The following is a 121,896-nucleotide window of genomic DNA, read 5'->3' on the forward strand; positions in this document are numbered from 1 at the left end:
CTGATGTGTGTTGTCAGGTTGAAGAAAGAGATCATCGTATTTGTTAAGTTATTGACCCTTAAGATACAGCAGGAAACTCGGGATGCATTGGGTTGTGCTGCGGACATTGGAAAGCTGCTCTGAAATCATCAGGCACAAGCCCAGCGAATATAAAATGCAAGTTCAGAAGTCTTGTCTGACTGCCAGCTGGCTTCAAAATCAACTCAACACTTTCCAAGTGAAGAGTAGGAGTCTGCGGACTGAGACAGGGAGCTCATTTCCAGCGATCATTTAGATGCTGATTGCAGGTGTTGTTCCCACATGTCGCGTGGGGTCAAATCTCCGGACCCTTCCTGGAGTTTGGTTTTATTAACAAAGATCTGAACAAGGAGATGACCAGCTTCAGGACCCGTCTTCTCCCAAGCTTGGTGGCTCCTAATGTCCCTACTGCAGGTCCACTTAGCCCTTATCATAATAAGTCCTTTCTCTTCTACCTTCTGTACACCTGACAGATACCCCTGTCTCAGTGTGTTAGCAAGATTGAGAATCTGCTATTTTCCCCTGCCAGAAGCTTTATATTATTTAATATCCAAACCATAAACATGAGAAAAATGTAATCTTTTTTATGGGATAAACTTTATAAGTTATGCTGGAAAAAAGCATTCTCTCTTTCCTCTTGCTATGGAGTAATCTACACATGGTTTCTATAACTAACTTTAATTCAGAAGACCCAGACATCTGCCATTCAGGCTTTTCAAGTTACATTTCCAGTGCTGATGTGCAAACTTGCTATAATAAAGTCTATCACCAGGGTTGAAGCCAAGCTCTACTCGCAAGAAGCAACTCTTGATATTCCCAGTGACAAAACAAGGGAAAATCGTGCAAGTTCCTAGTGGGAGGTCCACCTCTGTCCTGTTTTTGTACAAGCATTATAGGGCCCTGGTCTGGAGGTGTTCTTGAAATTTAATAAATCAACATCATAAAAATCCATCTCTCATTTCTGTGTGTGTGCATTTTCGAGACCAAAGCTTCCCCATTAAGGAAAAAGATGCTGGAGGAGTGTTGCGCAACAATTCTGTCGGACTATTTGCTCTTGTTTTATTACATAAGAATTTGGAGGGTATGATCTTTGTGCTATATAACCTCTTTTTTACCCCAGCAGAATCAACATCTACTCAAAGGGTGGGGTGTTTCAAGAAGCAAAGGACCAGCGGCGGAGTCTATTCAGAGTGCAATTCAGTTATCGTTTCATAAGGCTCGATCTTCAAAACCCCTCATCTAGCTGTTGACTTCGGTGCATGAAAAGCTGGTGGTTAATCTACAATTAGGCAGGTGGGAAGTATACGTACTGAGTTAGGTATTAGCAGTGGCCCCAGTCCTCTCTCCATACACCTCAGCTCTATATACTTATCCTGCCCTCCAAAAGGCTTTATCCATTACAATGCAATGGGAACAAAGGTTTTCGTCTGCCACGCCTGACACATGATTTGGGGGTCTATAAATATGGTTCAGCTCTGTGGCCTAGACCCTTTTCGGCATGCGTACAAGTTAGTCTGAAGTCTTCCTTGAGTACCACTTTGGTTTCCTTCCCTTGCCCGATCTGCTGCTCTGCTTACTGCTCCCTGTCCCAGGCTCCCGGCTCAATCAGTTGCTCTGCTTTCTGCTCCCTGCTCCATCTGCCACTCAGCTGCCTGTCCCTTCCCTGATCCGCCATATGCCCAGAGGCTGCCCGTGCCACTTGGGGCATGCATGCTGCAGGTCAGCCCTCTGTGATCTCAAAGATAAAGACATCTAAAACCTCAAGGAGTCTAAAAGCCTGCAAGCAATATAAAAGATAGACATTTAGTGACTTAGGTGGAATTTGCCATCTGAGTTCAAGTCCATGTAGAGCCATCCACCTGGCTCCGTTCACACAAGCCAGGACCCTTTTTGGCAACTGTTGCTGGGAAATTGAGGCTGGAACAGGGCGGGAATCTGTGCCCTCCAAGGGCTCTTGAGTGCCAGGCAGGTTGCTTGTAGGGACACAAGCTCACCCAGTATATGGGCAAATGGTCAAGGATGGACTGAGCTTACCTTCCCTACATCTCAGATGATAACCAGGTAGCTTAGGGGTGGTTTTTCTCTGGCCTGGTTGGAGCGTGAAGGTTGCTTGCCTTCCTTCCTGCTGGACTTCCACTGAAGTGGTTAAGCCACCTGGAAATAAAATGCTGTGCCCAAACTAAAGGTGGCCAGAACAGGCTTGAGTTGGCTGGGCTGTACTTTTGGCCTGTTGCACCAAAGGGAGCAAGATAATGACTTAATCCTGCTCTCCTTGCTGTAGGCTACCTGGCAGACAGGTTGAGTTCACCTTTCCTTAGCACTAGCACCAAAACCATTTGTTAAGACTTCTCACCTGTTGACACTTGCACGTAAACCCCAGGCTAGACTGCAGCCCTGAGGAATGCAGATCTGGCAAGGTGCTTCCCCATGAGTAGACCATGGAGAAAAACAAGCCCCACCTGCAAATACAAGGGGTCGATAAACAGATCCCGGGGGCTGGGCGTGTAGAACAGCTCCTGGTTTGCGTGGATCCAGCCTTGCTTAGAACAGGGAAGCATCATCAGGCCAACCCTGTACTGGGTAGTGCACAGGACGCATTTTTCTCCCAGAGGCTAAGGGCTAAGTCCCATCTCAACCACTTAGACATCTAGTGTGCAGCTCCTGGCAAAGTCATGATGTAGATGGGCAGAAACAGGGATGCACAGATGTGTGCTTCTCTTGCCCTTTGTGAATGCACAGATCCTGCTCCCCTAAAGGTGAACCTGCCCTTCCGTTGCAGGAGCACCCATTTCAGTAGGTATCTCTTGGATGCCTCCAAAGCAGGATGCTCAGTCATGCAAGAGGCCTGTGGCCCTCCATTCACTCCCACAGGGGATTTTAGCTTGTACTAAGATGCAGCCAGATCCTTGGGATCCTATTGCCCTCTAGCTGTATCAGGCCAATGAGTCTTAGAAGGACCATTTCTGTCCTGGCAGTGAGACACCTACTTAGGATATGCCCCCAGCCATTACAGCACATGCCCCAGATGTAGGACACTTAACTTTTGGATCTTCTCAGGGCGTCAAACCCCTTCCATGCCCCCTCTAACCCCCAAGCATTGGGGAGACATGGCTGTAAGCATGTACGCATGTGACCTCAACCTCTTGTTGAGGTTAACTCACTGGGCAACCACAGGGAAAGGGTCATGGGGCCGGATGGAGAACAAGCAAGACGGAGCCTTGCTCTGTAGCCCTGGAAGAGAGTGGACTATCTGGGGCTCTTCCCCCTGCTCTCAAGGATGTTGATACTTTTTACCCAGTTACTCTTCAAGGCCAAACACAGCGCATGCCCTGTATGGCTGGGGTCCTGCCACTGCACCCATGTGCATAAGGGGTGTCAAACATATGGCCTCTGGGCTGGGTCTGGCTATGTCGTCTGACCCACAGACTCCCAGAAGGGAAGGAAATTCGGGGTGCATTGAGCGGGGGTGAGGTCCACCACAGCCATTGGGGCAGAGATGCTTGCAGGGATGTGCTTCAGTGGTGATGGGTGAGCGATAACCCCTGCGGCTTCTTGATGCTCCTCGCCCCCCTGCCACCAACCGCCACAGAAAATAGGTCTGGATCCAGCCTGCAGGGAGTCCCCTGGTCTGGATCCAGCCTGGCAGGGTGGGGCGGGGTTGGTGAGTTTGACACCCCCGTTTTGGTTGCAAGATCTGAACCAGGGGAACTGCATCAATGCAAGCAGGAGGGGACCAAGTGGTTGCAAAGAAAATGGACCACCCTTCCTTAGTGGGACCACTCCATCCTCCAGTGTCATGATGTGTGGCTAGAGGTGGGATTTTGGGAGGGACTGGACCCTGGGGAGAGGCACCGTGTGCCCCACAGGGCAGGTTGGGGTGGTGACAGAAGGCCGAGTGAGTTTTGTACCTGAGTGGGCTTTATTTGGAAACCTCGAGCTTTGCACATGCGCTCCTTCCTCTTAGAGACTCTGGGCCATGTCTTCCATAAGGCCTCTCTTGCCTGAAGCAGCAGTGTACAGAGCAGGTTGCTCAAGGCTTTCCAAACCCTGCAGTCTTCCCAGGTGGAAACGTCAAGTAGGCGAAGCAACGATGGGACGAACCCTGCTCTCTGCCCCCAGTTTGTACGTCCCATTTCCCCAGTGGTCATGCAATGCATACCACCAACGTCAGAAGCAAAGGGCTGGAGCAGCAGCCACCTCCTGAGCTGCAGAATTGGGATCCCTGCCCCCCAATCTCTTTCCAGGATGCTTTCCCTCTTGGCTACTCAGAGGCTAAAATCCACATAACTGGTACTCATGTGTCTTAGCAATCTGCCCTATGTGTCCCCATACCCCACGGCTTCAGTGGGAGTGGAGGGCACACGGCACCTCTCAGGGCTGGACTCGTTGTGCCACCAGATCAGATCTGGCCCAAACTTCAGTGCCTCTGCTGCCGACGAGTTGGCTCCTACCCACCCCAAGCAGGTAGATGACCACAAGTCTGTTGTCACAGCTGGAAGTGACTGGTGATTTTCCCTTCATCAGAGAGAGGTAGGACTTCACCACAGATCTGCTGTGTTTTATCGATCAGGGTCAGGGGTTCCCAATCATTTTTAGGATCCAGGTGGCACTTTCAGCCCTCAGAATTTCTTGCAGACCCCTCCACCACCCTTAGGATCAGTCTGTTAATTGAAACTGAGGGAGGGGAGTGTTGTGCGTGATCCATGGAGAAGCCATTGTGTGTTTCCCACGGCCTTTGGGAGTAGCTGCTCCTGCTCACAGGTCAAATTACTTGCTATCCCTACATCCCATCCCCAAATTTGCTATCCCTACATCCCTACATCCCTGCTATCCCTACATCCCATCCCCAAATTTGCTATCCCTACATTTCTACATCCCTGCTATCCCTACATCCCATCCCCAAATTTGCTTTCCCTACGTCCCTACATCCCTGCTATCCCTACATCCCATCCCCAAATTTGCTATCCCTACATTTCTACATCCCTGCTATCCCTACATCCCATCCCCAAATTTGCTTTCCCTACATCCCTACATCCCTGCTATCCCTACATCCCATCCCCAAATTTGCTTTCCCTACATCCTTACACCCCTGCTATCCCTACATCTCATCCCCAGATTTTCTGTTCCTGCATCCCTACATCCTTGCTAGATTCCTACATCCCGCCCCCAAATTTGCTATCCTTACATTCCTGCATCCTTGCTATCCCTATATCCCATGCCCAAATTTGCTATCCATTCCTGCTAGCCCTACAGCCTATCCTCAAATTTGCTATCCCTACATCCCATCCCCAAGTTTTGCCCTTCAGGTGGGATAAACCCCATACCCCTGGAGTATCTTGGCCTTCACAGTGCCGGAAATAGGAGCTGGGGAGTCTATGGCTTTGCTGTGCTTTTTTTTCTATGTAATCAGAAGAATGCTTTCTCCGTACCAAGAAAGCAGGCAATGCAGCTCAGCAAATAAACTTATCTTAAGGGCCCTCTGGGGAGAATGCTGATCATTTATTCTTGGAAAATATGCTGAGGACGGTATGCGAATAGCACTTCGCAGTACTTGACCTGCGTAATTCGAAACAACAGGGGTGAATATTTTTCTCGGGGCATCACATTTGAAAATACCTCCTACTTAGTTTGTCTTAAAGGCTTTTCTCATTTCTGGGTATTTCTAGGAAACACTTTTGTGACTGTCCAACTAACTCTGAGGTATGGAGGTTTGCATTGTCCCCCCAAGGTCACAAGAGGTGGCTGTGGCAGACACAGCAATGACATCCCGAACTAGAAGACTCTTGTCCCTCAGAAGGAGGGAGGATAAAACAGGGAAAGGGATGAAGATCCCCTTAGAGGCAGGGATCGTCTGTCTACTACATCCTTCTTCTGGTCGGTGGTGAAATGTCTCCAGAAAAGCGCCGCAGCCTCTGCTCAGAGGAGAGCACAACATTTCATGGGAACCACTTACACTTAAAATGTGCAGAAGAAAGCCAAAGTCTGTATTCACACTTGTGTCTCTTTTGGGGTGGGAGGGTCAGGTTTTCAGAGGAACTGAGCAGCCAATAGGCCCCTATGATCCAGTGCAATAAGCATTTTGGGGAGGGAAAAAAAGTGGGGGAGCCATCCTGGGCTTTCTGAACCCACTGGAGACAAGAGGTTGAAGAAGGGTCCCCAACTCTTGTTGCTTTAATGGTCATTAAATATGCTTGAAATAGCTTTTTTTGAATTAGGCCCTTACTAACCTCAGCAGGTCACAAGTTTCTTATAACCTCCAGACATGACTTTCTTTTCTGGCTCTGTGAAAGCATCCATTTCCTCATGAGCAGGCCAGGTGTGAGACAGGTATGTGTTTCTTCCTTCCTGCTGCAAATGCAAATGGAAACTTGTATCCCGAGTGCCCATAAGACGAAGAAGAAGAAATAAAATTCCAAAGCAGACGGGTTAAAATGAATGCATTTTTTTTTTAAATTTTCATTATAAAGTTAACACGGCTATCAAACTTAACTGGTAACAAAAAAACCCCAAAACAAAACAGTGACTAGATGTCGCTAGTGTGTGGTCAGTAGAAAATAAGGGAGAAGACAATGAGGTCACAAGCACCACCGCTCAGCCACAACACTGTCCCGAGGAGTTATTTCTGCAAATATATACTCTTGCTAATATATACATTTATTCATAAAATAAATAATCATAAAAAAAAATCAGACTTAACAAAAAAAAAAAAGAAAAAAAGAAGGTGACACTCCTACTTTGTACAATAGCTTTGGAATTTCAGGTTTTATAATATGTGCATCCTGTACAAGGGAGCGGAGGGGTGGAAGGGATGAAGGACTACGGGGCGATGTAGCATGGGTCGGGGTGGTAGAGGCAGGGCAGGAGGTGTGTGAAGGGGAGAGGGTGCTGGGTGCATGAGCCCCCCGCCACCGGTGAAGGCATTGAAATGACTGATTGACATGCTTGCTCTGGACTGCAGGGCTGTGCCGGCTGTGAGGTGGTGTCTCGGGCCTTCGGCACAGCTGGCAGGCTTGCCGGATCCTCCAAAGCAAAGAGAGGGCTCCCTCGAGGAGCTACGGGCGCTCATGGGATGCAAGCAGGGCAGGAAGGGTTGATCGGGCTCCGTGCAGAAGGGGACATCGAGGCTAAAGGTTGGATCGCAAGCCCATTGTGGGGGTGAGAGAGCTCAGCAGCCGGGAGTATAGGGTTGGCTTATGACCTCGACGAGCTTGGCAATGGGGTGTAGGGTCACGGTTTTGGGAAGGGCGTCCTCACAATGGGAGGGTTTGGGAGCCTACGTTGGAAAGAATCGGGCCTCTTATGCTTTGTTGGTGCTGGCGACATCAGGTCCATGCTGGGAAGGGATCTTGCCCCCCCCCCCGTGAAGTCCAGAGCATTGTAGGACCCCGTTCTAGCCTTTGCCTGTAGCAGTCACGCCCTGGGTCTGTTTTGGTGAAGAGGGCTGAGCGATGAGAAATAAATAAATACTAATAAATAAAGGAGAAGCAACCTGGAAAATGATAAAGGAGATCTGGGAAAGCTTCCTAGCCTGTCTCTGCACCCATGTATGGCTAAGAAAGGCTTCCCTCCAATCCGGGGGCCTCCATGAGCCACACCGGGAGGAGGGCCGGCCTAGAAAGAGGGAGCAAAAGCCAAGTGGAAAAAGATTCTCGTAACCCTTGCAACCAGGGAGATCTGCCTGCCTGGATTAGATTCATAAAGCATCAGGATTTTGCTCAGAAGTAGGTTGGGTCTTCTCCATTATTGTCATGTGGTCAGGACAAGAATAGCAGAGATGTGTATCATGCGCACAGACAACGCATCGTAGGTTTGCTAGCCCATCCATCATGTAGACCCAAAGAAGTGTTTGCAAGGACTAGGCCCACACTGTGTTGCCTCTTGCATCAGTACAAATTTGGAGTCATCAAGCTGATGTCAATGGAGTTGGTCGAGTGTTACAGCCCATATACAGGGTCCCATTGTAAGAGCCCATTGGCTGATTCCCAAAGATACAAAAAAGAGTTAGGAACGTAGTTCCTGCTGAGGCAGGTGGGTCTAGTCCACCTGCCTCCCATGTGTCTTTGCAAACCTCCCCAGTCAAGTCTTACAATGAGAACGGCCATTATCCCTTGCCATACGCATGAGGAAACCGAGGCAAAAGGAAATGGGTGTGGACTTATCTAAGGTCCCACCGTGAGTCGGCATCAGCGTCAGAAGGTAAGACCACGGAAGATGGGGGCTTCAGCCAGGTGCAGTGTCTTGTGCCCTGTGATGGACAAATGAGGTCCAGCTCAGACTCTTGCCCAGGATGCAAAACCATCAGTAGCTCTTGCTGGAGGGTAGGAGAGAGGGAGGAAGGCCATGGGACCGGGTGCGGCCATAGGGGCCTGAGCTGTGGCAGGAGATGCAATCAGAGCCTGGGGAAAGCAAACCAAATGGCCCTGGTGCCCAGGAGGAGAAGGAAGACCTCAGAGAGATGGGCTCCAGCACTGTCATCTGAGCTACCATTTTGCAGCTGGCCTGGAGAGATCTGGCAGATGGAGGAAACATGACGTACAGCCTTTCTACCACCCCACGCAACCTCCCTCCTCTCCTCACAACATCTTATTCCTCCCTCTCACCAAATTTCTCCCAGGGGGTAGATGTCCAGCTATATACACTACAAGGCAGATCCTGCTCCCCATTTCCCTGCAGACATCACTATCTGAGGAGCATCTTCTGCTTGGTCGCGTCTGAAGGAAATGCTCATGGCAGATGAGGACGGGATGTTCTTTTCTTATCATTTGCCACCAAAGATTATGCTGTGCTGCAATGGCTGGTGTCCTTGTCCCTGGTATAGTCTCACTATATGGCTTTTTACATGCTAGGTTTACTAGCTGTCTTTCTTCTCAGACATGTAGTTAGGGCATCCAGAGACACCTACGGTTGCACAGAAGACTGGATCCTCGAGGCAGGTGAGTGCCCATGACTCCCAGGAGGTTTATGCCATGGCTCTCCACTGTGCATTATCCAGGAGCTTTGCCACCCAACTCGACCTTGTCAGCTCATTAATGGGCAGCCCTAGAAGGCTGCTTTCCTGTAGATGGATTAGCCACTGGAAAGGGACACTGCAAACATCTACACCCAATTGAGAAGCCTATAATAGTCAGTCTTTTCTTGGGGTTGGGTCCTGACTGTCAAAGTCGAGATGCAAAGCCCATTGTGGAAGGGTACTGTGATACCCGAAAGCTTGCCTCTGTCTATACCAGACATACCGCTGGGCTGGTAAAAAATATCCCAAGTACTCCTGCTTCTCACAAAACCCATTGAAGTAAGTGGGCAGGTTCCCATTGGCTTTAATAAGCTTTGGAGCAGACCCACTGAACCCAGCATGGCACAGCCCTATTAAAAGCCTTCACCTCCTGCTCAGGTGCCTCGGACATGAATGAGTAGAAAACATCACACAATCACCCCCTTTTTTCCCCTATTTTCTTTCAATTCTATTCTCATTAAAAAAAAAAAAAGGCTTCAAAAAAAATCCCTCTATGTCTTTCATAGAAAGAAACTCCATCAGGTCAAACTCATCCCTGGTATAACTCCAGGGGCTGCGATGGAGCTGGGCCAGGGTTGAACAGGACTCACTGTGTCTGTCTGTATAGCTCTAGTAAACCTTGGATCGATAGCAGCATTATAGAGAAAAAAAAGGATTCTGTATTTTTTTTTCTTTCTCATGGGTGTTTTTGTTACATAGGTGTTTCCTGGACTGATCTACTCTTCCCCTGTTATTGGCACACAGACCTTTGTGGTACCAATCTTTTGCATCCAGGACACATTTGGTTACATGCACAAGACAAGGGGACCGTACTGTGTTTAATTAAGGTTGCGCTGGACAGTTCACATCTGTCACCAGTGGGAGGTGAATGATGCCGGGTCTTCTGTCTTTGGCGCGTGCTCCTTACCGAATAAATAAAGGTGGAAAGGAAAGGCGACGTAAATGGGAATATTGTTTAAGGGGATGCGTCTTCTTAGCACTCCAACTGCTCTCCAGACAGTTTCTCTCCTTGGGGCAGATAGAGGCCATAGATTACATTTTCCAAAAAGCCGCCTCTGATACGCAGTACTTTGGCATTTGGAAACCCAACAAAAAAGGTGCCTTAATCTGGATTCCTCAAATCAATGGCTACTTTGGAAAATGAAGCCCCAAATGACTTGGCTAAGGTCATAGGTTGGATCAATTTTAGGGCTAGCATTAGACCTTGAGAATACCTCGCTCCCAGGCCTATGCTTACATGGCCTCTCTCTCCTCCTCCTCCCCGTAGGCGTGGAGACTCAGAGACGGGGCTACACCCTCCAAATGCATTTGGGTCCATTAAAAGAAGATGTGGGTGTTTTTTCATCGAATTTCATGGGAGATAATTGGCCCTGCTCCCCTTTTTAGCAATGCTAGAATGGGAGATGAATGAGTCCATCATAAAAATGAAGACGTTGAAAAATTACACATGGCCCTAGATTCAGATCCGTTGACCTGCATGGATGGGCCCAAGCGCTGGGATGCTTGAACCCAGGACTGGTTGATGTAGCTTGAGGTTCATCTCCATGGCAGCTACTTTCCTTGACCTGCCTGCCATGACCTAAGCTTTTCTCTGCACTTCCTAAGCTTAAAGCAACTACTCATATTGGGCTTGATTCTGATCTGCCCTAGACCACTGCAAGTTAGGAAAAAGATTGCTAAAGTCACGAGGGTGCTGGGGTAGTGACGTGAGACCATAATCAGGCCTTCAAGCTCTTCCAGGGTACGCCCAGCATCTTGAACACTAGTTTTGCGAGTCCCCTGAGCAGGACCAGATGCCTCGCTGTAAAGTATAATGGCTAAATTCTCTGCTGGTATCACCCCACAGAAGTCAATGGAAATAGACTTAGCAGCAAATTTGAGCTATCATTATCTACGTTCGTTAACTATATACACCCGTGTCCTGTGCTACTTAGGGTCTCGTACAGTTCTTTGCAGTGCAGCGGTCGAGCTCTTTCTAGAAGAGCATTCAGGTTCGTGACTAATATCTTCTCCATGTGAGTCCTACCACTGAATCGTGATCTTCAACAATTGCCTTCATTTCTCCATACCCGCCCTTTTCCAGCTTAAGAAACCTGACACATGAATTTCTAAAATACTTGGGTGTTATCTTTTTTAAAGCAAGCGCTTGAATAGCTGTAACCTCGACTATTTCTCTCAGCAACAGCTTCATTCTCTACTTTTTTTTCTTTTGCTCGCTTTCTCCTTGCCTAAGCAGAAGTCACCCTAGCATGTGGGGCACCTGGAGAGAACTGGCTCCATCATTTAACTCCAAGGCACAGTCCTGAGCTGCTCCAACCTAAGAGTTATCCCAGGGGATGCCGTGACTCAAATGCATCCCCTTTGAGGCACCGCTCCAACTCGACTTTGTTCTGCTGGGGTTAGGCTCTGCTCCTTGCCTCTCCTGAACGCTGCCTGCTCATCTGCTCTCATTTCAGAGAATAAGCAGATAAGGGAAAGAGGAATGAGTGGTATTTCTTCCCTAGGCAAGTTGGTAGTCACAAGCTGGCCCATAGGCTAGCTGCAGCTGTCCCTGCAGTCCATGGAAAGAGTCCGAAGAGCTCTATAAAATCCCCGTTTCTCGAGGGTGAAAATAAAAATAGTGGTCTATTTCTCATTATGGAAGCCCAAGGTGAAGGGAAGAGGAGGAAGGAGACAAAGGAGGTAAGAGAGAACCACACCTTGACTCTGTGCCTGATTGACCAGTCGCTCAGAGCAATGTATGCCAGGCGTAACTCAAATATGGTTGATTTACACTGCTAGGAAGCCCGGCATGGATGAGTGGAGATGCAGGCCTAAGAACCCATCGCTCCAAGCGAAGCCCTGATTACTCTACAGCAAGCTAGATGTTACTGTAAACGGGTGACCCTAATAAGTACAGCAGCTTGAAACCTGCACGGGAAGGGAGTCACAGAACCAATATAGCAATAGGAGAAAGGCGGCAGCTTTGCACAGATGGCACAGATCTAAACTCTGCTCCCGGTCTGGGCTGGTTCAGTTCCCAGGGTTTGATCCGGCCTGGGACAGAGACGGGTACCGAATGCCAGAACTGCATCTGGATGCAAACTGAGCCAGAGTCTGATGCTGTTCCAAGTTGGAGGTTTGGTTCAGGGCCGTGTCTAGGTAGCAGATGACAAATAGTCCTTCAGAACCGTATTCCCGACAGGCTTCTGCTCTAAGGACTGCAATGAGTGAGCTCGATGGAGAAGATGAAATGAACTAAGTGCACTTTCACTTTCCAGCGGCAATTACGTTGTGTTTTAAGCAGAAGGGGAGGGGAAAACTTTCCCCATTTTTCCCTTTATCACGATGGTCTGGGACACAAGAAGTCTTGATCGCCCGGATCACCGCCAGCGAAGGCTCTACCTCCAGAGGCCTGCGGTGCCCGGCGTGGTTCATTGGGAGCCTTCTTGCTGCATTGCTATGTCACATCCAGCTTCAACAGCCCGCGGCTGGGACGCTGTCTCTGTGCGAGTTGGGGGAGAAAAGAGCAGTTTCAGTCCCAGTGGCCATGCACATCCTACGTCCTCTTCGTGACCCACTCCAGGCACCGAGGGTTTATACACTGCGCATGTGTGCGTATCGCATCCTATAGCACGTGCAATACAGGAGTGTCAGTGGGCCCTCTGTAGATGTCCATCCGTAGGCTTGCTCTCGCTCTGCAGAAGCACTATATGCGTCGCTTCATGCTATGGCGTATCTGGCAGAAGCCGCTATGTTAAAAAGTCCTTGCTAATAGCTGGTCCGTGCTATAGCGCTGAGGAATGGTTGCAGACTTCTCCTGTTCCCAGGAGAAGGGGGATTTTTTTAATTAATGAATGAACCCTTTTTAAATTTTTCTTTGCCATTCGTTTTATACACAGCATCTTGGCATTGGGGATTTCTAATATAGCCTCTCCCCTGGTTAGGAAAAGGCGGTATTTAGGAAAATGCAAGTCTTTCAAAGGGCACTTGATACCATGAGTTGCTCCTGGAAAAGGGAAGGGAGAAGCAGACTCACGTTCTTGCTAATGATCTTCTTCCCAGTTCCATGCTGTTGGCTAGTTAAAGAAATCACAGTCTCCTACAGGAGGGATAATCTGGGCACAACCTTTTTGTTACCTGCAGGTAGATCTTGGGAAAGCCAAGAAGTCATTAGACCTATTCTATCCAACCAGTTTTAGCCTTTTTATTCTTTTAATATAAAAAAGTAGCTCTCTCTCACATACGCAACCTCGAAGATGTAGGCTCTAGTCTGTTCCTCCACAGGGAGCCTGCAGAGAGACGTCCTGCTTTATTTGCACGTGTGGACATCATAGACTCGTATGCATTCCTGACAACGGACATAGCAACACCAGTGGAAGATACAGTGGCACTTCTCTTTCCTTTTCTCAGTCCTTGTGTTGTGTCCGCGGCCGCAGCACAACAGGTCGCATCCATCTATCCCGTGGGAGGTGACGTTGCAGATCCGATCGCGGGTCCCAAAGGAGCCGGTCTCAGGGTTTGGCTCGCAAAAGTTCGGTGAGTTCTCATAGTAAACCAGGTCTTTCTCAGTTGGGGCCTTGAAAAAGTTGTATTTGGGCCTCAGCGTCTCCACCCAGCCACGGGATTCCCGGTGCTTCTCCACGACCATTTCGGAAGCGCTGTCGTACTTGTCCTTGAGATAGTCACCGATGACCCTGAAGTCTGGTTGGGACCACCAGCATGTCTTCACTTCACAGCTGCCCGACAGCCCGTGACATTTGCACTTGAGATGCATGAGTTCAATAATAGACTGGAAAGAAAAGTGGGGGAAAAAAGGAAGAGGGAAACTATTATGACACTGTTATTTCTCCAACATTTCTCATCCTAAAGAGTCCCAGGGAGTGAGATAGATCCGTAAGCTGCTGTGAAATAAAGCTGCATTAATGTAGCTCAAGGGCGGGCAATTGTTTTGGGCAGAGGGCCGCTTACTGAGTTTTGGCAGGCCATCGAGGGCTGCATGACAGGCAGCCGGGGGCAGATAAATATTAATTTTCTAAATTTTTTAGGGGCCCCGCGGGCCGCGTAGAATGGTCTGACGGGCTGCATCAGGCCCCCAGGCTGCATTTTGCCCACCCCAATGTAGCTACATCACATATAGAAGCCTTATGCATCTAGCTCAATCATGTGTCATTTCATCCCATGTCAAACCTTGCAGAAAAGCCAAGTTCTCCCGATAAATAAAGCGGTTTCGCTGCTGGATGAAGTCACTCCTGTATAGGAGTGTGGAAACATCCCCAGAGCTGCATTTGCTCCAAATGTTCCCTTCGCCCAGGAGTGTAGGCAGCAGTTTAGTTGCTTGTCATACATCTGCTGGGGCGTTACTAATGGCTTTGGTAGCAAGGGAACTTACAGAGACTTTTCTGCAAGAACTTGAGAGTCTGATGCGCCACCTGCCCACAGAGTTGCTGGATTTTCCCCTTCCTATGAATGGCTTTTTAATAGTGGTCAGTCAAAACGGCCAAGAAATTGGGACAGGACATAAAGAAGTATTTGTTTGTTGTCTGAAGCCATGGAGAAAATGCTGCGGTAGAACGTACTGTGAATATCAAACCTGGGATTTGGTTAAGGTGCCCACAATAACACTCCTTTTCTTTCCAGAAAGAGAGGCTCAAGTCAAGGAAGGGTATCACCAACTGAATCATCAGCTATTTCCTGCTGCACCCTTTGGGTTTTCTCTGAGGGTTTTCAGGGATGCTGAGCAGGTCAAACCTTGATGGCTGAGAGCACAACCACAGCGCTGCCTACGTTTTCTCACCAGCCTCATAATAGTGAGCATTTTCTTTAAAATCACATCTCCCAGTCAAGGGAAATGGTGCAAATCTCAGCTTTTGTTAAGGGGAAAAAAAAAAAGTCTAGCTCTCGCCTTCCTGGTTGCAAAAGATTCAGAAACCAGAAGATAAAAGGGACCCAAATTGGCACTGATATTTTTTAAAGCAATATCTTTTTCTGAGTTTTAAACCAATCTTTTGATTTGATTGTAGTTCCTGATTTTTGAATCCTTCAAGCTGGGATTGCTCCATCTGTAGGGGGACCGAGCTATGAGATGGAAAGGGTGAAAATTCATCCTTGGTTGATACGATAGCCGTGGCCATACCTTTCAATGAGAGTCCTGCCGCCTTTATCTATGGATGAGGTCGGTCCACAGATTTCAAAGGCGCTTAGGCGAGAGACAGCCTTATGCAACCGTACTCAATAAGCTGCGTTTCAGACGGATCAGCAAATTTCTGGGTGCATGAACAGACTAGCTCCAGTCTGCGTCTAAAAGCTATGCCATGAATCAGCACCTATAGTGCGTGATCAATGTTTTCCAGGTGGTTTTTCTTTGTGATTGAGGTAGCATCACTCACTGCTAAGGAGGTTGTAATTAGCTCCGAGAGAACCACAAAGTGTCTGCTTTATATAATAATGCTGTTCTTAATCAAAGCTTTTGGTCTGGAGGCTGGATTTGAATTCTTATGGGAACTGGCTTGAAACATCTCCGGCGGCTCGTTTTTAGCTGGAAATACTCAAACATCGAGACTAGGTGCACTCACCAAATGAGTGTTGGTGTGATGAGAATGGGAAGAATAAGCTGTTTATGGAACAAAAGGATTTAGCTGCCAAGGTGTGGTATCTGCTATGCACCCTATGATATTTGTGAAGGGCCTAAAACCAGTAGAGAGTCTCAACGTTAGACTGGGAATGCAAACAGGCCCTACAGCAAGTCTGAATGGTACCTATGGAGCTCTACACAATATTTTTCCATTGAGGCTCATTAGAAGGCAAAATGCACCTTTTCATCCTACCCAGCTCTAGTCTTTATTCCTATAGCCCGTTACCATTGGAAGTGCTGGGTAACTCATGGCACCCGTGTTATTCTGGCCAGCTTTATAGCCATGTAAATATTTCTTTCTTCCTCCTCTGCTAGTTTCATAGATTTCATAGATTTCATAGACTTTAACCTCGGAAGATCATCGAGTCCAGCCCCACGTCCCAGGGACAGGAAGTCCGCTTGTAATCCCCAATGAGGAATTATGCTTCTCCGTGAAATGAGGACCCCCCGCCCCTGAAGTTTTGGCCTGTCCTTGATGGGGATCCCATAGACTGGTGGAAATCCATGATGACGTCATAGTTTATTCACGTGTGCAGTCATACGTGTTTCTACATACATGAACAGGGTCTGCTCCCACTCCCATTGACATCAATGGCAACAAAGGAGTAGAAACAGGCTGATTTATTTTGATTCTGTTAGTCACTGGTACTTCTCTTCTATATAGGATATGCAATAAGGTCTTGTTTTGTGTGGGGAGGGATGCGGACGTGACTCCTGTAGAGGCTGCTGGGACGGCTGACTCTAAGCCAAGAATGCTTCCTAGACTGAGTCTCTTGGAATAGGCCAAATCTTAGAAAATGAGGGTTGAAGGGACCTCAAGAGGTCACATCTAGTCCAACTCCCTGCTCAAGGCAGGACCAGCCCCAGCTACATCATCCCAGCCAAGGCTTTGTTGAGTCAGGTCTTAAAAACCTCCAAGGATGTGGAGACTTCTCTAGATAACCTGTTCCAGGGCTTCACCACCCTCTTAGTGAGAAATATGTTCCTAATATCTAACTTAACTTTCCCTTGCTGCAACTTGAACCCAGAAAGGCCGCAGTGTAATCTGGCAGTGGCATGGTTGGTAATGAGCTGTTTTCCCTTTGGGGAATCAGTGCTAACCACCATCACTGGGAGCAAATGTAGGTCTACTGGGGCCTGGAGAGACACAGAAAAGCCTCTGTGAGCACAGAGACAGTCTTGGGGCCATGGATTTTTTATCCTGAGTTTGGGTGCTTCCTTCAGAGCCCGGGAGGTTAACACCTAGAGGCTGAGATCCAGACTCTAATCTACCTCTTAATCATCTAAGTGTATTTAGGTACCTAAGTGCAATCCTATCCCACCTTGCTTGAGTCCCAGAAAAAGCACTTAAGAGGCAGGGCAGGTGAGTGCTCCTCCTCTTTGCTGCTTTTTGTGACATAATCCGAAGGCTCAAATGATGGCATGCTGTGTCAGATAGGGGTCACACTTAGGCACCGCGTACATGGCCAAAAGGTGGACTACAACCTGGCCTTAAAGCTCTGAGCTACAACAGGATGTTGGCACCGTGACACTCGGCATCGCAGCCCTCGACTGTTGGGCCCCTGATCCCTGCAGCACAAGGCAGGCAGTGAGTGGTGTCCGAGGCTCCCTACACAACGCAGGGGGGAGAATTAGGGACCTTGGGGTTAGACACACACAAAAAACAACCTGCTGAAACCAGCAGGCAGGAAATGCTAAGGTGTCTTGAATCCTTTGGGGGCTTCTTTCTAACACAGAATGGGGGTTGCCCCATCTTTCCAAACACAGCCAGAAGAGGCAATGCTGCCTCCCCCCCATTATACACTCACTAGGGGGTATATAAGACCTATCTTCAACTCCAAGCTTGCCTTGAGGGGATCTAAAACCATGTCTTGGATCTCCTAGGAGGGTGGCTTTGATCTCCCCAAGCAGAGGAGGGCCTTCATGATGGGTGTCCTACACCCTGGGTGGGGGCAGCCCTGCCTGCTCCTCCTTGTGCCTGCCTTGGGCTTGTGGGCATACTCTGAGGGTATCTACTCGATCGGGCTTGGTAAGGTGGCTGGTGGAGCCATGTCTTGACCTGTAGATCCTGATCGAGCTTAGGTACGAGAGAGGTGCCTGCCAGGAGCGAGGCACTTCTAGGCAGCTGAGCTTTAGTCACCTGAGGAAGTTAAGCATGGAAAACAGAGGCGCCTACAGGTTGTGGGTGCCTTCAGGGCTAGACAGGACTGTGAAGGGGGTTTCCCTGGCTGCAGTTTTGAATGTAGATGCCCAACTTTCACCTAAGCCCATCTTTAGGCCCTTGGTTCCTTTGGTGGATCTTAACCTCTGTCTCCATGCTATGGCGAACCCATCTGCCCTGTGGACAGGCAGCGATGGGGTCCCATCACTCCCATGCACTGGGCAACGTGTTATCCTTGGGAGCTGTACCCCCGGATTTATTAGTGAAACCAAATCTCCTACAGTGCTGAGCCCAGGCATGCACTGGAGTTTCCTCCCACCATCTGTAAGGGTTTTAAGAGGCTACGAAATGCCCTTTGGGGTTGCAATAAATGAAAAGCGAATGGCCTTACAGTTCTCCCAGCTTCGTTGTTGTGTCTGTTCATGGCTGACCGAGCGTCTGGCCTGTTCTCCCGGGCGTCCGCGAACTCCCGAGACACCATGCTTCCAAACTCCACGTCCTCGCTGCAACCTCCCCATTTCCAGCCTTCACCGGGGGGCCCTTTGTGGCGGGTGTCGCAGCCACAGATGGTGGCTGAGCCCTCAGCACAGGACCGGGTCACGGCGAAGGCCACGCCAGCGGAGGCGATGGCGTGGACGAAGGCCGACTCCCTGGTAGCTGTGGAGGAGAGAAGCAGGGAAGGATCTGTCACTCAGACGGGGATGTGACTAGCCTTTCCCAACACAGGAAAGCCTCCTTCTGCCTGTAGTGCTACTCTTAGGAGGTCCTGTAGCAGGCAAGAGGCATTTCCGGCACTAGAAGACACCGTGGGCAAGAGCTAGATTGAATTCAAAGCCCTTATTTAGGCTTCACCCAGTGAATTTAAGATTTGGCCGTAGCAACATAAAAAGCCACAGGGAGCTCTGTCCTTGTCTGGGTGCCGATATCCAGCATGGATTCAGGTACACACGGGCTGGGCCCTGATGTCCTCCGCTCGGGAAGGGGACAACTCCTTCTGCTGCCATGCTCTGCAATTTTTGGGTGCAACCCAAGCCAGATAAACCACACACTTTTCAGATCCTTGTTACTGGTGATGGCTGGGAAAAAGTCCTGGTCCACAGGCACTCCAGCACTCTTTTTTCCTGCTCCTGGAAACCAAGGGCTGCTCTCCTCAGCCATCCTAAATCCACATCTTCCTGCCAACTTGCCCGAGTCACAAGGATGCTCCAGCCATTACATCGCATCTTATGTGTCTCTTATATGTTTGCCTAAATGCGTGCCCAGCCCCTGTGCCGGAAGCTGGGACCGGGGGGAGTTTTCTGCCTCCTCTTCGGCTGGGAATGCAAAGGGAACCACTTCTAACTCTGGGCCGGGCCAACTCTAAAGAGTTCATGAGCATGAAGCACAGTCCCTACCTCTCACCCTTTAGGCTTTTTAGCAAAAATTAGAGCTGGCTGGGGAATGAGCCACTTTCTAGGCGACTCATTCACTTTCCAGGTGGCAAAATTTGTTTCCATTCCACATGGGGAGGAAAATGAAACTTTTTTGAACTTTCTGGTGGAAAAGAACTGTATGAAATACATACATACACACACACACACACACACACATATATACACACATACATACATACATACATATATATGTATACACATACATACATATATACGTATATACATACATACATACATATATATACACATACATACACATATATATACACATACATATATATGTATATGTATGTATGTGTGTGTGTGTGTGTGTGTGTGTGTGTGTGTGTGTTTAGTTTCTCATCTGGGTCTTTCTGTCTGAAAATGCCTGAAAGGTCCTGAAGTGGCTCTCAAAAACAGCTTTGCTGAAACCGATACAACCCCGCAAAGTGGTCTGGCTTGGGACAGCATTTTTCCTTTTTGACGAAAGAAGCCTTTCATCATCAGAAGTGAGCAATGAAGAAGATAAAGGTGCTGGAATGCAAACCGCATGAGGAAGCTTGAGAGAATGAGGTGTGTTTAGTTCGGAGACGAGGAGATGAAGCGGGGACATGATAGCAGGCTTCCACGTTTTTGAAAGGCTGCCATAGAGAAGAGGAAGAATGACTGTTCTCTCCGGCCACGGACAGCAGGGCAGGAGGCAATGAGTTGAAATTGCAGCAAAGTGGTTTTAGATTATATCACAGAAAAAAAACTGCCTTACTGTATAAAACATAGGATGATAGGAAAAAAAATGCCTGGGGAAGCTGTGCAGTCTCATTCCTTGGAGATTTTCAAGAAGAGGCTGGATGGGCAGGTGTCTAGGATGGTTTATGCTCCATTTTTGGAGGGGGTTGGAGTAGGTGACCTGTAAAGTCCCTTCTGATCTATGATACCAGGGTCAAAATTGTTCCAGTGAGCTCTAACTGCAGCCAAAAGGAAAATATGGCAAGATCCCAATAAGGCGTACCCTTGAACCAATTGCCCTAGTGAGCTGTTTCTTTGTCTATGGCCTTCAAATCATTCAGATACACTTCGGGGGCACTCATACATCTTTGATAACCAGGATCCATAGAGATAATGGACCAGAATGACACAAGCTAGACCCATTGACTTCAACAAGCCTATGCCATACTGGCATCAGCTAATAATCTCTCCATAACTTTATTCCAGTCATTTCTGCACTGCATTTTTATGCATTTTATGCCCATTCTGGGCCCATTTTTTTTGCTCATAATGGGAATGTATCACTTACAACTCTAAGCTCTAGGAGGAGCAGGTTTAACAAGCTTAGTCAAACACCCAAATGTTCTCTGGATAAAAAACATTGCTAGGTGCTAGACGGCCTGCCCCATCTAGACTGAATGTTGGAGCCAGAAGCTGAGCTACCCTGCTTCCCTTTGGGAAAGCTACCAAGCTACAATAATATGCAAATGAAGGAAGATGCATGAAACTACAAGCAAAAGCTATGAGCAATGTCCTGGAACATAATTTCAGCGAGGTTAATAAGTCGTTCTCAGGGGTTGATCCAAACGAACGTCTCCAGAGCCTCAAGTGGGACTTTGGGGCACTATTTAGGTCCATCCTACCCAGTCTTCTGCAGTACACCGTGGCAGAGAGCGGATGATGAAAGGCAGGCTGACCAGGGCATGACCAGGTGTTTTTCCCCACCGCTGGTCCTCTCTCACTTGCCGCCTCCGGCATTTGAGGTCTAGGACATGTTGATTCAGAGGTTGCACCCCTCACTCCCAGGCTCAATAGCTACTGATGTGCCTTTCCTCCAAGAATTTATCCAAACCCTTTGTGAATCCAGCTAAATTCTCCGCTTCCACCACATCTGGTCTCAACAAGCCCCAAATCGTATTACGTGCTACATAGAAAAGGGCTTTCTTCTGTTCATTTTAAACTTGTTATTTACTAGTTTCATTTTGTGACTCCTAGTTCTTGAGTTGTGAGAGGCAGTAAATAATAAACCCCTATTTACGTTCTCTTCACCGCTTAGTGTTTTGTGAACTCTTACCATGTCTCCCACCGAGCATCTCGTTTCTAAACCTGAACAGACCTGGCCTCTTTGGTCTCTCCGCATATGGAAGCCCCTCCATAACACCAGTCATTCGTGTTGCCCTTCTCTTGACCTTCTCTAGCTCCCCTATGTCCTGCTGGAGGTGCAGGGACCAGAACTGGGCAGGGTGTTCAATGTTTGCGTGTATCATAGACTTATAAAGGGGCAGAATGACATTTTCTGTTGTGTTCACAAGTCCCTTCTTAATAATCCCTAGTATTTTCCCTGAGTTTTTGATGGCTGCTGAGCACTACGCTGACGTGTTTGGTGAACTGTCCATGGAGACTCCCAGCTCTCTTTCCTGTGTGGGGACTGTTAATGTAGAGCCCATCATAGCGCAGGTCTCTCTTGGGTTATTTTTGCCCCGGTGCATCACTTTACAAGGTCTATGTTGAATTTCCTCTCCTCTGCCCTTTCGTTTCCCTTTCACTTAATAGCACCGGGTCCTTCTGGGCAGTGGTGCTCCCAGTCTCTTCTGTAAGACGAAGCGTGGCTCTGAGTAGCTTAGAGGTTAAAGCAGCTACGTGGAGGAAGGGGGGGAAACGTGGGTTGGAGATCTAAATGTCACACAGCACTTCCCTGGGAAGATCCCAAAGGGCTTTGTTGCTTGCGTTGTGTGGGGACCACCCAGTCCCCTTGGAAATGCAGCCTTCTCTGGGGTGGAGCACAGTAAGTGTTTAACAGGAAGCATGAAAGGCATATGTGGTCCTGGAAACAGGGACCTGTGCTGCCAACTCCAGCTGAGTGCCTCAAACACCCATTATGGAATCAGGCTCCTCCTTGCTTGCTCTTTTTCTGCCCTGTTAAATCTGGATCTCTTTTCTGCACAATGACACAGATGCAGCAGGTTAAGTGGAGTGTCCCTCCCCAGCCTACCCCAGAGCCAGTGTGTAGGGCATGCTTCTGGGAAGTGGGAGATGTGCATTTGGACTTCCCAGGGCGGTTGGGATTGAACTCGGGCTTCCTACTTTCTGGGCAAGTGCTCCAACTAGGGTGTGCTATCGAAGGGGAGCAGCATCACCCTCTGCTCCCTTTGGCTTTGTTCTAGGGGAAAAAAACCCTTGTTCCTCCTGAAATTTTAGGGATCGTGGTTCTATGCGGGCCGGTTAGTCATGCTCTGAGAACAACCAGCGGATCAAGCCCCGTGCGTCAGCTTTTCTGGGGCACAGGGAAACCAAGTTCCCGCACGCTGACTGGCCTTAGGGCCTCCTCAGCCCTGTCCAAGCAAAAGCACCTCTGAACATAGGCAGAAGTAAAACTTTCAAGCACCAAGGGACCTTAAAGACACAACCTGCAGTGCCTATGGAGGTTAGGTGGCAGCTAGACAGGGGTCCCTAGCACCACAGCTTTGGACTCAGATATTTGAATTCCACCTAAGTTTCACCTGAGTTGCCAAATCCCTTCCTTATCGCCACCAGCCCTTACAGAAACTTCCACACTAGGTTTTTTATTGTTCTTAATAACTTCAGATCTGACACAGCGCTACTGCATCTCCAAAAGCAATCTTTAGGCTGTATATTTAGGGATCACTCCCACGCCTACACAATGCAGGCTTGCTTGGGGTGGAACACAGCCATGCTTAACAGCATGAAGCTGGAAGTAAATGGCACTATGTTCAGTTGTCACTACCAGGGATTTCAGGTAGGCAGAATGCAATCTGCAGTCTAGCTCAGGGCCCCAAGGCTAACAGTCCAACTCTGGAGAAGGCTGCCAGTTGATCTTTAAATGACAACAAATAATTAGGAATCAGGACTCACGCTAGAGGTGATCTCTTTTATTAGACCAGCTAGATTTTTGCAAAAAAACCCCCAAAATACCCCTTTAATTGCAAGCTTTCAGACACAAGCACCCTTCTTCAGGCATAGGAGAAAAGATTGCAAATGTTCTCCTGGGTAGAAATGAAAGTTCAAGAGAGTTGAAGGTGTGGTAATATCTCTTGTTTGGAACAGCTTGTTTTATATGAAGATTAGGCTCAGAGAAAAGAACAGGAGATTTGACCACACCTTCAACTCTCCTATGAAGTATGAACTTTCATTTCTACCCAGGAGAACTCATGCAATCTTTTCTCCAATGCCTGAAGAAGGGTGCTTGTGCCCGAAAGCTTGCAATTAAAGACACTGGTTTTTTGGGGTTTTTTGCAAAGATCTAGTCAGTCTAATAACAGAGATCACCTCTACCACGAGTTCTGATTCATTTTGCCTCTAGGCCAATACAGCTACAACCTGCATACCTAACAAATGATTAGGGCATTGGGATCACATCTTTCACCCCTAACATAAAGCTGGGCCACCAGGTTCAGTTGTGACGCAGATGGAAGAGCACCATCTAGTGAATCACTCCTGCAGCCAGGCTGAGGACGAGGTCCTTTCCCCAATTACTAAGCAGCCCTGACCCTGTAGAGCTGTGGAGATCTCACCAGGTCATAGCCCCAGGCAGCCTGGCTGCAGGAATGGAGAAGGAGTGGATAGAGATACAGATAAGCAGAAGGAAAGCATGCACTTGTAATGGAAATGAGGGGTTATTAAGGTGCCATATAAAAATGCAAGAGACTTTGCAGAGATAAGAGGAGAGTGCAATGTATTTGTCAGGGCGTCTCATTCCTCCCTGGGTGGTTCTGGAAACAGGCCACAGGCATCTCCTTATGACTTAAAGGGAGCTTCTGAGGAGTGTGATGGGAGCAGGAGGCTCCGGGGGCTGATCATTTCAACCACATTGTCCCAGGCAACGCAAGGTCACCGCGTGTCTGGCTCCAGCACATTAAGCTCGCATATGGCCTTTGATGACAGTCAAGATTTTAGAAGGGACAAGGTGGCTTTGGCCTGCTGAAATGCTTACATGCCCCCTCTTTAAGTGAGCTGATAGTCGGCAGGTGCACGCTCGTGCACTCTGAATATCATGCTCCTTCGAGCTGTTTCACCAGGGTACCTCTGCAACTGAAACTGCTAGTCGCTTGGCCGTCATTTGGTGACCTTCCCTCTCGCAGCGCTTTGTAGCTGCATATCCCTTCTCCCTGGCTCTGGACATACCTGAGTGTATCTTACTTGGTGTCAGAAACCTTGCAGGAAGTCAGAGGTGTGTGGGCCAGTGGGGGAAGCGATGCTATCAGCCCGGAGAACTGAGCAGTGGGGAGTCATGAGACTCGAGTTGTCGTTTCCTGACTTCCTACGTGAGTGTGGGCCAGGCGCTTCATTTCTCTGGGCCGCCGCTTCCTTATGCATAACGCCCTTATCTCACAGGAAGATTGCTTTGCTATCTGCACTGTCTGTGTCTTAGATAGAGGATGCAAAGTTACTCTTACAGTTCAGTGTTAATTGGTGGGGCAGGAAACTGGATGTTCCCTCCCGCCTTGTTTCATGGCATCTTCCCTGCCCTAGTACATACCTGACCATATCTGGAGCATATCAAGAGCCACAGACACGTGGGCTATTACGCTATGTGGGTACTGAAGCTATCGTTGCCTCATTTCTCCTGCACTCGTGGGACGACTCAAGGCTCTAGTGCCTGGGTGGAGGGAGGAATCGGCCTGCCGGCCTGATTTAGGTGCACCCTCTCCATAGAGATGTGGGTGTTCAGATGTCACCGGCGCTTAATGTTTCTCCTGGCAAAGTCTAGGCAGCTGGGCCTGCAGGCTTTGGCCACCTTATTATCGAATCACAGAAAATCGTAGAATCACAGAATCCTAGAAAACGAGGGCGGGAAGGGACCTCCGGAGGTCACGTCTGGCCCAACGCCCTGCTCAAAGCAGGACCAGCCTCAACTAGGAGGCTGATGACCATAGCCAAAATTTGTCTAGCTAGGTCTTAAACACCTCCAAGGATGGAGAGCCTGCAACTGCTCTGGGTACCCTGTTGCAGTGCTTTACTACCCTTCTAGTGAGAAAGACTTCCCTAATTCTCCCTATGTACCGTAGAGGGAGACTTGGCTTTAGTTTGAGGTTTTGGATTCTGCTTTGGGGGCCAGGTATCTAACCTGGAAGTTCCCATTTTCTGCTGGATCTTACCTGCAGCCTGATCCCTTGCCTAGCACAGGCCAGGCAGCGGTGGTGAGATACCTGGGGGCTACCGAGTGCCTCTGCTTAGTGACTTGGACACTGAAAATCTGGCCCTGAACTCTCTTCTGGAAGGCGTGTGCTTTCATCCAGCCCATGGCACTGGCCTCAACACAGGGGGGATGGTGAAATGCAGTCATTCGTGGGGAACAAGGAATCCATTCAGATGGCTTCTTCTCTATTTAAAGTCAATGAATCAATACATTTCAAGCAGGAGTTCTTCAAGACCCGTCTGAGGAAGGGAAATCTGGACCTGAAAACTTGCCCAACATGTCTCTCGGCCTTACAGTGAATCCAAGAAAAGATACCGCCAGGAAATCCTAACCTCTCTATCTAATAGCCTTTAGCTGAGACAAATCTAAGCAATCACAGATAGATCCAGGAGCATTCAGGCATCCAAAATGGGTCCTGGACTGCAGTGTAGGTGCCGGCATCTGGATCTGGAAAACCCCAGATTAATCCCAGAGGTGCCAGAACTCCCTGTTTGACATTACATTTCCCCAGGGGCTTAGCGCCGTACCTCTGGGCAGGCCCACAACTGGCCCAGCCTGGGCAGGGCTGAGCAGTGCCAGGCCAGGCTGCTTGGGACCCAGGAACTGGGTGCTCCGGGATCCGGGAGCTGCCCCCCCCACGCCCGACGCGCACCGCTGGGATCGGGCCCCACACCAAGCGCATGCATGGCTGCTGCTTTCTCTCAAGCCAAAGGGCTCCGAGGTGGTTCCTGCACGGTGCTTCATGTGAAATCCTCGGAGGTGAGCTGGCATTTTCCTGGAAATGCTGCAACCACTAGGCAAGCCTCTCTTGGGGTCTCTTTCCCTGGTTTAAGGCATCTCAAATTCCTTTCTGCCCGGCGATACGGTTTCCAAAAAAAGGGTAGAGCGTGTCCCTACCAACCCTCCCACCCCTAAAAGTGGCTGCAGGGTGGAGGTGAGGGCATTCTCATGGGAGATGTGGGTGTGAACCCCCTCGGGCATATAGGGGAAATGAGATTAGGTCTCCCATTTCCTGGGCAAGTGCTTTAACTGCAGGGTGAGGCTTGCCCGGTTCTTGGAAAGCACGACGCAGGCATCAATCTTCAGGGGAGGGTTGCAAACAGATCGAGACGCCTCCCCGCAGCGCTCGGTGCAGGCACCCAGGTCCCAGAGCGGCCCTCTGTGCTGAGCGCTTTTTGTTGGGGCACCTCTGCCTGTTCACCACATAAGGGTCTGGATCCCACTGTGGGCTGAAACAACGGGCATCACCCCCCATCAGGACTTTACTGGGTCCAGCCCGAGCTGCGTGACTGCAATGGGCCAGGGGCATCTCCCCCACCCCATGCCAGAAGATCTCCAGGGAGGCTGTTCCAGACCCATCCCTGGACCGGCTCACGAGCCCTTCGTGCATCTGAGAGCGAGCAGTGGGGATGAGCCTGGAGTCACACAATGGGCTCACACAATGTCACCTCCCCTCTCTGCCTTGATTTAGGGTCTTCAAGGATGAGCAGAGCCTATTGCATCCTATGGCAAGCAGTTGTGATGGCCGATAAGCCTCGACTTAAAACTTTGGCTCTTTATGTGTAGTCTGAAGGCGTCGAACTTCACCATCCATCCGTAAGATCTTGTTGTGCCTTTATCTGCTGGATGGCAGAGCCCTCTCCTCTCAGAAATTTCCCCACGCGGTTGCTTGCGGTCTGCGAGTAACACACCCTTCACCTTCGCTTGCATACGGTCATCAGATGGAGGCCCATCTGCCTTCCTCTATCAGACTTGCATTGGTCTGCAAGCTTTTTGCAGTGTGTCTTCACTGTTTTTCAAATGTAGACATGAGGACTGGATGCAGCGGCAGGGTCCTGAGGTGCTGGACAATGCTCAGAAAGACAAGAAAAGGAAAGTCCCTGCCCCAGATCAATCCCAGTACAGGTCTGGACAAGATGGGATGAGTGAAGGAGACAAACAACAGGAGAAGGAGTGAACAACAATGCAAGCAAATTAGCATACAATACACCCGTGTCTCAACTCACTGCATCCAGAGCTACCCGCTGTGGGCTGAGTTTGAACCTGTCGTCTAGGATTTATACAAATCTCTTGGCAGTAGAAGAGGAAGGACTGTCTGGTGGTTGAAGTGTTAGCTTTGTCATTTGAAGACCTGGAAACAGTTCTGTCCTCTACAACAGCTGTCCTGTGTGATAATCAGGGATCCTGGTTTTCTCTGATTAAAAAAAACAACAAAACCCCCAATTTTTGGTCACAAAAAGGTTTCCCCCAAATCCACCTTTTTCCATGATTAAAATGAAACACCGCTAATATAGCAATGGGCTGTATATGATGGTTTGGATAGGGGTGATCCTGCCTCAGGCAGGCGGTCGCACTAGATGACCGCTGGAGGTCCCTTTCTGCCCCACTTCTCTATGATATCTATAACAATAGTTGGACCCATGAGGAATTTGGTCCAGGCTAAAGCATCTTCACTTGCCTAGTAAAGGACTTGCTGCTTTCATCGTGCTGAGCACAACCACAGTCCGGTTACCAAAGAGGTAGAGGAGAGCATTTCACTAGGGAGGATGCTCAGGGCTCCACGTGTGAAAATCCCTGTTCGAGGGGAAGGGTTAACTACCACAGACTGTGAGGACAGCATCACATCCCACCTGTCTGGGTTTGTAGCTACATGAGCTAAGGATAATCGAAGCCCTTTGGCTGATGGCTGCAGGGCCCAGGAAGCTGACTGCCTCCCTCCTCCTCATGTACAGGGAGCAGTACGGCTCAGCTCTGCACGGAGCTCCTCTGGCCCTGATGGGCCCGTGCCTTCAAAACTCAACAGGGAAGTGCATAAATTGCCTGAACCTGAAAAGTATTTAGGTGCATGAAGGCAATTAGGTGCCTAAATGCCTTGTGGATAAGGTCTTCGTGCCCATACTAGAAACACTGATGGACTTGCTGTCTTTCCCTCCTGTTCAGCAGTAGGTCTCTGTTAAAATCATCTCTTCTGGAAGATATATGGGAGATAAAGCTCTCACAAACGATGGTGGTGGGTCATCTGCCATCCCTTTCCTCCTAAAGCCCCACAGAGCTGGAAGGGAGAGAGCAGGGCTTAGATAGGCTGGGACACACAAGCTGGGGTTACACCAAAGAGGAATTTAACTCAGCTGGCTTATTTAAAACACTTTGTGCCAAGTCCAGCTCTGCTTTAGACGTGTAAGTGGCATTTAGATGGCTAACTTCAGATGTGCAAGTGGTATTTTGCTTAGGAAGAAGGCAACCTGTTTTCCAGCCCCCCACAAGTGGATTTGAACCTGTATTACCATCAGCAAAGCTGGCTAACCACCAGACCATAAGTGCCCTGAGCAGGTACCCCTCCTACGGCTGGACGGCCGAGAGGGAAATAATGATGGGGTCAGCAGGTAAGAGATCTAGGTGGAGTACGGCTCCGTGAGATGGGCACTGCCCTACAAGAGAAGGTCTCTTGGGTTTTGGCCTCTGCTCCTGTGTTGTTTCTGCCTTGTGCATTTGAAGACCAGGAGAGAAGCTGGAGAGACTGCAGGGAGGCATAGCTGCTATCCCAGTGGGGTCGGGGCCAGAGTCCAGCATCACCCCCCTTCGAGGGAGCTGCTTGTGGAGGGGGAAGGAGGATCTAACTCCCATATCAGTGGCACCACTCGCTGCTCATACGAGGTGCATAAGTGCTACTTGCCTGCCTAAAGGAAAGCTAGATGTGGGCCCCGAGGCTGGAGGTGGGATTGCCACCAGGGTTACAATGAAGCGGGAAGTGAGAAAACAAGGCAATATTTTGTTTCCAACGTTTCCAGTATTTTCCCCGCAGGCAAAGTCTGCCTCGCTGACGCCCTGACACCTCCTCCTTACATGGGAACGACTTTTTGCTGCCCTCCAGCTCATGGAGATATCAGGCCGTGGATGCCAAGGGCTTCCCTGTCTCTTGCAGCCTTCTGGGATGGTATCCATGTGAGCTTGGTGCCGGGCCAACATTTAATCGCTCCGATTGCCAAGCTATCTGTCTCTGTGTCATCACAAATCCTTTTAACATGGTTCCTGCCTCCTCCCTGCCCCCAGGAAAAATATGTTCTGGGCTCAGAGACTTGACCCATAACCTGATTTATTGCTGTTTGGTCCAATGGCAAGAGCGTCCAAAGATCATCAAGGCTCATCATTTCTGTCCCCCGCATGCCTCGACCTTGAGTGCTACCAGGGCTCCTTGAAGGCAGAGGGTTGAATGGCAGCATGAAGACCAAGCTACCCCCTCTACTTCTAGGGGTCGGGGTGAAGAAGGCGGCATGGCCCCAACGTGGTGGATAAGTGGAAGTCTTGAGCTCTTGTGGGTTGCTCCAACCTCTCCAAGGATCCAGCTCTAGGTGCTATTCAACCGTCTCCTACTTACAAATCGTTTTGCTTCTGGGTCAAGACTGAACAGGTCCAGTCAGCCTGGTTCTCATTTGCATTTTGGCTGCCTGGTTTCCATACAGCCCCGTTTGCTATCCTGGAAACAAGACCTGAGCCCTTCTGTGCTGAGCTATTCCCATCGGGGGGTTTCTCAGCTGTCCCCCAGAAGAGGAAGAACAGCGATACTCCTGCACTGAGCTACGAGGCCCTTTCATTTCGGTTCAGCAAGGGAATGGCTGTGTGCTGTTAAAAAGCCTGATCTTGCTGAAGTTTTGCAAGCAAAACTGTCTTCCCGGAAGACCTCAAGGAAAACTCGCTGCCCCATATGCCCAGGCGCTGCTCCCCTGACTCCAGAAGGCTAATTCCTCTGCAGCGCCATTGTCCGGCAAAGCGCAGTCCCTGTCCAATGCTACAGACTAGGATTAAGTAGGAGGATCTAGTCCTTAGGTAACGAATGCCTCTCTGAGCAAATGCTCCCAAGTGGGGAGACTCCCATTCGAATAGCTGGGACTCCACAGCGACGTGGAGGTTCATCCCCTCCCTTGGGAAATCACCCCGATGAAATCCTGATCCGGCCCCCGGTGCGAGGAGAGTTTGGCGTGGTCATTTTTCTGTGGCCTGAAATCTTGCCTGAGAGATTTATCAGCCGATTCCCAAGCTGACTCACTCCCGGCATGAAGTGGTTCGTTGATGGGAAGGAAAGCCTGATTTCCAGAAGCCTGCTTGTAACTACAGCTTTACGTGCTGGGCTGGGCGTGAGACTGCATCCTGCTCGAGCGAGCGCCCTGTTTTGCAAACAGCCACGTCAACTGTAGACGGGAGCTGATTCCACACCCTACGGCCCTAGAGGCTTTTTTGAGGCTTTTTTTTTTTCCCTTTCCCCTTTTAAAAACCAGCCCCCTGCAAAGCGCACACAATCAGGGGGATATTAAGAACCAGCTAACCCAGCTTTCCCGTCTCTGAAACAGCTGGGCTTGGGTTCCCGTTGGGTTTTGGGCGAGTTCTTGTTTCCTCTGAACCCACGTGCTAGTAAGAACACATCCCCAGGAAGATGAAAGGACATGAAGAGACATTCAATTGCATAGGCAGCGATTCAGATTATTGGAGCAAAATGATTAAGTGGGCAGCTCATGCCAGGGAACATGAAGGGAACTGGGATAAGATGCAGTGCTGGAACGAGTGAGGGAGGATTAAGGGAGTTGACACGACATAGAAGGCCAAGTTCTTCCAAAACAGCTGTAAGGCTTTTGTTTTAATTGGATAGCGAAGTCCTCCAAATCCTACCGCCACGTTATGGATGCTGAATGCTCCCTGCGTTCAGATGGGCAGAGCCCGAAGCTTGCAAGTCCGGCAGAAATCAGCTGGCTCCCAGGCTGACCTCTGCAATTTAAGTTTATCTGATTTTATGGCATGATGATGAGGTCAAGGGCTGCTAATTAGCTACCATCAAAACAACCAAGCAACCGCTGGTTAATCCTAGGTAAGCTGAACCACCAGATGGGCAAACCAGTCGGACAGGGCTGGTATTTATTACCCAGTCCTGATGCCTCTCTCCCTATCAATCAGTCCGTCCGTCCATCTATCTATCTATGCACGAGGCTTTGGCCACTGGCATTTTCACCCGCCACTTAGGCTTGGCCTTGTTGGCAGCCCACCCTATCTGCCATTTCACCCCATGCCTTTCTGGACAGCCCCCGGTTGCAGCTGCACAGTCTCCTCTTTGATGCACCGGGCCTGGACTTCTATGAGACAACAGGCATCTTCTCTATCTCATACCAAGCAGCCGAGAGGACCGTGACCTGCTTGGCCGATTTCCGTCTGGGCCAGGCCAAGGTGGGACCCAGGACCGGCGCCAGAACTGGCTCTCGGGGGCTGACTCTGACGATGCCCTCCACCTCTTCTGGCTCCTGGTCTGGGCATGTTCACTTTTGTGTTTTGACACGCCACCTTACAATGGCCTGGGGCCAGTTTGTGCCACGCTGGGCCATCGAGAGAGCACTTTGCGTGGTGGAAGATGCCCAAGTTGCTGGAAAAGTGTGACCACAGGAGGAGTTTTGGCGAAAGGGGATTCACTCTCTGGTTATAATGGTGATTTTTGACGGCTGAAAGTTTCTGCCCCAGCCCTTGGTGGATCTCTGTACTTTGCCTTTATGCCTTTTGGCTTCAACATCTTTTATAATACAGGTGCAAAAGGTCAAATTCTGTCTGTTTGTCTATCCGTCTCTGTCGAAGCGCATAGGACACCCTTTCAATCTCACCCCCTTCAACCCATGTCTCCAATCACCTTTTGATCACACATACGTCTCTGACCCCCAAACTCCTCCAAATCTCCAGCTCCAAATGTCCCAGGGGTTCAGCATCCTTGCAATGTTTTTGACCGAGGCAGCCGTGCGCGTGCGGATGCTGTTCGCAGAGATACAGCGGGCCCATTGCGGCGGGCAGGACCCCTTCGTTAAAGGGAACGCAGGAGGTGAAGGGGAGTTTGCAAATCCTCCGGGGTGTGCTGGATCGGCAGGAAGGCTGCAGGATGAGAACGGTCCCTTCTGGCCTTGCATTAAAAAAACCAAAACCCGGTGCTGTGTAAAATCGTTCTTCTGGTCAATAGGATAGCTGGGAAAAAAAAAAACTGTACCCTCTGCTCAGGAGCAACATCCCCGAACAAAAGGATCGTCCTGGCCCACCTGAGAAAGGAATGTGGGGCTCCATCGAACTGGCCTGATCGTTTTTGACAGCCTCCCTCGACACCGCCTGGTTGGTATGGCAAATCGTCCTTATTACCTGCTGGGGTGAATGAATCCCCTTTTGTGCTGGCACTGTCACGCCGCATTAAGCGGACAATGGCCCGAGATATTTTATATGAAATTTGCCCTCACTAGTGATTAGCCAGGACCAAGTAAGTCATAGCAACCTAGAACTATGCATTGGCCGGGCCCCGTTGTCGGCCGAAAGGGAAATCCCTATTCAAATGGTTTAATAAAACAATCTAAAGGGCGTGTGAATCGTGAAAAGCATTTTCACTTTTCTCTTTAGCTTAATCTCATGGTCGCTGGGATATTGTGCTCAGAGCAGACCCCAGCAGGGTGCGGGCCAAGGTCCCCCATCAACTCTTTTTACAGCTCCCTTTTCTGCGAGTTAATGATATACCGGTGTGATTGCCTCCCGCAGCAAGAAGAAACACGCCTGGGATGAAAAGGATGGACCTCCTAACACATCCTAAATGGCAACAATTTCTCATCCAAAGGTCGCAGGTCGTAACCTGGATTTTGTGACACCACCCGGCCCCTTTGCAAAGCTCGGGCTTGCTGCAAGACCTGTACACGCACGCATGCACCCCCGCCCCGTACACACACATCCCCACACACACGCAGGTGTCCACGTGAAGCGTGATTTCAGCGTTCGCCAGCCACGTGACGGCTTGAGCTAGTTTTTGGACCTAGCCTAGGGTTCGCTGCCCTTGATCCGAACCACCCAGGTTGAAAGGCAGCGACCGGGGGATTCGACACGTCTTTCTCGGAGGCCTACTTCGAGAACTACCTTCTGCCCCCATGAACGAGGCTGAAGAGCCCAATTGGGCCTGCGGGGTTGACTAGGAGCAGGGGAAGGAAGAGTCTGTCCAAGCAGGAGTGAGTCCATCGGTCCTCCCTGCCCCAGCCCCAAGCCCCTTTCTTTGTGGGGCCTCCTACACATCCTATCCCCAATGCACGTAAGAGAAGCTGCAGCTTTCTGGGCCTTTCCTGGGTTGTATGTGGCTGCCGTGCATTTAACTGCTTGCTTGCTGTCCCTCCCCCCCAACTCCCTTTATGTCAGTCCCAAGCCCCAGCCCGGGAGCGGGGAAAGGCAGGGCGAGTGCTATGGGAGCCTCAGAAGGTTTTAGATAAAAGCCCCAGGAGCTGCTGCATGTCCGTGCGTTACCTGCATGGAGGAGCCCTTTGAGTCTGCAAAAGCAGGGCTGGAAATCCCCGAGGGAACAAGCTCTTTCATGAAACCGCCCCCCAGCCTGGCTTCCAACGCTGGGGCTCAGAGGCATGTGGCAAGGAAAGACCAGGGGGAAAATAAAGCAGCCGGCTTTTTCCAACCACCAACAAAGTTTGGGCAAGGTCGGAAGCAGGAAGGTGCCTAGGTTTGGGGGTTTTTGGGATTTTTTTTTGTAGTTAGGTGCTTTCCCAGGGTGCCTTTGGAAAGCCTCTGCTGAAGTTCAGCCTGACGACTGAAGCTTGACGCAGAAGAAATCCTAGGGTGTATTTCAGGCTTGGGGACAGAGTGGATGGTCCCGGCTGGCTATAAAGGCCTATGTTATCCAGTATAGCTGGTGCATTCCCCAGGCACTCTTTGTAAAAAAAGAGGTTGAAATCAGCATTTGTTCCGCACCTCAGCGCTGCGCTTCCACTAATACTCTAAGCATCTAAGTCCCCTGGGGCAAGAAGTGTCTATTTGATTATGCATTTCTACAGTGCCGTGAATAATAAGGCCCTGATCTCAAGTATAACCCAGCCCTTAGTCTCTGGGGTGCCTGGGCTGGGTGCTGGGGACAAGCCCAGAGTGGCCTCCCTGATGGCAGGATGGTTTTGGAGCATGCCAGCAGGGTTTGGGAGGGGTGTGCTTGGGCCCGTCCTGGCCACCGTACCCACTATAACACAGATGTTTAGCAGCAAGAGAGCTGGGTCCGGCTGCAAAGAAGCATGCACGGATATTCATTGCTACAAAGCTGTGCAATCAATGCTCTGGTATTTGCGAGCCGCTTCAATAACTGTGCACAGCTGTTAATCAGGGAGTAAATTTTGGGCAGACGGCACGTCAGAAGTGCTTTGAGAAAGGCGCTGGGTGTGTTCAGGGTCATCTGAATGGTGTTTGGTGCCCTTAGGTGCTCGCTGTGGCCTTCAGATTCACCAACCACAAAGTCAAGGGTTGGGTGGAGATGGGACGGCTCCTGGTTGAGTTGCCAAGAGAGCGATGTGATGAGAAGCACATCTGGCTGCCTCTGACTCCCAGCCGGAGCACATGGGTACCATGTAGTCAACTGGTGGCAGCCCCCAGCATGAGTCAAAAGTGAGGCCTATTCTCCTATCTCCTAAGTCAAAGCAAGACGCCTTCCTCACTCTGCTACCATGTCCCACACTCAGCCAGCACAGGAGGGAAAAAAATATCCAGTAACTTGGTTTTAGTTCTGGGCACAACTGAAGACTCCCTTTGAATAAGGCACTTAATCTGTCCTCATCTTGTTCCCCATCTGTGAAATGCAGCATGATCATATAGCTCTCCTCCTGGACCACAGTTTGGACAAGCCCTGTACTAAAGCAGTGGAGACTATGCATCTCCCTAAAAGACAGGAACGGCACAGACTCAGAGTACTAGTTTGGATATTTCAAAGCAGCATGGATAGTTCATGAGCATCTGATATGTTGGAAGATGTTCTTCCTTATATGCACTATAAAGTAACAGCCTATATGAACTACAGCAATCAGAGAGCACAGATCATTTGCAGACAGAAAGAGGGAACTAATTTAGCTGAATACATTGCCAATCAGCTCTGTCCTCTACATCCACGCAGTGCTGCTCAGGGACTTTTGGGCCAGGGACAAGTTCTGCAAATGCCCTCCCCGCACCTGATATATCTCTTTAAAGGTAGTGAATTTAGCATCATGCTAGCCTTCAGTGATTCTTCTATACTTTAAGCAAGACGTATAGGGTCTTAGTATGGATTTAATGGGGGGAAAAACCCAAAAGCAGCCACAAAAATTCAAACCATGCCGCTGCAGAAGATACAGGTCACCATTTCTCTGTGCTTGCAGGTATTGTTCAGGACTTGGCCATGTGCCTACTAGAGATGTCGGAGAGCCTTTGGCATCCATTTCAACCAAAACCAAAGCAAAGTCTGTAATGTTTTAAGAGAGGCTCCATCAAGCTCAGCAAACCTAGGAAGATACTTACTCAGCAGAAGGTTAACAGTGGCAGGGAAAGGCACCCTTGCACATAACCTTGCATATGAAATACATGCATTAACATAGTAGCTAAACCAAAAATATGAAATCCCAGATATAAAACAAGTCACGGCTTGTAGTCATGTAGCCCCATGACCAGGATGAGGAGGACTGGGCTTCAGCCATGGAGGTATTTGTAACAGCCAAGAGTCCTAACCTCAAACCCAGCGGCGTGCTGCCACCAACATGTTTGCACAAGGCCATATAGCTATTTATGGCTTTCCCAGACTGAATGCACTTGCTGTCACTTTGCCCCGTATAGACTAATGAAATCAGAGATACGTAGCATAAGTCTTCGTGAGCCTGAGCTCACTTCATCGCTGTGCTCTCTAGACAATGCTTTCCTAATCCCTCGGCATTATTATTCACAGTGAGCAGATCTTATGTCGCATCAGATGAAGTGAACTCGGGCTCGCAAAAGCTTATACTATAAATCTCTGACTTAGCGACTCTATCAGGTGCAGATCTCCTCTGCCTTCTGCGCAACTTCAGGCTGACACGACGAACTACCTCTCTCTGCTATAGGTACAAATCATAGCGCTACAGCCAAACAGTTGGTGAGCGTTAGAGAGCAGAAACCAAAAAGAGTAGAAAGACCTCAGTCAGTCCCAAAATAATTGCTAAGCTGATGGATGGGATGCAAACAAACAGACCACTCCCCAGCCCTCACCCCCATGCTAACTTGAACAGAGAAGCTCTAAACTGGCTACTTTTTGGATTCTGCTATGTAATTAAACCACATCAACTATTCATGCCAAGCAAGCATAGCATGTTGAGGTGTCAAACACTGACTCATGAGAGCAACCCAGAGATTTCAAATAAAAATCCATGCTATCAAAAAAGCTTTCTGACCTGTCGTGATTTTCCCAAGTCCTTGGCAGCAGAAGAATTACTGGGTGTAAAGAGGTAGAGAAGAGGTTCACTATTTCAAAGGGGAAATATAAGGTCTTAGAGGCATGCCCTGATTTTCACGGCTCTTTCTTGTGTCCTGCTAAATGAGCCCACTACATGCAAACTACTGTTGCCTTCATGAAGGAGCTCGTCATCCAGAGACCTCAGTGATATTTCTTATTTCAGTGTTGCAACATCCCCCTGAGATAGGAAGCATTATACTGCTGGATAAGTTGGAAGAGAGAAGACTTGCCCAAGCTGACACAAAGGGAAGTACAAATAAGCTGACGACTTCTTGACCCCCAGGCCCCTGCCCTGCCCAACAGCTGACAACAACACTTCTTGCATATAGCTAGGGAAACCAGCCCTGTTTGCAAACACCGTTGAAGGGTTGATGCTCAACCACCATTGAGTGGTGCCTTATCATCACTCTCTTCTGGTTTCCTAAGGACAGGACAGGAAAGAGTTCACTCAGAGAGCAGCTGCCCCAGATACTGTCTTTCAAGACCCCAACTTGCATTTCCCATACTGGCCTGCAAGATCCCAGCGGGCAGGAAAGCCAGCTGGACACTGCATGGACTGTAGTACTGAAGCAGAAGAGATCAAACCTAGAAGACTGCTCTAATCATGCTGCTTGACTGCAATGCCAGGTCAAATAGTCCCAGCTAAACACTGACTCTACTCTGACAGTTCCTCCAACACCATTATGGTCTATGCTGTCAAAGGACCAGGCTAGGGAACACCTCACCTGACCTCCTGTAACGGGGACCTCTTAAAGCACAGCAATGAGGATGCCCAGGACAGAGAGTATATTGAAGTGCGTGCAATGCCATGCTAAGACAGCTATATGCCATGCATTTTCAGGTGCAGCCTGCTGGGGACGAGCAGGCCATGCTTCACTGTGCCTCTTCCTAGCGGGAATGATGGGCTGACTTCTGTTGACTTCCATGGGAGTTGGAGCAGACGTAGAAACAGTTGGGAAATAGGACTGGATGGAACATCCTTCCTGGACCACAAAGTCCAGGCTCTTGCTGTCTCAGACAACTACAGCATACCATCCATACGCTTGTCACCTTCCAGGTTTAAGCTTGTTAGGGGCTTTCCTCCCCACTACTTCCCATTGCAAGTTTGCTCCAGGATCTCATACTTCTGAGGCCTGATTCCTTCCAATTTCCAGGCTAAATTTATTCATGAGCACCATTTGGGTTTGTATCAACCCTGCCTTTGCATCTCTGCATGCGGTGTTATCCTTTACATCCTGTCCTTGCTTACCCCAGCTACAGCCTGCTAACCAGAAGCGGCTGCACTCCAGCAATAACAGGAGTGATTCCCTGGGTCCATAAACCACCCGTAGGCATATGCAGCATATCCAGGCTCGATACTTCACTGAGCACCCACACACAACTCTCCTTGATTTCAATGGGGGTGGGAAGGCATTTGGCAAACCACTGCTCTTTTGGGGATTATAAATCGTGCACAGCACTTTCCTGCCTGGCTGCCTTGCAGCAACGAAATCAAAGGGATCCATGCTGTGATCTCTTGGGATGAAAGCAGCAAAAAGCTGCATCTTGTGCTCTTCACTCTGGGCTACCTTAGTGGTGATGATGGTGTCATGTGGCATAATGAGGCAGGGAGGTATATATACACTATGTAAAAGAAAGTGCAACCCTTGGGAGGAGTGTTTGAAGAAGACGAGTTACTGAATTAATTAGGGAAATGGAAAATAAAAATGTTTGGGATTTCGACGGAGTCGGAAGTCCGTGTGTTCAGCTCAAGGTGTGAAACTGCTGCGAGCGAAAGAAGAAACGGGTCAACAGAGCGCATCGCTCTGCACTTCTCCAGCTGTGTGTTTTTACAAGCAGACTTGTGCTGATTCCAGCTGTTGCTACACTGTATTTCCCCTGGGTCTAGATGCTCCCCATCCTGAGCAACTCCCAGTGTGCAAGATGGGTGGACCCGATGACTTGGGGGCTGGGCCCGATGAGCTCGCAAGGTCCCCTTCCAGCCCTAATGTCTATGGAGATGCTGTACAAGCATCTCATGAGAGAGAGTCCCTGCATCCAAAGGCTGAACACAGGCAAGACACAATCAAGAATGTGCTCCAGATCCCACAACTGGGGAGAGACTGGCTTTCTGACTCCCCTTTCAGTGCCCATGTCACTCTGAGCAAGGGAACCTGCTCTTTATTCATTGCATGGGGTGTCTCTTCCTTCTCCTCGCAGAGTTTTCCATCTCTTGCGTTAATTCCCTTAGCCTGCCGGCATCTCCCATGTGCCTTCCCAGAGACAGGGTGTTGGAAGATGCGCATTCTTCGGATGACTCATTTTGTTGCCTGTACGTGATTAATGCTCCAGCTATTTGTCTAAGTATTTCTATTGATGTACAGTTAATACATAAAGATTTAATTAAAGTGTTATTCATTAAAAAATATCTGGGCCAACTGCCTTTTTTTTTTTTAAACATACCCAAAGGGAATATTCCAATTAGGAGCTAAATGCCAGAAAACTCTGCTGGATTGTTTCCCCCCTTCCGATCAAAGCAGGAGGTTTAGATATTAAAAAGAATCAGAGAAAGAGCCACCAAAACCCACACTAATAGTTATAAGTATTTGCAGTGGGGTATTTCCTGTGAGGTTTGGGGCATCCTCAGGCCTCCGTGAAGGCAATGGGAGTACAAGACACCAAGTATCTTGCAGGGGCTGGTTGCATCCTCCTAATGCATAGATATATGGGTCACCTCTGGTGGCGGGGTATCTACAGACTCCTTCTTTCTATACCACCTGGCAAACAGGTCACTGCCACAAGAGCAGCCCAATCTCTAATAGGGATGTGATGATGGCAGCTCTTCTGATTGCTGCCGTAAGAGCAAGGAGAAGAAGGAGGTAGGATGGTCCTGTGAGTAGGAACATAGGTCCGAGCCATCCAGTTCAGTGCCCTGCATTATCAGGCAACCAAAGAGTCCCGAAGATCATCCATGCCAGCTGCTCACGCACGCCACAACCACAATGCACGTCATGGAAGCCCATACCCTGCCAGATGGAAAAAAGCAAGGGATGCTCTGGCATGGCAGCATCAGAGAAGTCATTAGGTTAAGGCGGCGGGTTGAGCCTGGAAACCTGGGTTGTCCCCTGAACTCTGTCACCAGGCTCCATATGTTCTTGGTCTGACAGATGAGCAATGATAACCCCCCTCTGTCTTTCAGGGCCATTGTGAAGATAAACCTATCACTGTGGGCTAAAGGAAAGAGGTGCCTATAAAAAGCATGAGAGATGGGCAGGGAAAATGCAAAGCCCCCGGCCCGAAAAAGCGTTTTTGCAGAACGTGATCATTTGCTACTGAAAATTTTGCTTCTTTGGGTGCAGGATGGGAAAAAGAAACAGAGCTGCTATCGAATGGCACCACGGCTAGGAGCACTCACCTAGGCTGCGCAGGAGCCAGCTTCAAATCCCTGTTTTGAATCAGGCTTGTGGATGGTCTCCCCACACCCCAGGTGGGTGCCTGAAGGAAGGGACTATCGGCTATTCTTGGCTGGGTCTTGCCATGATATTTTCGTTGGCAGGGAGGGAAATGCTTGCTTTCCAATGCAGAACGACAACGTTTGAAACCTCCTTGTGGAATTCCCTGCCACGTAGACCTCTAACGAGTCGTTTCAACCCTGAAAGTAGGTGTGAAGCCCAGTTGCAACTATGTGAACCATTAAGTTAAAGGGGAGGCTCAAATTCCCTGGCAAACAGGTAATCGAATTGCCAGGATGCTTCCTCGTTTACAGAGCTCGCCTCTGAATTTGGCCCATATCTTCTTTTGACTTAATTTGCAGGGCGGCTGCAGACTCTTGTTCAATGATGTCCTCAGGGAAAGATCCTAGGATGGCTAAAAGCTTGCCCTGGTATGTGATACGCATCTGTGTAGCAACAGCAGAGCACAACACACCTGAGGGGTGTTAGATATGCTAACTGAGGGATGTTTTCCAGGTTGGAGTGGGGATTTCAGCAGATCAGCTATCATTTACTTTTTTAAATGAGAGCAGTAGAGATAAATCCTGTTGTTTTGCATTGCAGGGAAGGGGTATTTCCCCAGCATGAGAAATGAGTCAGTGTCTTGGGGTGAGATGTTATTTAGAAGGCTAGACATGAAAGAAGACATAGGCTGTGCTGTTGGTAATGGGTTTCAGAGCTTTTCCTCTCAAAATCACTGGTTCACTTTGGGTGCATCTACATGAGACTTTTACTGCGGAGCCGCTCAATTAGCTCTGCAGAAAAGCCTCCGCGTTTTCATGTGCGGCCCTATTAGGCTGCAGTAAAGTAATTCACTCTGCTGTAAGATAGTAAATGCAAGTATATACTTGCACTGCAAGAATATTATTACTAGTAGAATACTAATAGGATGTCTACAATGCCAGAAAATACAAGTATTATCCTACTGTGCAGTTATTTACTGCAGAGCAACACAGGTGTAAGTGCTGACGGGGCTGGCTAGGGCACGAGCGTGGTCCAGTGTGTGGGCTGACTGCTGCCTAGCTCTGCACGGGGGCACTCTCATGCCCCAGCCAGCCCGTCTGCAGCACGTCTTGAGCCAGGTGGGAGCAGCCCCGGGCTGGCAGGCTGACCCCGCAGACCCCCTGCCAGCTGCAGCTGCTCCAACCCAGCTCAACGTGTTGTTGCACTTAGCACATGTGCAAATGGTGCAGTTGGCAGCAATAAACTCCAGTGCAATATGCCCAATCTCTAATATAGGCAATATGCACTGGAGTTCACGGCTTCAAATTAACTGCACATGTAGACACCCCCACCGAGTATAAGCTGGTGAGGGCTGGAAGCGGTTGTTCCCTTTAGATGGACATTCAGTCATCTATCGCTACAGATCTAGGGTTTGGCTCCTAAAGGAGAAGAATCTATCTTACAGACATTGGCATCACCATTGGCACTAACTTTCAACCCCATGGCAGAGAGGTCAGGGATCAAATGGAGCATGAAGCGGGAGACTAGACCTCCCCTTGCCCTTGCAACGCGATCTGTCCAAGGCATTTTTGTTAGCATGAGCGCCAAAGGACCCGGGGACTTCCTGGGCCTACGTTCCCCCTGTTCTGATGATCAGCAGAGGCCTTCAGTTTCTGTGCCCCTTGCCCTAAATATAGGCTAACCAAATGCCAGTCACATACACATTAAGTCCAAATATAGCATTGCCTCTTGTCAGCCAAGCGAGTGCAGGAGTTCCTGGCCCAATAAGGATAACTCAAAGGGGATGGCTTTTAACTCGGTTGAACTAATCTGTTTGAATTAACAGGTTAAACCAGCACTGAAAACCAAGGCAAGTTGGGCTTTCACTCTGATTAGCATCTCAAGTTCAAGCCTATGGAAGCTAAAATCAGGCTTCCGACGCTAGTTAAAACCAGAGCTGCCGCGCCTGCATTGTTATCTTAGCCTGACTCGGTTCATTTGGCTTGGTCAACCCCAGTTATAAACACACTGCTTCCTCCCCGCCCAGTGTAAACATATTAAAACCATCCTCTCAAGTATCAGGAGGCTCCACCCTAACCAGAGAAGCCAAAAATATTTCCTGCCACTGATCAAACAAGTTAGTGGTCAATCTCACGAAACAGGAAGCACACCTTGCTTTGTTTTAATAGCTCTGGCAGACCTGATGCAGTGACCTCACTGAGTTGCAGCATTGATGATTTCAGCCTATTTTTAGAGCTGTAGTGCTCATTTCTTTTTTATGGCATCCTATCTGCATGACACAATCCTGGTAAAAATAATAGTGCTCTCCACCACTGGTCCAGCGGTTTACGACTTCTGCTGTACATTGAGTTGTGACGGCAGCGCATCACCATGCATTCGTTTATTAAATTGGATTAAACATGGAGAATGGCATGGACTGCCTGTCTGAAGTATATTTCTCACCACCACGACCCATATGTTTGAAATGTTGTCCCCTGTGCCAAGTGGACCTGGTGATTTCAGTGGAGTCACAGCAATGTAAATCTGGAAGCATGCAGTGATGACTCAGACTGACCAGAAGGGAGTTTCCTGGAAGTTAATGACCGGCATGGGTTGAAGGTGAGAAATCTTAGGGAGAGTCTTTGACTCTTGGTGGGCTATTGGCTTCCAAGAGAGGCCCAGCCTGCTTGCTGCTTCATGTAATACAATAACAGAAAATGAGGGTGGAAGGGACCTCAGGAGGTCACATCTAGTCCAACCCCCTGCTCAAAGCAGGACCAGCCCCAACTACTTCATCCCAGCCAGGGCTTAGTCTCCCTGAGCCTTAAAAAACTCCAAGGATGGAGGTTGCACCACCTCTCTGGGTAACCTGTTCCAGTGCCTCACTACCCACCTAGTGAGAAAGTTTTCCCTAATATCCAACCTCAACTTCCCTTGAGGCTAATGAATTAAATGCAATATATTCAGAAGCATGAGATTCATTAATTACATGCAATATATTCAGAAGCATGAGACTCATTAATTACATGCAATATATTCGGAAGCACGAGACTCATTAATCAAATGCAATATATTCGGAAGCATGAGGCTAATGAATTAAATGCAATATATTCGGAAGCATGAGACTCATTAATTAAATGCAATATATTCCCAGGACTTCTTGAAGTCCCTGGCTGAGGCTTACCAAAATGCCAACTCTGCCATCTCTCAACACTGCGCTAAGCCATCCAAGTTCCCGGCAAATCTCAGCCAACATCAAACTGGTCCTACTGAATAAACTGATGCTACGGTTGACTTCATGGCACGATAGGTAAGATGGCATCTGTAGGTAAGACGATCCCATGGAGGTTTCTCTGGAACACACATGTACCCCTAAATCTTTATATTTATGTTTCCTTCAAGCGCACTTCCTTTTTGGTTGCAGGCTCATTTAAGGGACTGAATGAACACAGCATTCAGTCTCCTCCCTGACCTCCAGCAGTAATACATGCTCTTCATCTTGAAAACAGGCCAACTTTATAGCAAAAATTCTGCTCTCGCAGCCAGCCCTGTTCGATGCCAAGTGAGTTTTCAAGAGTTGCACCAATATAACACAGTGGAGTTTGCCCTCTCTCATGTGCACTCCCCAGGTAGAGAAGTATCACTCCAAGCCCAGGTACCGGGCACTTTCAGTCTGATGCAGGACTTAAAAATCCAGCAAGAAACAATCCCTAAATTCAAGACTGTCTTAGGGGACTAACAATATCAGGTGCCTAAGCTGAAACACCTTGAAGTGGCCTGATTTTCAGGTAGCTTGTGTTCAGGATGGCATCTATGAAAACTGTATGGAGGCCAGGAACTATCTATCTCCATTTCACAGCTAGGAAAACCGAGGCACAAAGGAATGAAAAGACTTGTCTGAGGTCACACAGCAAGTGAATGGCAGAGAGGGCCAAGAGTCCTGCTCCCCTGAGGCCTGAACCTTGACCTCCGGGGGCTGGATCACACCGCTTCTCAGATAATTGGACTCCAACAGGGCCATCGATATTGTAAAGAAAACCAGGGAAAGAGCAGGCTTTGCAACCTGTTTGCCCAGGAAAGATAAGCTGATGCCCAGAGATAAAGAATATCCTTGGCCACTATGCAGGACTTGTGCTTTGAGGCATCATGAGTGCCTGAAGATCCAACACAAGAGTACCCCCAATTGCCTTCCTGTGCTGCCTCTTGTGCATGGGAGAAGCTTTCTGCAAAATATCTGCCAAGACAGCCCATGGCCTGCCTCCAGTCCAGGATCGTGAGTCTGGCAGAGACCGCCTGGGTCGCTGAATGCAGTCGCCTGCAAGCAGGGACAAACATGAACTTGATGCTTAGGGCAGGGGGGTCCACAGTGACATCCCCATGCCCCCCTCCACCTCCATGCACCACTGGGCAGTCCTCACCATCCTGTAATAACGAGGACATCAAAACCCCAAAGCCTCCAAAGTGACAATGTGCCAATGGCAAGGAAGAAGCTAGGTGAAATATGTCCTGATGCCCTTAGGGGGAGACCCAGACCCCATACCATGAAAAAAGGCAAGAAATACCCCGCCGATTGGACATGGGGGGAACTCCTTTTTTCACCCCAGATCTGGGGGTTGGTTTCAGCTTGAGCATGGGACCAGGGCAATATCACCAGGCACCTGAGAGAGCGGAGCACCGGTGCAATTGCCCAGTCTCCCAGTTCTAGCTGTGCCCAGTCTCTTGTGCTTCAGAGGAAAATGAAAACACAACCCTGAGAAGCCCAGTTCTGCAGGACGGGGAGCATGAATTCCTCCCTGGCCTTGACAAGTGACCAGCAGCAGCCTGGAAGCATGGCACTAATTAATTAAATGCAACAGAAAGGCGGCGCAGTGAGTCCTGTAAGCATATGGAGAGCTCCTGGAGGAGAGCAAGGAGTCTGGCCTGACCTTGCATGCACATGCAACCAACAGCCTTCCTGTAGCCTAAGCCCAAGCATGTCATACTTCTCTGTCATGGCCCTTGACTCCCCTGCCTTGACCTGTGGCATGTTGTGGGGGCTTCTTAGTGTTTCCAGCTTTGTAGTGCGTGGCAGGGTTTCATAGTTTCATAGTAGTTAGGGGCTGCAAGGGACCACGCAGACTGTTGGGACGTGGCAATTGTGGGGGAGTCCCTGGGGAAACTGCTGCTTGTAAATGCAGGGGACTGGACTTGCTGGCCCGGTAAGCCTGTTCCAGCCCTGGGGTCCTATGTCCTCCCTTATAGCTCTCCCGTGCTGATACCAGCGTAGCACGAGGCAGCAACTGGCTATGCTAATTCAAACGTGCACTCCCAGCCTCAGCTTGCCGTACCTGTCACACTTCCACGGGGCTTGCCTTCCTAACATGGTGGGTGCAACGTCCAGCACAATACGAAACAGCCTTGAGCTGCTACTCCTATTCTTATAACCAAGTGCAGAGGTGATCAGTAAGGTCTCTTAAAGCCCCTAACATCTATGAAACTAATACCTATGGGATTTGAAGCCAGGCAACAGGAGAGCAGCGGCGAAGCTAGGCGAAAGCAGACCCCTACGATGTGAAGTAGCGGAGGGGCACAGAAACAAGCGGAGGTGAGGTTTTGTGTCGTGGGCTCCTTGGGGACACGGTGCAGAAGAGAGCTCAGAAGACTCCAGGATGGCATGGGAGGGCACCGGCTTTAAGGAGGGGAGAGGTGGATAATTTATCTCCTTCCTTATCTTCCCTGGCTCCATGACACCCTGCTCTGCCCATATCATGGCCCGCCATCCATCCGTCATTGGTACCACTGGGCATTTGGAGTCTGCAAAAGTCTCTCTGCTTAGAAACCCACTTCTCTGTTGCTGCTTGCAGCGGTGATCGGAGACCTTGGGCGAGTGGCTTTCCTTCCCATACCTTTGTTCCCCTCCCTGCTCTTGGTCTGGCTTCTCTGCAAAGATGGGGAGGCCCCTGGGACAGGGGTTTCCCTTACGATGCTGTGTCTATGGCACCGAGGACTCAATCCCTCAGCGTGCCTCCTAGGTTTGAGCACATGCATCATTCTTGGCACCCATTTGCTTCCCCCCCCCGACCTCTCCTGGTCTGCTCATCGGTGCAATCACCCTTGGTAACCATTCCCCTTTCCCGTCTGCCTGATGCCAGCTGTCACTTGTCAGCTCCTGGGGACACGAGTGGAATAAGAGCTATGTGAGCAAGGAGCCGGCGAGTCGGGGCCGGGAGGAGAGCTGTAGGTGCTCCCGTGTTGCTCTCCTGCCTCCATCCTGCCCGTGGCGGGGGTGATGGGATGCAATTCTCCGGCTCGCTGTCATTACAGAGGAGGTCCGGCATGATGGCCGCTTCTGGCCTCAAAACCCCTGCTCTATTCACGGCTGCCAGTTGGTAACGCATTGCCCAGGGGAAAGAAAAGCCACATTCATGCCTTTGCAGCCCTGGGCACCTTTGTCAGGGAGATTGCGACTGGTGGGTTTGTTTTTTTTTGCAGCGGCCAGGCCATATTCTCAGCGGGTGGAAACTGGGTTGGCTCCATGGTGGGAGATGGGCTGATTTCCACCCGCTGCAGGTGCGGCTCCCCGGTGTCTGGGTTTGGAGCGGTGCCTCGCGGGCCGCCGATGGGCAGCTGCGACAGATAAACCCGAGCGGAGAGGGCTGAGCGGTGGGATCCTCGCCTCGTCTTTCGGCTCCCCTGGCTCCTTTCCAGGGGTGTGTGTGTGTGTGTGTGTGTGTGTGTGTGTGTGTTTGTGCGTGTCTGTTATATTTAGAGGGCCCATTTAGAGCTGCAATTCCCACAGGACAAAGAGATGCTAATTAGCTCCCCCTACTGTTCCCTTTTGTTCAGGGCTAGCTCCCACGCTAGGACTTGGCACTTCTGTACGCGGCAGAGGGAGCTCTTTGTTGCAGCCAGTGTTAGCTCAGTTGGGGAATGCAATGTACCCAGCAGGGGAAAAAAATAAACCTCAGCATGGCCCACTCCCTGCCAGCCCCCAGCTACTGCCGGGCGCCTGAGGCATCACGGCCAGCCGACATTTCCGATGCCGTTCGTCGCCAGAAGAAACACGGCTGGCTTCCCAATGGTTTTCCCACCCCCCTCAAACTCCCTCCTTGTTCGCGCCGTCCCTGAAAAAACCTCCAGGTCAGAAAAGCCAACCTGAAGGGAGGGATGGACCGTGAGCCACAGGGAGGCAATATCTTCCACGCCATAGTCTCGTTTGTGATTGTCGCCCCTGGACTTCCACCATGTCAGCTCTGGGCCTTGCCCAGCTCCAGAGCTACGGGCACGGTGGCCTTCTCCCTTGGACACGGAGGAACAGATTCCTCCCGACCCCTTCCCTAAAGTCACAAGAGACTTTTGGGTGTTGTTTGGCTCTCCAGATAGGCACAAAAGCGCCACCGGGATAACAGAAAGGGATTTTGCCAGCGCTGGCGCTTTCCCGTCTCATCGGTACGCTCCTCGCACTGCTGCAGGACTGATGCATTCACGCTCCTCCTCTATCCTCTTCCCCTTCCCATCACTGCAGCTCCGTGAGCATTTCCCAAGGGAAATGCTCACAGTTCCTAGGACGCCAGAAAGTTGCCATCCAGACCCCACTGCAGCTCCCAAAGATGCAACCAAGCAAGCCTTAAATTGGAGGGTTTGGGTACCGCAGTAGCATGGAGACGAAGTGACCACGCTTTGACCCATAGCCCCCAGAAGGGTTTTCAGCTCATGCTAAACCCTGAGCGGCCACGACCTGCATGGTTATGATCAGGCCCCGAGTGAGATGGCAGCATAGACATGCCCTGGGTGGACTCGAGTTGCTTGTGCAATGCTGCACGTGGAGCTGGGGTTTCTTCCTTCATCCCTCAACACACACCTCTAGTCCAACCTCCACCTCGCTACTGAATTCAATGGCTGCTGCCTTCATTTTAAAAGCAAAGTCTTTCTCACATCCGTTAGGAAGGAACAAGGAGTCCAGCATCCCTGCAACGGGCAACCGGGGGTCTTTGGCACGCTTCACACCAATGACCAAGTGCAACTTATGCAGATAAATTGTCATTTGGGAGCCTACCAGCTTGTTTGCTCCCTTAGTCGCAGGGTAACAGCTGCAGAAGGTGGTTGTTGGTGCCAAGGCAGCTGCCCAAATTGCCCTGAGCAGAGAGGCTGAAGGGGAATAAGATCTTTTGGGAAGCTCTTCATGGGTGAGAAAGGAGTTTCATCACTGGCAGGAGATGACGGGACTCAAAACGCAGCAAGGTGTCAGAAGGTCTTCAAGCAAGGGAGATAATCCAAACCTTTCCAACTTCTTGACTGCTGCGTCATGGGAAAATGATATGGTGGGATTATACGATCGAGATCATTGGAAACCATCACAGATTAAACTGGAAACAGGACCTTTTGTCCTTCAGCATGTTCCAGTGCTGCTGTGTACCGATTAATAGATGCCACGCTTCAATAGGAGACATAGCTGTATTTCAGAGGGCAGGAAAATTTCCTTTGCTTGTATGTATGCATAGATAACTTATTTATAAGTTAGATCTTATTGCAAAGGTGCCAGGGAGGGGAGCTTTATAGGAAGCATCAGTAGCTTCCTGGGGAGAAAAAACCTGGGATTTAAAGCATTATTCAACGTAGGAGAGAAAGGAATAGTAAGGACTGATGTCTAGAAGCTGAAGCTAAGACAGTCAAATTAGGAGGCACATGTACTTGAGAAGGATCGGATTTAATTCTTTGGATCTGACATGCAAGGAAAAGTAGGAGTCTTCATGCTTTCAAGTGTTTATATCACAATTGGAGGCTTTCTAGGAAAAATAAGCTCTGGTTAAAGTATTGCTGAGCTCAATAATGGAGTCCCTGGATGAAATGTTAGAGTCCCCTGCAAGGAGCTGATTCGATATTGGCCTTAAAATCGATCTCCCGATAAAGCAAATAAGGAAATAAATATGGGAGGTTGGCATTCAATGACTTGAGGGCCATACAAACGGCATGACATTTGTTATCACTTAGGAGCAGCTCTAACTGTACTGCTTTGATGGCATTATCTGTGAAATAGTAGTCAGGGGAGGTTCATTCTTGCACAGTTTGGATTTCAAGACACGCTGGTATCCAGGAGCCAAGTAGTAATGAGTCAGCCATATGCATCCATCCCCAACATCCTGGCCACGCCACATGAGCTCTCCTCTCCCCCACCCCAAAATCAGAATCCCTTGCCCTCAAATGAAGTTGCAAACATGCAGCGGGGCGAGAGGCAGGACTCCTGCGACATTAATCCCGGTAACAGCACAGATCAGAAGACTATCAGAAAAGGTCTCTCTTTTTGCTGTGTGTTGGCAACAGACCGGGGGGCTTCAAAACAGGGGAAAAAAATCAACGGGCCACGTCTTCGGCTTCACGGCTTGGATTCCGCCGCTCGCTCGCTAGCAGACCTGACGGTAAAGAAGGGCCTCTTGCAGGAATAAATGTACGCTCCCAAATCCCTACACTTCCACGAGGTTCGCATGTGTCTGGTAGGAGTTTGATCCGTGTCCCAAGAGGGCATCCCTGACCAGCAACACACGTGCAGGCGCCCGCACCCGCGTCCACGCACGCTGGCAGGCCGGCCAAGGCACGGACACACAAAGAGGGAGAGGGCGACTCTCAAAGGTTGCATCGGTGTTAAACTCTAATAAACAAGCCCCGTTCGGGAAAGCGGAAAGAATCCGAGGCCTCTCGGACAAAGCATTTAATCCAGCCCGGCGCGACCTTTGACATGATTAGGGATCGCAGTGACCCTAATCCAATCAGATTGATTAACTAAAGTAGAGACCCCATCAGCTGACCCCCTTCTGTCCTCCCCTATTGAGCTCCGACCAAACAGTGGGAGAGACGTGCTGGATTTGCACCACAATGAACCCGCACTGAGAACCTGTTTCATTACGGGGCGACTTAAACTCCCATTACTCCATCAATGTATCATTCTTCAATAGTTCATTAAAAGCTGCTCTTCCACAATAACTATTAGCCATTTCTCAGTCCAGCTGGCAGGTTTAAAGCCCCAGCCAGTCTTTAGCAGGAGGGGCAGGAGGCAGTGAAAGAAGTGGGTGGACAAGGGCTCTCTTTTTAAATTTAAACGAACAGGGGGCTGAAAATAGTTTGAGGTAATTTACTTTTATTGAAAAGGGTTGGGGAGGGGGGACTTTTATTCTGGTCTAATTATGTGCTGAGGTCTTTTAAAAGGACAGGGCTCTAATAAGATTGTTGCTTCTTTTTTTTCCCCCCCTTCATGTTGGCTTGTGCTTTTGCCTCAAAAAAAAAAAAGAGTTTTAAATAGAGTCTGCATTGTGCTGGGAGATTTAAAAGAGCAGCATATCCTAAATGCCACAGGCACCAGGATTTTCTAAGTGTCTGGACAGACGGACAAATGGACTGACAGAGAGAAGCACTGAACGAGGGAAGCAAAAGTCACATAAACAGGAGCAAAAGTCCCATAATAGGAAAAGTCATACAATACAGTTGTCAATGCAGGGCTGTAGTCTACAGTGCACTCTCTAGGGCTTCATTCAAGCCAGTTTTAAATGTGCGCTACAAGTGAGTCTCTGTTAGATCCTGTTGCAGTCAAAAGCTACGGTGACCCCAGTGAATGAGCTGAGCCTAATACATAAGCAACTAGGTACAACCTGCAAGAATAAGACCGCTTTGAGCATTTGAAAGCACAGGCCAAACTCTAGCGGCTGCTACATCGCAGTGACGTAACATCAGGAGCAACCCCCTGGAACAAAAATGGGTGTCCGCTGGTGCTGGGAACAGCATTTTAGGCCTGAAAGATGGTCTTGGAGGAAAACAATTTAAGACAAGAACAATTTTCCTACAGGAAATAGATGTCAGTAGGTAATCCCAGTCTGGACTGCCTATTCCCAACAGCTGGAAGAAGAACCAAGCCTTCTAGCTGTGCTGGGATGTTTCTGGCGGAGCTGCCCGTCCCCTGGCATTAGCAAAGCCTCTCAAGGGACTTCTACCCGCCTGAAAGAAAAGCAAGCTGGATCCAACAATTCTTTACCAGCACAAGATGTATCTGGTACCCGAGGCCTGGAGCATGGCGCTGCTACTCAAACCCTAGCTCGGGGAGCTAGGATGCACCAACATCCAGCTGCTCTGATGCAAAGGATGGGCAACTTGTCTGTTGGCTCCTCGTGACCTGGATCAAAGCTAGAGGAGAACTGGTTAGTAAATGAGCAGGGGATTATCCAAATGGTATCAGGCCCCCTTGCTTAAATTCCCTGGCGGTCCATAAACACCGGTTGTGAGTGCGACGATTGCTTAGTCCTGGCCTCACTCATCCCTGCAAAGGACTTGCCTCTGTTACCAAAATAATCCTGTTCCAACCATGCTCGTAGCTATCCACACAAGAGCGCAGGGGGTTTCCCTGCCTGGGTGGTCAGCCCACAGCTGCGCACACTTTCATACCACAGGAGAGGCTCCTATTTTAAACCGGCTCTCTACCCACGTCCAACACGGCCATCTGCCATCAGGCACCCCCTGAATCAGAGGCCGAACTTGCAGCGAAGGACGAGATACTCAAACAATGAGCAAGGTAGCGGCGATGAGACTCCGGGCACAAAACCAAACGTCGCCAGGCGGAGGCAGGCTTAGCTGAGGACAAAGGGAGTCGCTCCATTAACTTCAGTGACCGACGCCGATCCACACAACCTGGGAGAATTCCCCAAGTATGCTGCTCCCCTCTGGCAGTCCAGACGGGGATTACCTACTGACATCTATTTCCTATAGGAAAATTATTCTTGTCTTAAATTATTTTCCTCCAAGACCATCTTTCAGGCCCAAAACGCTGTTCCCGACGCCGGTGGACGCCCACGTTTGTTCCAGGGGGTTGCTCCTGATGTTACGTCACTGCGACGTAGCAGACGCCAGAGTTTGGCCTGTCGGCTTCAGCGCGGGGCTGAACGAGGCTCCTAGGTAGCGTGGCTTTTACGCTGTGAAATCCAGCCCTTGTTTTTTGGTAAGAGCTCAAGTATGCTGCTCCCCTCGGGGGCCTGCACAAGAATGTGACCGAGCTGTTTTTTCCCCTCTCCCCCTCCTGCTGGAGGTGAAGCAAAGCTGAAGGGTGGCTCGACTCTCCCTCGAGGAACAACATTCTTCCGTTGTGAAACCGTCCCGACCTTCTTCCCTTCGCCGGTCACCCGGCCGCTGAGAGCCTGCCAACTCTGGGATGGGCACTTCCACGGCTTCAGTGCCAGGGGCACGGGGTTGGCATCCCTGGGGATTTTTGCCTCTTGGTAAGCGGGGATGGCTACCTGGGGGTACAGCGGGATGGAGGGGAGGACCTGGTCTGTGCAGCGTCCGAGAGCTGAGGACATTTCTACCAGTATTTTAGGAAAGCCTTGTATTTAGGGAACCAGACTGAGACTGAAGAAACCTCCACTCAGTGCCACAGACTCCTTAAGTGACAACGGGTCAGCCTCAGCCTTACTAGAGCAGTATTCAGCTTTGCTGTATCTGCATCAACGCGGTGCAGCCCCTTAAGTATAGATGCAGATCTAACACTATAGAGGGGGTTTTCAATAGTACAAGTATTCCCATGGGGAAATGGGAGTAATTATTTGGACATGCTTCCTATTTGGGGTTCAACCACAGGGCCGGAGGAAAGGAAGGCTGGAAAAGACCAGATGAGGTTATCTAGTTGAGCTGCCATCTCAGGTAGCATTGTCCCTAACAAACCATCCCAGTCAAGGCTCTCTGTAACCTTCTCTTGAAAATGTCCAAGGTTGGAGATGCCACAATTTCTCTAGGCAGCTTTTTCCAATGCTTGACCAGCCTCCGAGTCAGAAAGTTCCTCCTCATGTCCAACCAAATTTCCCTTGCTGCAGTGTGAGGTCGGTGCTCCTAGTCCTGTCCCCTACATGTGACCATTTATTTATCTAGCCATAGAGAAAAGCCCATCTCCACTGTCTCTGTAATCATGCTTTGGGCATTTGAAGACTGTCATCCCCTTCCAGTCTTCTCTTCTCCAGACTAAATATCTCTAGTTCTTTCAACCTTTACCCAAAAGTCTTGCTTTCCAAGCCACTCATCATTTCTGCTGCTCTACACCGCTCTCTTTTCTATGCGTCCACATCATTCTTCAAGTGTGGGGCTGAAGACGGGATGTAATACTCCAGATGAGGCCTCACTGGTGCATTTACATGAGACACTCACTGTGTGTAGTCTAATAATATGCATGTCGTGGCACGTGTGTCTCCACGTGCACATTTACTGTGCAGGAACCAAAATTTCTGCACAGTGCAGGTGCACGTCTACCCATGCATGCCCGTACTATGCAGTAAATATGGCCACTCCTGCCAATTTGAGCATAAATTTGATACCTGCATCATGGTCGTTCTGGATCCTGGGCCCACCCTGCAGTGTCAGCAACACCGCCCAACTTCGTGGCATCTGCAATTTTGCTTAGAGATTTGTCTTCAATCCCATTGTCCAGATTATTAATAAATATATTAAATAATGCTGGACCCAGGACAGACCCCTGGGGGAACCTCACTTAATACCTCCTTCCAACTAGACATTGACCCATGGATGAGTACTCGTTGAGCACAAAGACCCGACCAATTATATATCCACCATACAGTACTTTCATCTACCTTGTATCTTCTGTCTTAATTTTTCAGGTCCACACCAGGGATATTACTGATATAATTATTTTTAAAAAATAACACTTCTGATGATAGTGGTAACTCTTTGAAAGGAAAACCTGACCCAAATGCCTCTGTACCTTTTCCCCCGGTACTGGAAAGAGGGGAACCGATCTGTTCTTGCTTTATTGAGGTGGCAAGCTGTTTGTTCAACGTGGCATCCATGACAATGCCCTTATTTTGGCTGGAGTCTCCTGGGGCCAGATCCTTGTCCAGCCAGTTGGGCATCAGTGTGGACTTAGGCATCTAAGTGCAATTCTGTTCCACCCGGGTCAAAACTCTGGAAAACTGTTACTAGTGGGTGGTTCATCTTCTTCCGCATTGCTTTATGTGACCCAGTCTTAAGGGTCAGATGATGTGCTGGACAACAGGACCTGAAGAGGTGCACTAGAATTACACTTGGGTGCCCAGGTACACTTAGGGTGCTTTTACAGGTGCTTTGGGGGTGGGGAGGAGTGCTTTAATGACAGCAGCTCTGGGAACTGCTCTCATTAAAGCACCTGCAGGGTCTTGTGTATTCAGTGCCCCATGCTTCAAAATAGCAGTGGGGACCCTTTAAACTCAAGCTCATTCAAGGAGCTTTAGCTAATGTGCCCATGCCGCCATTTCAAAGTGTGGGGGACACTGAATACACAAGCTGCAGCAGCTGATGGAGCATGCTAATTAGCATTACTCAATTAATCGAGTCTGCTCTGATGCACTGTAATGACAGTGCATTGGAGCAGCCTCCCCACACCTCTACAGGCACCCTTATATGCCTAAGTAGTGGAACAGAGTTTGGCCCCTCATTGATTACGGTAATACAAATCTGTAATAAAAGCATGATTTCCCACAGGTTGCTGGGATGCTTCCTGAGTAGTTCTGCAAAAAAATCAACCTAAAACAATCCAGGGCTGTTATGAATTACAGAGTGGGAAGAAACAGAGCACTAAGCCCCTTATTTCTCCTGATAGGAAGTATCAGGAGAACTTGTTTGACGTGAATTTATGAGGTCAATCATATTAGACAGATTTTAGGATGGTCTCCCTGCAGTGTATCCCAGAGGCTACCCTGCCCTGCTGACAGGAGGTCAATTGCTGTTGCTCTGGCATTCAGACAAGCTAATTGCGCTGGGAGGAGTGTCAATCTTTGGAGGAACCCACAACGGTGTCTTTGCTGCACAGCAAAAAGGTTTTTTCCAGGTCTGTATGATGGGTGCTATCCCACCAGCTTTTTTATCCCTTTCATAATGGTGCCAGGCTTGGTGTCTGGCCTCACCGTCTCAGTGCAGGTCAAGTGCAACAGCCCCTTTGCCCACCGGCTGAATGACCTTGGGCAATGGTCAAGCTAAGAGTCCAAGGCTGAATAAATGGGAGCAAGACTGGGCCCTAGAAGACATGTTTTTGCTGTAGAGGACAGTGAAACCACTGCTCTTGCTTTACAAGAGGTCCCCACTGACATCCAGCATAAGGCCCTGATCTACCTCTTATTCTAGCCAGCCGAAAGACTCCCTGGATTAGAACCAATGCTACGTCTATCCCCAGCACGCCGTGCTTTCTAAACCCGTGATCTGCTCTGAGAAGAGGGATCTGCTAATTGGTGCAAATTTCTCATTTCTGTGCTTTTGAGTTGTCTCCCCCCGTGATATCATCAGCCATGGTACCATAAGAGACCAGCCCCCCCAAAACCAGCCCTGCTGGGCCTGGTAGCTTTTCACAAACTGCATTGTCCTGATTATAAGTCCACATTTGTTTTCCCTCCACAAAACATGTCCATTTGTACGTGCCCTCTGTGCAGGGTCAACCTACAACTGACTGCTGCACGTGTCGTATTTTGGCGAATGCAATAAAAATACCAAGTCGCAAAACTCTTGAGGATTGATCAGGGTAAACCAGAATTGCACTTAGTGATCCAAAGTGCTTTAGTATTTTTAGGTATCCAGGTTGTTGCCATACTGGTCTAGAGGAAAATGCAATCATGACTCATAGGAGAGATGATCTGTTTTATTAGACCAACAAGATTTTTGGAAAAGAAAATTTTTTTGCAAAAATCTTGTTGGTCCAATAAAAGATATTACTTACTACTACTGCTACTATATCTACTATGAGTCCTGATTGCCTTTTGGTATTTTTAGTGCATTTAACCCTCCAAGTCCATTCTTTTGTTTTCTGATTTCCCTCTGGAGTTTTGTAAGAACAATCACAATTCAAGGGCTTTATCTGCAGTTGTCGACTTATATTCAGGGAAAATGCTGTTTTTCCTAAAGCAGAACCTGAAAATATAAGGCGGACTTATACGCGGGGATGGCTTATAATAGGAACAGCACGGTGTCATGTAGCCTTGGCTGGCAACCCTTTACTTGGGCATCACCCTAAGTGGCCAGGCCAATCTACAGCTACTGAGATGGTGAGATGCATCCTGGCAAGTATGTGTGATTGTAATGGGAGCCACAGGCTCAACTCTACCAATGATAATAGCTGCTGCTCTGGCAATGCACTGTAGCTACTAGTGTTTTCCAGGTGGCTAGGCCAACTCACAACCCAAGGCTGGAGGAGACGCCAGTTGTTACGACCCAATTAATGTCCCCTGGCCAGTGTGGAGGAGATATGTGGTTTCGCTCCTCTTCCCAGCAAGTGAACAGGGTGTTGACGGCCATCTCCTCGGCTAGGCCATGGACACTGTCACCTCTCACCCATATGGCTCTGCACTCACCTTTGTCCAGAACAGGCCCAAAGATGGCCAGGCTGTCGTTGACCGTGGTGCAGTTCCACCGCCGCCCGCGGAATTGGTGCTGGCACTCCTGAATCCCAATCTTGACACCTTCGGCGACGCTGGGCATGATCTCCACATAGTTTCGACAGAAGCGCAGCTGTTTGGGGACCAGCCCGGGGATGCTGCCGCAGAGGATGGGCTGAGTTCCCAGGGACGAGTACTGGTGACCAATGGCCAGGGACCTGGAGGAGAAAATACAGTGACATATAGTAACCATCAGGCTGGCTCTGCTCCATGTGTTCCCTGCTTACTCTCCCAACCAAGGGGACAGGAAATCAGCCCCGTCAGCTCCTCAAGTGCTTTTTCCTTATCCGCAAATGTCCCTCTTTATTTCCAGTCTCTCCCCACAGCACAATGAGCCCGTCTACCCACATCGTCCCTATCAAAGAGCTGCACCATCACCTGTCCCATGACCTAGACCCCTTCCCCTTTTTCTTTCTGGTCTCTCACAACCTTCCCTGATTAACCCCTAGTCCATGGATCATCTATTCACATGGTCCTGGTGTTTTTGGTAACCTGAAGGGCTCAAAGCTATTTTCTTTATATGAAAAAATGGAAAACCCAGCACTGTCCTGCAATAAGTGGGTTTTAGAGGGCAACTTACACACCACTTTATACCACACGCCCAGAGCCAGGAAGGCTGGAGGCTTGGTTACTAGGGTTTAATATAAAACCGGACAAGCGGGTGGTGCTGTTGGAGGACAACAGTGCACTCCAGGGTCCTGGGCATCATTGCCTGTTCGGGCACAGGAGAAAATATCTTACTGTTCAAACAGTGCAGCAGTACAACACGCTGCCCAAAGAAATGGGGTCATCTCCTTCACTGGAGGTTTTCAAGAGGAGGGTGGATATGCATTGGATATGAAAGTTTAGGAATAGCATTCATGCAGGGGATTCAGCCCCATGACCCCTGAGATCAGCCCTATGATCTGTCTGTAAGTCCGGTCTCTGATTCCTTCTGCAGGACTTGCCTGCATGGACCGTACCAAAAAGTGACTGGCCACATGCATGGCCTCTGTCTCAAGTTGGCCCTGAAGATGCTGTACCAACAACCACGAAACGAAGAAGTGTCAAGACTGAGCCCGACCTGCCTTCTGCAGATGTACCAGGCACAATCAGCCTTTGCATTGACATTTGTGTCTGCAGCTGAGCTTTCCACATCGCAGGGGGGGGCTGAAAGGGGGTTGAAACTGTGCTCTAATGTTCATTATGGAAAGAAACAATCTGCAAGCAGGCTTGCTCCGTTGTCTGACCTAGGACCTGACTCTGTAATATTGATGTATGGGAATAAAACAATGCATAGAGTGCCTGCAAGATCAAGCTGAAACATCCCTTGCAGCTAACTACCCTAGAGGCAGAACTAGCTTTACTGTTGCTACTCAGTAAAACATGTAAATGGACATTTAACTTCAAGCATGTGTGTACGAGCTTTGCTTCATTGGGGTGGGCTCTTGGCTTGGGTCATTCAGATGGCCCCTCTCTGTCTTCCAGAAAGAAATGCAGCAAATTTTCACTTCTTGGAAGAAAGTGGGATTGGACTTTGGAGCGTTCAAAACTTTTAAACTGTTTGTAAAATTAGGGCAACCTTGTTGTGCTGATATTTTAATTGTAATGGACTCCTCTGATCCCTTTATGAGGAGAGGCTGAGGGAACAGGGCCTTTTCAGTCTGGAGAAGAGAAGACGAAGAGGGATTGAAGAGCACCCTTCACCTCCCTGCAGGAGGGCTGCAAAGAGGATGGGGCTGGGCTGTTCTCAGTGGGGACAGATGACAGAACAAGGAGCAATGGGCTCAAGCTGCAGCAAGGGAAGTTGAGGTTGGATATTAGGAAAAAACTTTCTCACTGGGAGGATAGTAAAGCACTGGACCAGGTTCCTCAGAGAGGTGGTGGACTCTCCATCCTTGGCGGTTTTTAAGATCCAGCTAGACGAAGCCTTGGCTGGGATGATCTAGTGAGGGCTGGCCCTGCTGTGAGCAGGGGGCTGGACTAGATGACCTCCAAGTCCCTTCCAGCCCTCGTTTTCTATGATTCTATGACCTGAAGTCTTTACACCTCTTTCATTAAACTCAAAAGGTTTAACTTAAATGTAAATCCTATGTTAAATTGAAAAGAACTGCTCTCAAATGGGGGCTAATTCAGCAGAGCACTTAAGTCTGGGCTAAAATCTATTCCCAGCTGGCAAAGTCAGAACTGCACCATCTCTTCCAACCCTAGACTTCTGCAATTAAGAGCTAAAAGTTAAACACATGCTTAAGTGTTTGGCTATGCTGGGATGGCTTGCAGAATATCCATCGTTTTGGGTTAAAGCTTTTAAAACCAGATTAGACAGGCAGGAAGGCAGAGAGAGATGTAGTGGTACAGCTTTTTAGATAGAGTAAAACTGCCCTTAGCCACAACCTAGCTTATTAAAAATGAAGTCTAAATATCTTTCCACCATTCACTTCCTCTCTTCATTTCCTTCCCTGTTTAAAATTAATCTTGGGTTGAAAACTTAACTCACACTTATCTTTTCTACCTGCCTTTCATTTGGGAATAGCTTGCTGTGTTTGGGTTAGGGACACAGCAGAAAAATATACACTGCCCTAAAAAGCCTATTTTGCACTAAAATTAAATAAAACCCAGTGCTGCTGTCACCACCGAGTTCTGCAGTGAGCATAACCTGGCATAAAGGTTGTGTCCGACCAGGGATTCTCCATCGGGGCGCCGCAGCACCCTGGGGTGCCTTGACATCCTTTCAAGGGTGCCCTGGGGTGCTGTACAAAGTTAGCACAGTTAGGTGCCCAAACACGATTCACAAGATAAATGCAGAGTTTTCAAATAGGACTCCCCAGTGTCAAAACCCTTCTGCTCCGTGGCAAGCTTTCCTTGCAACAGGAGAATCACTCTAATATTTTTCTGTAGTCAAAAAAAAAAAAAAACAAGTGAAAATTAAGAGCTGGCTTTTTCTATGGGGTGCCTCGAGTCTATCAAGGTGGAAAACCGCTGTGTTGGGGGTGTCACGGGGAGGTTGACCCCTTAAGGGAAGATGGGCCCAACCTGATGAATGCTTTGCTGGCAGGAGCTCTGCTGAGCTAACGAACCCCAAGAAGTAGCGAAGGTCCTTCAGGAGAGCCTGGGGTGGGAGCCGGGCAATGAAGCCAGCTATGAAGTGCCTGCCAAGCCGATGGCCTGGTGAGCGGACGACAAAGCCCCAGAGGGTGGAGAGACGTGGAGGGCGGCAATGCCTGCTGTGCCGAGAAACGTCAACTGTTTGCTTCAGGTCTTGAGCCCTGAAGCAATGGCCTGCAAGAGATCCAGGCCTGGTGTCAACCCCTCTAGGGACAGCTTTCAAAAGACGTTAGCAAACATGTGCTGAAGCTGCCTGCTAGGCTCGTGCCTGCTGTTGCACACGACGTTAATGATACAGCCTTAAACCTAAGTCAGCACATACCCTTGGGGACTAACAGCAGTGGATGTCCGTGACAGAGGTCCAGCCCCGTACGTGCCTCATCCGGCTGCCGTTGCAGCCACAGAGCGTCTTTCCCCATTCGTGGGGACATGCCGGGGAGCTTAAGGAGCCAACCCCGCAGACTTGGCTTGTGAGGACAGGCCTCGTTCCCCACATCCCAAGTTGTGGGATCAAGCCAGAGTAGTCGATTAGCCATAGAGTGAGATTCGGCTTGGGCTCCAACGTGAGGATGACTCTGGTGGCTTTTCCATAAAACCAGCTTTCCCAGGGCTACTTACATTCATGTTATATTGGAGGCCCCCACCGTAGTTCTGGGCTGGTCTTTACCCTGCCCCGTTTCATTCACGAAGCAACCATTTTCCTTTGCAAACACAGCAGAAGAATGACGCGACTGAAGCTAGCTCCATCATCCATAAGCCAGCCACAGATCTCAATGTCCAATTCCCTTTTCTAACTACCAAGCTCTATCCCTCTCCCCTTTAGAGAAGAGGCCACACCTAGTCTCGGGGGGGAGGGGGGGGACAAAAGGTAAGATTATTTTCAACCCCCTATTTCTAAACTCATATTGCTAGACCAAGAAGAGACGGCTTTGGTAATAAATGCACCCCACAACACAAGCCCATGCAGCAGCTGTTGAGTCCCCTGCTTCACATTACAGTTTTCAAAAGTCCTTGACCTCACCTGTAACAACGCTGTCCATCAACCAGCATCACTGGTCCCTTGGAGCCTATAGGCTTGGGCTCATCTATTGGCTACTCACTACCAAAGACATTTTCATTGGCCCCAAATTGTTACTGAGAGCATCATCATTATCACTCCACGTGGTTGGGCCAGAGGACCCTTGAGGTCTCTTCCAACTCCAGGTTTTTCTTGCAAAATAGCAGCTTCATAAAGCAGTATGTGGCAGGCAAAACTCTTCCCCCTGTTTGATGGGCCTGGCACTAGGCCTGAGCACCACGGTTTGGAGGCCTGGCTAATGGCAGTGACACCAGTAATTGTGTCTCCTGTTGTAGAGACTAGGCTGAAGTTAGACCTGGTGGGAAGTGGATCAAACTGAACCGAAACCAGACTCACTTATGCTAGAAGCGAAACTGCCCCGCTGCATGCCAGGTCTCACTGCCTTTCTCTCTCTGACTTTTCTCCCACAGCAGAAGTGACCTCTTCTGTCCTCTTTCTCTCTCCTGACAGCCTACTTTTGTTTCCTAAATACTGACCTCACCCTGTGCCGCATCTTGCTTCAGGGTCAATCATGCTTCCTTGACCCACACATTTCGGGGATCCTTTGCACCAGGATCTTGCTGCTCCCGGGGTGGGGGAGGAACAGCCAGGCAAAGAAGATGCACGCCATCCTTCCTTCCACAGCAAGCCCAAGTGACCACGGCATCAAGGGAAATGAAGGAGCTTCGGGGGGTCATGCTGTGGAAGGCAAGGGAGATAGGTTCCCCATCTCTCGAAGATTAGCAAACACCACCTCTGTCCACAGACTGTCTTATCTTCCTGCAAGAGGCCTGTGGAGGTCTCAGGGGAGCCATGAGGCCATGGGTCAGACCCAGACCCAGAAAGAAATGCAGTAAGTTTTCGCTTCCAGTCAGCATGTGGGATTGGACTTGGGGGGTTCAGAACATTTTAGGCGTTTGAAAGAAGAATCCCATGGAGGATTTCCTTCTGCCCTGGTTTTGTCATCATCCAGGGTAAGGACTTTGGCCCATGAATCATCACACCCCCACTTGGCATCATGTAAATAGGACATCATCATGTTAACACCTCTTCCTTGCACCGAACCAGAAGGGTGCACAGGAAAGGTGCCAGGAAGATCTAGATCTATCCTACAGCACTGGTACAAAACTGTTTGAGACATCATATCGCTGGTGATGAGTGGGCTTCCAGGGCCTGGGAGGGACAGATGCAGAAAACAGTCCAAAGTTCAACTATTCAAGGACCGAATCTGGTCTTCGGCAGCATATGGATATTATGGGCAAAACAACACAGCTGTGAATGGGAATAGTCTTCTGAGGTCTCCTTGGGTGGGATGTGTGAATGGCAGATATCAGGGTGAGCTCTTTGTACAGTAGATCACGGGACTGGCGTCATAGGTTGCCCTCTCATGCCCACCCATGCCCTCCAATAAGAGGGTCAGTTCCTGGCCACCACAAATCCTTCCCCCGCCGCTCCCCCTTCGAGACTGTAACCATCATGATGGCTGAAGACTGAGAGACAGAAGGAGAGAGGGAGGGAGAATGCCAATTATTTTTCATAGGGTATTTTGAAAATATTTTAAAAAGTATTATAAAATTTTTTCAACTGTTGATAACAAAAAATCGAAAGCTAACAACTGTTTGAAAATGATTTTTGGGTAAACCATTTCCTGAAAATCTATTTTTTCAAGAAAATGGGACCCTTTGGAGGAAAGAAACCAGCTTTCCCTTCCTGTCTATTCATTCAAAGGCAACCGAAAATGTGGGCCAGAATACTTATTGTTCCATGAAAATTTTAATCTTTATGGATGAGCCATTTTGCTTCTAAAATATTTCAGCAACCATGTTGATGTCCACTTGCAGACAATGCAGCTGCCTCATATGTGCAAACCATTAAATAGTCTGTAAAAAAATGATCCACTTGGCTTTTCAGTTTGACATCCCTCCAATGATAATATTGCCCTTGTTTTTCATATAATAATTCAGACAAATACAAATTCTAATGCATACAGAAATTCGGAAAAAAACCCTTACAGGTAATTAGAAGGATTTCAGGTTACCAGGATTTTAATCTCAAAAGGTAGACTTAACAAGGGTTATCTATATCTATAGCTATGTCTATATCTACACACATATTTATTTATATATAGACGTAAGTGTATGGTGCATGGGTTTGAGCCTACAAACAATTATTCACATATTCATGTAGGTAACTTTATTCTCGCAAGTAGCCCTACCACCCTTTCTCTTTATGAATTGTGCTAATTCAAATACTGAATATTTCCATAGTACCTTCCATCAGAAGACTTACACATGCTTTCATGTATGACATGGCTTAATGTCATAACACCCCTGTACGGCCGGGAAAGAAGACATAGAAACACTTCTCTGAGCAATGAAAAGCAGCTGATTTTTGGTGTAAGACATGGCAGCTATTTAACCTGTTACAACACCTGCACCCAACAGGTTGGGTCTAGAAGTGCCATCTTTAAGGGAAAGTTTGGGGTGGTTTGGGGTTACGAGGCGGAACATAATTACCTGAGTCGAGATACATCCAGATTAAGACTTCATGCCATCACAAACCTTGCTATGTTCCTCTTTGCTCTCAAGAGAGGTCTCTATGGCTTTGCTTTCCTTCTCTAAGACCCTACATAGAATAGACTGGAAGGGAACAGGACTAGGAGCCCAGGTCCCTGCAGAAAGCTTGGAGAGCTCTTTGATCACCATAGACAGTCCGAATCCTCCATTTCACATCATCTGGAACATAATGCCTTGAGCAGCACGGCTGTCCCTCACATCATAGTCTCGGTAATGGCTCAAGGTACACACGATGCTGCTATCCTCTGCACCCCAGTCGGTAGCACTCTACGGAGGCCTTCCACTTACGTTCCACCCTTGCCCAAATCCATGGACCTTGTGAGGTTGACCAGGATCACCATACACCATATTCCAGTTTTATGCACTTTAACATTTCAATCTGCCACCTCCATGGACATTTATGAGAGCTCTAAATTTCATGGTTAGAATAATGAACTCAGTTAAAGAACTTGCGGATGTACCCATTTACTTGGTATGAACAAGTAAGTATCAAAGGCCATTACTTGGAACCGAAAGAAGATCGAAGGGGAGTTTTTTTGGCAGACACCTTTGCTCCATGGCCTGCTGCAGTCTCCCAGTCTGCAGTTTTCATTTTTGCACGGCACGTGGGAAACGTTCCTCTCTGAATCCGCACATCTGAAGAGCCGCATGACTTACGGAGAACCAGCTAGTTTGTTTTCAGAGAAGTCATGCGACAATGATCCTGATCTTTAAAGATACTGAGGCTCCTTCTGCTGATTTCAGTAAGCGCTAAAAGAGTAGGGACGTGGAGACTGGTGGACCTGAGTATTACCCACCCAAATTTACATTCAGGGCCACCTAAAACACAGCCTGTTTTGAATCACTTGCCACTGAAAGTTATTTGCTGGGACCTCAGATTTGTGGTCGTTGCTTGTCTATCATGAGGCAGAGCCAACTTTCCAATCCAAACGGTGGCACTGCCCAATACATTTTGTGGATCTGCATTTAAGTAGGGAGGACACGCTTGGAAATTTCATCGACTTCATAGATTTCATAGACATTCGGGTTGGAAGGGACCTCGGCGGATCATCGAGTCCAGCCCCCCGCCCCAGGGGCAGGAAGTCAGCTAGGGTCCAAGGACCCTGGCAAGATAAGCGTTGAAACGTTTCAAAAGAAATGAAACATAAGCTCCTAGTACCTGGGTGCTTTGGGAAATGCTATCCTAAGGTGTTTAAGTGGCTTTTTGAAAGAGAGTTATGGGTGGACAATGTGAACGAAGTTCTGTGGGATCATCATCCCCAACACCACTATTATTATTTTATATGTGCACCTAGTGTCCTAATAGTCCTGTACCAAGCTGCATACAGTCACACCCCTCCGCCCCAGCTGGACTTTCAAACCTACTTTGCAAGCAGGCACGTGCTAATGGCTGAAAGTGCCTCCTTTGGCTTTAACTGAGTCACTGGGCACAGCACATGTGTGAACTCATGCCATAATGTTCTCCCAGAAAAATAACAAATTGATTTCATTTTTACAGGCTACGGCATGCTGTCTAATTGAAGACATCGCCTTGTCAACTCAGACCGGTCCGACCCGACGGGAGACATTGCTTACAGCTGTTTACAGAGCCATACGGTTCCTCCTCTTTCTTTTCCCTTCCTTTTACACTCCCATCTCTTTCTCTCCCTCCCTCCCTCTCATGGGTCCCTATGAATGACTTCAGTTCTGGTCAATAAGTTCTGGAGAGGAAAATGAAGGGAAAGGCCTTCATTTTGGAAAGTATCCTCATGCAGAACAGAGCTTCTTCAGCTTTTGCTTCATATCAACCCTGGCATCAGTGGGACTTAAGCATACGCTTAAAATGGCGCATGTGTTTAAGTGCTTTTCAGGAACCCCATCTAGGAAAGGATTTACATTAAGGGCTGAGACCTTTTCTAAGTATTGATATAAAGTTAAAGATAAGATTGGTAGTCCCAGGGCTTGTGGAGACGGGGTCAATGGCTGATCCTGGAGAGGGTAGGACTGAGCATGCTTCACCCACACCCTGCCTCCCTGTATCTGTGGAGCACAAATTGCACCAAACTCATCCCTGATGACCACCAGAAATGTAGGGTTCAAGAGCACTTGCTGAGACAAGGCTAGCTGCGGGTGGGCAGGGCATGGGTGGGGTATGGTCAGTCCCAGCACCCCTAGGCCCCGCTGCTGACATTGTATAGATTAGGCCTTAGGGGATGCATGCTTCCTTATGACCTATTGCAAGGACAGGAGTAGTAGTGCCCACTTCTCCAACTCTACCACTTGTCCTGAAACACTGCCTTTGGAGGCAAGGCAGAAGAAAGTAAGCTCCAAGTTGGGTGAAGTTGCGAATACTTCAGAGAGTAAGGCCAGGATTCAGAATGGGCACAAGAGGGTGGAGAAGTGGTCTGCAATGCATCAGATGAGATTCAACAAGGACAAGAGCAAAGTCCTGCATGTGGGATGGAATAAATGCACGCACAAGTATAAACTGAGGAATGAGTGGCTGGGCTGCAGTACAGCAGAGAAGGACCTGGGGGTTATTGTGGACCATAAACTGAATGAGCCCACAGCGTGCTTTTGTTGCAAAAAAAGAAGCCAACAGCATCCTGGGTTGTATTAAAAGAAGTTAAATCACTTCAAGGGAAGTGGTTCTTCTGCTCTACTCAGCACGGATGAGGCCTCCCCAGGAGGACTGTGTCCTGTTTTGGACCCCACATTTCAAGAAGGATGTGGACTGTTTGGAAAGAGTCCAGTGCAGAGCAGCAACAATGATTAGGGGTCTGGGCAGCAAGACTTATGAGGAAAGGCTCAAAGTAGGGTTATTTAGTCTGGAGAAGAGAAGACTGAGAGGAAATTTGATAAGTCTTCAAATACCTGAAGGGTGATTACAGACAGGATGGAGATGAGTTTTTCTCTGTGGCTGCAGGGGCCAGGACTAGGAGCCACAGCCTCGAGCTGCAGCAGGCAAAATTTGGTTGGAGATTAAGAGGATCTTTCTGAATATGAGGATACTCAAGCATGGCTACCTACAGAAATTTGTGGGATCCCTATCCATGCAAGATTTCCAGAATATGTTGGACAGACACTCAGCAGGGATGGTTTAGTTGGGGATAACCTTGCTTTGACCAAGGGCTAGAAGAACCTGTGAGGTCCTTTCCAGCCCTGTTTTCCTATGATCTTATACTGGTTTAATCGTGTAGGCACTAAGAGCTGGGTGCAATGGGTTTCAATTTTGCACCCACTAAGAGCTGGGTGCAACTTTTCAAACCTGTATAAATGAAAAATGCCAATTTGGCAACTCCAGAACATTTTACCAAGAGGTCAGTTTTGCCAAATCCATCGTTTTCCACACTCCCAAAGAAAAGAAACCTAATCAAATTGTAACAAGTATAGTTTTGACATCTTCAAAAAGAAATACTGTTTTGTTCTGTTTAATTTTTTTTGCAGGGGGGGAGTCAGGAAAGTACTTTTTTGTTTCAAATTCTTTAAAATCTCATTTTAAAATAGTCAGAAATGGAAAAATTCAAACTTGAAATGTGGTGATGGTGTTGAAACCAGATGTTTAGGTCAATCCCAAAGGATTTTTTTTTTTCAAGGGGCATCTACACATTCAAGTCATGAGTTTTAGGTAATGCTCATTAAATCTAGTACCTCCATTGTGAGGTAGTAGAAAAAAGGTGCATTAGCCTGTTTTAATGCTTATTAGCTAAGGAACAGTTTTTTGTGATGCTTTAATGCACATTTAAACAGGCTAATGCACATTAAAGCTCATGTGTAGATGCAACCTTTCACATGCACAACTTCCTGGCAAGTTTTTTTAACAAAGGTTCCTGTTCTAAATCAGAATTTTTTTTTTAATTGAAAAATTTCCACTGAACTCAAAATTTAGCTTTTGTCACACTTTCCTGCCAACTGAAGCCTTATCTGCCTGCTGTGACACTATGCATGGAGTTCCTGCCCAGGTCTGAGCTACTACCCACATTTCATTCAAATCTCTCCTGGGGATTTAGGGCCTTATTCTCATTTACAATTTCTCTCTGGAACAGGTTACCGAGAGAGGTGATGGACTGTCCATCCTTGGAGATTTTTAAGACCCAGGTAGACAAAGCCTTGGCTGGGATGATCTAGTTGGGGCTGGTCCTGCTTGGAGCAGGGGGTTGGACTAGATGTGACTGCCCAAGGTCCCTTCAACCCCCATTTCTATGAGTCTATGACATTATGCTGCTATGGTGATGCAGGGAAGCAAGCATTAATATAATCAACATTATAATTTTTGGCCCCAATTTTAGCCAGATTGGTTTACGATAGGTCTAGTGCAGATGAGCATCAAACCCTCATTTTCTGTTGCTCCCCATAAAAGGTGAATCAATGATTTATTCTTAGGGGAAAAAAATACAGCCCAGATACTCAGCTGACATAAATCATTGTAGCTTCTTTGATTTCCGCAGGCACCTTTATGGGCATTAAAAGTTAGATGAACTCGAGACCCCTTGCTAGATAAGTGTTTTGTGGTGTTTGTCACCATTTTTTGTAAGATAAATTACATTTTCATAATTGTTATGTTTTGCGGGGTTTGGCGTTTTTTTAGGGGGAGGGGCATAGGGGGGATTGTTGAGAAATTGAAAATAAATGTTTTGGGTTTAGTGGGCTGAAATTTTGGAGGTTATTTTTCCACACACAAAATCTACAAATGTTAATTTTCAGAAATTAAGAACTTCCCCCTTGCAGGTTTAAATATATAAATAAAGTCTGGAGGAAAAAAGAGGCTTCCTTTTCCCCTTCTAAATTTGATAAAGAAACTAAAATACATTTTTTGACAAACTTCAGATCCAATAAAGCATCCCTAATGGCTGTTCAGAACGAGCTCAGTGGCACGTGAATCTATCTTTATTACAGCTCTCAATACACAGCCATGCTGGCATCACTTTTGCCAAACCTAAAAGTTAATTAAATGACTAGACAGAGCTTTATTTGGTCCATTGCAGGAGGGATGTGATGTGTAAATATGAAGCAGGCATAAAAGCAATGAGCAACAGAGAGGACTCAAAGCAATATGACCCTGCTGTAATGAAAGTACTGATATATGGTCATCCTGTCGGTGGGCATATAAGTGATGAAGGTCACAGAGCAGAGTATGTATAGAGCAGTCTCAATGGCAAAATGAAGAGGACTCTTTGGCCTGGGTCTCAGCTCAGGCCTTGCTCCATCCTCCACTTTCCTTTTTGCCTTGTGCACTTAAGAGGAAGGCAATGGGCAGAGACTGACTTCCAACCAGCGCACAAGGTCTTGTGTCCAAGGCCTCACCTTTGCTGACAGTTCAGTTTCCACCCTCAGGCTGGTTGTTTGCTGGCACTGGGGAGTCTTTGTAACAGCTGGTGCCGGGATGGAGAAACAGAGCCAGGATGTCACAACAGCATGGGCCTGGGGCAACTGAACTGGCAGCATCCCCACTGTTTCTTCTGGACACAGGAGAGGAGTGGGGACAGCAGGGATCTCATCAGAAATCAGCAGATCTGGGTCTGATTCATGGCGACTCAAAGGAGCCAATGGAAAGGGTCTCATTGACTTCAATGGGTTGGATCTCAATGAAGAACCTAGAGTTTGAGAAGCAGTGGTCCTCCACTGTTCCCTGGGTTGGGTCTGGGGTGCAGGATGGATGCCCCCTGCATTTGCACGGAGGTCATCAGTATTTTGCAATCAACCTCGTCAAAGGCTGCCTAGAAATGAAGCAACACAAACACTGAGGTTTGGCTTCTACAGGGCAATGTTTGGAGAGAGGGGCTTGTGGTAAGTGTCTGGGAAAACAGTGGTGCTGAGGCCAAGCTGGGGAATGGGGAAGAGGGAGGAGATGATAAAGAAAGAAAAATAGAAGGAGAAAGAGAGGGAAGTTGGGAGTTGACCTTGGAGATCAGGGGCCTTTGTACACACCACATGTTTTGCCCTTTTGGACACTGCTACTGTGTGTCTGTTTGTAGGAGTGGGATTTCCAGACACTTTAAACATCTTTCTTGTGCATTTCCCAGAGCAACCAGCTCACACCTCTGACCTGGGAACAGACAGGCTGATGAATGTGGAACCTATGGGGAGGTCAGGAGAAGCTGTGACGGTGGGGGTTGTAAAATGGAGAATACTAGGGTAGTTTCCCCATCCGTGCTCGGTATAAGCAACCACCTGCAGAGCAGCTTTCCCAGCACTGTGCCCACAAACTTCCTCCCGGGACATCTGAGCAGTAATGATTTCTTCCTCAAAGTGTCTGGGGCAATGCAGGCAGCCTGCCAGATAGTGATCAATTAGCAAAGGGCGAATCACTATTAGGCAGAGATACCAGCTTTGACATGCACCCTGGGGAGGCAGCCAAGATTTCTGTAAAGCAATCCCACCTTTTCTTTGCTGCGAGCTCCTTTGCCAAGGCACCTCTTTTGTTTACTTTAGAAACCAGAGTCTAACCCTCCTCCTCGTAGTAGTAATAATAATAATAATAATACTAATACTAATAATAAAGCTCCAGGGTAACTCACTTTAACCGATGGATTGCTTCCACCTTGCATTTCTTCTTGCCACCTACAGAATTGAAGCAGCCATGGGCTTGGAGTTATGGCAGCGACTGGGCTTCTCCAGAGACCTGAACGACCATAACCCTATTCTAGGGGAGCAAAGCAGCCAATGGATTTCATGTGCACCCTGCTTGCATTTCTTGAGCTTTAGTGGATCGCTTAGCCCCAGATCCTAGTGGCTATAGGGGCGTGCTTGTCCCGGGGCAGCTGCGATTGACACAACCCAAGCAGGTCCCAACAGACTGTCCCAGTGCGGACCGGCTGGAGAATGCTGCAGATAAAGAGCAGGTCTAGATGGGAGATCCTTCGACCCTGATAACAGCATCCCCCCTAAGGGAACATAGTGAGTTGGGCCCAAAGCAGTTTGAAAATCCTGAAACACCCATAACATAGAGTTTTTCTGCAATTTCCACAGGATACACAAAAGTACAAAGCTTGAAGTGTTCCCAGATGAATGGTTTCCCATCAAGAAGTTCTTGGGAAATGTGTCAGCTTCACTGAATTTTTGCTTAGGGGGAAAAGAAAATGGGATAAGGTGCAAATACCTTGTTTCAACCTTTGCAGTTCAAAGGTTGGTTTCAGTTCGACTCTGATGATGATGTTTGCATTCGAGCTGGGACGTTCAAATATTGAAACCAAAGCTCGAGGTTTCAACTGATTTAAACACGAAACATTTGAGAAGGTTTCATTTCAGAGGAAGCCCACGGGATTTCCTGCCAAGCCGAAATTTCAGGTTTTGCACACCACAATATGAAGTGATTACTAGCTTGGGTTTGGCATGCCCTGCAAACTGTGCAGCGTCGTTACTTGTGGGTAACCTTTTTTATGCAAGTTCAACTAGCTTGTGGCACTCATTGCCACAAGACGCTGTTGAGAGGGGGAGCTCAGCTGGATTCAGAAAGGGATGGGACATTGCGTTATGTCACTATACTGGACAGACACGTGCAGTTATTGCTGTCATTCTCAGCAATCAAAGATAGTCGGGAGGGCTACGAATCCTCCTGCTTTAAGGTTAGAGCCAACTTTGAACAGGGAGATCAGGAGGCAGGGATGATCTTGTGGTGGGCTTTCCTCCCCTTCCTCTGAAGCGTGTCGGTCTGGAGGTGTCAGAAGGACTGATCTTGTGTGTCACTGTTCTTGTGTGCCATGCCACCATCCCAAACCTTTACACACCCACACACACACTCTCTCCATGGTCCCAGGGACATTTCACAGCAGGCTTCCTATTTCTGGCAGACCTGACTCATCAGGAAACCTCCTTGAATAATCTCTTGTGTCCCTTTGCCATTATTACTGCTCTAAACCTGACCAAATGTGCCATTCAGACAGGTTTGGCCAAATTTGCCAACCTCTGGGTAAGTATCTGAAGAGACTCGGACCTTGGGAAGGATAAGAGAGGCACTTTTGTTTCTTTTCATAATGAGAGCTTTGGTCAGGGAAGGGGCCTAGCTTTTGGTAGCCTCCCAATGGGAAATCTCAGGTTTTTTTGAAGGACTGAGGTGAAGAAGGACACGCAACACAAAAATGCACGAGGTCTTATTGTAACCCAGGCCAAAGACGGATGCTCAGGGGAACCATTGCATGGATCTTGCATCTGGTTTCTTCATTGTGCTACTTGTCTGTGTGGCACCCCAGCTCCCCACACCTGAGAACAGGTTAACTGGGGATGGATCGATCCACATTGAAATCCTCCCAGAGCTGCATGCTAACCCTCCAGCTTTAGCCATTCATCGGTGTTTAGGCCGGACAGAGCAATAAGACCCATCAGATCCCTTCCTTATACTAGGCCATTACATTTAACCCAGTTATCCCTGCACCGAGTTGAATAACTTGTGCTTCATTACAGCAGAACATGCATCCTGGTGAATGCAGCTCTTCCAGAAAGGCACCCAGCCTGGGTGTGAAGACACCAAGAGATGGAGAGTCTGCTATTCCCTTGCTAGGCTGTTCAGACAGTCTCACTGCTAAAAAAAATGTAAAAAGTTCTTTTTTCTAACTTGAATTTGGCTTCCAGCCATCCTGATGCCCACCTGTTCCTGATTCCTGGTCACAAGTACAGATTGGAGGGCAGAAGCTGGCAAGAGCGGACTGATTTCTTCCCTGATCCATGAGTCAGAGGGAGTCACACCCAAGTTTCCACTGGACCGGCAGGCATGAGGTGAGAAGGGGAATCAGATCCCATTTTACTTTTCCACGGTTCAATCCAGGTTGAAACGGAGCTATTAAAATAAAGCAGAGGCCATTCACTCGCTCCCCGGAAAGGCTCGGCGATCATTTCTTGCGACTGCTGCAAAGGAGTGGGCAAGCCCCTCTGCCAGATCTCTGCTTTAATGAGCATTTTCTCACCACCCAAGAAGGGGCTGGCAGCAGGGAGGAAGAGCAGAGTTATGCTCTTTAAGGCGGCTGTTGGAAAAGGGAGCGTGCACTCCCCGCATTTCCCTTTCCCTGGAGCGGCTCCCCTAAGCTCTACCCTCCTTTTCTCCTTCCCGAGCAGAAAGCTGCTGCTGCTGCGGCTGGGGTTATTGACACATATTTCAAACAAGCCCGTGCAAGGGACTCGAGACACATTACTTTGCACATGGCGCCCCGGGCCACAGATTTGCCTGCTTACACCGACAGCACGTTTTGCTTCAGAAAGAATGTGCAGGCCTTCACCTGGAGCTATTTATCTGCAGAGCTCAGGGAGAGGGAGACAGCAACGTCGGCCCAGGTTGGCTGCATGTCTGCAAGCGGCCAAACGCTGACCTCTGCAAAAGGACCTGCCCTTCTCCTGCTGATGGCCCCAAATTATTTCCTACAGCCCATTCCCCAGCCTGACTCGGGGAGCTTCCCCTATCCGTTGAGGCAGCCTTTGTTATTAGGCTGGAGTCTAAGCTCCCTGGGGCCCAGACCTTCTTTCCGTTCGGTAGTTGTCCATAATGGGGTCCCTTGGGCACTACTATGTCCCCAACACCAAGGCCAATAAAGAGCTGCTGGTTGGTATAGAGAATGCTAGTAATGCTTTTTTCTTGGGATCAACATATGTCTGTTTTGTTCAGTTGCTCTCATCTATGCCCGACTGCGGGGGGGTTCAGGCTTCTGCGCCGGTCGCACCCCTGGGAGGGAGAGATGGGGAGAGGGAGAGGGAGAGAAGAGAGAGGGGTGACCTTCGACAGGTCACCAACATGCATTAAGTGGCCCACCAGCACAAATAACTTCCCACCCCTGGGTTAGCAGAACACAGGCCGGAGCTCGCTGCTTGCCCAGACAACACTTCTGTCCTCTGCACCTTTTCAAACATGAAGAAGAGGATGCTCTCCTGGGGTTGTCAGGCTGTGACACTGTCGGTTTTGGAGAAGGGGCTGGGGGTGGGGGGGACTTCAAATCCACATTCATCCTGACAAGCATGGCCATCATCACCTTCTCCTGGTTCCTCTTTCTCAAGCCTTGGCTTTCCATGAGAAGATGAACTCCAGCAGCAAACTCTAATATCATGGGTGATAGGGGTGGGTGTGTGTGTGTGCACACGCGTGTGTGTGTGCATGCAAACCTTCTCACATGTGCCTCAGGGTCCTAGGTTACTACTGCCACATTTATAGTAATGAACTGGGACACCTATGTTTGAACCCCTTTTGGGACCAGACTCTCGCCAGTGAACGTGTTGGGGAGAGTCCCGCAGATGGCAATGAAAATGGCTGGAGGGTTGGGGAATATGACTGATGAGGAGGGAGGGAACTGGGCTTATTTAGTTTGGGGATGGAAAGACAGAGGGGGATTGAATAGCAGCCTTCAGCTCCCTGCCGGGGGGCTGCAAAGAGGACGGAGCTGGGCTGTTCTCAGTGGGGGCAGGTGACAGGACAAGGAGCAATGGGGTCAAGCTGCAGCAAGGGAAGTTGAGGTTGGATATTAGGAGAAACCTTCTCACTAGGAGAGCGGTGAAGTATTGGAGCAGGTTACCAAGACAGGCGGTGGACTCTCCATCCCTGGATGTTTTGAAGACCCGGTTAGATAAAGCCTTGGCTGGGATGATGTAGGTAGGGCTGGTCCTGCTTTGAGCAGGGGGTTGGACTAGATGTGACCTCCTGAGGTCCCTTCACACCCTCATTGCCTGTGATCCTATCATTCAGGGTGAGAAGTCATGGACATGGGTCCATCATAACATTTCTTGTTCTCACCCCCTTTCAGTTAGATTGTAAGAGCTAATAAATGCACTGTCCTAGGAAAAGTGAGTGTTGACACCAGGCTGACTGAAGAAGCTTTTATGGGACTCCTGGAAGTTGAATAAGAACATGCTTATGTGAAGTAGTAAAGAATATGCCTCATTTAAAGCAAGAAGTTCCACAACCCCTACCAAAAGTAAATGGTGGATGTAAGCCATGGGCTAAATTCTGCTTTCAAGTCCATACATTTTAGTGATGCTACAGAGCTAGCCTGTATATGAATATAAATGCAAATGTAAATGCACAAAAGAGGAATTAGTTCATCCACCTCTGGTATGAAAGACAGCAGCACAGCAGTATGGCACAGTAGTTTAGGACAGGAAGTGGAAAAGAAAACCATTTCCAGTGGGAAGAACACAGGGCGTGCGAATACCCAAATTGGAATATGATCAGAAGTCTGAACTTAATAGCTCTGCTCTTATGAAAAATGCCAGAGCAACTATAATGTCTTGGAGTAGCCAGAATATTGGTTTTATGGTTCATCCAATAATCCATAGCTGTGTCCATATGTACCACACTGAGTTAACTGTTAAGCAGATTCAAAGGAAGATTGGCTATGTATAACTCGTGGGAAAAAGTGGATAGTAATGAATGCAAACTAGAGTTAAGGAAATCAGGCAATTGATAAGGAAAGTTAAAAATCCATGGGTTGCAAGGGAATCATGAATCAAGTAAGGGGATCAAAATTAAAAAGATTTTGTAGAAATATATTTAGGAATAAAAGGGAATTCTAAAATATGATAGCCCTGTTATAAGATGGAGATAGCAAAATGATCAGCCAAGACCTAGACAAGGTAGAACCATTAAATGAATATTTGTGATCCATTCTTGGAAGGAAGCTGGGGGACGTATTCATATGATATAAGGATGGCAAAATAATTTCTATTCCTGCAATGATTAATGAGGATGTGAAGCAGCAATTGCTAACTTTAGCCGTTCTTTTAAATCCAGAAGCATGTATAACTTCTACCGAAGAGTTGATCAAGGAGCTATCTGGATTACTGATGTTAATCTTTAATAAATCTTGGACTACAAGGGGGAACTCTAGAGAATATTAATATTGGGTTGATATATTTTTTGAAAGGTAAATAGGATAGCCAATAGTAATTGTGAGTTTTTCATCAATCCTGGTCAAAATACTGAAAGGAATGATATAGGACTACATCAATAAAGTAGTAGAGTGTAGCAACCTAATTAAAGACAACATGGCTGCCTAGAAAATAGGTTTTGTCCAATGAACTTGATATAATTATTCTGATGATACTAAATGTTGGGTTGATCATTGTCATTCTGTTCACCCAATCTTCTTGGATCTATTTAGGACGGTTGGCTTCTCATGACATGATGTTGTTACTAAACTCAGTGACACACATTAAATGGATCAATGGATCTCTCAATGTAACTGTTAAGGCGGGATCTTCAGGAAGTGGGGATGTTGCTAATGGGGTCCCATAGGCATCAGCTCTCTGCCCACTGCTAGTTGCTATTTTTATCAAGGATGTTAAGAAAAAATAAAATGGTTGTTGCTTGAGCTTACAAAAGACTCACCGACTGGTGAAGTGGTAAATATATGCCCTGAACCGGATCAGCTGGGAAACAGCATGTGATCAAATAACAGGTGTTTGAACACAACCACATGCAAAGTTATTCATCTAGGACCAAAGACTGTGACTCATTTGTGGGGACTTTGCCCTAGAAATCAGTGACTCTGGAAGCAATGTCGGTATTATCATGGATTATGAACAGGACGCTCACTCCTAGTGTGATGGTGCAGGTAAGAGGGCTAATACGATCCCCAGATGTATCACTTGGGGAACATTGAGTAGGAGCAGGGTGATGGTAGTATCTGCTGAGACCACCACTAAAATACTAAGTCCATTTTTGGTGTCCAAACCTCCAGAAAGAGTTTGAAAATTGGAGACTGGCCTGAGAAGAACTATATGCATGCTCGAGGGCCAGAAAGCTTCTTTTACTGCAATGAGAAACAAAAGAAGCTCACTTGCCTTGGGTTACTGAAAAGCAGATTAAAAACTAACATGGGCACAACCTATAAGTACCTTAATGGAGAGATCTCCTACAGTAGAGGGCTGTTTAGTATAACAGATGAAGGAACAAAAATCCCATTAATAAATCTGCATCAACTAGTAGTCAAAGCTTGACAAAATTCACACTGAAAATATAGTATATATTTTGAACAGCAAAGGCATAATGGTAACGATGATTAGAATAAACTATTAAATGAAAAAATGGATTATTTATCATTCTTTATTACTCCAAGTCTTTTAATTAACAGAGGGGGTGGGATTTTCCAAAGTGCCTAAATGACCTAGTCCACATCTGTGGGTTTGAGTTTGAGTTAGGCACTTTTGAAAACCCCATCTTAGATGTCTTCCTAAAAGATCTGCTCTGGGTCAACCATAAGCTTGATGCAGGGTACAATTCCCCTGGCTACACTATGCAGGAGTTAGTAGATGATCATAACGATCATTTTTGGATTCAAAACCATTTGCTTGGAGGTATCCTACCAAGAGTTGACTCAGCCCCAAACCTGCTGAGCGTGGGGAATATGACACAATCTGACCATAAGGTCCCCTATCATTGGGCTCTTGAACACCTCTCATCAGCTGACTTTCCACCACAAACTTTTTCCACCACAAACTTCCCAACAGGTTGAATGCTAAGATCTGCCTTAGGCAGTCGAAAGTATCGCCTACTGCCAAATGAAGAAGGCGCTCACTGTAAAGCACTGCTCCTGCTTGAAAGTTGGCCCAGTAGCTCAGCCCAGCTGGCTACACTGGACTGAGCTAGACTGAGCTAAGCCATGACAAATCAAAGCTGCGGTAGGTTGCCTCTACTTCCTTTGATCTTGCAACGAGCATGCCTCCACCGCGCCCTTCTTCAGGCTGGCCTGAGGTTCTCACTTCTGGGCTGAGCATGGGTGGAAGTTCACAAACACGGATTGACTAAGCCGCACAGCCATCTCATTACTCATGGAGAAACTAATACACAAAAAACATATCTACACCATCAAAGGATGGCTCCGAGGGGTGCCACAGGGAAGATCGCCACGCCTGCTCTGAGCACGCTACACCCTAAAAGGATGTAGTGTGAGGTTGGATGTGCCACAAACCTCTCTGTCTGCTAGGTGCTTATTGGCACGTCCCCAGTGCCTTGCTCCTTTGGGAGTGCAGTACGTGCCGACCAGGTGTGCCATGGGCGTTTCCTCAACACGGTCCTCTGATGGGATAGACATACCAAAAGAGATGAAGTGATTTACTAACAAGTCCTTGGCACCCCTGATGCGAGATCCCAGATAACACTCTTGTTAGCACATACCTAACACCCTGAATTAATTTGGTTTTGGGGTGTTTTAACACTATAAGGAACTCACAGACCAAGGAGGCTTAAGCAGATGAATAAGGATGGGATTAAAATTAAGCATGTGGTTAAGAGCTTGGTCAAACTGCAGCCCAGGTAGAGTCACACAAAGGATACATTTATGGACTCACAGGGCTGGAGGAGGCCTCGGGGATCATCTAGTCGAACTCCTGGCAGAGACGCAAAATGAGCTATATCTAAATCTGCCTAGACTGAGGGCTGTCCAGCTAGTTCTTGAAAAACCCCAGTGATGGAAACTGCACACCACCTTGCTCCATTGGCCTGCTGTATTATCTGTATTGCAGTTGTGCAAAGTGGGGGGGTCTTATGAAGACTGCACGCTTGGCAAGGACTTCAGAATAGATCCCTTCCTAGCATCACGCTGTCCCCGAGGCATGCTGGGCCAGCACCCCGGGAGTTAGCTAAGGGCTGTGTGAATACACATATTGTGCAGAAAAGACGGATACAATGCAGACCTCTGTGCCTTGGCATCAAGTCCGAGTTCTACTTTGTGCCGAAACAGAAAAGGAGCAAAACTGCCTCTAGGTCACCTTGAGGCCCATCTTCCTTGATGCTGGGGCAAGCTGAGGGCTGGTTTGGACACGATCGTGCTCTGAGCTGCACGTGCTTGCCTCTAGACCCCAAACTGCCGAGAAATGCTGGAGCACAGCAGCTTTCCAGACACTCCTTCCACCTGATAGATCCCCAGCCAAATCTCTACGTCAAGCCCTGATCTGGTAGCATAAGGCAAGGCCTGGTTTACTGGGGGATCTCCACTGGCCAGTCCGGCTGGGGTTGGATTTGCATTCAAGCATGACGCCCGTCAGTGCTGCAGCTACAACACAATATGCTCCAGATGAGCAGGCCTAGCTGCCAGATAACTCCCGAGCTGGGAGAGATGCCAAACTCACAAAACAAATTGCAGGCTCGGAAACCTGTGCGCCATGCCTCAGCCTGGATTCAGTCCTGTTCCAGTAGCTAGGGTACGACGTGTAAACAGTGGCTTCCAGCTGAGACAAGCCCCACACAGCTCCTCCCAGCTTGGCCAAGGGGTGGAGGCTCTGCTTTGACTCACCTGGTGGAAAAACAGCCTCGAGGCCATGGGGGTCTCGGCTGGGGCTGCAGGTAAGATGCTAACTGGCTGTGAAGTCTGGCCAGTGAGTGGGAGGGGAAATTTCTGCTTTTGCATTCGGAGGCCAGGAGCTTGACAGCTTCTTTCTGAGCTTGTTGCAGCTGGAGGGAACTCTTTGTAGCCCGAATCCAGCAGCCTTCTCAAAGCCTTTGAGCATGTGATGGGGTACGAGATGCAACAGCGTGGCTGCAAACTAGGTCGTTAGAGCCAGATCCTCAGCCGGCGTGAATCAGCCTGGAGCTGCAACCCAGAGCCTCTCTGTTGATGCCCAGCTAGCTCTTCCAATATCTACCCTTTCCCATTTAGATGCCATGGAAATCCTCCGGATAGCCACTCAGGGACCATCTTGCTCCATGAGAAGCTAAATTTCTACCAGCAGGCATGTGCAAAGGGACCCAAGAATTGATGCTTCCTTGGTTTGGAGCCCTCACTTAGGCTGAAGTCCTAGAGGAGTTTTCTCGGCGTAGGTGTGCCCGCCACTGATGATCTCCAGCCAGGTCAGCCACTAGGCCCTACATCTTCTTTTTCTCAAAGGCAGCTCCTTGCTCAGCTGGTTTCAGTGGATCACTTCCTTAGGCTCCTAATGCTCCCATGCATGCAGTAGATCACCCAGGACAGGTGTTAACATGGGACTCTGGCAAAGTTTAAACACTTCCAAAGAGCAACTCAAACTGGCCCTTGTGCCAGCAGCCACACATCTCACAAGGAGCCTGAATTTATTAGGTGCCTGTATTTGGGCTACACATTTCCCGAGGCCTCTATGAAACAGTATCTGAGTATGTGTGGAAGTGATTCAGGTGGAGTACTTAGGCCACATGATGCCACCTAACTCCTGTCTAAACTGTGTTGTGGTTCAGATTGTTTCAGAGAAGCATCTGCTGGCAGGCAACTAAGACACAATCATATAAAATATCACATCGTATCAAGTATTGCAATGCAAGGATGATTTTCCAAAGACCTTAAAAGTGAATCTCATGTTGGAGAATAGTGCTGGGGTCCAGAGACCTCTTTCTTTACCCTCCATACACAGTAGCAATGGACACTTGCCTTGCCCTAGCTCCTAAATATGTTTCAGCCAGTACCAGACAGTCCACTCTCATGTAACGATAGGGTAGGTTACTTCTCATGATCCCTTTTTTCCTTTGGCATCCTTGGCAAGATAGCCAACAAGGTTGCCTGTGATTGCTGTTTATGATTGGAAAAGGTCCGTGTCCTGCTTTGTAGCCCCGTGAGCGATCATGTCTATTGTCAGTGTGTTTTAATATTATTATGAAGCACCGTTATCACGCTCAGATGGGGAAACAGAAAGTCTAAAGCCAGATCTGTTGGCAGCTGCTAGGTTAAAAATGTTGTTTCCCTACTTCAGAGGTCCTGACCATTTTCTTTTCCCTGCATTTGGATGCATTTTGCTGCCTCTTCCTTTCAATCGCGGTCTAGTTCTCAGATGGCTATGAGAGGCATGCCCTTGAAATGCCCTTCGTTTTGAGAGAGGCTGCTCATTTTCATGTCAAAGTGAACTACATTTTGCACATGTCTGGCTTTTGCCACTGAAGATAATTCACACAAGAAATAGTCATGAAGCTGAGTTCACAGCATGAGCTCTTTGCATTAAAAGAAGAAACTGTGCAACGCTGAAAATTTCCTGCAAGAAGTAATATTTCTGTGTGTCCCTTACTCTGGGATTTTGCCATATGCAAAGGCCTGCATTTAGCCCTCGGTTGATTGAGAGGAACAGCTCCAGGACAGCGGTTTTCAACCTTTTTTCATCTAAAGACCCCTACAAGATTTTGAACGGAGCTGCGGACCCTTTTGAATTTTAAGTGTGGGTATTTGCATACTTTGGATTGATCATAGTCATCTTTTGCAGATCCCTCAGACGTGGTCTGTAGACCCCCAGGAGTTAGCAGGAGAGTTACCAGGGCACTATAAACGCCCCAGTACAGCCCAGGAAATGCACTGTAGGTGCGCACCTTAGCTACGTTCTTGGTGCAGTTTTTTGGTCCAGGTTCTCATTGACCCAAGTGCCTTTTTACACTGCTCTGGCAAAATAAAGGAGCCTCCGTGTGGAGTAAAGTAAAGCAGATGAATCACCTTTACACCCATGTCAAGACCTCCTTATACCATGACCAGGGGCATTAGCATACATGAGGACCAGTTCCAGTTTGGCAGCATATTGCATCTAGGTGACTGGCTCAGACACCAAGTGGTGGAGAACCAGGCTCCCGCGTGCCACACGAAGACAAAGCTTGGAGGTTACCCCGCCGCTGGAGACGATGTTGTGCAAGACGCACTCGCAGATCGGGCTGTGAAGCGTTTAGACTCATTTGGCTCTAGATGGTCACAGGAGTCATTAAGATCTCCCCTAGCGCCTAAGGCACCAAAGCAGCAGCAATGAACATTTCACAAGAGGGCCTCGGTCTTTGGGAAATTTCCATTTGAATTTTGCAAACACCGGATCCTTGGCTAATTCAGATAAGCATCTGAAATGTCCAGGCGCTTATCAGACCTCGCCGAGTCTCTCGCATGGTGGAAAGAAGCACCGAGAAAGATTTCGCGGACAGGAGACAGCACTCCTCATGGAAAGTAAGGTTTCCCTCAAGCCAATCACCGCCCTTGGCACATCCGTATCTAACAAACAGCAATAAAATGCATTTATTTTTACAGCTACCAGTACAACCCACTGAACGGCACCCTCGCTTCTGGGCCTGACGGACGTGACATCGACTACACCGCTCTTCTTGCACGGGCGCTGAGGCTCATCCCAGCTAGCTCTGGGCTAGTCTGCTTTCTAATCTGTCTGCCATGCACGGTGAGAGAGGCTGGCCTACACGGGACACGCTGCGTGTTTCTCTCCAACGCCCGCAGCCGAGGTGGAAGCTGGAGGGAGCTCCTGGCCCGGGGCAGCCTCCGCGTGTGGCATGTGGCAGATCAGGGAGCGGCCAGGCAGCAGAGCAGCAGATACGGCAGGGAGCAGAAAGCAGAGCAGCAGATCAGGCAGGGAGAGAGGACTGGAGTGGTAATCAGGGAGGGTGCAAGGCAGATTGGTAGTGCACCTGCCAAAAAAGCTTGCGCCCCCCTTTGCTGTAAGCAACTTAAAGGGTTCAGCCCGTTCAGTTGAACAACCCGCAGGTCGCAGAGCTGCCCAATTGCAGTGTATATGACACTTCCCACGGAAGAAACACTAGGTTTTGAAGGCTTCTTTAGACGAGATCCACCCTAGATCAGGAAGCCAGACGAAATCAAACAGAAAACAAAAGCACGTCCCTCCATTTGGGCTCTTTGGCCATGAATCATCTCCTGGGTTAGATGCCCAAATCAGCCTTTTCTCATGTCTTAGGGCTTATCCCCAATAGTTGGGTGGTGGAGGATTCACTCGGCAGGTGGGAAACCAAGGTTTCAGCCCGGCCTTTTGGGATTTGAAAGGACATCTCCCAACTACGTGGCTGGAGGGCAGTCTGGGGGGTGGCTTTGCAATCACTCCTGTTCAAGCTGTTCCATTTTTCATAAAATGGTTAAATATTCATGGGAGAGACTTCTTATGACCAAGTGATTAGGAACCCCACTGGGTAGGAGGCTTGGGTCCCAGTCCATAGTCTAATGGATATTTAGCTGTTTTATACAAAGAACAATTTCAACTCAAGGAAGTGAGTAGTACACCCTACTCTACCATACTCTTGCCTAATGGTTAGAGCAAGCTTTTAAGCTGTGGGTTCAAATCCTCCAGGAGGAAGAAAGGTCCCGAGTTTGGAAACAGCCCTTTGGAAAATTTTGAAGACCTACATTTTGGAGTTAGATGCCTCCTCATCATCACTGGCTATCCCTCAATATGACGATGATGTCTGCCAGGGGAGGATTACTGAGTTTTAAAATGGCTAAGGAGTCCAGTCCATGCTCTGCAAGTTTTTCCACAGATATGACAAGTGGTGCCTTGCGGTGGGTGGGGGGCACAACTGTTGGCCAGGAAGTTTTCTTCCTCCTCTGCCATTTCTCAGCCTCCAGAGCAAGACAGTCCTCTTTGAAGTGGGCTGTAGCTGGTTGTATGGTGCAGCACCCCGAGACCTGTTACCCGCCAGCACTTCCCAATTTTGTAGGGTTGATGCTGCCCTTCTGAAGGCATCCTTTCAGGGTGTCCTAGTAGCACTTCCTCTGTCCTCTATGCATCCTCTTGCCATGACTGAGTTGAGAGAAGAGGACTTGCTTTGGGAGATGAGCGTCAGCCATTCGCACGCCGTGGCCAGCCCAGTGGAGCTGATGTTTCATGATCTTTGCCGCAGTGCTGGTTACATTAGCTGCAGAGAGGATGCTGGCGTTGGTGCAGAGGTCTTTCCGTCTAATGCGAAGGATCTTCCTGAAGCAACACCGATGGACCCGTTCCCGGTGCATAAGATGCTTCGATCTCTCCCCCACGTCTCACACCTATAGAGGAGCGTGGGGCTAGCCACTGCATTGTAGACCAGGATCTCAGTGTCCACCTGCAGATCTCGGTCAGCAAAGACACGGTGAAACAGCTTTCCAAAGGATACGCCGGCACAGTGAATCCCATGTTTGATTCCTACATCAAGACTCACTGACTGGGAGAGGTGGCTCCCAAGGGACGCGAAATGCTCGACGTTTTCCTGGGGGTCTCCACCAATGGTCATTTGTGGGGGAAGGGGAATGGCTTGGCCTGGGGCAGGCTGATGGAGCACCTTGGTCTTCCCAATGTTAAGGGAGAGTCCCAGGCTCTGGTAGGCACCTGAGAAAAGGTCAAGGGTGGGCTGCAGATGGGTCTCGGTGTGCACGAGGGTAACACAGTCATCAGTGTACTATAGGTCAGTGATGCCAGTCTTGGTACTTTCATTTTGCTGTGAAGGCGCCGCAGGTTGAAAAGCTGACCGTCCATTCAATACTCAACCCCAATTCTGGGAGGAAGGAAGTCACGGGTGAGCATCAAAATCACAGCAAGATAGATGGAGAACAGGGTTGGGGCGATGACGCAGCCCTGCCAGACACCAGTACGGATGGTAAATGGCCCCGTCCCTGATCCATTGCAAGGGAGGTCTAAAACGGCCATTAAGCCCCTGAGCCCTGCTGTAGATCCAGACCTCTGTGCCTCAGCTCCTGCAGCCTGCGAAGACAGGATTAGACACGGCCTGGCTTCCCTGTGTATGCATCAAATCTATTTTCTCTCCAAAGCAGGGACATGTTTTTCAGATCTGGTATTTTTCCATTCTTCATAAATGATGCTATGGAAAATGTGTTGAGCAAGGAGCAGTGAACAGGCTGGAGCGGACGGCGGGGAGGGGTGGGGGCATGCTGGAAAACTGAGTGAAAAAATATCCATCTCCATGACAGCTTGTCAGTGTTTTTCAAAGGAAATCCTGGGGTTTTCCCCCAACTGGAAACTGTTGTGATTTTAATTCATGATGTAGACATAAAAAGGCAGGGTTTACCTTTTTCCTTCCTACCTCCTCCTCCACACACACACACACACACACACGTCTTGTGGTGGCAAAATCGAAAAAAAAAAAAAAAAAAGGAAAACAGGGAAAGGGAGTAAATGGGAAGAGGGGAAAAAACTCCTGTGAAAATAAGAAAGACAAAACGAACTAAACAGATGCGGGCCAGAGGAGCCCATGGTGATTTCCAAGGAGCTATGGGATTTACTGCAGCTTTCTTACTTTGGCAATATGAGCTCCAACTAGCTCGTAAGTCCTGTCCATTTCCCATCAGCGGAGGGGACCCGGATTTGCTTCTCCGTGGCACGTTATGAATGTCCTGAGGTTTACGCTGCTGAGGCCAGCACTTTGGCTATGGTGCTCTTCATGGCTGTAGCTCCGCATGCTGCGGGAGCGTTGCAGTGATGCTATAGCTGTGATGGTCCAGGAAATATTCAAGAGGCGAGGAATTTTTCTGGAGGAGATGTTATCTTTGATTGCACCGCCTGCATGATTGGGAGAGATGCCGCTGGTCCAATATATCACTCCCTCCACAAGAAAAACCCAAAACCTTGTCTGTGGTTTGGAAGCCAAGCAAAAAGGCACCCTTCCAGAGCATTGGTGCTCCATTATAACCTCCTCTGCTGCTCCCTTGCCACCACGTGGCACTAACGCGTTTTGCCAGGCTACATCTACAGCATCTACATTATATCTCCACCACCTCGGGATATGACCTACCGCCTTCAGCTTCAAGCAGCCTGCAGGAAATCTGCATGGCTCCAGCCGTAAGAGCTGTAGGAAGGTCCAATGCTCCTCTGAGCTCCTTCTCTTTATCTAAAGCGCCTCTCCATTACGAGAGTAGCTCTATTGGGGAATGTCGCCACAAGTCTGCAGCCCCGCGTGCCGCGATCAGAGAGCTGTAAAGGGCCACCAGCAAACTGTGAGCTGGTCTCAGGAGCAGGAGGTTGGAAGGGACCTCAAGGGTCATCTAGTCCTAACCCATGCAGAGATGCAGGATGCACTGTTCCTAATCCATCCCAGAAGACCAGCCTCTTCTAAGAAACCTCCTGTGATGACAACTTCTTTGTTCCCACCACTGCTATTTCACTGCTTTAGCTCCCAAGGCCATGAAACCCCTTCCAGGCATGGATGATACTTCTTCAAACCCTGCAGGAGACAACTGGCTCCAATTGCATGGGAATATAGGAAGCATCACCCTGGGCCAAAACTGAGGTCGCCCTTGTCCACGGCCTGTCTCCGACAGCAGCCAGAACCAGCTGCATCAGAGGAAGACATTAGGTGCCCTACAATAAGAGTTACAATCCTGGCAACAGCTCCTTCCACGCAGGTCTCATTATAATCTCCAACAGAGTTTAGCATAAGACCTGAAACACAATGTTTTATATCCCTTCCAAAACACTCATTGCCGTTAATGGTGGCAATGCTGGATATTCTTGATAGCTCTATTAATATCTTCCTTGAGTCTTTTTAAGTTCTTGGCTTCAGCAGCTTCCTGGGGATGCTGGCAGATTCCTCCAGACAAAGAGGAGGATGAGTCCCTGCTGGAAGAGGCCTTGTTCAGCACGATTTAAGGCCTGTCGGCATCTGCAGGACGCCCGCCAATATTCAGGGCCTCATGGAAGTGGTTCTGGCGGGGCTCCACGGGCCAGCATCGGCTCGGCTTCAGTGCTAGTGAGTGCAGGCAGCAACCTTCAGTTGCCATAGGCCTTGCATTGGGGCTGAAGTTGGTCTTTTGCTTATCTGTGTTGATTTTGGTTGATCCACGGGGCCAGGAAGAAATGACCAGCCCCGTCACGAACCTGAACGTAACCTTTATGAATGCCAGCTGGCAGAAATACCAATTAGATGGGAAAATAAGACTTCCCATCTTTATAACCCAGTCAGTCCTGCCCTCTGCTATCACCAGTCCCATTTACTATAACCTCTCTGATACATCAGTAAACATCATGGTAAAGTGCTGCTCTTGACTCTGATTGCTCTAACGAATAGGGACCCTCTTCTAATCTCCAGACTAAAGGGAAGTAAGGATCGTTCTCCCCAGTTTGCAGATGGGAAAACTAAGGCAGGGGGCAGGGCAGTGATATGTCCAGCAGCAGGAGCCAGAAACTGAACCTGGAAACCGACTCCCCAATGAAGGACACTGACCCTTGCTCCTAGGCCACCTTATTTTCAAGCACAGCTTCCAAAATTACTGACCTCTTATGGCATCTAGTGATTGATCCCAAACTTCCAGATTTACTCCTCCATTGGAGACCTAAACTGTGTAAACAGAGTTACCCAGGTTGGAAAACTGGGCCCATTACAAGTGAGCCCTGGACAAACCTCCCGCTGCCATTCACTCCCTGTACTGGCTCACACCTTTCTCCTGGAAACCTGAATGCAGCCAGGAAATACAATTCAAAATCCGGGTAGACGAAGCCTTGGCTGGGATGATGTAGCCGGGGCTGGTCCTGCTTGGAGCAGGGGGTTGGGCTAGATGTGGCCTCCTGAGGTCACTTCCCGCCCTCATTTTCCATGAGTCTATGAAACATTTCAATTGCAGTTCTCCCTTAAGTAGCCAGCAAAGGCAATTCCCATTTCCCCTGAGCCTGGTTACCTTTCTGGAGGTGCCTCCCACTTTATGACTGGAGCAGGCCAAATTTGGGACTAATATGAGCATCTAGTGTCCTACATAATGGGGCACAGCAGGAAGAAACAGTGCCTTTGCAGATCTGCAAACCATATAGCTTTCTATAGTGAGGAGGATCTTGAAATATCCAGGATAGCAGGTTACTTGCAATCTCCAAATCACCACCCGGGCTTCGTCTTGAGGGTAACATGTGATGGGGGTCTCCTCGCTCTCCCTCCTGGTACAGCTGTTCCACCATGGGTTTTCTCCCAGCTTTCATCTTGGTCAACCCCAGGGTTGGCAGAGTTAATAGCAGAAGACCTAACAACTGGACCACGCTGAGAGAGGCAGGTACCAGTGACACGCAGAGCTGTGGGCACGGTGCCTACCCGGACACGCCAAACCTTCTCTGGTGACTGGAGATGTCACTGATTTTGGAAAAGGGCCTCTGGCCAACCTTTGCTCTGTGTTACCCAAGCAGCTGGGATCCTCCCCATCCTGCAGTGGGAGGGGTGATGGGACACCCCCCCCCCACGCTTATCTACATCTTTATTATACATATTCTAGTAATACCCACAAAAATGTGCTAGCACTTGCCCCAAATTATGGCATTGTACCTGTTTTAGGAAGCTGTCTCCTGAGCTCTCTGCTTCTACTAAGTGCTTAAAAACTTGCGAACAAATCCACTGAAAATGGAGCTGCTGAGATGCTTAAAGGTAAGCCTGTGTTTAAGGACTTTGCTGGTCAGAGTCAGAAACGTAAGAAGTTTAAAGTCTTAAGACACCAGACCAAGAGGATGATCCAAAGTCTACTGCAGTCAACAGGAAGATGCCCACTGAGATTTTTGGGTCCAGGCAAGAGTAGTTGGGGATAATCCTGCCTAGAGGAGGCAGCTGGACAAGATCAGTGGTTCTCAACCTTTTTTCTACCAGGACTCATTTGTAAGCCTCGAAAGCCAGTCCCAGCCCGGGTCCCCTCACTCCCAACCTGCTGCCCGCCCATAGGAACAGGGGAGGGCCAAAGCAGCCGAACCCTGCCAGCTTGCAAGGGAAAAGCCCTGGTTTCCCATGTTTTTCTCCTTGAAAGGAGAATCCATTTTCAATGCCCTGTATTATTGCGACCCACTTTTGGGTCGTGACCCACAGGTTGAGAAATGCTGGGCTAGATGACCTCCTGAGGTCCCTTCCAAACCTAATTTTCTGTAATTCTATGAAGAAAAAGTGGGGAAAGCTTAGAAAAGAGACAACTGAAGGGTTGAAACTAGGTCTTCTTATAGGAGTTAGAGACATCAACGGACAACTCAGGAACGGCAGCATGATGGAGACAGCACAGGCCACAGTCTCCAACAGAGTCATCAAGCTGTCCGGGCATAGGGGTCTGATCACACTCCACAAGGATCCTTCATCATTGTGGTGATGGAAAGAAAGCAAGAAAAAAGACAGATAGACAATGTGCAGAGCTATTTATGACAGCTAAGGCTGGCTCTGGTGAGGAGCTCTCAGAAAAACAGGAACAGACAAAAGAAGCAATTGCTCTGTTTTGCAGCCAGATAAATTGGCAAGGTGTGCCGAAACCACACGCAGCTCTACCTGCGCGGCCATTTCAAAGTCGTGATGCTGTTATGAAAGTAGTCACCTCCTAGGATGTTATCACAAGTCTCATTGTCGCTGGTGGCTTTTTTTTTGCAAGCACCAGTTCCTGGCATCTGATGATTAGGTGAGAGGGAAAAAAAAGTTGGCTTTCTTCTTTCCCTTTGAAGTGTGTGTAACCTTCAGGGTGGCAAAGAAGAGCTTGAAAATGGGAACCTCACAATTTTGGGAGCCCGAAGGCAAATAAAAAAGCACTGGACACTGATAGCTGTTTGAAACTCCCCGTGATTTTGAAGCCTATTTCATAATTTGGGGTGGAGCGGAAGAGCTTTGCTCATAATGTTTAATGCACGCGGGTGGCCATGCTGAGCTGAAAGGCAGATCTCGGTAGATTCACCCTCATGCCATTGGGGTCTGACACTGAGCCCTGACTCTTCCTGGTTGATGACGTTTGCCACAAAGCAGCACTGGTAGCCACGCGCTGCCCACCACCAAGTCAAAAAAACCTGCCAAAACAATCGGTCCTCTTTGAGATGTATTACGGGGTGTTTTTTGTGGGGTCTAAAAACCACAGGCTGGGCGAGGAAAAGTTGCTTAAGGGGTAGGGTACTGGGCTTGGAGTCAGGAGACCTGGGCTCTACTCCAGGCCATGCTATAAACCTGAGGGGTGATCTTGGGTAAGTCACATCATTGCTCTGTGCCTCTGTGTTTCTATCTGTAAAATGGGGATGCTGCTGCTGATCTGCTTTGCAAAGTGCTTTGAGTTCTAGTGAAAGCCCTAGGAGAGAGAAGGATGATATGATGCTGGGACAAGCCGAAAGGAGGATTTTCTGGGTAGGGCACTAGTGTGGAAGTCAGGAGGAGATGGGGGTTCAATCAGTCAGGCTTCCTGAGTGAATTTGAGCAAGTCGCTGAATCCACCTTATGCCTCAGTTTCCCCCTCTGTCCAAACGCAGGCAGGACTTGGCTCACAGGAGCTCAGCTATGGTGAGGGGCACAGAAGGTGAGGCACGGTACCTTGATCAAATGGACATGTCGGGGGCACTTCCACCATTATTTGACATCAGGATGGAAAACAACCTCTCAGACCATAAAGAATGGCCTCAAGATGTTGGCTGTGCAGCCCAACCCAGCAGGCCTTAAAAGCAGGCATATGATGGTGTTGGGCTGCAGTCATTAGTCCTGTGCCTCATTTAGGCTAGGTAGGTCTACACTGAGGTCCCTGCAGCTCATGGGACCATACCCAAGCCGGCTTTGTGCTCAGTCCTGCGTCGGATACCATTAGCAGTGCTGCTAATGGTTCATCACCTCTGCATTTGCCCAATTTCTTGGGTGGGTTTTGAGCTCTATGTGGATGCAGCTAAGCTGCTATTGGTATCCAAGCCGGCATGGGTCTGTCTATTTTATGCCACAGTCATGGCACGCACTGCCCTGTGGCTATCCCCAGAGATGAAGCAAAACACCTAAATGATGGGCTTCATCTCACTGACTCCAACGCAGCGTCCTGGTGCCCGGGAGACCCAGTCATCAGCGTCTAGGAAAGAGATCAAACAACCATAATCTTTCCTCCTGTTCCCCTCTGGAAGATGTCACCAGGACCCGATCAGCAGCAGCTTCAGTCTAAAACAGCAGGTATGCAGCTGACCTACACAAGGAAGACCTGTGAACTAGCTTTTCTGGTTCCTCAGCATCTTGATCCCTATCTCTCGAGATATCCATGGTGGTTTATCTGGCCTCCATCATCATAGCACATGACTGCCTCCCACCCTTCGGTGACTTCATCCTCACCATCCCCTGTGAAAAAGCTCCTGTTTTTCAGAAGGGAAACTGAGGCACGGAGTCATCAATGCCAGGTCAGAGAATCATAGGAAGGATTTGAATCCAGGACCTTTGTTCCCACCAAGCTGGGGGTAGCAGTAGATACATTGGAGGGTAGGGCTAGGATTCAGAGGGACCTAGACAACTTGGAGGATTGAGCCAAAAGGGATCTCATGAGGTTCAGTAAGGACACATGCAAAGTCCTGCACTTAGGACAGAACAACCCCATGCACCAGTGCAGGCGGGGGGCTGACGGGCTGGGCAGCAGCTCTGCAGAGAAGCACCTGGGGGTGACAGTGGGCAATAAGCTGCATATGAGCCTGCGATGTGCCCTTCTTGCCAAGAAGGCTACCGGCATCCTGGGCTGCACTGGCAGGAGCATTGTCGGCAGGTCCAGGGCAGTGATTCTTCCCTCTGTTCAGCATTGGGGAGGCCACTAGTCCTGTGTCTAGTTTTGCACCCCCCCATTACAGCAAGGATGTGGACACATTGGAGAGAGTCCAGTGAGGGCAACAAAAATGGTTTGGGGGCTGGGGGACAGGACTGGCGAGGATGGGCTGATTTAGTCTGCAGAAGAGAGGGAGGAGGGATTTAATAGCAGCTTTTTCCCTCTGTCAGACCATTTTCCTGCCTTGTCTAGTTAGCTCATAAGCTCCTTGGAGCAGGGACTGGCTTCCACTGTGCACATAAGTGGGACTGCTGAGGGGGACTTTTACCGGTTGCAGTACTCCTAATAACAACTATAGATGAGGCTTTGGAGATAAGCCCTGATCTAATCAGCCACTCCCATTTCCAGCTACTAGGATCATTAATAACCAGATGCCCGGTGTCTCTCCTATCAGCGACTTCTTTCTGATTGCTTCACTCTGCAGCTGCAGACCTGGCCAAAGCCTATACCTCCAGCAAAGCAGATCATCAGTTTGCATCAGTGCTTTTTGATCGCTGCATTAAACTTTGCCCCATTCTATGTTTTAAAACATCGGACAATGGATAGATGAATTTCGTCCTGAACATTTGCATGGCAGACAAGGGAGCCACGAGTCAGATTTCACTGGATTTTGCAGATCGCGGTGTATCTGCACATACTCAGGAGTCCGCAGATCGAAAACCGGCGCTCACCATTGCCTGGTTCACAGGCTTCTGCCGGACCCTGGAGAGACCAGCTCACCAGTTTGACTTAGAGAGACTCTCCAATGAGACTGCAGCATGACATGGATTTGAAATGGTCATTCGTCTATATTCTGGATCTGTATTCATCCCTTTGTTTCAAACACGGGGTGAAGAGATCCTCCTTCGCCTCCAAATCCTCCTTCAGGGACTTCACCAGGTGTGCTCTGCTACTCTAAGGACATCTGCAGACTACAAGACACCCCTTAGTCACGCAGTCCAGATCCACAAAAGTGCATAAGTGCCCAGCAAAATCAGTTAGCTCCACTGCAATCAAACAAAGGGAATTAGGTGCCTAATAGGAGCAGTTACCTAAATACATTGGTGGGATTTCAACCTGCCCCTCTTCCCTTCCCAGACTTCACCCCTCATTGTATTGCCTCAGTGTCTACAACCACAAACCTTTCTCAACAGCAAGCAAGCCAGACTTCCCTTAATGCTGAACTACCTCAAACTTTTAAACGATTGCCTCTGGAGATGGCTCCTTTGAGATCGACCCAGGAGGGGATGAAGGTATCCACAGCCGTACGCATTCGGGTAGTTTACCAAGTCATTGAGGTCTGAATTGCTCCCATGCTTGGTGGCTGGTGGTGTGGGGCTATTGTCAATGAGGAGAAGACCCTTCATAAATAACTCCTTTGCAAGCAATTGGTCGGTTCCTATCGTTCCAGGGACTTGGAGTTGATGAGACCTCCATTACCACCGCAACTAAGCACCTCACACCCTTCATCGATTTGTCCTCATGCCTGCTCTGTGAGATAGGGAAACGCTGCTTTTATTCCTCCCCTGCACCCAGGCAGCTAAACGCAAAGAGATGAAGGCCCAATTTTGAAAGGTATTTTACTTCCTAAAGAGGTAGGGGACACCTAGTGGGATTTTCCAAAGTTCCTTGACTCCTACCTCACGAGGCGCCCCCAAAATGTCTCAAGAGCTTAAAAGAAAAATCTAGCCCACAGTGACTTGGCCAAGCTGATACGGGGGCAGAGTCATGCATTAAACTTGGACCACCTGGGCACATCTGGATGAGCAGCCCTAGATTTCAGGAGGGCGGACGTCAACGAGCTAAGGAGGGTAGTCGGGGAGGCACTGAGGTCCCGGGCGGGAGGGGAGCCGAGTGTCCAAGGAGAGTGGTCGCTCCTTAAGGAGACAATCCTCCAAGCCCAAAGAGAGGTAATCCCGACACGGATCAAAGGGGGCAGGAGGGCACGAAAGCCCCCATGGCTCACCAAAAGCATCCGGGAATGTCTCCTAGCTCAAAGGGAGGTGCACACCCAATGGCGGGGGGGGGCATCCCCAGGGAGGACTATACTGCAGTTGCTCGGGGCTGCGGGGGGGTCAGGAAGGCCAAGGCGGAGGTGGGACTGGGACTAGCTTCCCAGATCAAGGACAACAAGAAATCCTTTTTTAAATACATCGGGGCAGAAAGAAGGTACCAGGTAACGTGGGGCCCCTGCAGGACACACCAGGAAATCTGGTCATTACACCAGATGACAAAGCTAACCTATTTAACGACTTCTTTGCCTCCATTTTCCTGAGCAGCGACCAGATCAGCCCCCCTCACCGGGTCCCCCGCAGGCCCCAGGGGAGGCGCACCCAGGCCCAGGGTCAGGGCGGATCTAGTCAGGGGCATCTGGAGGGACGCGACGTGTTCGAGTCAGCCGGTCCGGAGGGTCTCCACCCCCGAGTGCTGAGGGAACTGGCTGCGGTCATTGCGGGACCCCCGGCACGGCTGCACGAGCACTCGTGGGGCTCTGGTGTGGGGCCAGAGGACTGGAAGAGGCCAACGTGATTCCCATCTTCAAAAAAGGGAAACTACAGGCCAGTTAGTCTTACCTCGATCCTGGGTAAGTTTTTGAGAGAATTATCCTGGCGCATGTCCACGAGGGGCCGGGGGGGAGATCATGCTTAGGGGCAACCAACACGGGTTCACTAGCAGCAGGTCCTGTCAGACCAAGCTGTGGCCTTCTACGACCCGGTCACCAAATCCTTAGACGCAGGGGGAGCAGTGGACATCGTCTTCCTGGACTTCCGGAGGCCTTCGACACTGTCTCTCACCCCGTTCTCATTAAGAAACTGGGGGCTGTGGTGTCGACCCCACACAGTCAGATGTGTCGCCAACTGGCCGGAGGGCCGCACCCAGAGAGCGGTGGTGACGGGTCATGTTCGACCCAGAGGGACGTGGGCAGTGGGGTCCCCCAGGGCTCGGTCCTCGGGCCCGCGCTGTTCAACATCTTCATCAGTGACTTGGACGAGGGGGTAAAAAGCACCTGTTCAAATTTGCTGATGACACTAAGATGTGGGGGGATGTGCATGCTAGAAGGGAGGAATAGGCTGCAATCGGTCCTAGACAGGTTACGGGGTGGGCGGATGAGAACAGGATGGGATTCAACACCGACAAGTGCAAGGTGCTGCACCTGGGGAGGAACAACCGGCACCATACCTACAGGCTGGGGAACTCCCTTCTCATCAGGGCAGAGGCAGAAAAGGATCTTGGAGTCATCATTGACTCCAAGATGAACATGGGCCGGCAGTGTGGGGACGCGGTCAGGAAGGCCAACCGCACCCTTGTCACTGCATCCACAGATGCATCTCGAGCAGGTCCGAGGAGGTGATCCTCCCCTCTATGCGGCACTGGTCAGGCCGCAGCTGGAGGACTGCGTCCAGTTCTCGGTGCTGCACTTCAGGAGGGATGTGGGCAGCATGGAGAGGGTCCAGAGGAGGCCACTCACATGGTCAGGGGGCAGCAGGGCAGGCCCTACAAGGAGAGGCGACGGGACCTGAACCTGTTCAGCCTCCACAAGAGAAGGCTGAGGGGGATCTAGTGGCCTGTTACAAACTAGTCAGGGGGGACCAGCAGGCACTGGGGGAGTCCCTGTTCCCCGAGCACCGCCAGGAGTGACCAGGAATAACGGTCACAAGCTGGCAGAGGGGAGATTCAGACTAGACATCACGAGGCGCGACTTCACGGTCAGGGCGGCTAGGGTCTGGAACCAACTTCCAAGAGAAGTGGTGCAGGCTCCTACCCTGGGGGGCTTTAAGAGGAGGCTGGATGTACACCTTGCTGGGGTCGTTTGCCCCAGTACTCTTTCCTGCCATGGCAGGGGGTCAGACTTGATGATCTGCTCAGGTCTCTTCTGACCCTACCAACTATGAAACTATGAAACTATGAGCATGCCCATACAGTACATGGCACTGCAGACAGGCATGTGGCACCACAAACTGCAAGTGCTGCATGTGCAGGGGTTTGCCATGCTGCTAATTTGCAGCACAGCCGGTTTGCTTGATGCTGGCAGATCCTGATATCAAAGAACCCCGTGCTAGATAAAAGCAGGGTGGTGCATGTGGTGGGGTGGCACATGTGCCCCAAACCAGACCTGGTCCAGCTGGGGCCATGCTGCAGCTGCTGGCCAGGCTCTGCATGCTGGATCGCTGCCGCTGCAGCCTGGAGAGGCCCCTAGGCCCTCAGGCAAGACTGCTGGGGCCAGCCCAGATGCTCCCTTGCCCTACCTAGGGCAACTTGCCACATGCCAGAGCGCGTGTGCACAAGCATTTCCCAGGGACACGCAGCAGTGGCACAACTATGTGCTGCTGCTGTTTGTCCCAGGATAAATGCATGTGCACACTTGTCGGGGTGCACCCCCTGAATACCAACCCATTGCTGCAACCAGAAGGCCTCTAAGGGGGCTTATAAGAGCTTCTGCTCTCCAGAAGAGGTCCTGCTCTGAAACCCACTGATATAAAAAAGAGCCTTTCCACAGCTATCACCAAGCTATAGATTAGGCTAGCCTGCTGGTACCCACTGCCTTGTCTCTTCACTTTCCATTCTAGCATTGCAAAACAATGCAAGATTTTACTATGACTGTGTCTCCCCAGCTTGCAGGGAACCAAAGCACTTTTGTGTCATTAAAAAATTTATTTTGTTTAGCAACAGGCATATTATTATTATTATTATTATTATTATTATTACTACTACTACTGCTACAGAAGACGAGGGGGATCTTGTACATCCAGAAAGTCTCCAAATAATTGTATTTCTCCCTTCTTAATTAACATATAGAGCTCACCTTCTGGGAAACAGAAGGTCTCCTTAACAGCTGGGTTAAAGGAAAGATCTTACGGCTCTTTGTTTCCAAGCCGAATCGATTATTTTTCTACCTTGTGCAATGAATTGCACTGAACAGTGTTGCCTTCCACTGAAAAAAAAAAACAATTGTGTAGCCTCTATCCTGTAAGCAGTATCCCAAAACAGAAGTCAGGAAGAAAAACCAGGCAGAGAAGGAGATGGTAGGAGATCTGAGCGAGAAAGAAAGGATCTGATTGTAAAGAACTGACGGGAAGAATAAAATGGAGAGGTGGAAATCGTGTTACGAAACACAGAGCTTGCCCTTGAATCAACAGGAATGATGTCTCTTCACATCATGGCAGGGGGTCGGACTTGATGATCTGCTCAGGTCCCTTCCGACCCGACCAACCATGACACTATGAACCACAGAGATGTGTGTAAGACATAGGTAATGTGGGGAGATGAAGACAGTAAAGGCTTTAGGATAGCCAGGAGGTTTTTTTAGGGGGTTTTGAGCTGGGTTGCTGCAACAAATGCAAGGGCTGGTTGGTGCTGGATGAGGATCCAGTTGTGGTGAGTAGTGTTTTGTAGGAGACTGCATCTGCCCAGCAGTGGACAAGATGCATGGAGAGACGAGCAAGTCATGGGCATTGCAACTGGTGCACAAGTGCCGTCATGGGTCTCCTAACCGTGCTGTCCCCCAAAGAGTCTCTGGGTGCAAGGGAGGAAGGACGAATTCATACTGTTCTCAGGCTGAGATCCCTTTTCCCATAGCACGTCCTCCTGGGGACTCCTCCAGCCCTGCAACTGCCTCCCCCTATGGCCCTGTGCAAGTCACCTAATTATGCTTTGCCTCAGGTTCTCCCTCTGTGGGAAAGGAGATTACTGCACCCTGAGGCAGGGAAAGGCACAGCAAGAAGTGAGTCAATTAAAGCCAGACAAACACAATCACAAATGAGGTGTACTTTTTTAACAGGCAGAATTATTAGCTATGAATCAAACTAGCAAAAGAAGTGATGGATTCTCTACTTCTGGATGTCTTCAGATTAAGGCTGGGTGCCTTTCTGGAAAGTATACAGAAGCCAAATCCCACCAAGGCTTTGGGCAAATATAAGTTACTGAACTCAAGACAGGGATAATTCACCGGATGATCTAACAGTCTCTTCTGGCCTTTATAAGGACTATCAATCTCTTATGATAACATTTAGAAAAAAAACCAGGACAACAATTTCATTCCAGCTGAAATGCCAACATCTCCCCGCTCTTTTCTAGAACCGGAATGAGATTTTTGCTGAAACTTTCCAATAGATTTTTGGTTTTTCTTTTTTTACTGAAATTTGCATCACAATTATATATATATATACACACACACACACACATATATATATAAAATGCACACACACACACATATCTTGCCCAGAAACCAGCAAGAGAACTTGGGTTTCAGTAAAGGGAAAAATGTGGGGATGTCACCAAAATAACATATCAATGATGCTGCCCATTTGGAGGCAAAAAGCTTTGCTTTCGGGAATCACACCATTTTTTCAGGAAAGCCATTTTTAACGTGAGGAATTAATGCCTGTTCTTGAAACATTTTAACTAGGGTTTTTGTGACACGTGTTTATAGGGTCTTCTCTCTGCAAAAGTTGTGCAGCTTTGGGTAAACGCCCTGCACGGACACGTCAGAAGGGAGACAAGTGTAAAAACACTCTCCCTCTCCCTGAAGAAGGGTGTTTGCACCCCAAAGCTTGCAAAGAACAATCTCCCCAACTATTTAGTTTAATAAAAGATATCATATTGACCCAAAGAACCTTGTCTGGCTGTGCCAAATATGCTTCAAGTGAATATAGCTGTCCCTGCAGGCGAAGAGGAGCAAGTCATGTTGCTATAAAGCAAATTTTGTTCTGGCCTCACAGTATTCATGCTAGGGGCTGTATTACGTTCAAGTTAAAAAAAAATCACATCCCCACACATCTTATTTATCCCAGTACAAAAACTCTGGAGACCTAGGATGTGTCAAGTTCCTTTGATGGCAGGTGCCATAGAAATGCAAAGGGCTCTTTCATTGTCAGTCTAATTCAAGAGGGAAGGGGAGTTTAAATAGGCAGTTGACAAACAAGAGTGCTAAGAGCCGTGCCTTTTGTGATACTTAACAATTTCCTTTGGTTCAGAGGGCCCTTCTAAAGACTGCCTTATGTTAGGGAGTGAAGAACAAGGGAGTTTATGTTTAAATTTCATTTGCTTTTCATTGGCAAGCTTGGCCCTATGCACAATTGACCTCGAGGGAAAAGAGAAAAGGCCTTTTACTCACGTGCATAACTGCCCGCGTGCAAGGTCTCACCCTGTAATAAGTAGAAGCTACTATACAAGAGTATATCATGGCTTCACTTCCACTTACCATAGTAGCTAGCCTATAGTGCAGCACCGAACCCCCCGGTAAATTGTGGGTATGGCCATCCCCATAACCATGGGATCCGAACACCTGCCGGCAGGGCGCTCAGCACTCAGATCCAGACCCCAGCGATTTAGCCAGGCACCTAATTCCTTCCAGGACTTGACTATAAACCACTTTCAGGACAGGGTACAGAGGCCAGGAGATACAGACTCGCCCCAGGAAGGTGAACTTTTGCGCTCCAAGCTTCCCTTTGAGTTCTAGGCTTTGGCCTTCCACGTCTGAAGCAAAAGTGCGGACCCAACTCCTTTTCCGGGGGGTAGCTTTGGGAACAGGACCGGACAGCCCACCGCTATCTGCCAGCAATGGGCTGAGCAATATATTTAGATCACACGCTCCCGCAGCCCCTCGATAAATCTCAGCTGTCCAAATGCGGCGCACTGCGATTCAGAGCCTGGAGGAGTCCCTTCGGTGACATGCTTGTGTAATGTTTGCTAAGTGCTGTCATTATGCCCGTAAAGCGCTTTATAACTCTGTCTGGTTATGTGACCCACGCACTCGAGGCATATAAACGCAGGAGTGGCATCCCCCGAGGAGAAGCACTTAAAAACCTCCGGGGAGAATCAAAGACTCGGCCTGTTTGCTCTGGGACAGCAGAACAGACCACTTCTTTTTTCTCTCTATAAGACATATGATGGGAAAACAAATTAGAACAATAATCCCCAGCTCAAACCTGCAAGCAACCGTGATGAGTGCCTGCTTTCCACCAACGCTGAGCGGATTGAGCATAGTGCTCGGTGCTGTACAAATGCTTCCTTCCTTCCAGAGCTTAGATCATAGACACGTGGTGAGAAAGAAGAGCACGGGAAGGGGAAGGGAACTGCCTACGGACTCACATTGCAGGTCGGTGCCAAAACTGGGACCAGAATCTGGTATTTTGAGACCTACCCCAGGACGCTATCATCTAGACCCCCCACCCCCCAAGCATTGATTTATTGAGGATTGGGTTGGCAGATTAATTTTTTCCAAAGCAGGACAGCAAAGCACAGCTTTCCAATGTCGAGACTGAGAAGTAGCACTCCTTCGCCACGTCCAGATGAGCGCGGATTTGCGGTATGTGGCACTGCAGCCTTGTCTGCGGCAACACACGCTGCACATGCAGGCATCCCCTGCACCCCTACTTCGCAGGATTGTGGTGGGGGGGTGACCCCAGGAGATCCCAGAGTCAAAAAAATCCATGCCGAAAAGAAGCAGGGTGGCGCACGTGGCAGCAGCGTGTGCTGCCCAAAACTAGCCAGGCTCCCTGCTGCAGGAGTGCCACGGCTCCAGCTCCCCCGGGGCCCCAGGTAAGGCTGCTGGCACCAGCACACTTGACCCCTACCCCACCTGGATAACCTGCCACGCATCAGAGCACACATGATCCCTGGGAATAAGTAACACCACTGCCACCGAATGCCACTGCTACTTGTCCCCAGAGAAACACACTCATCTGGACACTGCCCTTGGGTCTATTCCCCGCTCACCTATGGGCTCATTTTATCCCCCAGGACACAGCTATTCATTTTCCTGCCTCTGCTTACCCATCTGTAAAATGGGGATAGCAACATTAGCCTCCATCCTAAGGATGCTATTAATTAATGTTAGTAAAGTTCTTTGAGATGTTCAGGTGAAAGGCATGATGGAAGGACAAATCCCTGCAACTGGAACTGCCCTGTAACAGATGCTTTATAAAGATGGCTGGGCTCAAAGAGAGAAAAGTTTCTTTTATTTGTCTTGGAAAGAGGATATTTATCTGTGACTCAGTTTGCTCTTTTTGTTTTACTGAAGGCCGTATGAGGGTTTGGGGGTTTTTTTTAGGTTATTTCTTCTAATAAAGTTCTCTTGAAATTGAAAAATATATATATATATCTACATCTTCCAGGATGTGCAATGACATTTTAAACGATTAGATAATGTCCTTATCAGGATGGATCTGCAAGGAGGCTGGTCTCACAGCTCAGACCCCAGCTAGAATTTGAGACAACTTGGTTCGGTTCCTGTCTCTGACACAGGCTTCATGAGTGACAGCGGTCAAGTCATTTAATCCCTTCACCTAAATACCCAAAGCCTTGATTTCGGTGCGAATCAGGTGCCTGGCAACCTTTTGGGACCAGCTCTGCGAAGTGGGGATAGTGGTGCTTTCAGTTTCTCCCACCCTTTGCATCCTTAGGCAATTTTTACAAGGCAAGGGGTATGTCAACACCAGTGGTTCTTACCCTTTTTAGACTCAAGCCCTTGCCCCCCACACCCCTCAGAAACTGCTTCTCCTTCATTAAGGTTTTGCCTATGGAAACATAACAGATCTTGTGAGTTGTGCAGGTGTTTGCACACCGAATGGTGCATTTGTACACCAAACAGGTGTCTGCACACCAAACGCTGCATGGCAGCCTTGTTGAAAATCATAGGGTGAAGGCAGCTGGCAAAGCAGGGCCCTGACCTGACAGCCAGGCCTTCCTGGTGTGGCTGCAGACATAGTCATCGCCCTTGGGGACTTTTTATGAGCAGGGACTGCTTGGCCCATTGCCACAGCCCCTTCTAGAGCAGCTGCTTAACCACAGGCAGAAATACTCCTGGACGGCACCCGAAATGAAGGCCACATCCATCCCCAGTGGCATGACAAAGCCCTTGGCTGAGATGATGGAGCTGAGCTCAAACAGGTGAATGCAATACATAATTGGGTGCTCTAGAGATAGCTAAAGTGCTCTTATGCCAACAAACACGGCTCCCGCTGTTCCCTGAGTGACTTTCCAGCCCTCCCTGTCTCCTGGCTCACCAGCCAGAGAGCAATCATCACTCAACAGTTCAAAGCCTAAATGCAGATCACCTTTTAAGGCACGGCACACGCTGAGATGAAATCTGCACCTATACAGTTGCAATAAAAAAATAACCCATCCGTCTTTCTAGAACGAGGGCCTGAGCAGACAACACCTGAACCCTGTACAGATACAGAACAGCTCCGCTGAGCTAAGGAGTCGTGCCTGAACCCGGCACGGAGAAGTGAAAGCCACCCCTGTGTCCCATCATCCCCATTTCTGCAGTGATGCAGTGCATGTCAAAATCCCAGGGCTGAATTTGCATTACTCGGACCTAAGATGTGGCAGAAGTGGCAGTTGTTAGCAATTCCAGTGTGCAATGGCATATTCTCATGCAAAACTTGCCAATGGCAGTTTATAGAAAAAAGGCGTGCTTGGCAGGCGGGATAAAACCTCTTCGTGGGCCCAGCCAGGCCTGCGGACCGTAGGTTGCCAACCCAGGATTTATGTGTGCAGCAGCCCCCGGATGGCATCTCCCTGGGTAATGCGCAGCTATACAACCATGCTGCCTCTTCTCTCCTGCGAGCTGAGCCTTTACGACTCTGCTCCCTCCAGAAAAGACGTGGCCATCTTGTACCCACAATGACAGAGGAGACAAACGCTTTGCGCTCTTTTGCCTACCCCTTTCTGCTTTGGTTTTGCTCTCCTCGCCAAAAAGAAAGAGCTTCCCAGCTAAAAGTCTGTTCACATTTCATGCCACCTTCTGCTTTCCCACCCACATTTCCCACCTCCCCTAGTGCTGGCTGATGCATTAGCAGCCTCCGATCTCCTCAATATTCAGATTCAGATCTAAGAGCTCAGTGTCCATCGCTGTTATTGGTTTTTCCTTAAAGCAGTGGTTTTCAACCTTTTTTTTTTTAATTTTGCGGAGCCCTAAAAAAAAAAATGTGAATGGAGGGGCAGACCCCTTTGAACTGTAAGCGTGGGTATGCAAACGCTATTGCTTGATCATAGTCACTTTTTGCAGACCCTTTAGGAGTCCTTGGACCACAGGTTGAAAACCACCATCCTAAAGCAATCCTTCAGGCCTCTCAAAGACCTCCTGATGCCCCTCCATCACCCGCAGCCCAAATAACACATTAGATCCCTGATGGGGTTTTAAAAATCTAATTTGCACCACGCCTGCTGTTGGCTGCCACTTTGCACTGCACATGCCTGGGACAGTGGATCTGGGCTGGGGAGCTCCACTTTTGCTCATGGGCTCCCGGTGCCAGAGTCTAGTCTAGTCCCTTCACAGAAATGATATGGGGGGGATAAAGGAAGTCCCATAGCTTTCCCCATAATCAATGGCCAGTTCAAAGCATTGGTCAGAAGCGCTGGTTCAACCCTATTTGTTTTTTTCTTCACTAAGCAGGTCCCTGACACACTTGGCATCACTTTCGGAGCAGTTTTCTTTTGCATCCGTGCCCGTATTTCTGCAGAGGTGTTTTGATATTATGGTGATGAGAGCCGTTTAAGCAGAGAGATCAAACAGCGGAGGGATTTCTTTTTACTGGGCTATTCAAACAAACACCACCGAACATACGCAGCCCTGGAGGCACACTTACGGTCCCAGATAGCTTTCACCTTGCCGAGGGATAATTAAACAACGCCGGTGTGCATACAGCCTTCCTCAGGCCTTGCCTTGCCGATGGAGCCCGGATCAGGCAGGCTCCTGAGCGCAGCAATTCAGACGTAAGCCAAGATCACGCCGACGCTTGGAGGGTGCTTTAGGGCGAGTGTCTTACAGCATTTCTACCTGTGAGCATCCCAGGAGCTACCGGTGGGTTTAAAGGATGAATCTTTGAGGCCACAGGACCGCGGGACTGAGATCGGAGGGATTTTCCTTCTCTTCCCACCCACCCCAGAACAACTGGACTGGGGCAGTTACAGCAGCAGCTGGGATTACAACCCGGGTTTGAGCCCGGGGTCTATCCTCCTCTGCTGCAATCTGGATTAGGGGAATGAAAGCCGCTCTGGATTTGGGGGTTTATGTGCAGCTCTTCATCCCATATTGCCCTTCCTACCCACTCAGCACTACGAGGCGGGTCGTCTTTCGCTCACCTCTATACTGCGGATGCGAGGTGCGTCCGAGGGCACTGCTGCGTGTTCAAATTCAAGCTGGCTAGAAACCAGCTGCGGAGGTGTTACCCATTGTCATGCCCTGACTTTCTAGCTGGTTGGCTCTTTTTATGGCTAGCCGGGTAGTCATTTTTCTCTCGTGATTATTAATTTACATGCGCTGCCTGTGGCGGTCTAAGTTTATTGCGCGACTGAGCAGTGACTCACCGAATATACGTAACGTGTCACAGGGGCCTGAGAAGCATCTGTCTGAGACCTAATGTGGAGGGGGGTGGGGGAGAGCTGGGATTTCGGATGCCTGCATAACATTGACCACCGCCCCCCGCCCCATCTTCCTTGCAACTCCATGCCTGGTGCTGTCTTGCTGCACTTGCAAAGGGCACGTTGTACATCCAAACTGGTGCACTTAAAAATCCTGCACTAGGATCTGACACCTGCTACCCCAACCTTGCAAGAGAGATGGGGGGGAATGCAGCAGTGATTAAGCCCCCTTCTCCTTCCCCCGCCTGTTCCCAGCTCCTCCACCAGCCAGCAGCACGGCATGAAAGCAAAATGCACCCTGGTGGGGGAGAGAGCGAGCTCGGTGGGGAGCCTAACTTTGGGCTGCGACTGTTTTTTGATCCTGCTGGCTTTCCTCCGTGGAGATGCAGATCTTCCACCCACCCCACCTCCTGCCTTCTCCCCCACCTCCTTCCCCCTGGGTAGGTGACAAGGGAATATTTATGTTGGTGTCGGTGGAATGCATTTCCTTCTCCAATCAGGAATGCAAGGGAGTTTCTAATTATAAGTTATATCGGGGCTGGGAATAAAAGATCGCTTTTTAATGATTCCAGTCCAGGTGTTCAGGTTGCCTGTCTTATCAAGAACACATTTGCATTTTATTACCTTCCCCCCCACCCCTCCCATCCATCCAAATGAGTTCCCAGCTTCAGACATACCTGACATAGCTGAGCATGGTGCCTCTACCCCCCCATATGTGCGTGCACACACACACACACATACACACACACACACACAGTGCCTCTAGCCCCTTTCCTCCCCATAAGCACACACATACACAATGATGCCTCTACCCACCTCTTCCCTACATGCCCCACTCCACAGCCACATACACGCACAAGGTGCCTTTACCTCCTCTCCTCCCCATATATACACACATACCCTCCAACACACAGACACACACACAGTGCCTTTACCCTCTTCTCCTCCCCATATGTGCATGCACACACACACACACACACACACACTGCCTCTACCACCCTCTCCTCCCCATATACACACACATACCCCCCCCACACACAGTGCCTCTACCGCCTTCTCCTCCCCATATGTGCATGCACACACACACACACACACACACACACACACACTGCCTCTACCACCCTCTCCTCCCCATATACACACACATACCCCCCAAAGACAAACACACAGTGCCTCTACCGCCTTCTCCTCCCCATATGTGCATGCACACACACACACACACACACACACTGCCTCTACCACCCTCTCCTCCCCATATACACACACATACCCCCCCCACACACAGTGCCTCTACCGCCTTCTCCTCCCCATATGTGCATGCACACACACACACACACACACACACTGCCTCTACCACCCTCTCCTCCCCATATACACACGCATACCCCCCACACAGACACACACACAGTGCCTCTACCGCCTTCTCCTCCCCATATGTGCATGCATACACACACACACACACAGACACTGCCTCTACTACCCTCTCCTCCCCATATACACACACATACCCCCCCCCCACACACAGTGCCTCTACCGCCTTCTCCTCCCCATATGTGCATGCACACACACACACACACACACACACTGCCTCTACCACCCTCTCCTCCCCATATACACACACATACCCCCCACACAGACACACACACAGTGCCTCTACCGCCTTCTCCTCCCCATATGTGCATGCATACACACACACACACACACACACACACAGACACTGCCTCTACTACCCTCTCCTCCCCATATACACACACATACCCCCCCCACACACAGTGCCTCTACCGCCTTCTCCTCCCCATATGTGCATGCACACACACACACACACACACACACACACACTGCCTCTACCACCCTCTCCTCCCCATATACACACACATACCCCCCACACAGACACACACACAGTGCCTCTACCGCCTTCTCCTCCCCATATGTGCATGCATACACACACACACACACAGACACTGCCTCTACCACCCTCTCCTCCCCATATACACACACATACCCCCCACACACAGACACACATGGCGCCTCTACCCGCCTCTCCTCCCCACACGTGTGCGCACACACACACATGCAGACACTGCTGCCTGTACCCCCTCCCCTCCCCATATGTGCAGGCGCACCCCCGCTTCCTGGGGTCTCTCCTGAGCTGTGCCCTGGGGGGTTGGAAAGGGAGGGCACTGGGCCCTCTCCTGCCCCAGCTGGATGCGTGCGGGCAGAGAGCAGGGCCTGGGCACATTCCCGGAGGAAAGGGGCATCGGCACCTAGTGCCCGGGAGCGAGGGGCACAGGCTCAGCCGGAGCATCCCCGACCTTCAGCGCTGGAGGCGGCAAGTGGGCGAGGAGCAGGGGAGCGTGCCCCGCTCTCTGCCCCGGTGCCCAGCAGACCGGGCAGGATGGAGCTCGTGTGCCCCCAGCCCGGGCAGCGCTGTCCCCGGCGCTCGAGAGGCGCTGGGGGCAGTGCGGGGGACAGGAGCAGCAGTGCCCCCAGGGGCCCGAGCGCGGGGGGCGGGCACGTCTGTCCCCGCACCGGAGACTGGCTTTAGCACCCGGGCCGGGGGGCGCACACGGGGGCAAGCCCGGGCCTAGTCGGGGAGAGCCGGCGGGGGTGTGCGGCACGGTCCTGCGCGTGCATGTGTGGGTGCATGTACATGCGTAGGCGTGCGTGTGCATTCGTGTGCATGCGTGTGTGTGTGCGTGCCCAGGCCCTGCCTCGCCTCCCCGGGAGCCCAGCCGCAGGAGCGACCCCCCGGCCGGGGCTTCCCTCCTCCATCCCCCCCCCCCCCCGTCGTAATTACACCGATGTGCAGCGACTTGCCTCCCGGCCCGCGGCCCCGCGCGCTCCCCCCCGCGCTCCCTTCTGCTGAAATGCTCTTAAAGGTGCAACCCGGCGCTGCCCCCCCCCCCCCGGCTGCCCCCGAGAGCGCGGAGCCCGCGGCGCGGCTGTCCCCCGCTCGCCCGGGACAGGCGCGGCGGGGACAACGGGCCACAGCCCGGCCTGGGCCGCAGCGCAGGGCCGGGGGGCACGGGCCTGATCCGCGTGTCTGTCGTCCGAGCGTGACCCGGGATAAAAGATAATATAATGCAATGCAAGATACTATACTATACTATACTGTAGACTAAAATGCAATGCAAGTTACTATACTATACAATATAATATAATATAATACAATGCAATGCAATGCAAGATACTATACTATACTATACTGTAGACTATAATGCAATGCACTGCAAGATACCATACTGTGCTATACTGTAGACTATAATGCAATGCAAGTTACTATACTATACAATATAATACAATGCAATGCAATGCAAGATACCATACAATATAATATAACGTAACATAATATAATATAATGCAATGCTATACAGCATGCTATCCTGTACTATATCCTATGATATATTATACTGAAATGCGGTGTAATGAAATGCAATGCCATATGTCATACGATATTACACTATACTGCAACACAGTGAAATACAGCGCAGTGCAATAGCCTGTATTATTCAATACTGCAGTGGAGTGAAGTTTCTGCAAGATACCTGTACTGTACTGTACTGTACTGTACTATACTGCAGTGCAATGCAATATACGATCATTCAAGACACTGTAGAGCAGAGCCCGGGATAGCACAGTGTTATAATCCGCCCCAGTCCCAGTCCCAACCAATTCCCTCTCCCTTCCACTCCCGCCCCGCCGCTTTCCCCTTACATAACCAGCTCAGGTTGTTCAATCTTGTCTTACCTACGGGGTTTTTTTTGTTGGTGGTGGTGGTGGTGGTGGGGTTTTTATTATTATCATTATTTTATTTTTAATTTTAACGCTCCTCAGAGCCAAGGGGAGCGCTGTTTTTCATCCTCCCCCCAGCTCCCTTCCACCTGACTAGCTCGAGAGCACCTTGAAATGCTCGTGTCAGGTTGTATCATTATCTCTTTAATGCGCTCGGTGCCTTTTGTTCCCGGCAGGAGAGGATCAAAGCACTTGAAGGGGAAGGAAAACAAACCCGACAACCAACTTCGGGATCCGCGTGTGCGCCGCTGGCCCGCGCGCCGCCGCGGCCGGAGCCGGCAGCCCGGGTAGGAGCGGACACACGCGGCCCCGGGCTGCGCGCGTGCGGGGGTGCAGCGCGGGTGCGGCGGAGCCAGTCCGCTCCCGCGCGGGGACCGCGGACCGGGGCTCTCGAGGCACCGCCAGGGCCAGGGAAGCGCAGGAGGGGAAATGCCCTTTCAAACGAGGGGGGGAAGAAGAAGAAGAAGGCTAAAACTTACCACCAGATTGGGTAACTTGACATCGCTTGACTCAGCCCACAAAGAAACAGGAAATATCCAAAAGAGGCCATGGATGGAAAAAAAAAAAAAAATGTCCCCCTTTTTTTTTTTTGCCCTTTTTTTTTTTTTTTTTTTTTGGAAGGGGGAAACCAGAGTTGCCAAAACTTTTCTTTCTTCTGAGGTATGATGATGGATGTCAGTAATCAGAGCAATAATAATACAAAATCATTAAAGAAAAGAAAAGCCAAGTCTCAAGCCCAAGCCAGGTAAATCCTTTTTCTCTTCCTTCCTCTACTCCTCTCGAGCAAAAATCTCAAGAGAGGTTTAAAAAAAAAAAAAAAACCCACAAAAAAACCCTCTTCTCTCAGCCAAGACACTGAAGGCAAATATTAAAAAAAAAAAAAAAAGAAAAAGAAAAAAAAAGTTTGAAGTAGCTCTCTTTAAAAGGGCCCAATCAGCACTTATTGCCAAAGGGAGAATTCTGATGCTCCAGCTTCCTCTGTCAATCAGGAAGGCTAAGGCAGGAATGAGCTAATTGCAAAGAGATAGTGTTTTAATAGTCATTAGGGGCACGTTGGCCCACAAGCCAGGGATAAAATGTAGCTTTAAAAAAAAAGGGTGGGTGGGGGGTGGAGAGGAAGATTTAAGGGGTATAAATAGACAGGGGGACCCCTGCGGATTTGGGTAGCTATAACAACCTGCCCGGATTTCACTCCCCGGGTAGAAGCGACTAAAAATGCAAGAAAAAAATACATAAAAATCCATAAATGCGTGAAGTTGTTGTTTTTTTCTTTTTTTTTTCTTTTTGGGGGTGGTGGTTTGGAAACTTTCAGGCTCCCTTCTCCCATCCCCTGCTCCTCCCCAGCTGATGCGCTCCAAACACCTTCCCAGAAACTTGCTTTGGGGCTGTTTTACCCTTCACCCCCTTTTTTTTTAATTAAAAAAAAAAGAGGATTTGCACACGCACAAACCCAGACACCCCCCCCCACACACACACACTCACACTTTCCCAATCATCTCTCCAGTAACATCGGAGGCGCTCCGGTGAGCGGGGGAAAATCAGCCCCTTCCAACCTCCGCGGATGGATCGATCCCGGCGCAACTCTTCTACACAACGGCATGGATTTGATTCGGATTTGGGCGAAGACCTCGCTTCACCCGCCTGCTCACCCCCAAACGCCTGGATCCCTTTGTCTCGCCCCGCGCCCCACCGTCCCAAACGCCGCGCCCCACCGTCCCAAACGCCGCACCCCACCGTTCCAAACGCCGCGCCCCACCGTTCCAAACGCCGCGCCCCACCGTCCCAAACGCCGCGCCCCACCGTCCCAAACTGGAACGATTTATCCCGGCGTGGCGGGCTGAGAACGGGGCAAAGCTGGACGTTTATTCTGGTGCGACACCCCGAGAGCTCGCAGATGTAAAAAAAAAGGCGTCTATAAATACAGACATCTCTATATAGACAGCTGTATATACACGCATGTATAACTATATAGGTGTATACGCGCATAAAAATATGTAGACACGTATATCTATGTATACGTGGGTGTGTGTATATATATATATATACATATATGCGTGTATATATATGAAAGCCGGGGTCGCTTGGCAGGGGGAGAGGGTCTCCATCCTCGCTCCTCCGGGACGTGTGCCTGCAGAACAGCGGTATTTGCGAGCCGGCGTGTGCGGAGGACGCCCGGCCGGTCCCCCCGCCGCGGACCGGGAGCTGAGCTCGGGCTGGGTGTGGGCAATAGGGCATGGGGAGGGGGCTGGAAAGGGATGCTTTGCCCCGGAGGCGAGGGGAAAACCCCCGGGACCGACACCAGCCCCCCCCAAAATCTCATCGCTTTAAAAAACCCCTAAGAATAATGCGGTTGGAGAAGGGCTGGGTGCGGGGTCGGTGTTAAATCCAGAGGCAGGTCCCTTGCTTGACTCCAGCATGGCCCCCCCGCCCGGGCGGAGACGAGGAAACGCGCACACGCGCGCAGCTAGATACACAGACGTGTGTATAGATCGGTGTGTGCGCGCGTGTGCGCGTGTCTGTGTCCTCGTGTTTCTCGTCTAGACGCGCGTTGTGTATACAGCTATGCGTCTCCTGTGTCTGTCTTCAACACCCGCACACTCCAACACGCCCAAACGCCCGTGTGTAAATACACAGCCACACAAACCCATGCACGCAGACACTACCTATATATGCACATACAAACGCATATACACCCACCCCACACACACGTTTGCATCCAAATACACACACAAAAGCGTATATACACACATATCTACCCCAAATATATATACACATATCTACCCCATATATATATACACATACACGTATCTACCCCCATATATATATATACACACACACATACATATATATATATATAGACATACACACATATATATACACATATATACACACACACACATATATAGACATACACACATATATATACACATACATATACACACACACACACATATATATATATACACACACTCACACACACACACACACCCCCACGCCCGTGGCCCCGTGCCCGGCCCTGCCGGGTCCCCCTCGGGCTCAGGAGGAGCCGGGCTGGGGGTATGGAGCCACCTCCCAGGGGGGATTTCTCTGCCTTCCCCAGGGGAACTGCTCCCCCCCCGCTCTGCACCCCCTGCCCAGGGACCCTCTCCTCCAAGGGCTTTTTTGGAAGGGATGAAACCACCCCCCGCCCTCCGCCCCTCCCATCCAGGAAGCACAAGCAGCTTTACCTGCAGGATCCCAGCTACCCCTCTCGCTTTCCCTCTCCTCTTTTCAGCTGCTCTTTAAGCCAGGATGGAGATAATCCACTTTAGGTGTGTGTACACACAGAGCGCGCGCGCACGCACACACACACAACACCCCTCCCCCCCCATCCTATTTATCTCCTGGCTAACCCCTGCACCGCTGCGACTTCCTAAACCCCCCCCCCCTTTTTTTTTTTTTCTTCTTTTTAAAATTACTCTACTAATTAACTATGAAGACACCAGCCTGATGCCAAACAGCCTCCACGCCGGCGCAGTGAAGGTTGCTAAATACGGCTGCAGTCGCTCAGCGCTCACGCTAGCCCTGGCCGCTTTGGGCCTGATCCTGTGGGCCAGAGCGGTGCAGGAGCAAAGGTGGTGTTAGCTTCAGCAGCTCAGGGGCTTGGCTCAGGCTAGGCCAGTGCTGCCCTGTTTCCCTCAAAGAGCTGGGTCTTATTTATTAATTTTTTTAAGGGCCCAGTGCTGACTCCAAAGGCTTGCTCACCCCCACGGCCCTGCCTCTTTCCAAGTGGCTACTGGTTACCATCCCCGCTCGAGCCTGCTGGGGTGGCTGGGTCATAGCATAGGCACTGCCCTTTCTTTTGCTGGGGGGTGGGGGACATGTGGAAAGTTTCACACTTTTCGGGTGACTTCCTCAGGCCCCCACATACGTGGCACCTCTGGGGCAGAGAGAACCACCTTTGAGCCCCTCTGATGACAGGAGCTTGGGAAAGGGGTCGGCACTCCAGCCGTGACGGTGGTGAGAGGGTAAGTGGAAAGGGAGGACAGGGAAGCAACCTGCCTGCTACATCAAGGCCTAGGGAAGTGCAGTTTAAAACCAGGCCAAACCCCGTTTGGTCATGAGAGCAGCCCCTTCAACCTCTCCTGGGGCCGGTTGTGTGTGTCCAGGGCGGGAGCGGATCCCATTTCCAAGGGCGGGGAGTTTGGATTAGCCATGGCACAGGCAGTGCACGCTGTGCTGCATTCACCGAGCGACGCTCATGGCATTGTACTGCCAACGAACAGTGCGCGTCGTGGGGAATTAGGAAGGGGACGGACTGGAGGGACTCCTGAGCTCCCTCCTGGCCTTGCATGATTGTGGGGAGGAGAAGAGCCAGGCTCCCTAGGGGATAAGCTGATAGGAAGGCAGGCAGATTTACAGGCCAACAAAGCTTGCTGCGACAAGGATCAGAAACACCCTGACGCATCCCCTCTCTTGCTCCCCTCTGCAATGAGCATGTGTTGCAATGGGAGCAGAGGCAAGGCCCCTTTCACACCAGAGGATCCAAAAGGCACCCCCCAACTTACTTTATTTCAACGACCTGCTGCCCTTTGCAAGGAGGATGCTGACCAAACCCCTGGCCCCATGTGCTTTCACCATGCCTTGCATCCAAGAAGCTTGAAGCACTTCATGAGCATTAAATAACCCCTGTGTCAAACCCAGCAGGCAGCAGAGCAGCTAGGAGTCTACCTCCACCTCTGCCCCCGACTTGCTCTCTATCCCTGGGCACATCACTTAAGATCTATGTCCTCCCCTTTCCACGTTTTGTCTGTCTTCAAGGCAGGGACCGATTCTCTTTATGCACAGAGCTCAGATCCCAGTCTCAGTCAGGCCTGGGCGCTACTGGAACATCAGGCATTAAGGTAGGTAGATATTGTTATTATTATAATAGATGTACACGATTTATTATTATGGTGATGGATTTACATGATTTTATAGATGGGGAAGTCAAGATTCACTACTGTTTTACTATTTTATAGTAATCATTGTTTTATTATTTTATAGGTGGGGAATTCAAGGCAGAGGGTCGGAGGCGACCGGCTCGCCCTGTAAATCAATGGCACCACTGGACCGGTAGCTCTTCTTTTAACAAGTCAGTGCCATATCCCCACCGGTAAGTATCCTATCTCCCAGGCTCCGGCAGGCATCCTACATGCAAGCCCCAAGCCTGGAGGCCTTGGGGTTCAGATGCCCCGTAGTCTCACACGCCCCTAGCCAAAAAGCTATAGGAGCAAGCTAGAGGGAAAGCCCGAGAGGAATCCCCCATTGCCATTAAACATGTAGCCAAGGTCCTCCCATTGGGAGGCTTTAGCAGACTTCCGCAGTGCAAGGGGCAGATCTCCACCCTCAACTGCTCCAAGTCATTCCAGGTCAGGAAAGACAGGGATCTCCCCTTCCAGGTACAGTAAAACCCCCTCGGGCCAACGCCACCATTGCGGTGCATCCCCTGAGAACCCCCTGGGCTCTTAAAGCAAGAAGCAGCTGCTGGAAATTCATACCTTGATGCAGCCTTGCGACTGGGAAGGCATGAGTGTGACAACCACAGGCCAAATGCCATCCCCCTGCTCCTGCACAAGGGAACTGGGTGTGCGGTGGCCCAGTTCTGCCGGGTTTTAGGGCAATTCCCCTTCCACTACCCATGCTGTTTAGATGCTCAGCTCATTGGGACTGTGAAGTTCCCCTCTTCCAGCCCCTAACAGAGCTGAAACATGGAGCTGGGGCATATGGCAACAGAAAAGGTCATTTTAGTACTTGTTATGGCAGTAGCTGCCCATCACCGCTATGGGGTGAGTCGCAGCCCTGGGTTTCTGCAACATTTCTCATTTTGTCGTATAGTTGCTTCTTCCTCTGCCTCCCTCCTCACTGCCCTGCTCTTCCCAGGGGATCTCTCACGTCCTCCCAGACCTTAATTGCCAGCTCTTAACCGGATATATAAACTGACTTCCACTTATAACTTTTTTCAGGACTGCATCTACTAATCCTCATGCCCAGGCAGCGGCTGAATGCCATACATTTAAAGGGCCAGATACCACATAGTAATTCGACAAGTGGAATGGCACGAAAACAGTGTGGGGTCAATCCTCTGTAGATGAGCTTTTGGGACCAACATATCATTGCCCTAAAGCAGGTGGGGAGGGGGGGCAGGAAGCAGCACGGTAGCGATAGGGCAGGGAGCTGAAAGCAGAGCAGTACATCAGGCAGGCAGCACAGGGCAGGAAGGAGAAAGAAGAGCAGCAGCCTGGGCAGAGAGCGGACGGCTGAGCAGCAGATCGGGCAGGGAAGGGGCTGGGGGAGGCAGGTGGGAAGGGTGAGGTCTCATTTGTGGTGCACCTGCCAGAAATAAAGGTTGGCTCCCACTGCCTTAAAAGGGTGCAAGGTGCAGTAACATCTGGCGCTGCGTAAATGCAGTTTCCACACTGTGGTTTCAGGGCTTGATGGTATCAGATCAGTCACCTGTTTGGTTTTCCTTCTTGCTGCTGGTATCATATTAAGATAACCAGGGACATTCATGTCCTTAAGGACTGGCCCTGTGTTCTTTGTGCATTCGAATACCAGTTCCCATAGCCAGTTCGTTAGGAGACGAAGGAGCCCAGCAAGCAAGGCTTGATCCTGGACACTTCAGCACTTAATCCCATGCAACACACCCTTGATGGGACTCCCACACTGTACTGTTGCATGTACACACAGGGGCTGGCTCAAGAAAAACTCGTCGTGCCCCTGCCAGTCAAACTCCAAGCCCCAGCACAAATACTTGCAGAATCAGGCCCTTAGCTACTCATGGGAGCAGAGAGGTTGACTGGTAAGTTGTACGGGACCTTTCACGTGAGTAATGTCACTTATGAGAACCAGCGTGAGCTGTCTTTGGCGCCACGAGTCCTGCATTTCCGGCTTCTGACAAAGCCGAGCAAAATTCATTGATGTATTTATTTATTGGCTCTCTGTGTCACCCTTCCCAGCAAAGGCTCGGGGCATGTGCACAATATAAGGAAAAATAAAACGTGCCGAAGCAGGTGAAGTACAAAAAGATCCCTAACTTCAGATTCAGGATTGTGGGATCTGACTCCATAACATGTTCCCTCTCCTGCTCCCCCTTTTCTTTTTGGCATCATTTTAAGTAGCAGTTTGGAGCAAACCCCCCCCACAAATAGCTGACAGGAAACTAGAAACTCATCACTTAAATTAAGCAAAAACAAAAAAGTCTCGAGGTTTCCGAACAAGTCTGGTAACGGGCTTCAGATAAACTCCTTTCCACAAGAGGTTTTTTGCCGGGTTGGACACCGAGTTAAAAAAAAATTCCAAATTTTATTCTTTACTGGACCTAAGCTAAAAAAAAAATCATCAGAAACACAAAAGCACCATCCCCTCAGCAGATTAAAGCCGGAGGCTCAGTCCTGCCTTTGCAGCACAGCGAACATTTAAAGCAGGAGATTTTCATGCTGCCAATCAGCTCTGGATCGAAAGCCACGTACGACTGAGCTCTCTTCTATTTATTGGCAGACGCATTTCTTTTATTTTTTTGAGCTGCAGAATCGCTTCTTTTTATCGGCATCTCTTTTGTGATGAACTGATTAGGAAAAAAATCTACTCCCTTGGAGGTGTTATTCCACATTTGCATCATTATTGCACCTCAGGACCTTCATTAGAAACTGGGATCCCAGAAATAAAGAACAAAAAGGAAGTAAGCACAGCTCCCCATCCGCTCAACCAGTGGCTCTCCACCTTTTGAGAGTCAAGTCACCCCTCGACAGACTCAAGGCACCCCTTGGAAAATGCCAGGTCTTCACTTTTCACTCATTTTTTTGACTACAGAAAAAAAAAAAAGAGCAATTATTCTATTGCAATGAACTCAGAAGATCGCAACACGTCAGACTGTTTTTAACCCTAGGGATTTCTATTTGAAATCTCTGGGTTTTATCTTGTGAATCATGTTTGCACACCTAACACTGCTAACACGGCATGGCACCTGTGAAAGGATCTCAAGGCACCCCAGGGTGCCATGGGACCCTGGTTGAGAGCGAAGCACTAGCTGGGTGCATTTACTATCAATTGACCTAATGCATCACTTTTACAGCGGGGTTGTGAGATTTCCCAGCTGAGTTACAAGAGACCTCAATCATCTGCAAATGCCTAAGGTGTAAGAAAAAGAGGAGGAGAAAGCCCCTGGTGGGTTTGCCTGAGACTTGCACTGAGGAGGATGCTCCAAAAAATAATCAAGTGACATTGCACTAAATGCTCATCAAGAAACACTCACAACTGGGAAAATCAAGAGGCACGGAGCTGGCTTTGGCCAGATCAGATGCGCACGCACGGCACGTGGGACCTGGATCTGTGCAATGCAAAGGGAAAAGGGCAACAGAGCTTTTCTATCTGCTCCCCACCCCCCAAAATCAGGAACAGCAAATCAACCAAAGCAGAACAAGGTGTTAAACCCCCCCCCATCACAAGTAGGTTAAGTGTTGACAAGAGAGCCAGGTCAGTAAATACACAGAAAAGCCCCACTGCTTCCAGAGCATGAATGACAAAACCAAAAGCTGGAGGAATACCAATAGCATTTCCCCCATTTTCATCACAAAAGGGGAGGGCAGGGGGGCTGGGAGGGGAGAAGATTTTTAACAAGCCAGCAGCCTGACTTTCCCTCTCGCTTCCCTTTTTTTCCCTTATAAACAGAGAGGACAAGAGGTCATATCCCCAGGGTTTAAAGAGACAGCTCTCCCCTTCGGAGGGAGGAAGGCTGTGCTCTCAGACTGTTTACAAATTAGTCAAAGTTATGATGTCTTAATGTAGTGGTAGGGTGGCCACCTGTCCCAGCCTTTGTTCCAGCTCGGCAGCTTGCTTGGCCTGGGCTTCCTTCGCTGATCAGGCTCCATGGCTGCTTTGCAAAAGGAGCGTAAAACGCTGCAGATTGCGACTGGAGCGGCTTCACATTCACGTTTGCACCCGTGCAAACAGAGGCACAGAGCAATGGGGAGCGAAGCTCGGCATCTGTCCACGGGCGCGCAGGATACCCGCCGAGTACAGCCACCTGGGATTCGGGGCTGTGACACTGGCAGCAATTGGGACCTCGCGGCAGGCAGGTGATGTACTGTACAAGGGCGGACTGGCTGTAAAATCCCCAAGGTTTGGACACGCAGGGAGGTCACTGGACCGGAAGCCATTGCGGCTGCGTTAGCAATGCCATCAGGCAGCAGTTCCTAAACTCTTGACGGATTGCACGCCGCCGATTTAAAACGACGCAAGCTTAAGTACCACCAGCAAATTTTTCAGTTCAGCCTTAAGTGCCGCCAGCAGGAGGATCTTGTTCACTGGTTTAGAAAGGCTGGCTGTGAAAGCCCTGGGAATTTAGCAGAGGCACGAAGCTTGAAGCTACTTGAGAAAGAAAAATATCACCCTACAATCACTGTTTATTATTAGTGCCAGTGATATTGCAGCTGAATGTGCTAGGTGCTGTACGTTAGGTACCTAGGTTTTGCCCCGCCTTTGACTCTCCTATGAAAAATGTGCTGTTCCAAACAGGGGATTTTACCACCCAGTTAACTTTCCTATGAAATGCGAACTTTCATTTCTACCTAGGAGAACTTTTACAATCTTTTCTCCTATGCCTGAAGAAGGGTGTTTGGGCCTGAAAGCTTGCAAATGAAGACTTTTGTTGTTGTTGTTGCAAGAAACTAGTTGGTCTTAATAAGAAAATATCACCTCTACCATGAGGCCTGACTCCTAGGTGCTGTATGCACCCATTGACTTGACGACATCTCTGCCATGTGACTGCCTTCAATGCTGAAAATACAGCAGGACATTACCCCTTTCTATCAGTGGGGTGGAGGGAGCAAATCAGCAGCACTCCATCACCTCCAGCTGATTTCCCAGTGTGAAAAAGAGGCACCGGTGTGAAAAAGAGCAGTTTTGGGGCCTGGTAAGCATGGAAATGTATTAGATGAGAGCTCTGCCCTGCTTAGCTTTCTCTCTAGGTGAGAAGCTCCAGTGGGACCAGCGGGAAAAACCTCTGACTCTACAGGGCTATTGACTTAGTAAGGAGTGAGTAGAGGCCCTGTTTGCTTTTCCAAGGAGTTTTGCCTGAGAAAGGAGCCCGAGATAAGGCAGTTAGATGGAGCAACCTGCTAGGTCTGCATTGGTGGGGCACGGGCATTCACCGCAATTGCAGGCGCCGCTGGGTTGATGCCCGTTGCAAAGGATGCGGCTGCAAGTCACGGAGAGAGGCGCGGGCAGGAACAGTGCTGCATTTTGCAAGCTGTGGGAGGAGCGGCTGTGCGGCTCCCCAGGTGAGCCCGGAGTTGGCTCCTCTCCTGGGATCCCCGGCTCCCATCCCTCCCAGCCAGCCCTGGAGGGGAGGCAGTAGACTTGGCCAGACTTAACATGCTCGGTAAATAATGCTCGGTCAATATAAAATAGAAATCCATATAAATCATATAAAAGACCACCTCTAGAGGATTTTGAAACATTGGTCCTACAGCAGACAGGCTTCTTCACCCCACCAGTAGTTGCCTGCTACTCTGCCTGGCCATAGCTACTGTCTGAATAACTGCAGGCGTAGCAGATGCTGAACAGCGACACGCTCAGCGGCTAGGGTACCCCCAGCCATCCTTCAATACGTGGCTGTTGTCAAGCTGTCGAGTTCCTGCAATGCAAATTTCCCCCTATTCCCACCTTTCTTCTCTCTCTTCCGCAGTGTCCTGTGCCCTCTGGAGGCAAATGCCGTGAAATACAACCCACAACACCTGTTCCCCAATCTGGCCATCCAAAAGACCTTCTAAACACCTTCTAAAAACCAGCCCTTTATATTGTTGCCCATCCAAGGTGTTCAAACATCATGAATAGATGGCCCACCCTGCCTCAAATGCCGGCTATGCCCACCTGGTGGTTGGATTTGCACGCTGAACTGTTCAGAGACGAAGGGGAACAGGTTTCCAAGCATTTCTCTTCACCCAGCAAAGGCAAAGGGTGGAAACCAAAGTGGAGTTTCTTCAAAAAATAAGCCTCTGGCTCCTAGAGTAGAGGTAAATGCCTTTTATGAAAAGACTTGTCAACACAGCCTTAGAAACACACAGAGATGATGCAGAACTCCAACTAGCTTTCAGCATCAAGTACAATAAAAGTCCTTTTTCAGATATGTGGGAGCTGGAGGAAAAGCAAGGGCAACACTGGACCCCTGCTGAACCAGATGGGACAGCTGACAACTGATGCCCAGAAAAAGCCAACCTATTAAATGGGTACTTTGCATCAGTCTTTCATCAGTCCCATGGGATGCCCATACCCACCACGGGACAGGGCGGTCCGGGTGAGGGAGATCCCCTGCCCCCCATTAATGCTGACCTCGTGAAGGAACATCTTGAGAGGCTGGATACCTTCAAGTCAGCCGGCCCTGACAGTCTGCACCCCAGGGTACTCAAGGAGCTGGCGAGCGTCATAGCCCAGCCCCTGGCACGAGTCTTTGAAAACTCCTGGCGCTCTGGTGTAGTGCCCGAGGACTGGAAGAAGGCCAATGTGGTGCCGATCTTCAAGAACGGGAGGAAAGTGGATCCGGCAAACTATAGACCCATCAGCCTGACCTCTGTCCTGGGGAAAATCTTAGACAAGTTTATTAAGGAGGCCATCCTTGAGGGACTGGCCCAGGCTAACATCCTAAGGGATAGCCAGCACGGGTTTGTTGCGGGTAGGTCTTGCTTGACCAATCTCATTTCCTTCCACGACCAGGTGACCTATCACCTGGACAAGGGAGAAGAGATTGATGTCATATATCTTGACTTCAAAAAAGCCTCCGATCTGGTATCCCATGATCACCTCTTGGTGAAACTGGCCAATTGTGGCCTCGGGTCTACCATGATCTGCTGGCTGGAAACTGGCTCCGTGGTCGGACCCAGAGGGTTGTGATTGACGGCAGTCACTCATCGTGGTGCCCTGTGACCAGTGGGGTCCCTCAAGGCTCTGTCCTGGGACCCATACTGTTCAACATCTTCATTAACGATGTGGACATTGGAGTCAGGAGTGGACTGGCCAAGTTCGCCGATGACACCAAACTTTGGGGCAAAGCATCCACGCCAGAAGACAGGCGGGTGATCCAGGCTGACCTGGACAAGCTCAGCAAATGGGCAGACGAGACCCTGATGGTGTTTAACATCGAAAAATGCAAGGTTCTCCACCTTGGGAGGAAAAACCTGCAGCACCCTTATAGGCTCGGCAGTGCTATGTTGGATAGCACTACAGAAGAAAGAGACTTGGGGGTCATCATTGACCACAAGATGAACATGAGCCTGCAATGCGATGCTGCGGCTAGTAAAGCGACCAAAATGCTGGCGTGCATCCATAGATGCTTCTCGAGCAAATCCCGGGACGTCATTCTCCCCTTGTACTCGGCTTTGGTGAGGCCGCAGCTGGAGTCCTGCATCCAGTTTTGGGCTGCACAATTCAAAAAGGATGTGGAGAAGCTTGAGAGAGTCCAGAGGAGAGCCACGCGCATGATCAGAGGTCAGGAAAACAGACCTTACGATGACAGGCTGAGAGCCATGGGACTCTTTAGCCTGGAAATGCGTAGGCTCAGGGGTGATCTGATGGCCACCTATAAGTTTATCAGGGGTGACCACCAGGATCTGGGGGAACGTCTGTTCACCAGAGCGCCCCAAGGGATGACGCGGTCGAACGGTCACAAACTCCTGCAAGACCGTTTCAGGCTGGACAGAAGGAAGAATTTCTTTACTGTCCGAGCCCCCAAGGTCTGGAGCAGCCTGCCAGCGGAGGTGGTTCAAGCACCTACATTGAACACCTTCAAGAGTAAATTGGATGCTTATCTTGCTGGGATCCTATGACCCCAGCTGACTTCCTGCCCTTTGGGCGGGGGGCTGGACTCGATCTCCCGAGGTCCCTTCCAGCCCTGATGTCTATGAAATCTATGAAATATGAAATGAAAGAAATAGCACCATCACCTCTATGGAAATGGGGCCAAGGCAACTTGTTCACAGGGAAAACAAGCTTCAGGTCGCATCTCATGCTAAGTTACTGGACCTTTTAGGTTGAATTTTAGATCTACATTATGACCATGGTGTTCCTGGCTATACCCTTCATGAATGTCCCTGGGACATTTATATCTTCCCCAGAGAGCTGCCTTTGGGTGGTTGTAGAGGGGCTGCGCATGAGATTCAATATATCCAGAGTAATCTTGAAGGTTTTCCCTGGTCTGTGTCTATGACAGTGGTTCTCCACCTTGTTAGACTCACACGCCACCTGCTTAGATTGCAGGCACCCCTCAGACAATGCCAGCTCTTAGCTTTCACAGTTTTTTTCACCACAGAAAAATAGCAGAGGGAAGTCTTCTGTTGCAAAGAATTCAGAAAGGCCATGAGGGGTCAGCAAGTTTCTAACCCTGTGGATTCCTATTTGAAATTTCTGGGTTTTCTTGTGAATCACGTATAGGTATTTGCACACCTAGCAGGGCTAATATAGTGTGATACACTACAGCACCCTTCAAAGGATTGCACGGCATCGCCAGGGTGCTGCAACACCCGCCGGTCTGATGTCTGGATGTCAACGATAAGAGGAATTTGTGGTGGTCCTTGCCAGGTCTCCAACTTCCATGAGCTTTGAAGCATCTTCAGGTTCAGAGGGACGTGTGTTGTAGGATGTGTCACCGGGGAAGTAGCAGGTCTCACCAAAGCAGCAAGAGAAGGCCCTGCACAAAGGGTGCCAAGGTGCTCTCTTGTTTAAGGTGATGCTGGGTATCTCTGGACTACAACTTCCAGCGTGGACCCCCCAAGGGAACGCCAGAGAGAGCTGACATAGTGATGCCTTCAAAATGATAGTCAGCTCTGGGGTGGTGGGTAGACGCTGTGAACCTGGCTGCATTCAAATACAGGAAGCTGGGTGGAGCCATGAGGTCTCTCATAACTGTGGCTGGGGTCAGAAATATGGAGTAAGACACTGGGGAGAGAGAAGTTAAGGAAGAGCTGATCAGGGGAGAGATGGGATGAAGCAAGAGATCAGAGCACATGTGCACAGATGAGCTTTTCATTAGCATCCAAACACCCCAGAGCTGGCTGCACCAGTCCTAATCCCAAGTTTCTGGCTCACCCACCAGTGTGAAGAAGCATTGTTTCCCGGTTGGGTTCTCCATCATGGATGTGTCAGAGTCCGATAGAGTGAAGGCAGCCTTATTCAGTTAATCATTTACAGGACCACCAAGCAGACCTGAAACTAGGGTCTCCTTCCTTGCCAGCCCATGCTAAAGGCTAGCAAAAGTCCTTTGAACAGTTCCAAGGGGTCCTCTGCCATTTGTGGATGGATGAGGTCAAAAAACTTCCCCTCCCTGCCAAGGCTCCTAGCTATTGTGGACGGATGGACTAAGAAGCACGGGACGTATTCTGCAGAGTTCAGAAGAACGTAGACGCCGATTGCCACACAACAGCACCTCATCTTCAAAGAGAACGGGGAGCAAAATAAAAAGCAATTCAAGTCTGCAGGACCTGGCGCTGCTGTAGCAGAGGGGACACTGAAGAAGCGGGGAAGACCTTCAGGATTGACTTTATGTTCTCGTGAAGGAGCATCGAAGCAGAGAAAAGGATGTTTTCAACACAGGGGGGCTAAGAGTCCATCGCACAAAACCTCTCAAGAACTTTTATTATTTGTTAACAAGGGAGCAGAAGTGGTAAGCCATGAAATAGAGGAGTCCGATGACAAAGTTATCAAAGCTTGAGGAGCGTCACAAAAAACCCGCTACGTTAGGCAACTGTCCAATAGACGGGCAGTGCAGTTAAGTACAAAGTGATGTACCCTGGGAGCATCTACAAAACCATTAATGCACCATAGTTATGGCCTTTAAGTGTTTTTGGTTAACTAGGTACTAGATCAATGCACAGTAACTTGTGCTACTGCACAGGTTTTAGTGATGCTTACTCCGCAGTAGACTAATACTACTGCACAGTAGCACCGGGGCATGGGTTTTAGTGATGCTTACTGTGCAGTAGACTAATACTACTCCGCAGTAGCACCGGGGCATGGGTTTTAGTGATGCTTACTCCGCAGTAACCTAGTAGATGCTAATATACTACTGCGCAGTTTTAGCTTGGCCTACTACTGCACACTGTTATTAGCCTACTGCACAGTTAGCATCTCATGTAGACGTGCCCACTGAAGATTAACTTCTCTAAGAAGCCTTTGGCCTCCGTGGACACATGTATGTGCAGCAGTGGCCTAACATGCAAAAACAGGATCCCAGAAGGAAGAATGATTCATGAAAGAATAGAAATTGAGGGTAAAAATGCCATCACTAGGTAGCCAGACAGTGTACCTGGAATCCTATGTCCAACTCTGGTCATCGCATCTCAAAAAGGTAATGGTAGAAGAGATTAAAAACATTAGGACTTCATCACAAGAGGCATAAGGCATAATGAATGGGCCCAGAGTCAATTCAGCAG

General features: G+C 49.3%; 1 protein-coding gene across 1 annotated transcript; it reads right to left on the reverse strand.

The window, feature by feature from the left end:
- Positions 1-6,444: 6,444 nt before the first annotated feature.
- Positions 6,445-107,508, reverse strand: WNT3A (Wnt family member 3A). Its single transcript, XM_090047925.1, has 4 exons — positions 106,936-107,508; positions 56,373-56,614; positions 18,194-18,459; positions 6,445-13,799 (listed from the first exon to the last, which is right to left on the reverse strand). Exons 1-4 carry the CDS (start codon positions 107,004-107,006, stop codon positions 13,320-13,322), a joined length of 1,059 nt encoding a protein of 352 aa, XP_089904051.1. The 5' UTR covers positions 107,007-107,508; the 3' UTR covers positions 6,445-13,319.
- Positions 107,509-121,896: the final 14,388 nt, after the last annotated feature.

The sequence above is a fragment of the Crocodylus siamensis genome, chromosome 5 (genome assembly GCF_052110815.1).
Source record: "Crocodylus siamensis isolate JL-2025a chromosome 5, ASM5211081v1, whole genome shotgun sequence".
NCBI lineage: Eukaryota > Metazoa > Chordata > Crocodylia > Crocodylidae > Crocodylus > Crocodylus siamensis.

Coding starts and splice junctions, on each gene's coding strand:
- WNT3A (XM_090047925.1), bottom strand. CDS start 107,006: ATGGCCTCTTTTGGATATTTCCTGTTTCTTTGTGGGCTGAGTCAAGCG. Junction 56,615..106,935: donor TCAAGTTACCCAATCTGGTG/GTAAGTTTTAGC, acceptor TTTCTCCTCCAG/GTCCCTGGCCATTGGTCACC. Junction 18,460..56,372: donor TGGGCCTGTTCTGGACAAAG/GTGAGTGCAGAG, acceptor TCTCCTCCACAG/CTACCAGGGAGTCGGCCTTC.